This window comes from Ambystoma mexicanum, chromosome 9 (assembly GCF_040938575.1).
Source record: "Ambystoma mexicanum isolate Mex_15411 chromosome 9, UKY_AmexF1_1, whole genome shotgun sequence".
In the NCBI taxonomy this organism is placed as follows: domain Eukaryota; kingdom Metazoa; phylum Chordata; class Amphibia; order Caudata; family Ambystomatidae; genus Ambystoma; species Ambystoma mexicanum.
Genome location: NC_090931.1, coordinates 1,507,949,251 through 1,508,093,429, shown reverse-complemented (window position 1 = coordinate 1,508,093,429; position 144,179 = coordinate 1,507,949,251). Strand labels below are relative to the sequence as shown.

General features: G+C 45.0%; 1 pseudogene; it reads left to right on the top strand.

The window, feature by feature from the left end:
* The first annotated feature begins 44,136 nt into the window (after positions 1–44,136).
* On the top strand, positions 44,137–119,641 carry LOC138487545 (zinc finger protein 271-like; annotated as a pseudogene).
* The last annotated feature ends 24,538 nt before the right edge of the window (positions 119,642–144,179 follow it).

The following is a 144,179-nucleotide window of genomic DNA, read 5'->3' as shown; positions in this document are numbered from 1 at the left end:
AACAGTTTGCAATCTCGAATTTACAGACACTATTCTTTATTTGCGAGAACACAGCGCTTCTGTTTTCATGGACAAGCTGCGCGTAGGGGGACTGGCACATTCCAGGCCATACTATCTCCTGGTTTCGATTCACGCTCTAGAGGTCAGCTTGCTCTCCGGGGGCTCACAGCGCTCAGAAGGGGGGCCGTTAAGAAGAGCATAATTCAAACCCTTTAATATTCGTTTCGTATGTTGCTATTCTTTTAAGGAGACTCACTGGCATCCGTGTACTGATAAGAATGCCTTGCTCCCCGCTTCCAAGGATATGTGCAGGAGGGAAACGGGCTTGGACCATTGAAGCGAAATAATATCTAGAGCAAAGCAGTTTTACATGAGGCAAAAGTGGCGATGTTAAAAGAAACATAGAGAAAATATAAAATGGCGATTCTGGTTACCTTAAAATGGCCGCACTCTAGTTAAACTAATAGCTACGTAATGAGTAATGAGTAATGAGCATATATTCTTTATACTTTAAATGAGGCGGTTGGTCTCCGGCCAATCAATTATCCTGCATAAGCCTTCTGTTGGAGGGTTGTCTACTTTTCTAGACTGACAGTTATACTTAAATTGACCTACTAAAACCCCTAAAATTCACTCAAAAAAAACTTTGTTAAGGGGACATTATGGTTAGGTTGCACTACTAAAAACCTATGCAATTCACTAAAAACACTTTGCAAACGTGCCATTATGGTTCAAAGTAAAACCGAAAACCCCCGGGAATATCATTGATGACATCACTGATGATATCACATGTGTAGCCACTTTGATTTTGTTCACTGCCATATATATATTTTAGTAAAAAAACGTTGTAAAAGGGACGTTAAGGAACAAAAAATCAAAAAGTACTACATTTTTTGAGTGATATATATATATATATATATATGTATATATATATATATATATATATACATATATATATATATATATTCACTGACAAAAAACATTGTTAAAGGGACATTATGGTTAAGTTGCACTAGTAAAAACCTATTCAATTCACTCACAAAAAACACTGCTAAAGGGACGTTATGGGTAAATTGCACTAATCCAAAGCTGTGTAATTCACTGACAAAAACGTTGTTAAAGGGATGATATGTTTCAGTTGCCCTAAGGAAAACCTATAAAATTCAGTGCAACAAGTACTTGAAAGGAACATTACACTTACTTTGCACTAATAACAACCTATCCATTTTATGGTTACAAGTAAAACCAAAAAAAAACCTGAAATTCGCCAGTTTTGGTAACCTAAGCAACCATAACTCGTGCCACTACTGTGCACTGCTAAGACTAACACCCGGGACATCAAAGATGACATCAGAAATGTCATTGATGACATCACTAATGACATCACATATGTGGCCCACTTGTTTTGTTCAGTAAAATAACTAGGCCAGGTGGTTTTGTTCACTCACAGTCACAGTCTAGACGTTAACCTTGTCATATGTTCTTAAAATACTTTCCTATGGGTTTGGTCTTAGCTCATGGTGCACATACATGGGGCAATAAGCAGGCCTCAAACACACAATTCATTTGTATACATGAAGATAAATTTTAATGCTATTAAAATTTTATGATAACACTGTGGGTCTCATTACGAGTCCGGCGGTAACCGAGCCAGAAAAACCGGCAGGTTTCGCCGGACTCGTATTACCATTCCGCCTTCGTGATGCCCGGAATTACCGGGGCATTACGACCCCAGTGACCCGGGAATTCCGGAGGCGGAATTCTGTAAGTCCCGATTCCCATGTAGTCCCATAGGACTCCATGGAAATGGGGAAGTGGAAACAAAAGCACCATGTTGTAATGGTGCCAGTGTTTCCATGTCCGCCTGCAGGCGGGTGGTGTTAAACCCGCCAGGTCAGTCCTGGCGGGAGTGACACCTCCCGCCTGCAGAACTCAAGATTAGCCAGTCCAGAAAGAACTGTGGTGGCGGATTTACCACCACCGTTCTTTCCGGACCCATTGACTCGCAATGAGGTCCTGTTTCTTTCTACCTTACTTTAGTTTCCCTGTATGTGCCTCTGATTTGTATGCATTATGGGTCTTCATATGTATTGTTTGTACTAGCACAACTGTGTAGTATGTCTTGAATTGTTAGCTAGTTATGACATGTCTAACATTACACAATCACCCCTGACATCATGTAACCAACATTATAAACACATACCTTTGTAGGGACTTTTTATAAAAAAATGTATTTCACATGTGATGTCATCAGTGATGTCATCAATGACATTTGTGATGTTATCTTTGATGTCCTGGGTGTTAGTTTTAGCAGTGCACAGTGGGGGCGTGAGTTATGGTTGCTTAGGTTACCATAACTGGTGAATTTTTGGTTTTACTTGTAGCCATAACATGGATAGGTTGTTATTAGTGCAAAGTAAGTGTAATTTTCCTTTCATGCATTAGTTGTACTGAATTTGATTGATTTTCTTAGGGCAACTAAATATATCGTCCCTTTAACAACATTTTTTGTCATGAATTATATATCTTTGTAGTAGTGCAACTTACCCTAACGTCCCTTTAGCAATGTTTTTTGTCAGTGAATTTCATAGGTTTGTACTAGTGCAACTTAAGCATAATGTTCCTTAAGCAACGTTGTTTCACTGAATTGCATAGGTTTCTAGCAGGATACCCTTACTTTTTGAAGATGTACTGTACAACATACTGAACCTATACAAGAGGGGGGAGGAGGAGTAAAACTAATACAGGAGGGATCTTACTTAATATGGGATGGCCTCAAGCTAATATGGGCTCACCATGCCGCTACAAACCTATACACCTATCCACCCTGCACATGAATGAAACGGCCACAGTCCCACTGATAATTCTGTGAATGACCATGATGAATTTAATGTGTACGATATGAATGACCCTGACCTTTCTGCTTTCACATGGTCACAAGATGACTCCTATGCTGACTTTTATACAACCGCACAACCTACCTCAAGCAGTGATTATGTAAACGATAGAGAGGAGACCCCCGTCATAATTTATGATACAGTGGGTGGGCAGCAGGATGGCGGTGGGAACCAGGGGTAACAGATGGGATATTTCCAATCCAATATCAGACATTACAAGGAATACAAAATAGTCCAGGGGGGAGCAGGAGGAGGAAAAGGGGGGTGGGACAAAAAAGATATGACGAATATCATGGTTTGGGTATAGATACAGTAGAAGACCCACGGCACCCACATCAGTCTAACAAATGGTACGCAGATATGAGCACAATGGCGAAGCAGACTACCAATGAAAGCTGCTATGTGTGCTCTTTAATACCCCATGCCTCAGGAACCCCCAAAGTGTTAATAGCGCAGGAAGCGCCTATTGCGGAGGCCCAAAGAGCTGTCTAGTTCCAAAACACATCCTGAGTGCCAGGATGTCTAGTGTGCTGGGATGACTGGGACCACCGTGGTCTGTGATTGCTCCACATCTGGGATGGCTGAATGTGAGCACCTCTTATTGGTTTCTCTTCATTTTAGCATGAAGGAGAATTTTTTTGAGAAGAGAAGGCATCTTACGCCCATTCCAGGTCATTCTTCTGAGTTCACACCAAATTTAGCAAAGGAGCCAAGTTTCCTGAAATGAAGAAGCAGACCCGTGGAACTGCTGGAAGGTTTGGCACCCTGATTCCGCTGTTGTCCCGTTCGACCCCCCCTGTTTCTGATCGAGCCTAGAAGGCCTGCAAGGGCGCTTCGACCCATTGGAATAGTGGGACCAGCTATTCTCTGCACCTCCTGCTTAACCTGTAAGCGGGCCTTTTCGGAAGTGTTCATAGACCGCCCGGTGAACTGACCAGTTCATACGCGACCTTTGCCCTGGAACCACCGCCGTCCTAAGTTTCGACTTGAGCCTTGGAAGACTGTACGCTCTGGGTATAAGGCACTCTCCAGCCGAGTTTCATACACCTAGCATTCCTAGGTCTAGAATTAAGAGAGTATGCCTGAACCCGAGAATACATAGTCACTGTGTCGCAAAGCTGTGGTGACGATCTTAATGGGTGCCTTGCTGCTTTGCCCTAATACTCACTGCAGCAGAACTTGCCTGACCCCTTGATGAGGAGTGGAGAAACCGCCACTTCCCCGCCACAGAATTATTCCTGGAATGCAGCCCCTGAAAGCCACAGAGCCACACAACTGCAGGATTTGAACTTGTGAACGATCTTGAATTGACTGGTGAAGTTTGGTCTGGAGTGCGTCGTGGGTCGGTAAGTATTTGCATCCCTTAACGGTGGCCCCTGGTGCATCCATAGGCTTTTGCGCACAAGTGTCCCCTGAGGGCCACTCTTCTTTATTGATATAGGCTGTGCTACGAGCTATTCCCAATTCTTGGATCATGCTCTGCCCTCTTGGGGAGACCCTTCATGAATAGTGGAACTTATTCTTCACTGCCTCACCCTCCTTCCTCGGTAGCTACAGCCCCTTGAAGAGACCCCGTTTAGAACGTAACCGTACAATCACGTGCGCCAGCACCAAATGCACTTTCGAGCTCAAGGCTCCACTCATGTTAGGTACAGGACTGCCTCTTAGCTAGGGTTTTAATTGTGAAGCACTGCTCAAAATATATTCGCACTGTGTGACCCCTTTCTTTGCAGGTTGTGGATCTGATCTATGTAATATTCCTTTAGGCCACGGTTACTGTATATATGTTTCATAGTTAGTGTTGCGTTGGTTTTGATAATACTGCTGAAGATTTACTTTGTGTTTGATTTAAAAGGCCTTTAAAATATATATATAGATATATATATGATAAAAAAAGAGGAGAGGGGCGCACTCCAGTTCCCTGCACAGTAAACCTTCTCAGCTGCAGGTGTTCTCCTCCGACCAGTTTCTGTGCCAATACACGTCATCAGGGAGGCTGTCTTAACTTGCAGCTCACAGCAAGTGCAGGTGTTAACACTTAGTGATGATTCTGCTGCAAGGACTTCTGGTAGCTGTAGTCATCAGGTTTGCAAGGAACAAACTCACACCCAATCCCATAAATGGGGAAAGGGGGGGAGTAGCCTACAGTGAGGCACTCCAAAGTTGGGCATATGTTACCCCGGTGCAGCACCCTATAAGATTTCTGAAGATTCCACCCTTCAGAAAACTTGCAAATGTGATAAAAAAAGAGGAGAGGGGCGCACTCCAGTTCCCTGCACAGTAAACCTTCTCAGCTGCAGGTGTTCTCCTCCGACCAGTTTCTGTGCCAATACACGTCATCAGGGAGGCTGTCTGGAGTGCGCCCCTCTCCTCTTTTTTCAACACATAGATATATATATATATAAAACACAGCCACAGTAGTGGCTGTGTAGTTATGGTTAAGTTGCTGTTTCCATAGGAAGAACACTTTTTGGGCGGCCTATAACTCTGCTTCCTCTGGACGAATCCTCACCAAACTTTGCAAAACATAGGTCAAACCGTTGGATGGATTTTTACCAAATTTGCAGCAGGGGCTTGGTCCTGAAAGCTTGCTTTTGTAAATTTGGTGACAATCCGTCCAGTAGTTTCCTTTAAAACGACCCAAAAATATGTCTAAAAAAATTCGTGATATCTATGTCCGCTCCGCGGTCACACTTCCCTGTTCGCTCCGCGGACAAGATACAGATTAGCCAGGGGGGTGGCGTCATGACCGCGGACACGCGACGTCTTCGCCGATTGGCTGCAGCGAGCCGTGATGTGCGTCAGAATGTGTGGATGCGCCCGACATCTTGGATCCGAAGACAGCGCGGTCGCCACCACAGGCGAAATGTTGTTTCGGAAACTGTTTTGCTCTCCTACAGTGCGTGGGGAGGTTCACAGAGTTAGAGATGCGTTAAATAATGTACTTGTTTGGGCGGCAGGTGTTAATGATGTATTCTCCATGCAAAATGCTGTTTAGGAAACTATTTTGATCTCCTGCAGTGCTTGGGTAGGTTCAGAGAGTAAGAGATGGATGAAATACTGTACTTGTTTGGGCAGCAGGTGTTATTGATGTATTCTCTATGCCCACCTTGTTCGGGATGTTTGTACATGCAGAAAATGAGGGGTCTAATAAGGGTAGTATTTCAGTCCGTGCTGTGTACAGGCTCCTTGAAACTGTTCTAAGGGCACGCGTGGTGTTAGCGACCATTGTAATTGAGTACATGTCGTTATTACATTATTTTTTACTATGTGTGTGCTATTGATTAGTACGCCGCCATGGGTGTGACATGCTGCGGTGGTTGTGGCTAGGGCCTAGAGTCTTGGATGCATGGCCATAGGCCGTATGCCGAAGGCCATACTTCCAAGACTCTAGGCCCTGGCCACAACCACCGCAGCATTTCAAAGCAGTGGATGCACCTGTAGTAATGATTACTGATTACATGATTGTGGCGAGTGTGTACAGTCTTGGGTTCATGGCCGAAAGCCATGTGGCCAAGAACAAAGTTATCAGCACTGCAGATATAAGACACTGCACACCCACACATTGTAATATCTATGGACATACAGCTAGGCGTCTAGCCTCTGGCCAGAACAAGAGAAGCATAGCACACCTATCAATACAACCGTAGTTCCGCACATCACTCAGGTGGTTGTGGGCAGGATGTAGAGTTTTGGGTGCATGGCTGCAGGCCGTAGGCCGTACGCCATATTCCTAAAACTCTAGGCCCTGTCCAAAACCACAACATCATATTACAGCAATGCATACACCTGTACTATAGCTTAGCAGGCAGATGGTTCTGGGGAGGGTGTACAGTTTTGGGTGCATGGCCAAAGGCCATGCTCGCAGGAACAACCATATAAGCAGTGGAGTTATAAGCAAATGTACACCCATGCATTCAAATATATATGGACATATATAAAAATCTCTAGGTCCTGCCCTCAAGCACTGCAGCATATTAGACAGGCACGTTAGTGGCTGTGTTGTTATGGTGAAGTTGCTGTTACCATAGGAAGAGCACTTTTTGGGTGCCTTATACATGTGCTCCCCTTGGACGATTCCTCACCAAAGTTTGCAAAAACAATATATCAGATACTCTGAATTTCTTTGGAAAGTTTTGTGATGTTTGGTGCAGGGGGGAGTTATAAGGGTGGGGTTCTCAAAACGTCTCTTTTCCCCTTAGACTGAATGGAGGAAAATGTTTGTACCCGCGACCATGTGGCACTTTCCCTGATTGGTTGTGGAACAGCATAAAGTACGTTAGCTTTCTTCGGTGCCCCGCTATCTTTTATTCATGTTTTGGTGTACGCGGACATCGCCAGAAACACATACAAAACAAGACAGCATTGCACGTGTCACACTTATGTAATACTATTTCAGAAGGTGACCTTTGAGGGGGGTAGGATGGGATGTGGGAGCACAAACTGAAAAAGTGGAGTTTTCTTGTCACCAAAGTCATACGTTTCAATGCAAGTTCGTGCTCACTGTACCACTATCAATTAGTGCGTGTGGGTTAAAATGTTTTTGGAATAATATTGCCGTCAGATTGGCGTCCTAAGTTTTGAAAACTAAAGCCACCAACTGCACTCTTTTCTGGAAACAGCGATTCTGTAAGTGTATGGGAGTAGCGGTTCTCATAATTGGATTTCAATATGTTGATGCAAAGTAAGAATGTATTTGGCTTCTAAGTGAAGGTCACATGATTTGCTTTTTTGGTTGGATGCTCAATACGCCCGCGGATCCGAGTGAATGTATAAGGGGCAATTGTTTTTTGACCTTGAGCGAAAGGGAAACCTTTGAAGAAATTCACGGAATGAAAGGGTAAAAAAAATAGCAATTGATAAGGTTATGTTTTAAAAATGTTGTCAGGGACATGCAATATCAGTCCTCGAAGATTCTTCTATGCGAACACATTGGTGTCTGACTTGCAGAATAGGAATGGAGGCAGTAAATATTATGTAAGTTTACTTTTGCCCACTCTACAGCAAACCGCGCTTTATTTTTACATTACCAAAAATCTAATTGTGCCAATATAACTGACGTATTATGTTTCTGCGCTGATACATTTCTCCGGTAATATTGCAGGGTACACAGGTTCCGCATTTGTAGAGTATGACTACACTCATCCTTTTTTAGCATTAATAATTTTGTTTGATAATTTATGTTTGCCCACATAGCTTTGTGTACAAGTTTGCACGTTATTTTGATTTTGTTTGAAATCACGAGATGTCATATTTTTTTAATTGTCCATTCATTTTGCTTTCATAACTGCATTATCGTCTTCATGTGTAGTTGGCATTTTATTTCTCTTACGGTGCATGCAGAATCTCGGCGTTTCTAGCTTGTTACTATAGTTACTCATGGTCATTAGTAACATTTCAGTAAAATGTCATGTTTGACCACTTACATTTGTGTATTTCTTTGCACATTTGTTATGTCTTTTTTGACATTTTTTGGTAGAGGTTGGTTATTGACACGTATTTTCTGTTACGTTTCCCGCCCAGGTACATCCTGCTGTATTGTCCGTGCATGGATTCCAGATGCCGAATGAGGGCTTTTTCGGCCGGCAAATACAACTGCTCATGAGCGTTTGCCTGTCGGTAAAATTATGTGGAATGACACCCTAAGCCTGCTTTGTCCGTACGCTGAACTCGCTATTCGGAGCAACATCACATCATTTATGGTGCTTTAGGCTCAAGGTCATGGCACCTTCTTGGAAATCACTGTGTAAACAAAGTGGCTGCTTCAACCAAGAACCCAAAATGTTTGTACGGGAAAAAAGCAACGTGTCGCCCTTAGAACCATTGTTATCATTGCATTGAAAATGGGATTACTCCATGGTCTCTGACAGTTTGTTGTTAAATAAACCTACTTTACAAACTCTAAAATGTTCACGTTTTATTTTACAGTCCAGTCTATTATTTCGAAATGTAAGTTATTAGCTTGTACGTCGCTGTATGCTTATTTACAGGCTCTGCGTCACGTCACGTACTTGTGCTTTTTGCAGCCTAGCATGGAAAGGGGGACTATGTATGAAATAACCGCCTTCCCTTTCTATGGTGGCCATCTTGAAAAATAATTTTCTTTTGTAATCCCACCTGCCAAAGCCGCCCAGGATTATAACAAGTAATCCTCCTTTTTAGTAGCACACGTTACTGATTCGCAAATTTAAACTATTACTGGCAAAGATTATTGCGTATATGTATTTTACTGAGAAATATACAATAATTGAAGTGTATGCAATTTTTTTTATTAATGATGTTTACACTGTGAAAGGTTGTTAATAACGCATTATTAACTTTGTTTACGGGTGGCTTTATTTTGTGGTATGGCAGGTAATAAGCCAATTTGCAAACGGCAATGAGCAAAGAAGCAACAAACGGTAATATGGGTCGGAAGATGTACGGCAACACATTTTGTTTGTTTGTTATTTGCAAGGTAGCGGCACTGTTTCTCATGCTTCTTCATCACAGCAATGCTGCTGTTTCTTAGGGAGGAAGGATGCCTTTAACTGATGTCATTTTCAGATAAGTACAACTTTTGCTAACGATATATAATGTGTAGTGCATTGGTAATCACTGCTTACCAATAAGGGTTGGCGTTTTGTAAGGGAAATGTTGAAAGTGGATGTTCCTACATCAATTTAAAATCAAATCTATTTCCACACTGTCCACGAGACATAGATGTTACTGTTAAGTCTGTGCTGATTCTGGTACATCGCTGCATACCAATACGTGTTGGCGTTGTGTAAGGAAAATGTTGAAGATGGACGTTACTACATCAATATGAAATCTATTTTCACACTGTCCATGAGGCATAGATCTTACTGTTAAGTGTGCACTGATTCTGGGACATGTCACCGTGCTGTACGCCCGCATGTTATCATGTGGCATTCTTCACAAGGTGTATACTGTTTAGCAAAAGATCCTTGCTAAAGGGATGTTATGGTTATGTTGCCCAACTGAAAATCTGTGACATTCAGTACAACATCTGCGACATCCCCTGAGGGACCCTCGGATGTGGAAACAAGGCACAATCACCACACACAAACTGATACGCCAGACACGAGTTTGTATTCCCAAAATCTAGGGTTTATTGCAAAAACAAATAGTCTCAGTTGGCCAAATGGTCCCACGCTCTGCGACGTGTGTCTAACAGACCTCTGGGGACGCAAGAGAGTGAAAATCGTACATCAGTTACATATATACAAAATGAGCATCTCACAATCAGTAATGACACATTTGACACATTCGATGCCACCCCTAATTCATTCCCTTTGAAGTGGAGGCGATGATTGACCATGGTGACGAATATGAGACTTTAGATCACCATATTTAGTAACAGTTTGCAATCTCGAATTTACAGACACTATTCTTTATTTGCGAGAACACAGCGCTTCTGTTTTCATGGACAAGCTGCGCGTAGGGGGACTGGCACATTCCAGGCCATACTATCTCCTGGTTTCGATTCACGCTCTAGAGGTCAGCTTGCTCTCCGGGGGCTCACAGCGCTCAGAAGGGGGGCCGTTAAGAAGAGCATAATTCAAACCCTTTAATATTCGTTTCGTATGTTGCTATTCTTTTAAGGAGACTCACTGGCATCCGTGTACTGATAAGAATGCCTTGCTCCCCGCTTCCAAGGATATGCGCAGGAGGGAAACGAGCTTGGACCATTGAAGCGAAATAATATCTAGAGCAAAGCAGTTTTACATGAGGCAAAAGTGGCGATGTTAAAAGAAACATAGAGAAAATATAAAATGGCGATTCTGGTTACCTTAAAATGGCCGCACTCTAGTTAAACTAATAGCTACGTAATGAGTAATGAGTAATGAGCATATATTCTTTATACTTTAAATGAGGCGGTTGGTCTCCGGCCAATCAATTATCCTGCATAAGCCTTCTGCTGGAGGGTTGTCTACTTTTCTAGACTGACAGTTATACTTAAATTGACCTACTAAAACCCCTAAAATTCACTCAAAAAAAACTTTGTTAAGGGGACATTATGGTTAGGTTGCACTACTAAAAACCTATGCAATTCACTAAAAACACTTTGCAAACGTGCCATTATGGTTCAAAGTAAAAACGAAAACCCCCGGGAATATCATTGATGACATCACTGATGATATCACATGTGTAGCCACTTTGATTTTGTTCACTGCCATATATATATTTTAGTAAAAAAACGTTGTAAAAGGGACGTTAAGGAACAAAAAATCAAAAAGTACTACATTTTTTGAGTGATAGATATATATATATATATATATATATATATTCACTGACAAAAAACATTGTTAAAGGGACATTATGGTTAAGTTGCACTAGTAAAAACCTATTCAATTCACTCACAAAAAACACTGCTAAAGGGACGTTATGGGTAAATTGCACTAATCCAAAGCTGTGTAATTCACTGACAAAAACGTTGTTAAAGGGATGATATGTTTCAGTTGCCCTAAGGAAAACCTATAAAATTCAGTGCAACAAGTACTTGAAAGGAACATTACACTTACTTTGCACTAATAACAACCTATCCATTTTATGGTTACAAGTAAAACCAAAAAAAAACCTGAAATTCGCCAGTTTTGGTAACCTAAGCAACCATAACTCGTGCCACTACTGTGCACTGCTAAGACTAACACCCGGGACATCAAAGATGACATCAGAAATGTCATTGATGACATCACTAATGACATCACATATGTGGCCCACTTGTTTTGTTCAGTAAAATAACTAGGCCAGGTGGTATTGTTCACTCACAGTCACAGTCTAGACGTTAACCTTGTCATATGTTCTTAAAATACTTTCCTATGGGTTTGGTCTTAGCTCATGGTGCACATACATGGGGCAATAAGCAGGCCTCAAACACACAATTCATTTGTATACATGAAGATAAATTTTAATGCTATTGAAATTTTATGATAACACTGTGGGTCTCATTACGAGTCCGGCGGTAACCGAGCCAGAAAAACCGGCAGGTTTCGCCGGACTCGTATTACCATTCCGCCTTCGTGATGCCCGGAATTACCGGGGCATTACGACCCCAGTGACCCGGGAATTCCGGAGGCGGAATTCTGTAAGTCCCGATTCCCATGTAGTCCCATAGGACTCCATGGAAATGGGGAAGTGGAAACAAAAGCACCATGTTATAATGGTGCCAGTGTTTCCATGCCCCCTGCAGGCGGGTGGTATTAAACCCGCCAGGTCAGTCCTGGCGGGAGTGACAACTCCCGCCTGCAGAACTCAAGATTAGCCAGTCCAGAAAGAACGGTGGTGGCGGATTTACCACCACCGTTCTTTCCGGACCCATTGACTCGCAATGAGGTCCTGTTTCTTTCTACCTTACTTTAGTTTCCCTGTATGTGCCTCTGATTTGTATGCATTATGGGTCTTCATATGTATTGTTTGTACTAGCACAACTGTGTAGTATGTCTTGAATTGTTAGCTAGTTATGACATGTCTAACATTACACAATCACCCCTGACATCATGTAACCAACATTATAAACACATACCTTTGTAGGGACTTTTCATAAAAAAATGTATTTCACATGTGATGTCATCAGTGATGTCATCAATGACATTTGTGATGTTATCTTTGATGTCCTGGGTGTTAGTTTTAGCAGTGCACAGTGGGGGCGTGAGTTATGGTTGCTTAGGTTACCATGTCTGGTGAATTTTTGGTTTTACTTGTAGCCATAACATGGATAGGTTGTTATTAGTGCAAAGTAAGTGTAATGTTCCTTTCATGCATTAGTTGTACTGAATTTGATTGATTTTCTTAGGGCAACTAAATATATCGTCCCTTTAACAACATTTTTTGTCACGAATTATATATCTTTGTAGTAGTGCAACTTACCCTAACGTCCCTTTAGCAATGTTTTTTGTCAGTGAATTTCTTAGGTTTGTACTAGTGCAACTTAAGCATAATGTTCCTTAAGCAATGTTGTTTCACTGAATTGCATAGGTTTCTAGCAGGATACCCTTACTTTTTGAAGATGTACTGTACAACATACTGAACCTATACAAGAGGGGGGAGGAGGAGTAAAACTAATACAGGAGGGATCTTACTTAATATGGGATGGCCTCAAGCTAATATGGGCTCACCATGCCGCTACAAACCTATACACCTATCCACCCTGCACATGAATGAAACGACCACAGTCCCACTGATAATTCTGTGAATGATCATGATGAATTTAATGTGTACGATATGAATGACCCTGACCTTTCTGCTTTCACATGGTCACAAGATGACTCCTATGCTGACTTTTATACAACCGCACAACCTACCTCAAGCAGTGATTATGTAAACGATAGAGAGGAGACCCCCGTCATAATTTATGATACAGTGGGTGGGCAGCAGGGTGGCGGTGGGAACCAGGGGTAACAGATGGGATATTTCCAATCCAATATCAGACATTACAAGGAATACAAAATAGTCCAGGGGGGAGCAGGAGGAGGAAAAGGGGGGTGGGACAAAAAAGATATGACGAATATCATGGTTTGGGTATAGATACAGTAGAAGACCCACGGCACCCACATCAGTCTAACAAATGGTACGCAGATATGAGCACAATGGCGAAGCAGACTACCAATGAAAGCTGCTATGTGTGCTCTTTAATACCCCATGCCTCAGGAACCCCCAAAGTGTTAATAGCGCAGGAAGCGCCTATTGCGGAGGCCCAAAGTCTGGTTCATCTTGCACTGTGCAGAATAAAAAACACTTATCAAGCACACCCCGTTTCATTTCAAATGCTGCAAAATTAAAAAACATGCTACCACAAATCTAAAGGAGTTGTTTGCATCAAGGTGCCTTTTTTGGTCGTCAAAGGGACAGTGTTTTCTGATAACTAATGGCAGGAAGTACAAGTAACGTGTAAAGCAGAAGCGTTGCGAGGACTGGCGTACGAGAAACTACAATGGATCGAAAGAACATGCGCTCCAATCTGGTCACAGCACATCACCAAACTAACGTGGGTTACTGCTCTCAAGAAGCCGATCAAGGTTCAACGTGAATTATCATATGAACTGTTTTTTCATGGAGAAGGGAAAGTGCCCTTGGGGACGAATCAGAACTGTAGAAAAACCATTGCCATCCCTGACATGAAAAAAGGAACAGCAGCTTTAATGGACACTTAGTGGCCTTGCGGCAAACAGGCATATTTGCACCTTCCACAGTCATGGATGGGCACCTGCGCCCTGGCAATGCTGTATCACACCCTGATAGTGATACCGGAAAGCCACATCCAAGGGGAGAGGGGGCCATCAAGAAGGACCCAAGCACCCCCGTCAATAACCGAAGAACCCTCTATATACATTCTATCCGAAGAACAGTTACCAAGCACATTTTCCAGAAAGCGGAGATCATCAAACTTTTGGTGCAGATCCCTGGTAAGTTCAAACTCTTCACCACAGCAGAAACATTCTTCGCCTCCCTCGTCCCAAGTATCCAGACTCAAGCAAATGCAAAATGGCTCCAGATAACGCGCTGGAAACTCATCCAACTGCCCAACGACACAGAAGAAGGATTCAATGCCATCAAGATGGAGCTGAACGCCCTGCAGCTGATGACTATACAAAACAGGTACATTTTGGACCTGCTCACAGCAATTGACGGTGGTGTTTTTCGAAAAATCTGGAGCGCATGTTGCACTTTTGTACCTTCTGGCGACGCAGACAATGGGACATTATCACATGTAATAGCAGCAATGCATAATCTTGGTGAAAGGATGAAGGAAGAAGGAGGAGTGCAGCCAAGCACGTGATTCGACAAACTGTTCAAATGGGTCCCATCATGGCTCGGGGTGACCGTCAAACTGCTGATACCCATCATTGTATTTTTTCTACTGATTTTTTGTGTGTGCCAATTGGGACTAAGGTGTTGTGCAAAATCCAAACCTAACAGTGCAATGATGATGGTGACAATAGCCCGTGCAGCAGGAGCAGCGAAAATAACACATGAGGCACAGGTCCAAACGGGAAATGACTCAGAACCAAAATACAGAATGACGGCTTTCTATAACACTGGGTACACTGTGGATCCACTATGGCACACCACAATTAAGGAGCCCCGGGACTTGCAATGGTATGATGAAGTATGGGTAGATTTGGAAGGGGGCGGGGGCTGTATCTTCATGACCTGTACTCCCGATGAATATGCACAAGCAGGGGAAAGCCTTAGGGCAGTGTGCAGGGCCTGGATGCCACAGAAGGGAACACCTGCTTGATATGAAGCACTAATAGAAGAAGCCGAACGAAAATGTTTGGGAGAGTTGAAGTATTCGTTACATAAGTAACGAAAGGGGGGAATGTAAGAGAGGAAGGGTCTCCCAAGCCCCCTTTCATTCCTATGAACTGTGCACGCTATGCTCATTCCACGGCTGACCATGCACCTCTGGCCAAGGTGTTGGACATCCATTGAATGACACATAACTGTGCAGGGCCTACAAACTCTACGGCTCCAGTTTGTTTAGTTACCGACTCCATTTACTATTCAACCGCATGAAAATGCTGAATGCAGACCTGCACCTCTCCCCCTCTGTGCCCGCGCACAGCCAGCCAACCCCCAACCTCCTCCCCTCTGCCGTCTCTGCAGCGGCCCTGTTCTCACGGAAGCTTAGACATGAAAAGCAGCAAACTACACACTGCATCTCTCACCTTCCTGTTTACATCATTGCCCTGTGATTGACCGGCCTGGAGCCTGGTCCTGGAAAAAAAACATCTGTCTCCACAAACCTGCCTCTGCAATAGCAGGCCCCTTCTAAAGAAAAATAGACCACAGGCCCCCTAGTCCCATACCCCTTTTGATATAACAGTCACATGAGAAGTGGGAGCACAAGTGGTCTTTTGTGGATTGTGGATTGCCAGATCTGTTTACTGTGGCTGCTATCCAGAGGAGGAGCCAGTGTCCTAGTGAACTCGAGAAACTCTACAAAACGGTATTTGGTGCGTGGAGCGCACGCAGATATGTGGGAGGACAAGTGGTCTGTTGTGGATTGTGGATTTTATATATAATAAGGAGGACCGTTTTGGGATTTCCTACTGTGAGTTACCCAGTTCAGTATTCACACTTACAAAACACACAGTTTCTTTGTTAAAAGAGAGAGTTGCAAGGGAGCAGACGTGTCTCTAGTTTAATTCTCAAGCGAATGTTCATGCACAGTGTCGTGCTAAAAAACACATATTGGACCATGCTGAGTCATGCGTTTGCTGCTTCTTAGATGAAAAGAAAAACACATTTTTTTAATGGGTTTTATCTATTAAGCAGGTGCAAAGTGTTAAAAACAAGCGAAGAGTGATGGACTGTTCTTCGATAGCTTTTTCAATGAATTTTTCAATCAATTTTTTCTCTTAGTTTTTTCATTAGAAGAGGGATCCTCAGGGTTGTTTAAATTGGGGATCCATGAACCAAATGCACTGACTCCAGGTAGTGTCGTTATATTCTTGGGTCAGGTCATTTCATAGCCGACCGGTTTCTGTGGTAAGGGGTGATTAAACCACATTCATCAAGGCTCTCCAGACCCAGACTGAAGCTGCAGGTCCCAGGCCGCCATTATCCCTCCGTGCGCAAATGAGCAACATGGACAGGGGAGAGGTATATTATTAATGCAGACAATGCTGCACCAGTAATGAAGAGGGCTTTTACCTACTGGCCCATATTTCGAGCCCTGATGAATGTGGTTTAATTTAACTGAAAGCAATTCAGTACATGGTAGATGCTGATTATTGGTCATTCTTAACTCTAATACTGTTTTGTAGATAAACGCAACTCCACCTCCTTTGGCAGAGGCTCTGTCCGAGCGTAGGATGGAGTAGTTGTCTGGTATGGCTAATGCTAGTGAGGGTCCTGAAGAAGGATTCAACCAGGTTTCAGTGATAGAAATGATATCGAGGTCATTGATGGACAAGATGTCCAATATGTCCAAGGCGTGTGCTTGAAGGGATCTTGCATTGATAAGCCCTACTTTTAAATTGTTAGTATTATTGCTAAATGGAGATAGTTGTGTTTTACTATAGTTGTCAATTTTGGTAGAGTCTGCAACGTCAAGATTTTTTTTTTTTTGGTGGTAGTTGTGTTATTATTGTTAGATTTTAGTCTATATTGTTGTGGAGATCTGGAGCCAAGTCTAAGGTTTCTCCGTAGTGTGGGGCATGGTAATGTTGTAAAGTTTCTGAAAGGGCAGCTAGGTGTTGTATGTCTGATGATAGGATGATCTAATGTATGGTGTGAATCAGATTTTCTAGCAAAGGGCACGATTTTGGCAGTTGAGGCTAAATCAGCCTGTATATGGAATAGTGGCGTGAGCCTGTGAGGAGTATATGGGTTACTGTTGAGACATGGTTTTAGGAATATAGATGGCTGAATGTCATTAGGTGAGGGTAGGTTAGTTGTCATCGCTAAGTTTATGGTGGAGGGATTCTTACATGGGTAGGAGTCCATATTGTTTATGTGCGAGATGGTATTTCCAGAGTATTTCCAGAGGTAGAGTTAGGTAATGTCAACAAGTTCAATGCACTAAGAAGGCCTAAGATTAGCAATGATTGTGAGATCATCCTGACTGCTACAGGTAGTGGAAGTTTAACTTAGGATTGTACGGTATTGAGTGGATATGAAGAAGGGGGTGGGTGGCTAGGCGAGGAAAGACTTTGTTCTAGTAGCTCAATGCCTGGTAGCAGTAATGCCAAAGTAGGCTGGCTCTCTATATCATTGCAACAATTATAACACAGTTAGCTAGTTCTGTATATCTATGCAACAGTTCTAGCACATTGGGCTAGTTCAAATGCAACGGTAGGAGGTAAAAGAGGCTAGATCGGCTGCTTAGTAAAAGTAGCAAATTATAGCATAGCTAGTTCTGTATATCAATGCAACAGTTTATGTCCACCACTGCCTCATTGGGTACGGTTAAACAGTCACACAGGCATCCACCAAGGCCATCCAAGACATTAGCATCTAATACTGTCAGTTCTGCACAACACTTCATATGTACCATTACAAAATAAGCCTGCAAGTGTCCTGTCATTCACAAGAACGTCCAGTAGAAAGTTTAGCAAATGATTACAAGATTTTTGCATCCACATTCATCCACATGAGCACCCATCACCACAAAATGGAGGTATGCAAACTTCTCCTGCAGTATGTTTACAACTCTTATATAAGTGCCTCTGCACATGGTATGTGGAACTGAGCGTCCGTTACGTTCTTAAAAAACATACTCCCCCCCTCTCCTACCATCAAGTGGCACTTCGATGGTATGTGCTTGCAACGGTTTCATTTACCCATATCATACATTGTAATATCAAAACAGAAACTCTCTGCTTTCCCTCCGACAATGCTACGATTTGTTTTCCCCACTAACCCATCTCCTACATAAATCGTACAAATATGCCACCAAAAGCAGCAGTGAATGTATCTTACCAACCTAAAACACGTTCCCAAAAGGTCACTTTGTGCACAGCTGTGTTTCTCTCTAGGCTGGACAATTGCAACAGGCTCTTTTTAAATGTGCCCGCTTCTACTCTCCGCACTCTGCAACTCATCCACAAGAGTTATGTATCCCTAACAGTTCCACCACCACCTGATGTCGGCACTTATCCTTGTACTTGGCGCAATCCGGCTGTATTTTTACTTATTGTCATTTGTTCTTCTTCCCATGTACTGCACTTTCCACTCCTTCTACCCATGCACATGGCTGCTCTGAGTGACACGTGGCCTAGTAGGTTTGTTATCTCTGTCTCCCCTCTGTTCCCCCTCCCTTGCCTCATTGCGCCTTGCAAAACTTGTGTATAGGCACATTATGAATGCCATATCATATGATATCATACACACATTGCATTCATAACAACAGGATGCCTGCCACTTACCCTGTACACTTCACAGGTTTGTTTCCCCCGTACTCCACTTAGTACAAACTTTTCAAAAATGATCGCACAAAAGCAGTTCTGAATGCATGCTGCCAACTTCAAACAGGTACATACAGTTCATGCATACAAAGAGGATGCCTGCCCCTTACCTTGCACACTTCCACCATAGCCATCTGCACTTCTTAGTACAAAGTGACCTTCTGCCACATTTTTTGCATACACACCACAACCACAAACCTTATTGAGCAATGTCTTTCGCTCCACAGTCACATTTCCATGGCTCCCATCCTGAAAATGTCCGGATGTGGCACATGTAATCCTGAAACTACCACAGAATCTTCAGAGTTTCTGCGCTGGGAAGGGAGCGGGGGGGTGGTGGTGTGAAACAGGGTAGGGGATTGGGTCTTTAGTGGTCCCTCTGAAAAGGTTTTTTTAATTCATTTTTTTACGTCTTTTTTATGTGCTTGCCAACCTTTTTTGTTTTTTCTCTTTGTATGACTTTCTGTTTGCATCTCCTCCTTCAATTTTTACCGAATTATGGTCAACGCTTCTTGCACAGTGTAAAAGAAAATGGTATTGCCAGTTCAAAGAATTGCCATTTGCATGGAAGCACTGTATATTTTGCAACTTCATGCTCTCATAGTGCGTGGAGAACATCCCATCAGTGGACATAGATGCAGACATGCTTCTGTTTATAAGACACCTTCCAAACTCTGGTTGGGGACAAATTACACCGACATGGTCCCATGCTCCTCTTGGTGGAATGGTTGCAAAAATGACCTTGGCAGCGGGAAAAATCTGCATCACTGCATTCATCAACTTCTTCAGGTGACGGAGCAAACGTCCACATGACATATAACCCAAATGTAAACCTCCATAAAGCACCACTACAACTTCAACAGTAACAATAGAGGCCACATATCTGCAAAAGGAGAACCATCCCACTGAAACTGCATGCACACAGACTGGCCCACAAAGCGTCCACTCCTTCCAACCCGAAATTAGCAGCAACGCCTCGTTGCACGGCATAACTTTGCAGATCTTGCACAAATGTATCACCCATGATTAGCACTGTGCGTCTGTCCATGTCCACCAACCTGATTACATAGACAGTATTGGGGAAAAATGGTACTGCCCCTTCCTGTGAACCACACCTGATTCCATAATCTGCACAGTTCTATTTGCATGCACACCATGCTAAGAATGGCAGGATGTGCTGCCTGTGCATTCCCAGCTACAGTGAGGGCTACGCTCCAGTAAAGCAGACACAGTCCCTCTGTACTGTTATTCTTACAGCAGCCCCTCATTGAGTATTGTGAAATATTCACGCATGCATGCAGCAATCACAGACAAGAACTCTGCATCCAACACCATTTCTGCTGTATAGCACTGCATATTTATAGTTCAACACTCTGAGTACACATCACTTGCCCTCCCAAAGCACCTTCAGTACAAAGGTCTGCAAAAATATCCACGATTTCAGTATCCAAAATCATCCAGAGCGGCACCCATCACGCCTTTGACGATGCACACAAGATTCTACTGCTTGCCCACACCCAGCACAATATAATGTAGCCCTGCATGTGAACATGTGGGCAGAAACCACAATTCACAAATGGAACATAGGCAGCAGCATGTCTACCCAACCCCAGCACCATAACACAGTAATACATGGAAACATGTAACAGTTAGCAGATTCCACAAGCATACCACTGTCTCCGTCACCACTACCTACTTCTATTCACAAAGTATTACATCACTGGCAATCAAACCACACAATCTTCACAACATTGGGCCTACTCCCAGGAAGCTACACAAACCAGAATATCCAAGCACATAGAAGATTCACTTCAACCCTACCCTCTTCTATACTGACAATGTTACAACACTGCACCCAGTGGGTACACTGCAAGACTTTTCACTGCACAATCTCCAGCCATACACTGAATACCGTAGGATGTTTGAACAATGACCACACCCATGGAACCAACAATATGTGCATGTCAGCGCACTTCTGGTGCTCTATGAAGAGTAAAATGTGCTCCTCAACCATTCTGTAAAGGTGACCACCCTCTGAGAGATGCAGTCAAAACTGCACTGCAGCGGTGGGTGTGGTGAAGGCCTTGGCTTTTGGGTGCATGACCTATTGGTTACAACATTTGGCCATGCACCCAACAGTCTAGGCCTTGGCCACACCCACCACAACGTAATCCAGCCATGCATGGCAACATGAGACCAACTACCACAATCCACACACGTACCACAGCCACCAGCACTCCCACCCAACCTCTGCACCATTATACAGCTATGCATAGAAAGATGCACCATTTTGCAGAATCTACAAACTTAACACAGCCTCTGGCACCCCTACCCACCTTCATTCACATACAATGGTGTTACTGCCAACCCAACCAACCAACAGTATATGCATAGCAGCTGACTTCTGGTGCTGTAGCAAGTCTAAAATGTGCTCCACAACCATTCCGTAAAGGTGAGAACCCTTTGACAGATGCAGCCTAAAGAGCATTGCTGAGGTGGGTGTGGGCAGGGCCTAGACTATTGGGTGCATGGCCTTCGTCCTACTGCCTTCGGCCATGCACCCAATAGTCTAGGCCTTGCCCACACCCACCGCAATGTAATGCAGCCATGCATGTCCACATGTGCCCAAGTACCACACTACACACACGTGCCACTGCCATGGCTACCCATCCTCCATACCATAATGCAGCTATGCATGGAAACATGCAACAGTTAGCAGAATCTGCAAACAAACTACAGCCTCTGGCACCCATAACCACTTTCATTCACATAGTATGGTGTTACTGCCAACCAAACCAATACATTATTTGCAACAGTGGCCTTGCTACCAGCACTCTATTCAGTACATAAAAGCAATACCTCATAGTGCAGTACAGTAGTCAGCATTCTGCGCAATGGACACTATGCAATCCTCTGCGCTATGCAGTTCTCCCTTATCCAGTTCTATGCACACACTACTTAAGTATTGCACCCACTTCACACACTGCAGTATCCATGCACATAGAAGATGCACTTCAACCCTACCCTCTTCTATACTGACAGTATTCCAACATTGCACTCAGTGCACACACTGCAGAACTGTTCACTCCATTAGCTACAGCCATGGAGTAAGTAGTGTAGGATGTGCTAAGAAGCATCACACCCATGGAATGAACAATGTATGCAATGTTGACGAACCACACACAGAAGCCAACAATCTGAAACCTAATTGCAACCACGGCACATAGTTGTCGGAGCAAGGCCTCCATCCGTGCATCGGATGGGCTACGAGCTTACCATATGCAACACACCGGAGTACACGCTATCTTACAATGTGTATGTCAGGTGCAACACACTCCCGTTCTGCAATTGAGCTCCCACCAGTCACCACAGAAAGAGGAGCTATTGTGCTGTAAGAAAGCCTGCCTGCATTCAGTACACATGGTAGTCAGCTGTGCAGAGACCCGCATATAGGTGCTGTACGCGTGGCTACTGCAGGCACATCAACGTCTTCGTCGACCTATTGACATATCTCAGATGAATCATTTCTCACTCCTCCACCCTTTCCATGCCTTCCTCCCACCACCACATGGCATAATATATGTTTTGCTATGCACTTCCTGTCTGCTATTCAGCTACCGCCAGTCAGCACGGTAAGAGGTCACGGCACAAGCTATCATGCTGTAACGAAGGCTACCTGCATTCACCTGCATGGTAGTCGCCTGTGCAGGGACTGGTAAATTGGCATAGTACGCACAAATACTGCAGGCACACCACTGTCATTGTCCACCTAATGATTACACATCTCAGATGACCCACTTCTCTCTCCCCACCCTTTCCATCCCCTCTTCCCACCACCACATGCCGTACATTATGTTTGTCAGTCCCTTTCAGCGCCACACTGTCCTCCGATACACCATCCAGCCAACCACCGGCCACGTCCAAAGTTCACCACCAGCACGGCGTACTGCAAGCCAATGAGACTTCTGCCCACAGAGCAAACAGGGAAATGGGTCAGCGGAGCGCTGCCAGATGTCCCACATTTTTTGAGACATACATTTCAGTTCTTTGCAACAAAGGTACTGGTCGGATTTCCACCAAACACACAAAAGCAAGCTTTCTGAACCAAGCCCCTGCTCCTGCCACAAATGTGGTGCAAATCCGTCCAGCCGTTTGGACTGTAGCTGTTTGCAAAGTTTTTGCCATTCAGGCTATGGAAAAAATATGTTTTTGGGGATCCCCCCTGTAATGTTCCCCCCCTGCACGAAACCTCACCAAACTTGCCAAAATAATTCAGAGCAGGCCATATACGTTTTTTTGCAAAGTTTGGTGAGGATTCCTCCAGGGGTAGCGAAGTTATAAGCCGCCGAAAAAGTGGTCTTCCTATGGGTTTAGCAACTTAACCATAACTACAAGCCCGCTACCGCGGGCCGTGTAATGTTTATTTGATATATACACCTGACTGAGATGGGGACCTTATTTCACCAAAATGCCAGGTGTAGCGAAAGGGACATCACATGACCCTTGACCTCTGATGATATCACAGGTACACTATGAAAAACATGGTTACGATATCACTATAATGTGATATACAATTCATACAAGAATGGATCGCCATATGTATCATTAAGATCAGTGTGTATAGGCCCATATTACCAAATTACTGTGAATGCAAGCAGACGTCCATGGCCAACACATAATGATGTGTTATTATATGGCACTTTATATAGAACAAATATACATACAATATGACCCAACCTGTGTTGTTACACATTTATCGACCTGAGAAGGATGAAAGGCTGAGTTCAGGTGTTTAAGAACAGACTAAATCAGTGACTCATCCCCTGAAGTGTGCCTGAAATAAACCTTGAATGAGTCTTGCAACTATTGTATAGAATTAGAACAACAAACTATTTGGTATTCCTATTCTTTCTTATTTAGGGTCACTGCTGAAACAGTTAGACTTGTGGAACCCCAGTTCTTTTTTTAACTTTATTTTATTTAAGAGGCCTGAACAAGAAAGCCTGTAACTCCAGAAGCGAAGAGCCACATGGGGCTGGTCACAGCCCAGGACCTTGTATTAAAATAAAAACCCACAAAAAATCCCACTTTTTTATTTTAATTGAGGGGTAGCAAGGGAGACTTCAGGGTTTCGCAGTTGTGACCCCTGGTGACTCCTAAATGACATACCTGGACTGAGAGTAATTTGTGGTGTTGTTTATTGTGTGTGCTCATTGTGGGCTTTTGATTACCCTCAACCCTCCTGAGACCTAGTCTTGACCACCGCCAATGCTACCTTGATTGGTCTGGCTTGTCCAGAAGGTTACGCTGTTCCAGGTCAGAGTTCAGAAATCCATCTTAACAGTCGGTTATGTGGATGTGGAAGGACACCTTTGAAGTGAAGTTGAAAATTCACATTAAATCCTCAGTAACATATCACAACATAGAAAACAGTGCATACAACTCCATAGGGTGACATTTTAGTGGTCCAAAGGAATATACCATAGAGGTATTACACCTTAAAGATGTGATTTGCTGAAGTGGGAAATGTGCATAATTGATGAGAAGGCAGCGTTATTTAAGCAACATCACCTTCTTCTGGACGGGTCAGACAATCTTTGTTGTCATAGCGAATTTGATGCTGAGTCTGAAAATGCAGAACATGTTCACAACACATGCCAGGGGAGCTGTAAATTACCTGAGTAAATCAAAGTTCTTAAATGCACTTTCTCATGTACACCCTTGGTATTCACTATCGATCAGTCTTTTAGTTGTTAATGCTTATTCATGTGGGGTGAACCGTTGACTTATATGTGCAAAGTTGCAGGGGATCAGCTAGCTTCACACCGGCCCCTGTGTTTGCATAACCTCTTTCATGCGTTTCATCACTCCTCCTATCCTGGGCTCCAGTGCACATCTTAGTACTTTGATCTGTGTTAGATTAGCATTATTTACGTGTGACATACACGCTCACATCAGGCATTCAGACACTATGTGTACTGGACCCCCTATGCGAGAATGCAAAAAGATACTGCTGTTCTTATGCATGTGAACAGAGAAGAATGCTGAACATAAATCAGCCACAGTGAAATATGTGGCCTCTGGTGGAATACAGAACAACGTGTTAGCTGCATTTGGCACTACCAGGAAAGAAGGTATTACCACAGCATTGACAGCCCTCAGATCCTTTACAAATCAATCAATTTCCTTTGCAGGTTTTTTCACAGGGAAAATCAGAGTATTACACACGCTGCTGGTGGGTACAATAATTCTCTGACTCAGCAGTGATTGAATGACTGGGGTGATACCTGCTTATGCTTCTGGCTTTAAAGGGTACTCAGGTGTACGAGGTAATCTCTTAAACAGGTCTACCTTTATCTTCACTGGCTCTGCTGTGCGGATATACCCCACCTCATTATCATAGGTGGCCCATAGACACTTTGGTGTAGGTCCTCCAACCACTACTCCTCTTTCTCCATTACACTCACTACAGCTAATCTGAGGGTGCACTTAGAAACACCCCATCCAGTGTGCAATAAATAGTGCACCTCATTTCAACAACAAGTCTCTCCCTAAGAGGTTTAGAGGTGATGTAGGACTCAGAAGGAATGCATGTTGCTCGGTGATGGGTCCCAAAGTAACAGTTAAAGGGCCGTTACCGGGTGTACGACAGTGGTGTTTCCTATACCCACTGCCCCCACTTTTTCTCAAGATACTGGGACATGGGGAAAGCATTCATTCATAAGGCAGATCTATTTGCTCCTGTATCGACCGGGCATGGTTTAGTGTCCCTTGCATACCGCAGTGCACATAGAGACCATCCTGATCTACAGGACTAATTAGTGCTTTCAGAGTCCCCTCCCCTTCTGCTTGTCAGAATCCCTTTGAGTGCCACCTCACCCCTAATGGGTCCCCAGGGATGAAGGGATTTCAATTCGGATTTGGGTACTGAGGTAGTGGTCCGTCCTGCCCTAACTGCTTTTGAACCTGTCCTCCTTGTGTTACGCTCACCTGGTCTCTGCAGACCAGGGTTGCAGCCCCCCCGGGGGTGATGTCGCTCGGGTCCGACTTCGCCCCCTGCGCCTATGTGGTGACTTGTGGTAATAGGTGATGCTGCTCGGGACTGCTCCTGCGTGGAGTATAGGGGGCGTGAGTATGCCAGCTTGTGCGCCTGATCCCCTTCCAGACCCCTTCTCCCAAACCGTGGTACCCGTGGGATGCGCTGTCCCTGGAAAGCTCACCTGTTGATTAGTTTTGGCGAGCACTCTGTCCTGCTGCTTCTGGCAGGGGCACTTGTATGATCTGGACCGAGTTCCTTCACTGGTCCCTTGCACGTGGTAGTCCAGTCCTGCTGCGACTAAGCCACTATACTTCAGGTAAGTGTTCCTGTTTGCCTTTGCCTTTCCTTGTCTGTTTTTGTTGTATTGAAAGTTTGTTGTCTTGTATTGCTGTCTGTTCCACTTTTAATGTTTGCTCTTTCGCTTTCTTCCCTTGCAGGTGATGTTGCCAGCTCGGCAGAAGCTGGGGAGCTCGAGGCGTCCGCCGGAGGGAACGAGGAACAAAGCTGCAGCGGTACAGTAGCTGGTAAGTTGTTAACTAGGGGGTGCGCAGGGTTCAAATGCGGCGCGGGCCTAGGACGGATGTTCAAACCTTGTCTTTCTTCTTCTTCACAGGGTCCGAGTTCGTGGACGCGGAGCGCGGTGCTGCAGCATCGGGATCAAGATAACTGGATGTTAGGAGATAAGTCTGCAGATGAAGCGATGAAGTACTGTTTTCCTGGAGTTGAGTATGCAGGAGAACGCCTGGTAAAGGTAAGTAAACTGGTCCAAGCGGCGGTGAGCGTCATGTTGCACACGAGTGCACAGTAACGCAAAGAACCGGCCTTAAGGATGGAGCAGCTTATATAGCTGACCTTCTGAAGCCACGCCCACCAGGTTCAGCCTGCCTGCCACACCATGCCTCACCTGATGAGTCAGCACATGAGGATGTATCAGCTCCTGGAAAGCACTCTTGCACTGAAATAAAGTATTCCTGCTGACATCTTTATATGAGCCTGGTGCCAAAGGCGCCAGGACTGAGTCCAGCCAGGGCCCCTGTGTTTATGGGTCCCAAAGGAACATAAGTGAGTCAAGTGACCCATTGCCCCCATCACTAGATGGTGTGATTTTTGTGTTGTGGGGGCTGTGGCCATGACTCCTTGCAGGGATACTAACATATTGCAGGAGCAGCGCGTTCTACCCAGAGTCATACAGACCCTGCATCCATCCTCTCGATCGGAACGTGAAGTTCCATATACAACATGACCATAAAGCTACTGCACCTTATGTCTGGAAGCGCCAAGCCCAGATTTTACTTTTGTACCATAGTGAGGCCTCCAGTTGCCCTATGATCCACGGGAGCCACCATCATTCCAAGATGGCTGCATTCTAATTTCGTATCCGCATATGTGGACCAACAGCTGCTGTGTTGCTGATTGGGTAACACATTGCATTTTGTCCAATCACATAACGCCAGCAGGTGAAGCCGGCCCACAGAACGAAGGCCAGTGTTTGAAGGCTGCTTCCTGTCCTGAGCCTTAGGAGCTCCATAGCAGCCCCTCTGAGCAGGATCTCACACCGGAGCTGCAGGGGCAGCGCGTTCTACCCAGACGTCATACCGAAATTAAGGTAAGCCAGAGGGCTACTTAATTTGATCACCGGCCATTGCAGACCCTGCATCCATCCTCCCAATCGGAACATGAAGTTCCATATATAACATCACCATAAAGCTACTGCACCTTGTGTCTGGAACCACCAAGCACGGATTTCACTTTTGTACCACAGTGCAGCCTCCAGTTGCTCTACGATCCAGTGAACCATAGCTGCTTCCTGCCCTAAACTTGTCCAGAGAGCTGCCAGAGGCCAAGGCCGGGACCCCTGTCCATTTTATTATCATCCTGTTTATAAGTACATCTCAAAGTTCTCTTTCATAGACTGGAACCTTGTCTTACCATTTTGCACTCGAGCAGCCGGTAAGCAAAACCCTTGCATGTCTTTTGTGAATCACCTCTGTACCTACTACCCATAGCTTACTGAAGCACTGTGCCTCCGTCTGTCCTTTGATTCTAACCCAGTTATACCGGAACCCTGCAGGCTACACTTGGTAGCCCACTCTGCCATGTTGGTCGTACAACACACCACAACCCATTGTGTCTCAAGGCAGGTTTGACTACGCCTACTCACCTGTCCATCGCGCTGTAACCGACTGTGCCTCACATATGGACTGTTGCTCCCAACCCTCAGTTTCAAGGCTTATCCTACGCTACCAGACCTTTGGCTCATAGTTCCCAAGCCCACTGTGCCTTCAATATTGACTCTTGCAATTAATATTTACTGCTTGAAAGTGGCTTTCTGTATTTTCTTTCATTCTGTTCGTAATGTCATTATTGTATATGGCCCATCGTGCTAAGTCTGATGTCCATTATATCTTTAGCCCTTTGCGCCCATGCCTAATCACTGAATACTGCAACCGTGCCAATCTAGCTTTGCCATTGTTATGCCCTTGGGCAGTCACTAGGCATACTCTCCAATAGCGAATATATTCCTGTTCTGCATCCCACACACACGGTACCACTCATGCTAATTGTAATGTATCCTGTTACTCCTCTCATGCAAACATGATATGTACTGCATTGCAGCACTTATGCTAACTCAAAATGCATGAAAAAAGATTATGGGACATGGCTGCGAAAATACTGCAAATATAAACAAGAAATATGGCGATCTATTGTTGTAAGTGCACAGTCGAATAACCATCATGGAATGCGGGCAGCAATGAATGATGCTAAGAAGAAATGCATACCAATAAATGGTGTGCCTGAAAATAAATGGGTACAGCACGTACAATCTACACTGGGGATGGCTAAAGGAGACGGGCAAATAAATGGAGCTATAAAAACTGAATGGAAAGGTACGTACACTATAAATAGCCTAACGAAAATCATTGAACAACTACATACCTCCAGGGCAACAGGACCTGATGGCACATGCAATGCCCTCTTGAAGTCATCACCTGAGTTATGGGCCAAGGGACTCTTCCGTCTATACCGTTACATAGGAAAATCGGGCGCCATCCCCGATACTTGCCGTGAAAGTACCATTCGTCCCATATATAAAAAAGGTGTGCAGAGTGATGTGAAAAATTATAGAATGCTAGCCATGTTAGACATGCCTGCGAAAATATTTGCCAAGGTGTTGCTCATAGAACTAAATGAGTGGATTAAAGTGAACAACTTACTTCCAAAAAACCAAGCTGGCTTTAGGGCAAAATCATCGACCATCCACAATATTATTAATTTAGTGTCCGCTGTTGAATATTCCTGGGAAGTGAGGAAACTACCGGTTTATGAAGCTTTTATAGATTTTACTGCGGCGTTTGATACCATTATAAGAGAAAAATTGTGCAGTAAGCTAATGAAATGGGGGATACCAAGTGGCTTGTTATTTATGATACAACAGCTCTCTCCAGATACATCGGTACGTATAAGACTAGATGCCGAGGGAAGATTATCTGAAACCATACTGACCCATGGTGGAGTAAAGCAGGGATGCACACTTGTGGCGACGCTGTTTAATTTATATCTGGCAGACTGTTTAAATGAAATAAGTGAAGAAAAGACAGATATGATTAGGATTGCGCGGCTGCAGTTGTGCTGGCTGGGACACGCAGACGATTTAGTATTGTTAGATTATACCCCCAATGGTTTACAAAACAGGCTTAACAGCCTGGTAAAGTTTGTAAAAGAAAATGGGTTAGAGATAAATATAAGCAAAACCAAGGTGATGGCCTTTCTAGATAAAAGAAAACAAACCAGATCTAATAGATACAAATGGTATATTGAAAAAACACAAATTGAATATGTAAACTACTATAAATATCTAGGAGTAGTTATTGATGACAAATTAACTTGGCAACAACATTGGCAAGGCACCAAAATGAAATGTTTAAAAATAACTGGAACCATTAGTGATTTTATTTATTTTTATTTTATTTTGCATTTTTAAAGCTCTCACACAGCCCGCGGGCAACGAGGCGCTGTTACAGGAATTGTTTGTTTGTTCAGTTGCGTAATCGTTTTTTTTTTGTTGTTGTCTTAGTTGCATATTTATAACGCGCTTAAACACCCAGAGGTTTCTAAGCACGGACCCAGGATCGAACCTGTGTTGCTTAGTGTCGTCTTGCTTCCAAGGTGCGCACGTTGCCGTTAAGCTATCCTCCCGGGACAAAGAAGGCAAGGCGCTTTATCCATCAATACAGTTCTATTACTATACTCTGCTAAAATTATGTCAAGTCTACTGTACGGTGCAGAGATATGGGGTAAAAAGTTTAGTAAAGAAATGTGTATGTTTGAAAGAAAAATGTTAAAATGGCTTTTTTGTCCTCCTAAAACTGTTTTGTGCGAATATATTTTACTTGAAGTTGATTTTAGATATGCCAGTGACATTTACAAGGCTGCTATTTTATATGTGAAACTATGTACTTTAAATAATACCTATGTAGTAGACCTGCTGAAGATGTTTAATGAAGGGAACAATCAGAAAAGTTTTTAAAGTATCTACTTCTTATATATGATGTATTTGAAATGGGTGAAACAAAATGTTAAGAGATGGATACTCTATTCTCATGCAAAGGTTAAACGCCTATTGAAAGAGTCTATATACACTGTGGCAAAAGAAAGAGATATGGTAAGTCTAGCAGCAAAAGCAAATAGTTATATGTTTTTTGAATACTGGACTATGAATACTGGAAAACCTAAATATTTGTATGCATTCCCCTGTGTTGACACCGTAAGATCTTATATGTTATTTAAATACAACAAATGTGAGACTATGGAGATTATAGGCACCAGACTGGGCATAATAAGATCCTTAAGACTGTGCAGATTGTGCGGGGGGAGAAAGTGTAGAAACTGCAAAACATTTAAGTTGTGACTGTTAAATCTTAGAGAAGCTGAGACATATATATCTGAAACGTTATAATAATGCCTGAACAATAGTAGAAATAAGAATAATCTGGCAAGGTCTTCTGCAAGGTGATGATTCCATTTTGTTATATCACATGATGAAATTCTTTAGTCTAATTTTAATGGTTTTAAAAAATCTGTCCTCATGGATTTTATATAGTTAATTGTTTTAATTACTTTATTTAAGCAGTTTTTTAAGTGATAATTGGATGTATTGATATATGTATGTATGTAATATGTAAAGCCAACTGTGCTAAATGTATATTTTTTAATAAATAAATAAATAAATAAATAAGTTAACTGCATACTCCGTAATCTAGCCTACCAGTCTGATTGCGTCTCTAATGGGCGCTATACCTTGTACTGTACGTCCTCTTCACTTGGATGCTCACCTCTAGAAAAAATGAAACGCTAGTAGCCCATCTAAGCCCACATTGTACTCATAGTAATGCATAGGTGATCTTGTATTTGAGTCACCTCAACTGTCACACATATCGCATAGTATCCAAGTCACTTTCCTATGGAGAATCTAGTCATGCTAGGCTGGCTATTCGCTATCATGTTCCCATTCTGCGTTGTACCTAATTGCCTACCCCTGTACAGGGAGCCCTTTTATCAACCATTGAAAATAGCCTCACCAGACTAGGATGCCATCGGCATCCCCCTATCCCCAGGCCCACCCCATTCCTACCATCCACTGTACCATTCCCGCCCATCCAGAACCTCCTCAATACCCCCTATGCCACTAAAAGTATTAATAAGTCAGAATCCACTACCATTCCACATAGGATGGACCGTGACCACAAACAGAAGACCACTGATGAATCATCATCTCCGCCTTTGCAGGGCAACACCAGACTCTATCATCTTAGATCTCATACTACAGTGAGCGCCTTCCACCTCAACCCATCCACTACCACATCTGTACAGACTAAGTCGATCCCCATCCGGGGCAACACCAGATTCTCCCGCCTTAGGTCACGTATCAAAGTTACTACTCCCCAGCATAATCCTGCCACAGCTTTCCAAACTAAACATCACAAGAAACCTATGATAGTGATCACCAAACAACCTGCCAGTCCCATGGTTGCCCAGACTCCCACCAGTCCACCTATAATCGAACCGCCAGTCAATTTCCAAGGCACCCTCATCAATTCCCGATCAATAGGAGCCATAGCTCTCAACTCACACGCTTTTAGCGGGTGTCACCTGCCTTGTAAACAGCTGTATCACCCGCCAAGCCTCCTGCACGCCCATTTGTTTCAATGGGCCTCTCACCCGCCTTTGCAACACAAATGGTTGAGAGCTATGAGGAGCTCACGCCATCGAGATACATGACCTCATTATTGAACAACAACTGGACCTATTAATAGTCACAGAATCCTGGCTCCACCAAGCATCCGGACCTCTGCTAGCCATTGCCATCCCACCTGATTACACCACCCTTAGGACTGATAGATCTAATACTCATGGAGGTGGTGTAGCCATTATAGCTAAAACCAAATTACAATTAAGATCATGTCCTATCGAAAACCCAGCAGGTTATGAAATCCTCCTAGCCAAATTCACAACTAACCATATAACTACTATCAACCTCGTTGTGATCTAAGGTTGCCCAATTCTAACTCCCAGCCAGATGTAGATATACCTCTATTATTAGCCCCATTCATCAAACCAAATACCAAATGTATTATACTTGGTGACCTCAATCAAGGTTTTAATGATAGTCGTGACCATAAAGCTGAAGCCCTTCACACTGCCCTTAAAAATATGCATTTCACACAACTTGTGAATGCACCTACCCACAGCAAGGGTAGAACAGAGGACTGGATACTCTCACTTAATGCTACTCTAGCTATTGAGTCAATCACACCACTAGTCACATCATAGTGTGAACTTTACCCTCACCTGTAATGAAATATGCACTCCTAAAACCGTGACAATGGACACTTATGAAACGAGAAACATTTGTAAACTCACAGTTGAGAACTTAAACCCTATTGTAAGTAAAACCCTAGTAACCAACTTGGTCACAAGTGATAACCCTTGCTTATTGGCAGATACCTACCATAAATGCCTTACCACCGCTATTGATTCAGTAGCACCACTTATAACTAAAACGCGACAGGCTGACAAAAGAACCTCATTCTGGTTCAATGATGAGTTAGTATCACTAAGGCGAACTAAACATTCACTTGAACATATCCATAAAAAATCACTCACTAAAGACTCCGCAAATGCTTTTAATGCTGCAGACAAAATGTACAGAGTATCAGCAAACGCTTATAACACTCGTATTAGCAATGCCTCCTTGGACTCAAAAGAACTGTTTTCCATTCTCAGCGATATAGAAAACCCTATCCCAGCCACCACCCCAGCTAATACTAGTAAAGAATGGTGTACTACCATTCAAGATGCAATAGCCTCCAAAATTGATCTGTTGCAAAAGAAAATAGTCACTAAAAGAAAAATATTAACTGATAAAAATACCCCTACTAACACTTCCACAAACCCCATTGATCATGATACCCCACTATTCCAGTTCACCCCAGCGATCCAAGAACTAGTGAATAACACTATTGCTGAATTGAAAGCTTCGAACTGCAAAGGGGATAACTTCCCAGCCCACTTAGTCAAATTATTGTACGGCTACCCTTACACCTATTATTACTAATTTTATGAATGCTTCCTTCAACACATACACGGTCCCAGCCAGCATCAAAGAAGCTTGGGTCACCCCTCTTCTAAAGAAACGACCCTTGACCCTGTTGTGCCCACTAATAGATAAAATAGCCTAATCACAAATTCAAACCCACTTAGAACAACACCGGCTCCTGGGAGGCAACAATCCGGATTGAGGCCAAATCATAGTATGGAAACAGCCCTCATTGATTTGAAAATCCAGATGGATACCATCAGAGACTCAGGAACACTCTGCACACTTTTGCTGTTAGACCTATCTGCAGTTTTTAACCTTGTAGATCACAACAAATTATATACCACTCTAGCCAACGACTTTAGCTTCTCCAAAAATGCCACTCTTTGGGTCAAATCCTTCCTGGCCGAATGCACGTCTAGAGTCTCCATCGGCAAAGATGCTCCTGATCCTATAACAGTCCCCATTGGGTTACCCCAAGGCTCATGCCTTTCGCCAACTCTATATAATGCATATACAAAGCTTCTTTTCTCGGCATTAGATGATATGGGTGTCATTTACACCAACTTTGCAGATGACACACAAATCCTCATACCAATCACAGGGTACTACGACCAGGACAGGTTGATCATCAACACAGTTTATGCCATTATCCAAAATTGGATGGTGTTGAATAGCCTCTGCTTTGACGATGAGAAGACAGAGATTCTCATTGTGGGTTCCCAAACCAAAATGAGTACTCACTTCACTCTGATTAGTCCTCAATTAACACTGATGGCATGTTGATTCCAGTACTTAAACAAGTTAAAACATTAGGAGTGTACCTAGATGCCAACCTTACTATGGTTAAACACATCTCAGCACTTTCGTCTTCTACATCATACACATCAAAATTAATTGCATTAAGCTGACAGTTGCCCACACCTACAAACTGTATTACGCTGGCTAGAACTCTGATTCTTTCGAAGTTGGATAATTACAATGCCCTATTACGAGGAACATTCAACACAAACCTTAGCAAATTACAACTAATGCAGAAGAAAGCATTACAGGCAGCCTTAGGAATAAAAGAATCCAACCACATCTCCAACATTAGGAGGGATATCCAATGGCTTCCCATTAAGGCTAGAATCGTCTTCAAAACATTATGTGTCACACACAAATTCCTAGCCAACAAAGCCCCTACTTATATGAACAACACCATCGTGGAAAAAACATCTAGCAGGACACAGAGATCCAACAACAACTCGCTCCTCGTGGTCCCTCGGTACAAACGTTCTAGAGCAGGAGGGAGCAGCTTCCAAGTCCTGGCTCCTAAACACTGGAACTCCCTCCCACTAAATATTAAGCACGAGGAATCCTTCCTGAGATTCAAAAAATTGGTAAAAACATGGCTATTCAACCGATTCTAGCAAACAAAAGCCAGCTGCCATAGGTCTCGCTAGTCTCTCGAGGGCTATAATAACACATACCTATTGGATGTCTTAGATTAACTGTGTAAATAAATATTTTCCTGTATTGTCTCATCCTATGCATAACAATTGTCTATGCCTTAATGTCTATCTTGTAATTTTGTCTATGTGCAAGTATGTAAATGAATATCTCTAGTTTGAATGCCAAAGATTTCTGTAACTATGCTGTGATACCCCAGGGTCTGGGTGTGTAATAAATGTATGAAAATAAAATAAAATACATTATTTGGAATATTCTTACCTTGTTTGTTTGTTTATTAATTTGATAATGCGCACCACGCCTTTGGGCAGTTGGGTGCAACAGTACAAGAATTCTCAAAGCTTAGTTACAGTGCCTGTCACAGGCTAGTGCATACATGTGAATACAGTGTGTAGTACAGTAAATGAAGCAGTACAGACATTTGTCATTCGTGGATACAGGTGAATATAATGTCAGTACAGTAAGTGAAGCAATATAGACATTTGCTGTTCATGGAGCATGGAATGGTGTAACTGATCAGATACAGGAACAAGGGTCAGACTTAACATTGCGTAAATTAGTGAGGGCCTACGGCTACGGCTATGGACAAGCAGGTCCAGTGTATAAGTCGCAGTAGTAATGTTAGGTGCGGTGGTTGTCAGGGTGTAGTGGCAAAGGGGGAGTGGTGGTTATGGGTCATTGGAGCAAAGCCATTTGAGAGCGTTAATTCTGCATCTGGCATATGGTAGGGGACGTCTAAGGTCTATTGGGAGTGTATTCCATACTTGCGCGGCTTTGAGTGGGAAGCTAGTTCCTCCAGCCGTGGTCAGTTTATATCTAGGGATTTCGAGCAGGAATGTGTTGGCAGATCTCAAAGGTCGGATGGTGGATTTCCTGGAGATTATTTCCGATAAGTAAGGAGGTGCTAGATTGTTTAGGCATTTGGACGTAATAGATATGGTTTTGAGGAGGATTCTACCCTTTATTTTTAGCCAATGGGCCTCTTTCCGGAATGTAGAGATGTGCTCTCTGTATAGGATGTTCAACGCTGCTCTTAGGGCATTGTTTTGCAATCTTTGGAGTTTGTCGGTGACATACTTGTTGGCTCCTGAGTACAAGGCGTTGCAATAGTCTAGTCTAGACATGATAAGAGCATTAGTCAAGGTGATACAGCTAGCACGGGAAAGGAATGGTCTGGCAGCTCAGATTAATTTACAAGTGTACGCTGTTGTGGAGGAGAGAGCGTTAACTTGCTTTTTCAGGGTGAGAGAAGAGTCCAGATAGAATCCTAGAGTTTTTACCTCGGGCATAACCTTGATGATATTGTTGTCGATATTGAAGGATGCTTAGTTTGGGGTTAGTTCTTTTAGGTTAGAGTCAGAACCGAGGAGCAAGATCTCAGTTTTATCGTCGTTCAGGCAGAGGCCGTGGGTCGCCATCCGTGCCTGAATGAGGATGTATATCTTATTCACCAAGGCCAGATCCGCTTCATAGTTGCCCGAAAGGGGTATGAGAATCTGGGTGTCATCTGCATAATTAGTGTAGGTGACACCCAGTCTGTCCAACTTGTCAAATAGTGGCTTGGTGAAAATGTTGTACATGGTGGGTGAGACACAGGATCCCTGTGGGACTCCGGATGTTATTTGGATAGGTTCAGCAGAGGTGGAAGTAGAGAAAACTCTCATAGTCTGGTTGGCTAGAAAGGATTGAGCCCAGGCTATGGCATCTCCTGTGAAGTTAGCAGCAAGGCTGAGGTGGCTGCATAAAACTGCATGGTCCGCCAAGTCAAAGGCGGTTGACAAGTCCAGTAGCAGTAGCAAGGCAGTTTTGCCAGTATCCTTTAATTCCTCAATTTTTGTCTTAAGGTCTAGCAAAGCTGTTTCGGTACCATGGAGAGGGCGGAATCCCGATTGCCAAGAGGCTAGCAGGTGATTAGCTTCCAGGTAGTCTTGAATTTTGTAAACAGGGTACTCTATCAATAATTTTGAGTAGGAAATGTACGGTAGTGATAGGTCTATAGTTAGTGGGGATGGATGGATCGAGGGTTTGTTTTTTGAGTAAGGGGAGTACCCAAGATTCTTTCAAGTTGGTAGGTACTGTGTTTGATTTAAAGGAGCAGTTGATGAGCTTCGAGATAAAAGGGGCTAAGTCTCTGGCTGCATCCTTTATTATTTGCGCTGGGCAACTGTCACCCTTGCAGTTGGAGGGTTTCAAGGAGAGAATGACCTTTTTTGTATCAATGATTGAGATGGTTTTGAAGCTGAAAGGCGGAATAGTATTATGCTCAGTGGGCGGTGGTGTTTGTTAATCAGATAGGGGCAGAGAGACTTTTTTTTTTGGTTATTTTGATTTGGAGGGAGGACATTTTATTCGATAGGGCGTTTTGTATGTTAGTACACCATATCTTGTCCTTTGGGACAGTGTCTATTGGTTGTAGGGGGGATTCCATTTCCCGGAGGATGGAAAATAGTTCCTTCATGTTTGATTTGGCTTTTGTGATTCTGTCGTCAAATTGTTTTTATTTTTTGTGTTGATAATTTGTTTCTTATAGCGTTTGGATAGTTGGGCTAATTTGGCTTTATTGTTGTCGGTATGCGAGTTGCGCCAGATAGCTTGCAGCTTTCTTTTCTGTTTTCTTAGATCATTAAGTTGGGGTGTGAACTAGGCATTCAAGTGTGCTTCCTGTTTGCCTTTGCGCAGTTTAGTTGGAGCAATGGTGTCTAGTACCGTGGTCATAGCTTTGTTGAAGGTGTCCACTAAGGTGTCTGGGTCAGTGTTGATCTCTAGGCCATTGATGGCGGGGAGGAGGAGTGGGATACGTTTTTCAGCAGTGATATCTTTTTTACTTCTAGTAGGTAGGGTGGGTATCATACTGATAGTTTTGGGGGTGAGGAGATCGAGTGTGGCGGTGAAGTTGATTAAGTAGTGGTCCGTCCAAGGTTGTGGGACAATGTTGGTGATGGCAATGTTCCAGTTAAGTTCGGATACCCAGTCAAGGGTTCTGCCTTTGATGTGGGTGGGTGAGAGGACTTTTTGGGTGAGCCCGTGGTCATTAAGTAGGGCTGTTATTGAGTGGGCATGCTTGTTGTCTGGGTCATTGAGGCCGATGTTGAAATTGGCCATCAGCAAGGTTTGGGAGTGCTTTTGCATGTTATTCGCTATAAGGCTGGTAAGGTTGTCTTCGAAGGTTCCTAAAGGTCCTGGTGGCCTATAGATCAAATGGATGGTCAGCATGCGGTTATTGGATAACAGCAATTTAGCTGTCAGTATTTCACAGGATGAGCAAGGAGGTGAGGTGGCAAGCCTAATGGGCAAGGTCGTTTTAGAGATGATGGCTGGGCCACCACCTTTAGCATTAGGTCTATCTACTCTGAGGATATGGTAGCTGTCAGGTACAGCTAACATCAGGATAGGTCCTGCCGCCTCGTGGAGCCAAGTCTCTGTTATGGCAAGTAGGTCCAAGCTGCCGTTGCTGAGGATGTCTGAAATTTCGGTGGCATGGGCTACCATGGATCTGGCGTTGATGAGTGACCCAGTTAATGTCAGGGTACTCTTAGGGATAGGATTGTGTGAAGATTTGATTAAGTGTCTATTTTGGCACGGGTGCTTCTTTGTATAAGATTGGGCAGGCACCAGGTTTGGGATGTCTGTTTTGTTGCCTGTGTACGCTTAGTTAGGTAGTCATTGGTAGAGAGGAGTCCAGTGGTATTATTTATATTATTTCTTTTGGGTTCATAGATGCGGGGTAGTCTTGCCTTAAGGCTACCTCCAACACAAGGTGGGCTTGTGCTGGAGGTAGCAAAGGCCATGATGGTGAAGAATCCAATCGTAAGTAGGTAGCTCTGGGTATTTATGTTTTTACTCATGGTAATAGGGTTCACCTAAATTCAAGATTTGCAGTAAGGCTAAAAATGGCTAGAAATGCAGTGTGCAAGCAGGTAGGTACAATTGCAGCAAAAGGGGTTCACCTAAGTTCGAGATTTCACAGTAAAGGCTAATAATGTAGTGTGCAAGCAGATAGGTGCAGTTGCAGCAAAAGGGTTCTTTGCCTTTGGGCGCCAGCTCTAGGACCTTTTGCCTTAGACTGCGTGGAATTACCCGTTTTGTGCCCTTTAGCAGCAGCCCTTGGTCCGATTTGGCAAGTTCTTAATTGACGGCCAGCAGGCACGTGATGTCTTGTTTTGCATCTTCCCCCAGTTTCTTTGCTTGCTTCCAGCGACCTGTCTCCAAGCATCTCATGACAATCTGCAACCGTTGACTCCCGGCTATCTGTTCTGTGTCGAGGCCTTGTGGAGTGTTACCCTGGATCACGTATCTGATATACTGATCTGCTATAGATGGGTCTGCGGTGCACTCCTTGTTTGGGTGTCGCAAGAGAAAGTTTGCTGGATTCTGCTCCTTTCCCGGGCTGTAAATGATGTTGAACTGATAGTTTTGCACCCTTAATGTCCACTGTGCTATCCTTGGTGGCATCTTGGCTAGTGGGTTTGCGTAGATGAACAATAATGCCTAATGGTCTGTAATGACTGTAAACGGCTTCCCGTATAGAAATAAATGAAAATGTTTGCAGGCCCAGATCACTGCGAGGCTCTCCTTTTCGGCCTGTGAGTAGGCTTGTTCAGTCTTTGATAAACTCTGGCTTGCGTATGACACAATGGGCCTCATTCCGAGATTGAGGTAGCCATGGCGCTAATAGCGGTACCGAGTCCGCCCTCATTCAATGGGGATTTACTGGTCTAGTCGGACCTTTGCGGGACCGGTAAATCCCCTTTGAAAATAAATTCTCCATTCCCATTTGAACCCCCATAGGGCTCAAAGGGAAAGGGGAAGGTGCAAATAACGGTACAGCAATTTGCGGTACCGTTATTTGCTCCCTGGGCCCTTTGCGGCTCCCGCTAAGGCCGCCTGATAAAACCAGGTGGTCTAAGCAGGACCCGCAAAGGGACCTCAGAATAGGGCGCAATGGGATTATCGGCACCGGTGTCCTTACCAGTGCCCGTAATCCCTTTGCGCCAGCCTCAGAATGAGGCCCAATGTGTTTGGCGTGTCCATCTCTATCGTCTAGTTGGGTCAAGATGGCTCTGAGGCCGACTAGACTTGCATCCACGATTAACTCAGTGTGTTTTTGGGGTCGAAGTAGGCCATGTTTTTGGCGTCTGCAATGCGATCCTTGATGAGTTGAGATGCTTCTTGGCACTTGTCGGACCATTTGAATTCCAAGTTGAGTTTGGTGAGTGCTCTGAGGGGCTCACTGACTGATGCAAATCCTTAATATATTGCATGCAATAGCTCGCTAGTCCTAGAAAGGATCTGAGGTCGGTGGTGGAGTTATGTGGTTCTGCGCCTGTGAGAGCACTGACTTTCTCAGGGTCAGGTGTCATTCCTCTTTCGGAGAAAATGTGACCAAAAAAACGCAGTGTTTGATTTCAAAATTCACATTTATCTTTGTTTAGGGTGATTTGAGCTTGATCCGGAGCCATGCACAATCGGATGAGCGTGTCATCATGCTGTTCCTACGTTTGAAGAAAAATACCAAGATATCGTCACTGTAGTTCAGACACTTTGGTACGTGCTTAATCACATTGTGGACTTCTGATTGAAAAATGTCTGCTGCAGACGTGACTCCAAACCTGAGCCGTTTATACCTGTATAGGCCTAGATGAGTGGCAAATGTGGTGATGTATCTGGACTTTTTGCTGAGCTCTAGTTGATGGTATCCTTTGTTGAGGTCCAGTTTCGAGAAGCTTGTGGCCCCATTAAGGAGGTGCACTATGTCAGTGATTCCTGGATCTTCGTGGTGCTCCCTAATGATGACTTAATTTGGTCGTCGTATGTCCACAGAATGCGGATGTCAGATGAGTCTCTTTTGGGTACGGGCACTATGGAGGACACCCATGGTGTGAGGCCTTCTGCTGGCTCAATGATGTCAGCCTCTAAAAGTTTGATTAGTTCATTTTCCACCTGCTTCTGTATGTTAATGGGGAACCCCTGTAGTGCTGTGCCACTGGAGTGATGTTGGTGTCAATATGTAGTTCGATTTGCCTGCCTTTCAACTTGCCTAGTCCCTTGAACAGTGCTGGAAATACCTGTTCGATGCTTGCGGTGGGATCCAGGTATTTGTGCACCATAAGTCTGTAAACGACATGGATCAGGCCCATTTCAATGGCTGCCTTGTAGCTGAGAATGCATTCACTATCAGTGACCGCTACCAGGACGTGTATGGGTATGTCTCTGCATGATCTTTGTAGCTGCATGATGCTGTGAACAAACCTTTGCAGGCTAAAGGCGTCTTTGAGCAGTATGGAAATATGAGTGCTCTAGCAGGTTGCAGGCGGGGTGCATGGGTATGCTGTTGTATAGCTCTTCACTGATCACGTTAACGGTGGCCCCAGTGTCCACCAGAAATTGAGCTGCTGTCTTGTTGACTTGGATCATTAAGGTCGGGCTGTTCTCTTTTGCCGTTGGGTTTCCTGACACATACAGGTAGCCCATTTTCTGTGGTTCTCCCTTGGGGGTCTTTTGCTTCTTCTGGCGTTATCCTCCAAGGATGCACTCAATGCACTGTCGGACTGTGATTGTTCCACTAGGTATCTAATGTATCTTCAAGGTCTCCTCCTTTGTCTGGATGTTGTGGGTTTGTTGTCTCTCCAGTCACTTGAAGTTCTCTCCTGTCTTTTATCTGGCTGGTCTTCTCGATATTTGCAACGTGCAGGGTCATTTTGGTGGTTTGTCGCACTGAACAGGCTTGGTTGACTTTGATCCCTGTCCAGTGCTGGTCATCCATTTCTCCCAGCCCCACGCATTTTGCTGCAAAATATGAGGCACACCGTCTTGTAGTGATTTTCTCCCCCGCAGGCAGAGCACACTTGACCCATGGCAAGGCATTGTCCTTCATGTGGGTACTTGTGACCACAGCTGTAGCAAAAGGGGTCACTGATGCCTTTCGGGGCACCTTCGAGCCTGTTTAGACTTTCGTGTTTCCCCTGAGTGACCTTGATGTCGTCGAGTCCTTCTACTTACGATGCTAATGCTGCGTCCGAGCAGGTTAGGCGTATGATCTCCTCCAGATTCCGTGGCTTTTGTAGCAGTCGTCTTCTGAAGTCAGCACTCTCGCATCCGATGGTGATCTGTGAGCGGAGTGCTTCTTTGTTGGAGTACATGTTGAAGTCGCAGTATTTCATTTTTACTCTTAGTCTGATCACGAATGCGTCCATGGTTTCGCCCTTGTTCTGTTTGGTGGTGTGAAAAATCTGTCTTTCATAGTCCACATTTCTGTGTGGTGTGAAATAGTCTGTGAGGGTTGTCTTCAGGTTGATGTATGTATCCGTGTCCCCTTCTGGAAGCTCGTCCACTATGTCTCTTACCTTTGAGTCTACTGCATGAGTCAGTAAGCTGTGTTTCTTCTCATCATCAATGGAGCCAACTGCTCTGAGGCATTCCTTGAAGTCCCTCAACCACCTCTTCCACCTTGGTCCTAAGGTGCTGGTGTCACTTAGGTCAAAATTGGATGACAACTGAGATAGCAAACTGTCAGACATTCTTGGAGGCAGCACACGGGCAGGTGTTATTTGTACAGTCAGTGAATCGTCCCCTAATGTCGTATTTGGCTGCTTTGTTCGTAGTGAAATGGGTCAGGCTCAACGTTTGGGCTTGAATCCGTCTTCCAGGTGGTGAGCGTGTCGTCTGTCTTGTGCTGGGTGTGCCACGTTATGTCCCACTCCCTTAATGTTCAATGTGCACTGCACTGAACTGATTGTAGGTGGGGATTTATCCTGTGCTGTGGTTTGCTATGTGCAACGTGGGCCCTCCTTTCTATCTCTCCCCTCCGGTCGTCTTCTCGGCGTGCGTCCTGCCATTGCCGTGGGTGAACGAGGATGGTGTTTGTCCTACCTTGAGGACTGTGGCAGCAGAGAGCTTCTGTGCTCCCACCCGCTGACGATGAGCAGCTCGCCAGTAGGTGGGCCGTTTTCCCGCCACATGCGACTGATGCTGTAGCAGGGAAGGCTTTTGCGCCTTAATCTGCCGCTGACAAGTGGGTGCGTCCATAGGCGGGAGAAGACCCTCTCCAACCGCCCGGAAGGTGAGGAGAACGGGGTGCGTACACGCTCTGTCACCCGATACTGCTGGGCTGTGGTCTTAAGCGGGAGGACAGTGCCTCCACTGCCCGCTGCTTTCAATCTGCTTTGACCATTGCCGTTAGCGGGAAACATTTTCTCTAACCGCCCGGAATGCGTTATTGCAGCGCGGAGCCTTCGCGCTACAGCCGCAGGTGTTTCTTTGTTGCCATCGGCAGGAATTTTGCTCGACCCACCCAGATGATGTGCGAGGTGTGGCCAGCTGGCAGGGACTGTTGACTGTAAAATCCAGGGGTTGGCATTTTTGTTTTTAAAGCGCTCACATAGCCCGTGGGCATTGAGGCGCTGTTACAGGAATAGTTTTTTATTTTTTTCGTAATTTTTATTTTTTTTCTTAGTTGCGTATTTATAATGCGCTTAAATACCCAAAGGTTTCTAAGCGTGGACCCGGGGTTCGTGTCGTCTTGCTTCCAAGGCAAGCACATTGCTGCTGAGCTATCCTCCCGGGACACCAGAATAATGACTCCTGAGTTATTCAAGAAGGGAAAGTAGGCATGCGCCCAGGGTGAGCTGCCCAATGAACACAAAGCTGTCACTCACCCACTTTTGGTGGGTGACACCCGCACTACAGTTCCCTAACCTGCCAATCCCCTTTTTAATCTATAGCTGTCAATGGAGAGATCACCCCAAAAAGTAAGACCACCTTGTGAGAGACCTTAACTGATCTCTGGCTGATGAGGGTACATCCTTTTTCTCCTGAACACCTGTCACTGTTGGCTTTGGGACCTCCTGAGAGAAGTGGGAGGAGCATGATCTGTGACACGTGACACAGCATGCCAGATGCTGCATGACAGTAGATCTTACAGGTACCATGTTGGTACATTCAAACACGTTAAAAAGTGAAACAACAGCTGCTGAAGCATTGTAGGATATTATAAATTAAATTATTACGAACATTTTAAAAAAAGTGCAGAGTAGAGCTTTGTTTTTTAGTGCTGAAAGCTTCCCTGCGCATGCGCTAGTGATGTGGTGTCATTTACTGCGCATGTGCTACTGATTACTATCGCGCATTCTGTTGATTGTGTTTCTTGTTCTGCACAGCCTCAGTTGATGGGTTTCCTGTCCCGGCCACTTCTGCATTATCCTGTAATAGGAGAGCACCCTCCCTCCACCCCCCCCCCCCCAGACCGCCAAGATCCCTGTGCATAACCATCAAAGGTCACTGCAGAGAAACCCACACAAAATCACTGGGGGAATCCATCACCCCTTAATATCACAGGAGTGGCGTCTAACCAAGGTCACTGGGGAGAAATGCCTGGACAGGGCCCGGATGAGGTGAGTTGCCTCTGGCGAGGTATTATTGAGGTTAAGGGTCATTCCTGCCGACTGACCCCGTGAAATGGAGCGCCCCGTCAGCCATCCCGGGCCTTTTAGCCAAGAACGCATTGGATTCTGGGAGAGTTAGCTTCACGTGTCCCATTAAAGATGGGCCTGTAGTGCTAAACATCACATCATGCACTGCACCGTTGTCTAATTAAACAGCACTGTCTGGAGGTGACCTTTTGTCCATGGGGCCAGTTGCCATCAATGCAAAGCTGATTTTTGTATTTTGCATTTACTGAACCGAAAGCTGAACACCTCTATCAGAAATATTGTAATTAAGTAATAGGAGCCTAGAGCAGAGCCATACCTTAACGAGGCGCTTTACAGTGGTAGGTAGTGAATAGTGAGCAAGCAATGGCTCACACTCGCATCTCAAATTCCACACAACTACTTCTCACCTCTTCAGACTCTCTTCTATTTCTACCCTCCTTTATCTATTTATTTATTTATTCATATTTTTAAAGCGCACAGCAGCCCGTGGGCATCGTGGCGCTGTTACAGATATGCATTGCTGGTTACAATGGGAGGAAAGCTTCATGGTTACAAAACAATTACATTTAACTTTATCTTGGAGTTACATAGAAGTTGCATTAGCAGTGAGGGGAGGAGATTCACAGGGAAGGGGTGCAATGGGGTGCAGGGGCTAGGGGTGTTGTGCGATGCTATGTGAATAGCGTGGTTTTGAGGGATTTGCGAAAGGAGTACAGAGAGGGGTCAGCTCTGAGTGCATTGGGTAGGGCATTCCATAGTTTGGGCTCTATGTGGGGGAAGCTAATGCCACCAGCGTTAGCTCTTTTTATGGTGGGTACGTGGAGTTGGTTGGAGTAGTGGCTTCTTTTGGGGCGGACAGAGATGTTTCTGGATATGGTTTCTGATAGGTAGGACAGGCCGGAGAGATTGATGCATTTGTGAGTGAGGGGGAGGATTTTGAAGTTGATCCTTTCCTTGACTGGGAGCCACTACTCTCCTTTTCTCCACTTTGGTGTTGAGTACTATAAGCTTCTCCTTTCAGTGCTATGCGGGCGATACCCAGCTCCTTTTCAGGCCACCCTCGGCCTCCTCCTCTCCTTCCCTCATCTCCAACTGCCTGTCTGCTATCCAGGAATGGTGTGCCGCCAATGACCTCTGCCTTAATGCCAGTAAGACTGAGATTCTACTCATCGGCACACCCACTCCCTCCTTCCCTGCAGCGCTCTGGCCAGCCTCTCTTGGCCCGCTTCCTGCTCCTACTTGCAAGGCAAAAAACCTCTGGGTCATCTTCGACTCCACACTCTCCTTCTCTCCTCATATATCTGACGTCTCTAAGAAGTCACACTACCAGCTGCACTTCCTCAGAGGTATTCTTCCCTTCCTCTCCTTCCCCCAGAAGCTCACGGTCTCCAGAGCCCTTGTTCTCTCGAAGCTGGACTACTGTAACAGCCTCTGTCTTAATCTGCCTGCCTCCACTCTCCGCCCTCTGCAACTCATCCAGAACAGGACTGCGAGACTTGTCCTTGGCCTCAAGCCCAGTGACCGTATCTCTCCAGGACTGAAATCTCTACACTGGCTCCCTGTGGCCGCGAGGATTAAGTTCAAAACCCTCTGCATTGTCCACAAGGCCTTCTGGGGCCTAAATACCTTCAACTCTCTCTTCCTAAATATCTTCCTTCCCGAGCCCTTCGCTCATCTGTCTCCAACTCCCTCAGGGTCAGCCGCTTCTCGAAGCAACGAGCTGGGGGTAGATCTCTCTCTGCGGCAGGGGCCTCCCTCTGGAACAGCCTTCCTGCCTCCCTGAAACTTGAGGAGAACCATCTTCGGTTCCGGAAGCACCTCAAAACCTTCCTCTTTGCTTCTGCTTTCTCTCTCCCTCTCCCCAGCTAAATTCTTCACTGAATCTGCACTGAACCTGCACCTGGGCCACTCTCACCGACCTCGGTCCTTGGTCCAGCCACTCTCCACTTGCACTGCCTCCCTGGCAACCCCTGCACTGCGGGACTGTCTCTTCATCCCTACAGCCCCCCCTCCCAGCACTTGTCTGCACTTGCCTTGCACTTGCCACCAGCTGGCCCTATTTATTTATTTATTTATTTTGTATTCTACTTACCCTGTTCAGCACTTCCCCCTCTCCCCTTCCCCTTGCACTTTTTCCTTTCCCCCTACCCCTGCACTTGCGCGATCTGAATGACACCTGGCCTAGTAGGATCGTTGTCTGTCTTCCCCCCTTTTCCCCCCTCCCTGCCTCGTCGCGCCTTTAAACACTTGTGTATAGGCGCGTTACAAATGCCATACCATATCATATCATATCATATCAAGCTTCAGGTATAGCGCACTGCTGCTGTTTATGAACTTGTTTTGCTTTTGTGCATCACTAACTGAGTTATGGGGAGTGTGTTCTGATAGCAGGCTCCTAGCCCTTTAACTCTGTCCACTCCTACAGAACTATCATCCGCTTTGCCGTTGGCTAAAGTGTCTCGCCTTATAGGCTGTCCACAATTTTTCTTGCTGACTCATTGTGTGTATGTTACATGTACTTCGGATTCTTTAAATCATGAATATGACACGACAATGGAAGTACACTCTGTGAAGTGCGGCACGGCAGGGGGGCAAAAGAACACATACTCTGACTACTGTGAATTAATTTACGTCCCCTTCATCACTTATAAAAAAAGAAAAACAGGATTCAGGGAGGCAATCTCAGATCCCGGGCTTTTTTGCCACTATTACACCAGAAATTGTGCCAGCAACGGGAGCAATCACTCCCGCTCCGCAATCTATCATACAGGTCTCTCCTAATGAGAAATCATCCACTAGTTTGCCTCCCATTGACAACAATAACTCATTGCTAAAAATGTGTATCGGACTGCAGAGGCATTCCCTGGGAGGCATGCAGCAGCAAATCTCAGCAGCCACGGGACTGGATAATATGATTGGCACCAAACTATCTGCCACGCCTGATCTCAGCAGCAAATCTCAGTAGCCTAGAGACTGGATAATATGATTGGCACCCAACTATCTTCCACACATGATCTCAGCAGCAAATCTTAGCAGCCAGACGACTGGATAATATGATTGGCACCCAACTATCTGCCACACCTGATCTCAGCAGCAAATCTCAGCAGGCTTGGGACTGGGTAATATGATTGGCACCCAACTATCTGCCACACATGATCTCAGCAGCAAATCTCAGCAGCCAGACGACTGGATAATATGATTGGCACCCAACTATCTGCCACACATGATCTCAGCAGCAAATCTCAGCAGCCTTGGGACTGGATAATATGATTGGCACCCAACTATCTGCCACACCTGATCTCAGCAGCAGATCTCAGTAACCTAGGGACTGGATAATATGATTGGCACCCAACTATCTGCCACACATGATCTCAGCAGCAAATCTCAGCAGCCAGACGACTGGATAATATGATTGGCACCCAACTATCTGCCACACCTGATCTCAGCAGCAAATCTCAGCAGCCTTGGGGCTGGGTAATATGATTGGCAGCCAACTATCTGCCACACGTGATCTCAGCAGAAAATCTCAGCAGCCAGACGACTGGATAATATGATTGGCACCCAACTATCTGCCACACATGATCTCAGCAGCAAATCTCAGCAGCCTTGGGACTGGATAATATGATTGGCACCCAACTATCTGCCACACCTGATCTCAGCAGAAAATCTCAGTAACCTAGGGACTGGATAATATGATTGGCACCCAACTATCTCCCACTATCGCGCCTTGAAACACTTGTGTATAGGCGCGTTATAAATGCCATATCATATCATATCACACCTGATCTCAGCAGCAAATCTCAGCAGCCTAGGGACTGGATAATATGATTGGCACCCAACTATCTGCCACACCTGATCTCAGCAGCAAATCTCAGTAACCTAGGGACTGGATAATATGATTGGCACCCAACTATCTCCCACTATAGCGCCTTGAAACACTTGTGTATAGGCGCGTTATAAATGCCATATCATATCATATCACACCTGATCTCAGCAGCAAAACTCAGCAGCCTAGGGACTGGATAATATGATTGGCACCCAACTATCTGCCACACATGATCTCAGCAGAAAATCTCAGCAGCCACAGGACTGGATAATATGATTGCCACCCAACTATCTGCCACACATGATCTCAGCAGAAAATCTCAGCATCCACAGGACTGGATAATATGATTGGCACCCAACTATCTGCCACACATGATCTCAGCAGAAAATCTCAGCAGCCACGTGACTGGATAATATGATTGCCACCCAACTATCTGCCACACCTGATCTCAGCAGCAAATCTCAGTAACCTAGGGACTGGATAATATGATTGGCACCCAACTATCTCCCACTATAGCGCCTTGAAACACTTGTGTATAGGCGCGTTATAAATGCCATATCATATCATATCACACCTGATCTCAGCAGCAAAACTCAGCAGACTAGGGACTGGATAATATGATTGGCACCCAACTATCTGCCACACATGATCTCAGCAGAAAATCTCAGCAGCCAAGGGACTGGATAATATGATTGCCACCCAACTATCTGCCACACCTGATCTCAGCAGCAAATCTCAACAGGCAAGGGACTGGATAATATGATTGACACCCAACTATCTGCCACACCTGATCTCAGCAGCAAATCTCAGCAGCCTTGGGACTAGATAATATGATTGACACCCAACTATCTGCCACACCTGATCTCAGCAGCAAATCTCAGCAACCACAGGACTGGATAATATGATTGGCACCCAACTATCTGCCACACCTGATCTCAGCAGCAAATCTCAACAGCCTTGGGGCTGGGTAATATGATTGGCAGCCAACTATCTGCCACACGTGATCTCAGCAGAAAATCTCAGCAGCCAGACGACTGGATAATATGATTGGCACCCAACTATCTGCCACACATGATCTCAGCAGCAAATCTCAGCAGCCTTGGGACTGGATAATATGATTGGCACCCAACTATCTGCCACACCTGATCTCAGCAGAAAATCTCAGTAACCTAGGGACTGGATAATATGATTGGCACCCAACTATCTCCCACTATCGCGCCTTGAAACACTTGTGTATAGGCGCGTTATAAATGCCATATCATATCATATCACACCTGATCTCAGCAGCAAATCTCAGCAGCCTAGGGACTGGATAATATGATTGGCACCCAACTATCTGCCACACCTGATCTCAGCAGCAAATCTCAGTAACCTAGGGACTGGATAATATGATTGGCACCCAACTATCTCCCACTATAGCGCCTTGAAACACTTGTGTATAGGCGCGTTATAAATGCCATATCATATCATATCACACCTGATCTCAGCAGCAAAACTCAGCAGCCTAGGGACTGGATAATATGATTGGCACCCAACTATCTGCCACACATGATCTCAGCAGAAAATCTCAGCAGCCACAGGACTGGATAATATGATTGCCACCCAACTATCTGCCACACATGATCTCAGCAGAAAATCTCAGCATCCACAGGACTGGATAATATGATTGGCACCCAACTATCTGCCACACATGATCTCAGCAGAAAATCTCAGCAGCCACGTGACTGGATAATATGATTGCCACCCAACTATCTGCCACACCTGATCTCAGCAGCAAATCTCAGTAACCTAGGGACTGGATAATATGATTGGCACCCAACTATCTCCCACTATAGCGCCTTGAAACACTTGTGTATAGGCGCGTTATAAATGCCATATCATATCATATCACACCTGATCTCAGCAGCAAAACTCAGCAGACTAGGGACTGGATAATATGATTGGCACCCAACTATCTGCCACACATGATCTCAGCAGAAAATCTCAGCAGCCAAGGGACTGGATAATATGATTGCCACCCAACTATCTGCCACACCTGATCTCAGCAGCAAATCTCAGCAGCCTTGGGACTGGATAATATGATTGACACCCAACTATCTGCAACACCTGATCTCCAAAGACTGTTATCTTCTTCGGATTCTTCCTATATTGATTCAACCAGTGAAACTTGGAGCATAACCATGCCCCGGGAGTTCTCCTTTTCAGAAAATGTCGAGATCTCAACTCCATCTATAACATTGAACACTATTTTGGCAAACATTGAGTCTTTTATATCCTTATGTTCCACTATTGCAGGAGAACAGCGGGTGCTCAAGTTTATTTTGGCGAAGTTGTAGATGAGATTTTGATGAACAGTGCAGATTCAGATAATATTTTAGAAGTTACTTTTGATCCCAATTAATCTGTTTCTCCTTCCCTGCTTACCCAGCCTTGTCTCCTTCACCTGATTCACCCTCTGCTTTGGTGGATGCTCTGTCCTGCGAAACAAGGACAGGAGATTCCTTGGTGGTATTTAAACGTCCCCTTAGTCCTGTTAGTCGTAAGGAAACTGTAAGTGATTTCAATCCAGCACACACCCAAGTCAACGCCTAGCATGTAGTGCACAAATGAAATCCTTATTTATTTTTGTCTAAAAGTTCTTTTTCTGAACGATATACCACTCATATCACGCCCCTCTCCTGGAACCCCCCACCCCCGGTCACACTGAACCAGGAATCAGGCTGGTTTGCAAAGTTAAAATATTTATTTATGTATTTACCATTTAATCACCCTATGTTTTAATGGGTACACAATGATCACCAATGGGGTGATGTAACACTGAATAATCTCTTTAATACACAAGGAGTAATAGTGAGCAAAACAATTCAGCACAGAAATAATACCTTTGTGTGTGTGTTCAGATCAAATAGCACTGTGGTTAGAGGTTCCCCCTGCAGACCCCTCAATCCCCAATAGGCAATGTAAAGAGATAGGAGGAGAGAGCAGGTATTCAGGAATGGCAGAATTCAAACAGAATATCAATCCCACTTTCCCCCAGCAAACACAAGAGAAAAACAGAATTGACTGTTAAGCTGTCAGAATGGATTTTAAAGTTATCTTAGAATGGACTGGGCAAAAACACCAAATATGGTCAAAATTGCTGAAATTGTTATAAATTCTTATGGGAGCCACTTTGGATAGTTGCACACAAAGACAAGCGATGATTTACTATCAAGAAACAAATTGGAAACCTTAAAACAATCAAAAGCTGTTTTACACGTGTAAGAAATTCGGTAAAAAAAGAAAATTTGCGGCAAACTTTTCACTGCGCGATAATCACGATCACGGGAGAACCATATTGATTTGGAATGCGGGTTTAGATGCGATTTATAGCTATGGATGTTAGCTACAAGCAGAGATAGGCGCAAGAATGGAAAACAGGAATGCGCTTTTAAAATGACAAATGGGTTGCATACACTAGAGGATGACTATGAACAAAACGAATACCCCACAGGAACACAGTGGGCTTCATTACACGGAAGGCGGTAAGGGTTAACGATCACCGGTAATGGTACCGGTGACCGTTAACCCTTACTGCCTTACTACAAGGTCCCTTCGTGGATTGGTACTTTAACGCCTGCTTTTTAGCAGGCGTTAAAAACCAACCCGCAAAGGGACCAGGGTGCTAATTATGGTACCGCAATTTGCGGTACTGTAATTAGCACCTTTCCCATTCCCATTATGCCCTATGGGGCAAAAATGGGAATGGGGAAGGGCAATGGGGGAACGGGAATCACTGCCCCGCCAACCTTGGAATAGGGCGGTAATTCCCCTTTCCTCCAAGGCGGTGCCGGTATTTTACCGGCATAGCACCTTGGTCCACCGCCTACCGTGTAATGAGGCCCAGTAACTTGATCAGAATAACTGCCTGCTAAGAACTCACCTTCTTCAGATAAGAAAAGATCAGTGCAGAGATAGTTTTAACAATACTAGTACAGGAGGAAGATGGGATGGATTGGATAGAGAGTTCAGACAATTCAAAAATACTCCTAACAATACAGGTTCTGAATACAAGATGGGATGGGTTTAAGATAGGGATTGACTATACAAGGTACATATGCTAGTGACACAGTTCTTCCTATAGATACTCACTAGATATGTTTTTAAACAGAACCGTTGGGATTCTGGACCGTCAAGATTCTGGTCAGGGAATTGGATCTGGTTTTAGGAAAGACGGCTGGGCACATCAGATTGGATCTGCAAGGCGCTCTGGTCACAGCACGGCACAGGACTGGACTGGATCTGCAATGCACTCTGGTCACAGCACGGCACAGGACTGGATTGGATCTGCCCTTCTTGGTTATGATGATAATTATTTTCAGCAGGCAAGCAGTACAGCGCAGCCCGGCTGTATATGATGCTTCCTCTTAGGTTTGCGGGGTTCTGGTTCTGGAATTTGAGGCCTAGCTGAAAATGGTTCAGCTATGCAAGGGTTTTCTGCTTTGCCAAGTTTCTGGAGTCTGGAGCAAGGAAGATGTAGAGTTCAGCAGCAGGGTGCTCCGCCAGCATCAGGATAGTGAGTGAATCTGTCTTTTTTTCTAAGTGGTGAGCTGTCTCTATGTATGCTATGATAAAGGGGGTGTGTGGGCTGGTTTAGCCTAAGCTTGCCCCTTTGACAGGTGATTGGGTCAGAGTCTACTCTCTGCCTTGATAGGAGGATAGAAACAGAGTGTCACCTTTATGGTGTGATTTTATGAGGCCAAGAATCCACCCCTTGCCCCCGGAACACCAAATCTACTTTTGGCACAGTACATATTTCCACATGTGCAACCTCTCTAACAATCACATATACAGATTACATATTTTCCATAGCGGCTACTCCTCAAGACCCTGCAGCTGTGGGATCTTGTCTCTGCTTTTCACAGAATGTTGCCCTTTTCATCAGGAACACAATATCCAATGTTTAAGCAAATTTCTACAAGTGTGCGCGTTTAACATGAACATAAGTGTATAACGTTTAATACTTCTAGCAGAAATACATTTTGCGTAAAAGCACATTTCTTGCCATTTCTTTCCAGAACATGTCACATGATTTTGCCACCTCTTGAAATGTGCAGCCAAAATATAGATTCACAAATCTGTTACTTTTACATTTTTCACAATTTTGACTGGCAAGTTATGTCTTTTTTAAAAAAATGATTTTTGTTAATGTTCAGCCACAAATGGTTGTTTGGGTCCGCCTCTTTTTGTCTCCCTGCAGTCCAGAAGCAGCCTCCTCCCTGTTTGCTCTTGGCAGAGGCCATTTCCGAATGTCATCACACCTCACATTTCCTTAGCAGCAGCTGTTCATTGTTCCTCATGCCTCTGTAGACCAGGTTCTTTCCAAACCCCATAATTAACGCTTTGGTATGATTTCCTGCTGGAGGGAAAGGCATTCCCTCTGTGAGGAAACCTGTTATTCCAGCTTGGTAGCTTTAGCCAGGCCTGATTTAATTGTTAATTCTGTTGCATTTTTCCTTAGCTTAAAACAAACTTGTGATTTCAAAATAGCAGCTAGAATTCTCATTCAAGATTTTAAACCATGGGATCAAAACAATTACAACAAAGGTTACTCTCAGTAGCAGGCCTTTTAGATTGCAAACATTTGGTTTCAGTTTATATACATGTTTAAAGTTTAATCAGGCAGGCTCCTGACAGCTGTCATTCAGGTGGCCCAGGGTACTGCACCCAGAGATTTTTGACAGATCCACAGACAGGCCACTTTTGCTGTGGAACTCTCTTTATGCTTTCAGCTTTTCAGGACCTTGCAAGTTCACAATGATTTCTTAAACTAAGTGAATTGTAGCACCCATGAGAATTTTGGATGTTTGAGGGCGTTCTGTACCGCCATTCTGCAGTTTCAGGAACAAAGAAAAGGGATTTAAAGCAATATTTTGGGTTTCATTTAGCAAAACACTGCTTTTTCCTTCTGTACTCCATTTTCACTTGTTGTGGAGCCCAGTGACATATTCCAGGAGTGAGATCTCTGTTCCACCACTGACAACAGGTGTGGCAGATTGGGCAGCCATCTTTTTGTGCATTGCAAAGCGCGATTTTCAGAGGTTTTTCGCATGCACCAGGGTTTTGCAGCTATTTTGATGTTTCTGGCACCATCATAACACAGTGCTGCAGCATAGCAGAGCAGAAGTGGGTTAAAACATCCCACAAAATCAAACGTCCTTGAAAAACACCTTCCCAAACAAGGGGTCCAGGCATATCCGGACCCACTATTTCTGCCCAGAGTGATTCTCAGACTAAATCTCTGATTTCCTGAGGGGATATACCTTGTGCCCTAATATTACTGTAAAGTGTGCTCACTCTATCAATAACACAGCAGCTAATGTTACTAGTACTTCTTCCCTTAACAATCAGCATCATAGTGAGCAGTGAGAGCAGCTCCAATTTGGGAAATGGGCCACAATGGAGGAACTCAACCTGGGCAGATACAGTCCTTTCATGAATTGTACCTTTCTACTTGAACTGTGGTCTAGAATACCTTGTCTAATCAGTTTGTGCTCAGAAGACAGGACCCATGTAGAGTTACCCACTGTTGATACCCCCACAAACTGGACCCTTGTTGAATTCATTTTTCCATCAATACTGGCACTTCTGAGTACATGTACACTGGAGCTTTAGAGAATGGTTTATGTGCTCATGATCTGTAGAAAACATGTTATGGCCTGTGCCATGGGAAATAAGCCTGATACCAGAGTATTGTCAGATGTTCCGGCTATTCATCAGGGCAAATCTGAATCTGAGAGAGAAAGTCTGTGAGCAGTGATAGATGGTAACAAGCCGATGAACAGGGGGCAAAGACAAGCAGTACATCGGGTGTCTGAAACACTGAGTGCAACAGAACTAAATGACCAGTACACATTCGGTCTGATCTGTCCTGGCTGTGTTGGAATTCAAGGGGCTATCGCTCATTGTCATGATCTCTGCTTCCAAAAGGTCAGGGTTTTCCCAACTCCCTTGGAAGCAGATCCATAACCCAGGTTCCGAGTGCAAACCAGTCCCAATTGGGACCTTTAGGACCCAGTCCTGGCGCCAGTGGCACCAGGCTCATAAATATGCCCAGTCCCAGCGCTGGAAGCGCCGGGCTCATAATGCTTGGGTGGACTTACCTGCAGCAGACCATGCTGCTTACTTGCCTGCCAGTTGAGTCTCTGATCCTCTTCTGTTTGGAACTACTTTTCCTGTTGGGTGTGGCAGGAGCCACTCCCTAGATTCAGAACACTGGAACTCTTCTGGAAAGCAGGAACTCTTTTCTTACCTAGGCGTGGCTGTGGAAGGAGACACCTAAGCACTACAGGAGGCTATTTAAACCACACCCAATGGATGAATCTTGCTTTGCGTTATTTTGCATCCTCAGCAGCAGAACGCTCATCGTGTCTTCTGCATCTGATCCTGGGCCTAAGGAAAAAGGCTTACCATTCTGAATCCAGTCTTCAGCAACACCTATAAAGACAAGAAAGAACAGGTTAGCATTACGGTCTTCAGTGACAGCTCTTCACTTACCTGGTCCATCGGCTGTCACCAACTCCTCGCGCTGCATTCCAGCATCTGAAAGACAAAGGCTTACCTACTCTTTGTGCGCTCCGGAGGTCTTCACACTGCATTCCGGCATCTGAAAGACAAAAGCTTACCAACTCTTTGCACGCTCCGGAGGCCTTCGGCGCTGCATCCCGCATCTGAAAGACAAAACAAGGTGCGTTTAAAGACATTGGGGAACTTTAATACTCACGTGCCATTACTCCTTTCCACATCTAACCCAGTGGGTATTCCGGCACCCTGCAGCCGCCCCGAACTTGTACCTGCAAAATAAAAAGACAGTTAGAGCGCAACGTGAAGCAGGCAACAAGCGCTTACTTACGTGCTTCCAGGCGCTTCTATTCATCACACGGGCTCCATCTTCAACTCACTTCAGCCCGCCATCCGCCATCGCCGGAACCCTGCAAAACAAGAGACATCATTACTAAAGACTTTAAAGACATTAGAATTACTCGAAACTTACCGTTCGTGCAGTAAACGACGGACAGCAGTCCTCTGAAGTCAAGAGGCCTGCTCCCCTTATCCAGTGAAGAAACTGGTTACAGCACCCTGCCTCGAGGCAGATGGAGAGCACGGCGTTCACTTACCTAAGGTGAGAGCGTTAACCTTTGGGGTTCTACAGGAGAAGAGAAAGGGAAGAAGAGAGAGACATTCAATAACCCAGTTCATTAATCCCACATTTTCTATCTGCAGACATCTTACCCTTCGAGCCAGACATACAGTGCACAGAGGTCCAGCCCAAAGAGCCAGCCGTGTGTTACACATCACCTTTGAAGATACGGTATACGCCCAGTCAAGACCGGCGCCTCTACGGGAATCAGGTGAGCGTTACAGAACGCAAAGCCTACCACAAAACTCCCGTCCAGGCGCTATGGAAACCTCGGATACCGACCAGCTAGCCCAGTTACTTGGGGAACTAAGGGCAGAAGTGCATGCAGCCCGTCAGGAAACGAACGCTCTAAGAAGGGAACTGATTATTTCCAAGGAGCGAACAGATGATCTCGCTAGACAATTGCTACAGTCACAAGCCGGACAGACCCCGTTACCCGCATCTGGGGGAAATCTTCCTTCTACATCCTCTATGAATCCAGTGCAGATCAACCTACCTGGGAATGTACCTCTGGCTCCGCCCGAACGATTTTCTGGTGACCCAAAGAGGTTTGCAGTATTTATCAATCAGTGCCGGTTGCATTTCTTATGCCGGCCAGCAGCCTTTCCAACTGATCAAGCTAAAGTAGCTTTCGTGCTTTCGTACCTTAGTGGCAATGCGGCAGACTGGTCGATCCCTCTAGTAAATCAAGATGATCCGGTCCTCCATGATTTTCAAGCTTTTCAGCTCAGTATGGAAAAACTGTTCGCAAGACATTCACAGGGGCAGGCCTTGGACAATGAGCTTCTTTCGTTGCGACAAGGTAATCAAGACCTTTTGGCTTATATTGCGTCTTTCAACAGACTGATAGTGGAAACTCACTGGCCTGAGGACAAAAGGATTACGCTGTTTTATAGAGGTCTACGCGGAGAGCTCAAAGATGTGTTAGCCCAAGTAGTGAATCCCCCACAAGATTGTTCGGACTATATAGACTTAGTCGTTCAAATAGATCACAGACTGCAGAACAGGAAGGCCGATCGTTCCAAGTTTGATGCTCGAGTATTTTCCAAACCGCCAACTCCTTCCAAAGGAGTAGACTCCGGGGAACCCATGCAAATAGGGGGTCTGAAAGGTCCTCTAACACAAAAGGAGCGGGAAAGGAGAAAACAGTTGCAATTATGCCTCTATTGCGGAAACTCAGGGCACTTTCTTCGAGACTGTCCGGTGAAACCTGCCAAGAAGGCAGTAGGAGCTGCAGTTACCAAAGTTACAAACTCTGAGCAGGGAAACGACCTCGCCCGACAAGAATAGAGGTCCTCTTGCCGAGCGTGAAAACCAGTTCCGTGACCTCGCATTTCGTGATACCTATGGTCCTCATCAGCCCTGATAATCCGGATCGATTACATGCAATTGAAGCTTACGTCGACAGTGGTGCCATCGGCAATTATGTGGATCATGAAATGGTGTTGAGGATGAATCTAACTCTTTGTCCCAAGGCTGTAAAGGACATCATTACTACGGTGGATGGTACGGAGATAGCCTCCGGGCCAGTAACGCATACCACTCAAGAAGTGACGCTAGTAAGTCAAGATGGACACCATGAGAAGATTGTGTTCGATGTGATCATGGCCCCTCAGTTTCAGATTATTCTAGGAATACCTTGGTTAGAGAAACACAATCCACTGATCGATTGGCGAGCAAGAACGGTCCAGTTTCCAGAATGTGTCTCTACTTGTCACCCTCCACCTGGTGTTGCACTGGCAGCAATTTCTTCAGAGACTCCCCAGTTACCTCCCGAATACCTAGAATACCAAGATGTTTTCCGGAAGGATCAGGCTAACTCTCTACCTCCTCATAGGTCTTATGACTGCCAGATCGACCTGATACCTGGATCTACTCCTCCTTGTAGTAGAATTTATGCCCTCACCGAGCCTGAGAACCTTCACCTTCGACAATACCTGGATCAATACCTGGCAAATGGGTTTATTCGTCCTTCCAAGTCCCCTGCTTCTTCAGCTTTGTTCTTCGTTCCAAAAAAGGAAGGAGACCTTAGAACTTGTATAGATTATCGCTCCCTGAACCAGATCACCGTTAAGAATAGATATCCGTTACCTTTGATCCCTGAACTCCTGGACCAAGTCAGAAAAGCATGCATATATACAAAGCTGGATCTTAGAGGAGCTTACCACTTGGTACGAGTAAAAGAGGGCGATGAATGGAAGACGGCCTTCCGCACCAAGTATGGGCTATTTGAATATCAGGTCATGCCCTTCGGACTTTGTAATGCCCCGGCCGCCTTTCAATATTTTATGAACTATGTCCTCAGAGAGCTCATAGATGTGTGTGTTGTTGTTTACATTGACGACATCCTCGTTTATTCTTCATCGGAATCTGAACATCGGAAACACGTGAAAATGGTCCTCGAAAGATTGCGTCAACACAAACTTTTCGCTAAGTTGGAAAAATGTGTTTTCAACGTGACTGAAGTTGAATTCTTGGGATTCATATTATCACCTGGCGGAGTGCGTATGGATTCAAAGAAGGTCGATGCAGTTCTCAAATGGCCATCACCATCCTCCGTAAAAGGTGTGCAAAGCATGTTAGGCTTCGCTAACTTTTACCGCAGGTTTATCCCCGAATTCTCTCGAATAGTCCAGCCCATCACTGCCTTGTTAAAGAAAAACAAACGTTTTGAATGGTCTACCGAGGCGGAACAAGCTTTCCAGGATTTGAAGACTAAATTTATCTCTGCACCAATCTTAAAACACCCTCGCCCCGAACTCCCCTACATCGTGGAAACTGATGCTTCAAGCCTTGCCATGGGGGCAGTTCTATCACAAAAGGACCCGGTAACCAATCAGTTGCATCCCGTGGCATTTTGGTCCCGCAAATTCTCGCCTCCTGAAATCAATTACACGATTACTGACAAGGAACTTCTGGCTATCAAGTCTGCCTTTAAGGCTTGGCGGCATTATCTGCTGGGGGCCCGACACACCGTTACTGTGATTACGGATCACCGAAACCTGCAATATTTGAAAACCGCAAAAGCCCAATCCTCTAGACAACTCCGTTGGGCATTATTCTTTGCCGAGTTTGACTTCATAATTACCTATCGACCTGGTACAAAAAACGGTAAAGCTGATGCCCTTTCTCGGATGGGAGTGGAAGAACACTTGATCAACCCTAAACCTGTACCAATCATTCCCGAACAAAGAATTCTGGGTGTAATCGCCACAGAATCCATAGAGGAAGTTAAGGATAAAGCCAGGCAACTTGTAACTCCAGCAGACATACAGAATTGGCATCTGCAGGGAAAGGACTTTGCAGTAAAGGACAACTTATTGTATTTCCAAGAACGATTATACCTACCCAGCACAGATTTACAGAAAAAAGTAATCTCTTGTTATCACGATTCTTTAATGGAAGGACATCCCGGTATGGCCAAGACCTCAGAAAAGATCAAGCGCTACTTCTGGTGGCCGTCTTGGAAAAAAGATATCAGAGACTTTATAATGTCCTGTGGAGTATGCGCCCAAAACAAGAGTCAAAAGGAAAGACCAGCAGGCCTCTTACGCCCTATTGACATCCCACCTCACCCTTGGCATACGCTTTCTATGGACTTCATCACCGATCTACCTCCATGCTCCGGATACAATACGATTCTTGTAATCGTGGACTTATTCTCCAAGATGGCGCATTTCATTCCGCTCAAAGGCTTGCCAACAGCAGCAACTCTGGCCCGAGAATTTCTCGAAAACATCGTCCGACTGCACGGTTTTCCTTCGGTTCTAATTTCGGATCGAGGTAGTCAATTTATTTCTCATTTTTGGCGAAGTTGCTGTCGGTCTGCTCAAATTGATGTGAGACTATCGACCAGTCACCACCCTCAGACCGACGGACAAACCGAGAGGACCAATCAAACTCTGGAACAGTATTTACGCTGCATGCTGCAACAAACTGAAAAATCTTGGAAAGACATCCTTTGGATAGCCGAATACGCCTACAATAACTCTGTCCATTCGGGAACTGGGAAAACCCCGTTTTTTCTTTTGTACGGCAGTCACCCTCGAACCTCGGAGTTGGATCCCCTCCAAGATCTTGAAACACCAGCAGTAGACTACCTGCATTCTACAATCACCCAAGCCTTTAAGGAAGCTGTTTCTCACCTTCAAAGGGCTAAAGAACAATACAAGAAAGGAGCAGATCAACATCGGAAGGAAGCCCCTCAATATCAAGTAGGGGATCAAGTCTGGTTATACACCAAATATCTACCTCTAAAAGGGCCACGCACATTCAACCCTAGATACCTTGGTCCCTATTCCATCACTACCATAGTAAACCCAGTAGCGGTCAAGTTGGACTTGCCCCCGCACATGAAGATACATCCGGTCTTCCACGTCTCTCTATTAAAACCTGTGCAACCTCAAACCCGACTAACCAAATCTCCAAAACCTATCCTAGTTGATGGAGAACTCGAGTTTTAAGTTAAAAGCATTCTGGACTCCAAGATCTCCAAATCTAAACTATTCTACCTAATTGACTGGAAAGGCTACGGCCCCCAAGAGAGATCCTGGGAACCTGCTGAATATGTCCACGCTCCTCGCCTAATCAAAAGATTTCACCGAACATTTCCTGACAAGCCAAAACCCCCGGAGAAGCCCGGTTTGGAAGGGGCCTTGAGGGGGGGTACTGTCATGATCTCTGCTTCCAAAAGGTCAGGGTTTTCCCAACTCCCTTGGAAGCAGATCCATAACCCAGGTTCCGAGTGCCAACCAGTCCCAATTGGGACCTTTTGGACCCAGTGCTGGCGCCAGTGGCACCAGGCTCATAAATATGCCCAGTCCCAGCGCTGGAAGCGCCGGGCTCATAATGCTTGGGTGGACTTACCTGCAGCAGACCATGCTGCTTACTTGCCTGCCAGTTGAGCCTCTGATCCTCTTCTGTTTGGAACTACTTTTCCTGTTGGGTGGGGCAGGAGCCACTCCCTAGGTTCAGAACACTGGAACTCTTCTGGAAAGCAGGAACTCTTTTCTTACCTAGGCGTGGCTGTGGAAGGAGACACCTAAGCACTACAGGAGGCTATTTAAACCACACCCGATGGATGAATCTTGCTTTGCGTTATTCTGCATCCTCTGCAGCAGAATGCTCATCGTGTCTTCTGCATCTGATCCTGGGCCTAAGGAAAAAGGCTTACCATTCTGAATCCAGTCTTCAGCAACACCTATAAAGACAAGAAAGAACAGGTTAGCATTACGGTCTTCAGTGACAGCGCTTCACTTACCTGGTCCATCGGCTGTCACCAACGCCTCGCGCTGCATTCCGGCATCTGAAAGACAAAGGCTTACCTACTCTTCGTGCGCTCCGGAGGTCTTCGCACTGCATTCCGGCATCTGAAAGACAAAAGCTTACCAACTCTTCGCACGCTCCGGAGGCCTTCGGCGCTGCATCCCGCATCTGAAAGACAAAACAAGGTGCGTTTAAAGACATTGGGGAACTTTAATACTCACGTGCCATTACTCCTTTCCACATCTAACCCAGTGGGTATTCCAGCACCCTGCAGCCGCTCCGAACTTGTACCTGCAAAATAAAAAGACAGTTAGAGCGCATCGTGAAGCAGGCAACAAGGGCTTACTTACGTGCTTCCAGGCGCTTCTATTCATCACACGGGCTCCATCTTCAACTCACTTCAGCCCGTCATCCGCCATCGCCGGAACCCTGCAAAACAAGAGACATCATTACTAAAGACTTTTAAAGACATTAGAATTACTCGAAACTTACCGTTCGTGCAGTAAACGACGGACAGCAGTCCTCGAAGTCAAGAGGCCTGCTCCCCTTATCCAGTGAAGAAACTGGTTACAGCACCCTTCCCCGAGGCAGATGGAGAGCACGGCGTTCACTTACCTAAGGTGAGAGCGTTAACCTTTGGGGTTCTACAGGAGAAGAGAAAGGGAAGAAGAGAGAGACATTCAATAACCCAGTTCATTAATCCCATATTTTCTATCCGCAGACATCTTACCCTTCGAGTCAGACATACAGTGCACAGAGGTCCAGCCCAAAGAGCCAGCCGTGTGTTACACATTACCTTTGAAGAAACGGTATACGCCCAGTCAAGACCGGCGCCTCTACGGGAATCAGGTGAGCGTTACAGAACGCAAAGCCTACCGCAAAACTCCCGTCCAGGCGCTATGGAAACCTCGGATACCGACCAGCTAGCCCAGTTACTTGGGGAACTAAGGGCAGAAGTGCATGCAGCCCGTCAGGAAACGAACGCTCTAAGAAGGGAACTGATTATTTCCAAGGAGCGAACAGATGATCTCGCTAGACAATTGCTACAGTCACAAGCCGGACAGACCCCGTTACCCGCATCTGGGGGAAATCTTCCTTCTACATCCTCTATGAATCCAGTGCAGATCAACCTACCTGGGAATGTACCTCTGGCTCCGCCCGAACGATTTTCTGGTGACCCAAAGAGGTTTGCAGTATTTATCAATCAGTGCCGGTTGCATTTCTTATGCCGGCCAGCAGCCTTTCCAACTGACCAAGCTAAAGTAGCTTTCGTGCTTTCGTACCTTAGTGGCAATGCGGCAGACTGGTCGATCCCTCTAGTAAATCAAGATGATCCGGTCCTCCATGATTTTCAAGCTTTTCAGCTCAGTATGGAAAAACTGTTCGCAAGACATTCACAGGGGCAGGCCTTGGACAATGAGCTTCTTTCGTTGCGACAAGGTAATCAAGACCTTTTGGCTTATATTGCGTCTTTCAACAGACTGATAGTGGAAACTCAATGGCCTGAGGACAAAAGGATTACGCTGTTTTATAGAGGTCTACGTGGAGAGCTCAAAGATGTGTTAGCCCAAGGAGTGAATCCCCCACAAGATTGTTCGGACTATATAGACTTAGTCGTTCAAATAGATCACAGACTGCAGAACAGGAAGGCCGATCGTTCCAAGTTTGATGCTCGAGTATTTTCCAAACCGCCAACTCCTTCCAAAGGAGTAGACTCCGGGGAACCCATGCAAATAGGGGGCCTGAAAGGTCCTCTAACACAAAAGGAGCGGGAAAGGAGAAAACAGTTGCAATTATGCCTCTATTGCGGAAACTCAGGGCACTTTCTTCGAGACTGTCCGGTGAAACCTGCCAAGAAGGCAGTAGGAGCTGCAGTTACCAAAGTTACAAACTCTGAGCAGGGAAACGACCTCGCCCGACAAGAATAGAGGTCCTCTTGCCGAGCGTGAAAACCAGTTCCGTGACCTCGCATTTCGTGATACCTATGGTACTCATTAGCCCTGATAATCCGGATCGATTACATGCAATTGAAGCTTACGTCGACAGCGGTGACATCGGCAATTATGTGGATCATGAAATGGTTTTGAGGATGAATCTAACTCTTTGTCCCAAGGCTGTAAAGGACGTCATTACTACGGTGGATGGAACGGAGATAGCCTCCGGACCAGTAACGCATACCACTCAAGAAGTGACGCTAGTAAGTCAAGATGGACACCATGAGAAGATCGTGTTCGATGTGATCAAGGCTCCTCAGTTTCAGATTATTCTAGGAATACCTTGGTTAGAGAAACACAATCCTCTGATCGATTGGTGAGCAAGAACGGTCCAGTTTCCAGAATGTGTCTCTACTTGTCACCCTCCACCTGGTGTTGCACTGGCAGCAATTTCTTCAGAGACTCCCCAGTTACCTCCCGAATACCTATAATACCAAGATGTTTTCCGGAAGGATCAGGCTAACTCTCTACCTCCTCATAGGTCTTATGACTGCCAGATAGACCTGATACCTGGATCTACTCCTCCTTGTAGTAGAATTTATGCCCTCACCGAGCCTGAGAACCTTCACCTTCGACAATACCTGGATCAATACCTGGCAAATGGGTTTATTCGTCCTTCCAAGTCCCCTGCTTCTTCAGCTTTGTTCTTCGTTCCAAAAAAGGAAGGAGACCTTAGAACTTGTATAGATTATCGCTCCCTGAACCAGATCACCGTCAAGAATAGATATCCGTTACCTTTGATCCCTGAACTCCTGGACCAAGTCAGAAAGGCATGCATATATACAAAGCTGGATCTTAGAGGAGCCTACCACTTGGTACGAGTAAAAGAGGGCGATGAATGGAAGACGGCCTTCCGCACCAAATATGGGCTATTTGAATATCAGGTCATGCCCTTCGGACTTTGCAATGCCCCGGCCGCCTTTCAATATTTTATGAACGATGTCCTCAAAGAGCTCATAGATGTGTGTGTTGTTGTTTACATTGACGACATCCTCGTTTATTCTTCATCGGAGTCTGAACATCGGAAACACGTGAAAATGGTCCTCGAAAGATTGCGTCAACACAAACTTTTCGCTAAGTTGGAAAAATGTGTTTTCAACGTGACTGAAGTTGAATACTTGGGATTCATATTATGACCTAGCGGAGTGCGTATGGATTCAAAGAAGGTCGATGCAGTTCTCAAATGGCCATCACCATCCTCCGTAAAAGGTGTGCAAAGCATGTTAGGCTTCGCTAACTTTTACCACAGGTTTATCCCCGAATTTTCTCGAATAGTCCAGTCCATCACTGCCTTGTTAAAGAAAAACAAACGTTTTGAATGGTCTACCGAGGCGGAACAAGCTTTCCAGGATTTGAAGACTAAATTTATCTCTGCACCAATCTTAAAACACCCTCACCCCGAACTCCCCTACATCGTGGAAACTGATGCTTCAAGTCTTGCCATGGGGGCAGTTCTATCACAAAAGGACCCGGTAACCAATCAGTTGCATCCCGTGGCATTTTGGTCCCGCAAATTCTCGCCTCCTGAAATCAATTACACGATTACTGACAAGGAACTTCTGGCTTTCAAGTCTGCCTTTAAGGCTTGGCGGCATTATCTGCTGGGGGCCCGACACACCGTTAATGTGATTACGGATCACCGAAACGTGCAATATTTGAAAACCGCAAAAGCCCAATCCTCTAGACAACTCTGTTGGGCATTATTCTTTGCCGAGTTTGACTTCATAATTACCTATCGACCTGGTACAAAAAATGGTAAAGCTGATGCCCTTTCTCGGATGGGAGTGGAAGAACACTTGATCAACCCTAAACCTGTACCAATCATTCCCGAACAAAGAATTCTGGGTGTAATCACCACACAATCCATAGAGGAAGTTAAGGATAAAGCCAGGCAACTTGGAACTCCAGCAGACATACAGAATTGGCATCTGCAGGGAAAGGACTTTGCAGTAAAGGACAACTTATTGTATTTCCAAGAACGATTATACCTGCCCAGCACAGATTTACAGAAAAAAGTAATCTCTTGTTATCACGATTCTTTAATGGAAGGACATCCCGGTATGGCCAAGACCTCAGAAAAGATCAAGCGCTACTTCTGGTGGCCGTCTTGGAAAAAAGATATCAGAGACTTTATAATGTCCTGTGGAGTATGCGCCCAAAACAAGAGTCAAAAGGAAAGACCAGCAGGCCTCTTACGCCCTATTGACATCCCACCTCGCCCTTGGCATACGCTTTCTATGGACTTCATCACCGTTCTACCTCCATGCTCCGGATACAATACGATTCTAGTAATCGTGGACTTATTCTCCAAGATGGCGCATTTCATTCCGCTCAAAGGCTTGCCAACAGCAGCAACTCTGGCCTGAGAATTTCTCGAAAACATCGTCCGACTGCACGGTTTTCCTACGGTTCTAATTTCGGATCGAGGTAGTCAATTTATTTCTCATTTTTGGCGAAGTTGCTGTCGGTCGGCTCAAATTGATGTGAGACTATCGACCAGTCACCACCCTCAGACCGAAGGACAAACCGAGAGGACCAATCAAACTCTGGAACAGTATTTACGCTGCATGCTGCAACAAACTGAAAAAACTTGGAAAGACATCCTTTGGATAGCCCAATATGCCTACAATAACTCTGTCCATTCGGGAACTGGGAAAACCCTGTTTTTTCTTTTATACGGCAGTCACCATCGAACCTCGGAGTTGGATCCCCTCCAAGATCTTGAAACACCAGCAGTAGACTACCTGCATTCTACAATCACCCAAGCCTTTAAGGAAGCTGTTTCTCACCTTCAAAGGGCTAAAGAACAATACAAGAAAGGAGCGGATCAACATCGGAAGGAAGCCCCTCAATATCAAGTAGGGGATCAAGTCTGGTTATCCACCAAATATCTACCTCTAAAAGGGCCACGCACATTCAACCCAAGATACCTTGGTCCCTATTCCATCACTACCATAGTAAACCCAGTAGCGGTCAAGTTGGACTTGCCCCCGCACATGAAGATACATCCGGTCTTCCACGTCTCTCTATTAAAACCCGTGCAACCTCAAACCCGACTAACTAAATCTCCAAAACCCATCCTAGTTGATGGAGAACTCGAGTTTGAAGTCAAAAGCATTCTGGACTCCAAGATCTCCAAATCTAAACTATTTTACCTAATTGACTGGAAAAGCTACGGCCCCCAAGAGAGATCCTGGGAACCTGCTGAATATGTCCACGCTCCTCGCCTAATCAAAAGATTTCACCGAACATTTCCTGACAAGCCAAAACCCCCGGAGAAGCCCGGTTTGGGAGGGGCCTTGAGGGGGGGTACTGTCATGATCTCTGCTTCCAAAAGGTCAGGGTTTTCCCAACTCCCTTGGAAGCAGATCCATAACCCAGGTTCCGAGTGCCAACCAGTCCCAATTGGGACCTTTTGGACCCAGTCCTGGCGCCAGTGGCACCAGGCTCATAAATATGCCCAGTCCCAGCGCTGGAAGCGCCGGGCTCATAATGCTTGGGTGGACTTACCTGCAGCAGACCATGCTGCTTACTTGCCTGCCAGTTGAGCCTCTGATCCCCTTCTGTTTGGAACTACTTTTCCTGTTGGGTGGGGCTTGAGCCACTCCCTAGGTTCAGAACACTGGAACTCTTCTGGAAAGCAGGAACTCTTTTCTTACCTAGGCGTGGCTGTGGAAGGAGACACCTCAGCACTACAGGAGGCTATTTAAACCACACCCGATGGATGAATCTTGCTTTGCGTTATTCTGCATCCTCTGCAGCAGAACGCTCATCGTGTCTTCTGCATCTGATCCTGGGCCTAAGGAAAAAGGCTTACCATCCTGAATCCAGTCTTCAGCAACACCTATAAAGACAAGAAAGAACAGGTTAGCATTACGGTCTTCAGTGACAGCGCTTCACTTACCTGGTCCATCGGCTGTCACCAACGCCTCGCGCTGCATTCCGGCATCTGAAAGACAAAGGCTTACCTACTCTTCGTGCGCTCCGGAGGTCTTCGCACTGCATTCCGGCATCTGAAAGACAAAAGCTTACCAACTCTTCGCACGCTCCGGAGGCCTTCGGCGCTGCATCCCGCATCTGAAAGACAAAACAAGGTGCGTTTAAAGACATTGGGGAACTTTAATACTCACGTGCCATTACTCCTTTCCACATCTAACCCAGTGGGTATTCCGGCACCCTGCAGCCGCTCCGAACTTGTACTTGCAAAATAAAAAGACAGTTAGAGCGCATCGTGAAGCAGGCAACAAGCGCTTACTTACGTGCTTCCAGGCGCTTCTATTCATCACACGGGCTCCATCTTCAACTCACTTCAGCCCGTCATCCGCCATCACCGGAACCCTGCAAAACAAGAGACATCATTACTAAAGACTTTTAAAGACATTAGAATTACTCGAAACTTACCGTTCGTGCAGTAAACGACGGACAGCAGTCCTCTGAAGTCAAGAGGCCTGCTCCCCTTATCCAGTGAAGAAACTGGTTACAGCACCCTGCCCCAAGGCAGAAGGAGAGCACGGCGTTCACTTACCTAAGGTGAGAGCGTTAACCTTTGGGGTTCTACAGGAGAAGAGAAAGGGAAGAAGAGAGAGACATTCAATAACCCAGTTCATTAATCCCATATTTTCTATCTGCAAACATCTTACCCTTCGAGTCAGACATACAGTGCACAGAGGTCCAGCCCAAAGAGCCAGCCGTGTGTTACACATCACCTTTGAAGATACGGTATACGCCCAGTCAAGACCGGCGCCTCTACGGGAATCAGGTGAGCGTTACATTTACAATGTTTCATAACCCCGAAGGAGTGCGGACAAGTGCACCAAAATGGCAACGTTGGATGTTAAGGTTGGTACGAGTCATCGGGCAAGAGGTACACTCAGATAATATTGTGCATTCCATCATTCAAAATTACTTTCGTTTTTTCCACTTTGGATGCAAGCCAGTAAGGCAGTGTCCAGCATCAGGCCCACTAGGATAAAACTGGACATTGCACTGTGTAGGATTTTGTAATGTTTTTTTATTGGCTAGAGGAAATGCTGACCAGCAGATGGAAGTTTCAACCCCCTGTTTGTGTGTGGTGTTACAAGGCCTGTTTGGGAATTGCAATTACTGCAGGTACTTGTCTGGGTGTAGATGCCGTAAAGATTCAGACAAACTTATTTGGAAAAACTGGAGGCTGATTGAAGAAATGGAATGTGAACAACTTGAGACTGTGTGGAGAAGCTGTGTGTCTTAATAACGTGCATTATTCCCACAATAGCAGCAATGCTTTCTTATACTGGTTCCCACGTATTGGCCTCGCTGTGCTGTGCTGCATTGTTTGGACTCACTGCGTGCAAATCATTGGGCAAATAATGTGGCCATGCTTAAAATGTAATTTCCCAGCCCTGGAGCTAAGAACTGTTTTACAGTCAGTGTTGTCGGCTTCTTATCCCCATTTGAATTGCTTTGCCATTAGAGGGGGGCATTACAGGTCTTGATTCCTTTTCTGGCAGCCAAAAGTGGCAGATTATTTTTTCTTTGTAAACATATGTCTGCTCTGTCAGCTCTATTTTTCACTATTGTTCATTTTATGATGTCACCACCATCTGATGAAGAGGTCTATGGGACTTGGACAGCTAATGCATCTACCATCTCTGCACAATATTATCATTAGCTCAATAAAAGATGTCATACCTTTGAATGTGTAAAATATCTCAGAACGAATCGGAGAAGTAGTAGAACCTACACTGAATACAGCAATATCTGGCATGAAGCCTGATGCAGCCCTCCACCCAAAGAGCTTCATTTTAGTAACTACAGCACACGCTGGATTACTTTAGCTGAAGCATTAGAAGCAAGTGAAGTCCTTACACAGGGGTGCATTTTGAAATCAGGTTGTTTGAGAAAAAAGGCACTGAAAAGGAATGTCTAAGATCCAACATGGAATAGAGAATCTCCAAGCAGATCATGATGCAGTTTCATTGAAAGGGATTCGCAGTTTCAAGATTGTGCTTTATTTTCTCGCCAACCATTTAATGAAACTACCACTTGTTCTGTACTTTTGTAAACTTCAGCAGTACTTTTACGGCACTTGACATGGACATTTTTAATATCAGCCGACATGCAATGCTCCTTTGCCATGATATAAGCCCCTTTGCCTTAGCAAGTAGCCTCTTAGGAAGTTCTTTCTTTTTTAATGCTTTTTAATTTAACACCCTTAACTAATGTAATCTCAAAACTGAGGAACATACATTTTAGGAAATACAAATGTCTCTATGCATTATTCTACATGTAAATCAATGCTGTATTCTCCTCCAAGTATGTCCATTTCACTTTCCTGCTTGGTGAAGGTTTAGAAAGGTTTATTTTATTATACTTGTTGGGGATTGGACTTTGTAAAACGAGAATTAATAGTTCTGCATTAGATCTATTGATTTTTAGTTTGTACAATGATATGAAATAATACAAGTGGCCTTTGATTCTTTCAACAGAGAATGAGAAGTCGCCAGAAGGTCCATGCTGGGGAGAAGGGCTACGAGTGCATGGAACGCGATGAGCACTTTCATCACGCAGCTGAATTGAGAAGGCAACATACATCCCACACAGAGGATAGACCGTACCAGTGTACAGAGTGTAAGAAAAGCTTCAGTCGGAGCTCATATCTGTGCAGGCATCAGAAGGTTCATACTGGAGAGCGACCCTACCAGTGTACAGGGTGTGAAAAAACCTTCAGTCAGAGATCAAATCTGATCCAGCATCAGAAGATCCATACTGGGGAGAGACCATACCAATGTACAGAGTGTGAGAAATGCTTCACTCAGAGCTCAGATCTGATCCACCATCAGAAGAGCCATACAGGAGAGCGACCATTCCAGTGTGCAGCGTGTGTGAAAAGCTTCACTCGGAGCTCACATCTGATCCAGCATCAGAAGATCCATACTGGGGACCGACCATACAAGTGTACAGAGTGTGAGAAAAGCTTCACTCAAAGCTCAAATCTGTACCGGCATCAGAAGATCCATACTGGGGAGCGACCATATCAGTGTACAGAGTGTGAGAAAAGCTTCAGTCAGAGCTCAGAGCTGTACCGGCATCAGAAGAGCCATACTGGGGAGCGACCATACCGGTGTACAGAGTGTGAGAAAAGCTTCACTCAAAGCTCAAATCTGTACCAGCATCAGAAGATCCATACTGGGGAGCGGCCATACCAGTGCACAGAGTGTGATCGAGGCTTCACTCAGAGCTCAAAACTGATCCAGCATCAGAAGAGCCATACTGGAGAGCGACCATTCCAGTGTGCAGTGTGTTTGAAAAGCTTCACTCGGAGCTCACATCTGATCCTGCATCTGAAGATCCATACTGGGGAGCGACCATACCAGTGTACTGAGTGTGAGAAATGCTTTAGTCAGAGCTCAGATCTGTACCGGCATCAGAGGATCCATACTGGGGTGCGACCATACCAATGTACAGAGTGTGAGAAAAGCTTCAGTCAGAGCTCAGATCTGTACCGGCATCAGAGGATCCATACTGGGGAGCGACCATACCAGTGTACAGAGTGTGAGAAAAGCTTCAGTCACAGCTCAGAACTGTACCGGCATCAGAGGATCCATACTAGGGGGCAACCATAACAGTGTACAGAGTGTGAAAAAAGCTTCACTCAACACTCAAATATGTACCAGCATCAGAAGATCCATACTGGAGAGCAAGCATTTCAGTGTGCAGCCTGTGTGTAAAAAGTCACTCGGAGCTCACATCTGATCCTGCATCAGAATATCAATACTGGAGTGCGACCATACTTGGTTACAGAGTGTGAGAAAAGGTTCAGTCAGAGCTCAGATTTGATCCAGCATCAGATGAGCCATACTGAAGGCGACCATACCAGTGTACACAGTGTGAGAAAAGCTTCATGAATAGCTCATATCTGGTCAAGCATCAGAGGGTCCATACTCGGGAGTGACCATACCAGTGTACAGAGTGTGGGAAATGCTTCAGTAGAGCTCAGATATGTACACGGATCAGAGGATTCAGACAAGTGAACATAGTGTGAGAAAAGCTTCCCTTGTAGCTCAAGCCTATCCTTGGATCAGGGGATCGATACTAGGAAGAAGCCCCCATAAACGCATACAATGAAAGAAGCGCTTCAGTGACCCACCCATCTTTGAGTTGGAATCTCAGGGCCCATGCTGGGGAAAAGCCTCTGGTAAGCACTTTAATCCGGCATCAAACATGACATTTCACCTGAAATCCCACATGGAAGATAAACCATACTAGTTTACTGAGCCTATGAAAAGGTTTTTCTTTCAGCTCAGCCCTGAACCAGCATTGGAGGATCCATACAGTGGTGTAAAGACTGTACAAATGTACTGCGGTGTGAAAAAAGCTTCATGTACAGCTCTTATTTTACATCCCAGGGAGGATCGTACAGGGAAGAAGCCATATGGGTGTAGGGACTGAAGTCAGCAATTCAATCCGGTATCCTGTTACTACATCAGAGACATTTGACCAATGCTGTTGCAACCAGGCCACCAGATTAGGTTTATACCAGGCTTTTTTATGCATGAAAATCTTGTAAATGTGACAGCTTTTTTATTTTCCTGTGTACATTTACGCACAAGTTTAGAGCAGAGGGCAGTGCAAAGGTCAGGTTACTTCACAGAAACCAGAATTCTGCTTTTGATTTTTATCTTCATGGATTTAATTGCAAGCCATGGGCCTCTGAAAAGAGAATGTATTTCTCTGAAGCCTATCAAAAAATGAAACTGCACATTGTGATAAAATAAATGGTTTCTTTCCATTCAGCTTCTGCTGTATTGTGTGTAGATGCTCATGGAGCAAACAGAAGCACTGTACATATTTATTTTCCTAGCATTTTAGGATTGTATAATTAATAAAATGGAAAAATAAGTTGCAATTGAGAATTAATCTTTTTCTAAATAATTCTCCTTTTTTACCAGTGAAAGCAAACCATTATTGCAAAAATCTGTTTTTCAAAGTTCCTGTGCTGTGTGCATAATCATGCGCATGCAGATCATTTTTACACTTATAATTTAATTTACAGTCTGAATTATAAAACCATTGTCTAAAATGATAGTATGCATGGTCTAGTTTACATCCATTCAACCATGCAGTCAATGGGGTACATTACTATAAATGGTCAGTGGCAGCAGAGTATTTGCTCAAGGGTGAGTGATTGTCATTACACCAATCACAGGTGTTATAGCCTCTCAAATCTTCAAGACTACAACATCCCATGTTGAATTTTAGTACCACGAGATGTTCAAAAATTCCCTCTCAGACCATAATCTCTCCAAGTTGTGAGCTACTCCAAAGGCGTACTGACTGTCAGTATAAATATGTACTCCAAGTGCCTGGGATATCTCACACGCTCTAGTCAAAGCCTTTATTTCTGCAGCTTGGGCAGAATTGTGAGGAATTCTCCTGCTTTCAATAACTGTGTCTAAGGTGGTAATTGCATAAGCGGTGGTAGAAGTGCCATCTGGGAGTTTGAAACATGAACCATCACAAAAAAATGTCCCCATTAGGGGATGGCAAGGGTGTGCCACTTAAATCAATCCTCCCCTTGGTGAGAGATACCACTCTGGTGCATCACTCTGAATTATACACTTGACACAGGAGATATAATGTTAATGCATTTAATATGACCCCCTATCTTCTGAGGGTTCTTGTTCTCTTTAAACAAGCTTAAAGCAAAAGCAGATATAACATAACATAACATCACACCTACGAACAAGATTGTCATGTGGGCAAAGGGCATGTTTGAATATGTAAATAATAGAACAAGTGTTGGTTTTAGTTTAAATGCATGGGTAACCTTTACCTCTTATTAAGCTATGCTACACGATACTATACTATACTCCATCAGTCTCCATGCATACAGCAAGCTTCCACTTGTCAGTCACGTTTAGAGCGGCTTCAAATGAAACAGCTCCTTCTTGGTTTGACGAGTTCTGCTTTGCTGGGACTGGCTGTCTCGCTCCTATGCTGCTCTGTACTTCTCCCCAGCCCCTCTGGCTTGAATGGACTGGCAAGTCTGCTGGGCTTCCTGCTTTCCCTCCTTTTCTCATCCTTGTGCTGGTATATATATCTATCAAGTAACATGGCAGCCCTGCATGTGTGAGTTTGTCATGTCTGCTGTTTGGAACAGTGAGGGAGCTAGAGTATTACTGTTTTCGTTCGAGGTAGAACTCCTATGTAAAACTACATTAGATGGGTTCTTGCACATTAAAGTGAGATCTCTGTACCCGTTTAGTAAATTCCTTCACTGTACTCTATGGCATGTGTGAAGTTCTGCAACATTACACATTGTATGCTTCTTCAGGCTTTATTAGTTGAATGTCTGTTGTCAAGGGACATCTTTCTGACTTGTTGCCCAGTGTTTTCCATGTTACCCTATGGGCCTTGACCTAGTGAATGTGCAAGATCCTTCTGTTCGTGTCTGTCAATTTCCTGTTCTTGAATCCTTAGTAGATATAACACTTAACTGTGTGAGGTTAAAAGACTGTTCTCAGATAATGCCTAATATTGTGAAGTCAAACGGGCTGCTAGCTGACATTTGTGGTCGTCCAATCTGCCAGAACAGGAAAGCACCATTTCCTGGTCATCGACTGATTTTGCAGAGCCTACGAACACTTGTTCAGCAAGTGTCGCACACGGTATATGCATCATTACATTTCTATGTTAAAAGTGTGGTGTATGTTTAAAGAACACCTTTCATGGCTAAGATATGAAAAGCTGTCTTGGATTATTCTGAGTTCATGCCATCGGTATGCAAACCTTTTCATGACAGAACGTGAGGAGCGATTTTATAATCATTCCAGAGACCACTAATATATGTGTTACATCAGTGACATCCTCTTGATTTGGAGAGAAGGGGAAGTTTCCCTTAAACAGTTCCATGAATCTCTAAGTGGCTTCCACCACAGTATTCATTTCACCATGGAATACTCCAAGAAGATCATACACTTCCTGCAGACCACTACTTCTGCTGGAAGGGACGGGACCTTGAAACAGGTGTATACAGGAAGCCAAGAGACAGACCGGAACAAAAACCTGCACAGGGCAAGTTTCCATTAAAGCCACACAAAATAATCTATTGCATAAAGTCAGGCCAGCTGATGCCAAGGTATTTGCTCCAACAGGAAGACGAGAGGCAATCATCTACAGAGACAAAGTGTCAGGAAATGTGATGTGACATTGGCAATACCCGGAGATTATCTGCTGCAGAACAGAAACGGAAACTGCCAACAGAATACCCTTGTTGTCATCACCCAGCACTAACACAACTGAATAGAATTAAGGACATACAATAAATATTTAACATGGACATGAATCTGAGGGACATTTTCAAGGAAACGCCCTCAATTGCAAACAAGTAGCCCAAACATCGAGCACTGTGCCTCACGAGAAGTGTATTCTACCAGATCCAGAACAAATAAGACTGGTAATGCTCCTGTGCAATGTTAGAAGATGTAATATCTGACAACAAATGTACACTTGATCAGCCGTAACAACCCTGAAGACCCAGACAGTACAGATACAAGGGGCATACAATTGCAAACTGTTAGGCAGAATCCTTTGCAGTTCCCTTGGGGATCACTGCAAAAAGATTAAGACTACAGGAGTAAGCAGTAAACCCAATTGGTTGTAGTCTGCACCACCCAGATTTACCTGGTAGCTGAGGCTGAGCAGTCAGACTTCTCTCAAGAAGAGTCAGGCAGTATATAGAGAATACACAATAGGGCTAAAAACACAGTAGAGCAAACAAACACTGACCAGAGCTTTGTATCAAAAGTATATAATTATTTATTTTAAACACACTTTAGGCAATACACTAGCCCTCTCAAACAAAAGCAGTTTAAAACACAGTCAGATAAAGTATACACACCTCCCTTAATAACTATTAGACAAGTCAGAGTTAAAACACCACTATTTGTTAAGACAGATGTGAGCGCCTAACTTAGATGGCACTCCAATAGTTTGGTTAAAGGGAGAGAAAAACACAGAGCATAGAAATAAAACAGTTCCCAACACTTTTGGAAGTTCAGAGCAAGGGAAGAAAGGCAGGATATACTGTAGAGCCAAAGTTCATAGGCCAGGCCCACTTTAAATGGAGCAAGGCAAAATGTGCCCAGGATCACACGGTTTAAAATGCACTAAAAGTCTTTACAGATTGTTCAAAAGAGGTTGGAGTTATTCAAGAAGAATAGTTAGAAGGTCTGGAGCCAACCCAGTGTAGAAAGCCAAGGATTTAAGGGTCACCTATAGCAATCTGTAGAAAGGGAGGCCAGGCAGGACTCAGTACCTTAAAGAGAGAGGAAGCTCCAGCGGTGGCAGTTGTTCCTGGCAGTGGTTGCAGTTCATTGTTCCGACCAGGGGAAAAGAGGATCACATCGAGGAGGAAACTTGGAGTCGTTGCACTGCACAGGGATGAAACCAGCCGCAGAGTTCTCGATTAAAAGGTGCACTCCTTTTATTCGCGGTCAAAGTGTTGAAGCTTGGCTTTCCGGCAGTTGGGGTGCTTGGTACGGGCGATTCGACCAAAAGACATCTTTGGAAGGCGAAAAGGGCAAACTGGTTGGTCCCACCAGCTCAAAGGAAGAAGACTCTTTCAGTTGAAGATCTCCTCTTGTCGTTGGGAAAGTGGTGAGTTTGTTGCAGCAGGGCTTCACCGGTGGTGTCGTCGTTTGCAGATGGCTCAGCTTCTTCCCTCTTCGGATTCTTAGGTCTTGTGGCGACTTCTGAAGTTCCAGTCCCAAAGGCCCTGCTTTTATGCAGAAAAACCCCCATTCATCAGCCTAGCTGTCAATCACACATGCTAAGTCGTGAGCGGGGCGGCTCACCACTGGGCCAATCAGAGTAGAGTGCGACTTGGGTTGCCGAGGCAACGCAGTCCAGGGTGCCTATTCCCCCTCCACCCCTCCTGTGGAACTCAGACAGAGTGCCACCATTTGGATGGCTTCTGTGGAGAAGCCCGCCAAAATAGTGGAACAAAGGGCTCGACCTTGGTCAGTTACAGAGACGGACACAAATGCCATTTTGAGACCGAGTTCTGGCAAAAATACCCAACCGGGGATTTAATATTAAATAAATAAACCAGCAGTATCTTTAAAATTGCACCAAAAAGTGGTGCGTTTAAAACCAATGGGGAAAATCGTGGTAACCACTGCCACCAGCCAGAAATTCAACAAGGAGGGACTGGACAGTGCCCCCTTGAAAAGAGACCCAGGGGCAAGTATATTAACCCCTTCCAGTACTTCCACAATATGATGGTTTTACTGGTTCTGTTCACAATTTAAGACTAGTAAAGTCAATGGTGACTTTACATGCCCTTTGAGACAGTAGTCAGTCCCAGGGTGTTAAGACGGATTTCTGAACTCTGTCCGGGAGGGGCAGAGGTTCAGAAGGCCAGCCTAGTTTCTTTGAACAGGGTAACCTCTGGACAAGCCAGACCAATCAGGGTAGCGATGGCGGCGGTCAAGACTAAGGGCCTCATTACACGGAAGGCGGTAAGGGTTAACGGTCACCGGTAATGGTACCGGTGACCGTTAACCCTTACCGCCTTACTACGAGGTCCCTTTGCGGGTTGGTACTTTAACGCCTGCTTTTTAGCAGGCGTTAAAAACCAACTTGCAAAGGGACCAGGTTGCTAATTACGGTACCGCAATTTGCGGTACCGTAATTAGCACCTTCCCCATTCCCATTATGCCCTATGGGGCAAAAATGGGAATGAGGAAGGGCAATGGGGGAAGGGGGAATTACCGCCCCACCAACCTTGGAATAGGGCGGTAATTCCCCTTTCCTCCAAGGCGGTGCCGGTATTTTACCGGCATGGACCAAGGTGCTAATAGCACCTTGGTCCACCGCCTACCGTGTAATGAGGCCCTAAGTCTCAATGAAAGCCCACAATGAGCCCACACAACAAGGACACTTACAAATTACTCCAAGCAGGTGTTATATTAAAAATATAGACACATTTATTACAAGGCCTCTGTAACATTGACCATAGTAAAGAATCACGGCAAAACTCAAGTAAACCAACACATCACACTCAATACAATATATATACAAGACCAAAGGGTCTAAAGCGTTAGAAGCACGAAATATGTAAACCACCTAGATGGGGAGGAAAACAGGCAGTGCAAATAATCATTAGACCCATTTCGCCATCAGAGGACACCTAACTAGAAGGAAGTCTGAGCCCTACGAAGAGTGGAGCCTTGTGCTCAAAAGTACCTGCACACGCTGGTGCCAACTGGCCAAGGAGAGTCTCTTCAAGGAAAACAGGCAGTTCGGAGAGGTGAACAAACGAGGGAGAACAGATTGAATACAGCAAGGAAAAGCTACAGGCTACTGCAGGAGGGCAACCGGTTCCTAGCTTTGCTACTCACCGGTCCCCGATGCAGGCAGACCCAGGCTTCTCTGCATCATTTTCAGGGCTGGCAGGTTCGGAAACGAGCAGGGGACGTCTCGGCGTCGTGTAGATTCCACGGCAGCAGAAGTTAGAGATGAGGATGCCCCAAAAGTAGCGAACCTGCACAGATTGTTACCACAGCAGGGCAACGCGGTGGCCGTGTGTATTTCAGCCCAATGTACACTCCTCACTTCAGACCTGTGAATGCCAAGTGTACGAATCGTGTGAGAGTGTCGGGGACTCGAAATACAGCAGAAGCCTGACGGCGGTGACAGAGCAAGGCTCCTGGGTAGGCTGGTCAGTCCACTGGATGGCCCGGGGACACTTCCGAAGGCTTACTTGCAGGAAATGATGAAGATGCCGAGAATAGTTGTTCCCACTATTCCAAAGGGTCGAAGTACCAGTACAGGCCTTCTCGTTCGATCAGAGGCAGAATGGTCTCACAGGGCGGCAGCAGTGCAGAGGAGCAGTCTTTCAGCGGGTCACCAGCGATTCCTCGGTTCAGCCTCTTAGTTGCAGGATACTTGGCTCCTTATCCTTTGTTCGTGAGAACTCAGGAGATCGACATGGTAGTGGTGTTTCCAGCCTCCTCTTATCCAGATTTCCCTTCGACCCAAAATGGAGGGGACCCAATAGGAGATCTGCTCATAAAACATTCACACCATACGTGGACCTATCACGGACCACTGTGGTCCTAGGCATTCAAGACACACTAGACTCTCTGGCACACCCAGGATGTGTATTGGGAACAGACAAACCAGCCCACATCCTGGAGGCTCACACCAGGCCTGTAGAAGCCAGCAAAAGCATCTGTGTTTCGCGGGAAAGTACATGCCCAAATAAGGAAGGCCCCGGGTCGGCTCGACGTGGAGAAGGTGAAGGGGGCAAGACGGTCAGCGGGCAGGACAAAGAACCTCGTGGTCTGGCCATTTTGGAAGCCAGGCCACCGTTTTGGGCTAAGCACGAGAAACGCGCTTAAAACACCAAAAGGAGCTCAAAAACACAAGAAACGATCGCTGCCACCAGTCCCGTCCATGATACACTTGCACCGTTCGTTAGCAATCCAATGAGAGTTTCTAGGGCCTGTAGAGTGACTAGAGACCCGAGAGAGCAGTAACTTAGCTTACAGTGCCCTCTCGTGTCATGTTGCGCGAAAGCTGCAACATGAGAAAAAGAACTACGGAAAACGACGTTTCCCGGCAGAAGTGAGCGAAAAGTCTAGATCAGGGTGTAAAACAACAGCAAAAAGTTTAGGGGTTGCCACATGGAAGGAAAATTACTTACAATTAAGAAATCTTTCCTAACACTCGCCCTTCCCAGACTATGGACAGGGGGAACTAATCCACCCCTGGATGAGTCTCTTGTTCAGGTCGGTTAAACATTCTGGACAACCCATCAGCATTGCTATGTTGGACACCTGGCCTATGCTCAATAGTGAAGTCAAAGCCTTGGAGACTTATGGACCACCTCAGCAACTTTGGATTCTCTCCCTTCATGTTCATCAGCCACTTTAAGGGCTTATGGTCAGTTTGCACAGTGAAGTGAGTCCCATAGAGGTAGGGCCTCAGCTTCCGTAGGGCCCACACAACAGAGAAACATTCTTTCTCTACCGTGGACCATCTGAGCTCTCTGCCCTTAAGCTGGCGAGTAATAAAACCAATAGGGTGTTCCTTACCCTTCTCATCTACTTGCGATAGTACAGCTCCTATCCCAGTGTCAGAGGCGTCTGTCTGCACAATAAAAGGTCTTTGATAATCAGGGGCCCTTAGTACAGGGACCAGGCACAAGGAGTCTTTTAAGCCATTGAAGGCCTTCTCACACTCGTCGGTCCAAGTTACCTTCTTGGGTTTCTTCAGAGTGGTGAGGGCAGTCATAGGGGCAGCTATGGTACCGTAGTCTGCCATGAAATTGCGATAATACCCCGTGAGTCCTAAGAATGCTCTCACTTGGGTCTGTGTAGTGGGGGTAGGCCAGTCTTGTACTGCTTGTACTTTACTGGATAGAGGCTGTATCCTCCCTCCACCTACTTCATGTCCAAGTTAAACCACGGATCCTTGTCCAATCTGGCATTTGCTGGCCTTTACGGTCAAGTGTGCTTTCTGAAGAGCCTGTAGCACAATCCCGAGGTGTTTCACATGGTCTTCCCAGGTGGCACTGAAAACTGCTATATCATCCAGATATGCAAGGCAGAATTCGTCCAACCCATTCAACACACGATTCACAAGCCGTTGGAAAGTGGCAGGTGCATTCTTCAAACCGAACGCCATTACCCTGAACTGGTAAAGACCGTCTGGAGTGGAAAATGCTGTCTTCTTCTTGGCATGTTCTGCTAAAGCTATTTGCCAATAGCCCGCAGTGAGGTCAAACGTGCTGAGGTACTTGGAAGCACCCAAGGTGTCTACCAACTCATCTGTTCGAGGCACGGGGTGTGCATCTGTCTTGGTGACAGCATTCAGAACCCTGTAATCCACGCAGAACCTCAATTCAGAAGTGCCTGCTTTTGGAACCAAAACCACAGGGCTGGACCAAGGACTACTAGAGGGTTCAATCACCCCAAGGTCTAACATTTTGTTGACCTCAGTCTTGATGCAAGACCATACTTTGTCTGACATCCTGTATCCCCTACTTTTGGTAGGTACACTGTCTCCTGTGTCTATGTTATGTTGGCACCAAGGGGTCAAACCAGGCGACTGCGAAAACAGGGGGGAAAACTGCCTAAGCAAACTTTTCACCTCTGCCTGTGGATCAGAAGTCAGGTGAGGGGCCACTCGGACACTCTCGAAGGAGCTATCTGAAGGACCGCTGTGGAACAGGTCAGGGAGAGGTTCAGACTCCTCTTCCTCGACATCTGAAGCCAACAACAGCACTGCGATTTCAACTCTTGGGATGAAAGCCTTCAGCCTATTCACATGCAACACTTTTGGAGCCTGTCCAGGCCTTCCAAGGTCCACTAAATAGTTAACCTCACCCAGGGGCTCCACCACTGGGGCGCGTTGGTATCCAGTTACTTCACTGGATTTTCGGATTGGTGAGAACCAAACTTGCTTGGCTTCCAGGTAAGTTTTTGATAAGAGGTTCCCCTTGTGTCCATGCATTAATGTACTAATGCTAGTGTCTTTTTCCCCATAGGGGCCGGGGTACGGAATGCTGGGGAACAGGCACCGACCAGAGATGAGAGGTGAAATCCTTGTAGAAATCAGGTAAGTCTTTAATGAGCGTTTTTTGGTAATGTCTTTTCATTCGCTCATTAACACTGATGTCTCTTTTTCCCCTTAGGGGCCGGGGTCCGGAAATGCCAGGATGCGGTGCGGACCCGAAATGGAGAGGGAATGAATCAGCAGGTAAGTCTTAACATGGAGATTTAGCTTTCCTTATTCCCTTCTCTCTCTCACCTTTTGTTCTGGTCTTTTTCTCCCTAGGCGCTGGGGCGTGACTGCGAATCCGGATGATCGCTGCTGAACATGGAGGTGCCCTGTAAAGGTGAGTGGAATGCGGCGCTGCAGCGATCGACGCGATGAGCTTTTAAATAAAAGTCTTCCTTTTCAGGATTGTCGGCGAGATGTCTCTGGGATGCGATTTAGCAGGTAAGGACTTTTCCTTCTGTTCTCTTCTTCTCTTCCTTTGCAGGTGATTCAGGATGCTGGCAGGCGTGGCAGAAGTCAGGCTGCAGGAGCAGACACAGTGAGCGTCCAGCTGCTAGATGCAGAACAACGCAAAGCACGTGTGGCTGTTCGCGTGGGGTTTAAATAGCCTTGGAAGAAGTTCCAGGTATGTATCCTTCCTCCAATCAGGTATGTATCCTTCCCCGACCACGCCCGGGTGGTAAATTAGTCCCACAGGTAAAGTAGTTCCTTTCAGGCCTCAAGCAGCATGGTCTGCATCAGGTAAGTGCACCCAAGCACTCCCATAATGAGCCTGGCGCCATAGGCGCCAGGACTGATGTTTTTTATGAGCCTGGCGCCATAGGCGCCAGGACACTGTCCAAAGGGCCCCTATATGGGGTTGCTGGGTCCTTCCTTGGGGACTGGATGTCCGCTTTCGGGGACGCAGGGCTTGAACCGGCTCCCCGGGAGCGGGCATCATGACAGCACTCCCCCCCCAAGGCCCCTCCCAAGGTTGTTCCCTCCGGGGGTTTTGGTTTGTCTGGGAAGAGTCGGTGGAATTTCCTGACTAATCGAGGTGCATGCACATGGTCGCTGGGTTCCCACGACCTCTCCTGAGGTCCGTACCCCTTCCAATCAATTAGGTAGAACAGTTTTGACCTAAACATTTTTGAGTCTAAAATGTTCTTCACTTCGAATTCGGGCTCCCCATCTATTAGAATAGGTTCTGGAGGTTTGAGTAGTTGGGTTCCGGGTACCACTGTTTTCAGAAGTGACACATGAAAAACAGGGTGAATTCGCATACTAGCTGGTAAATCAAGTTTAACAGCCACTGGGTTAATTATTGCCGTAATAGAATAAGGTCCCAGATATTTTGGGATAAAAGTTTGAGGCCCTTTGAGTGGTAAATGTCTGCTAGCTAACCACACTTGATCCCCAATCTGATACGGAGGTGCTTCACTCCGATGTAAATCAGCATTCTCCTTGTATTTTCTCTTGGCTTGTTGTATATGTGTAGTTGCCTCTTTAAAGGCTTGGGTAATTGTAGAATGCAGATGTTCTACTGCAGGCATTCCGAGGTTCTGAGGTGAGTCAAGGTTTGAGGTTCGAGGGTGATGCCCAAACAAAGTATAAAAAGGACTGTGGCCAGTTCCAGAGTGTACCGAATTATTATATGCGTATTCGGCTATCCAAAGAATGTCTTTCCAGTTGCTTTCAGATTGCTGTAACATACACCGTAAGTACTGCTCAAGGGTCTGATTTGTCCTCTCGGTCTGACCATCGGTCTGAGGGTGGTGACTGGTCGATAATCTTACGTCGATCTGCGCCATTTGACAACATTTGCACCAGAAGTGGGAAATGAATTGGCTTCCCCAGTCCGAGATTAGTATAGATGGGAAATCATGTAGCCGAACAATATTTTCGAGGAATTCTTTGGCTAGGACAGAAGTTGAAGGTAAACCTTTCAAAGGAATGAAGTGGGCCATTTTGGAAAACAAATCCACAATTACCAGAATAGTATTGTACCCCGAACAAGGAGGCAGGTCCGTAATAAAATCCATTGATAGGGTGTGCCAGGGTGCTGGCGGTATGTCTAGAGTTTGAAGGAGACCGGCTGGTCTTTTCTTTTGACTTTTATTTTGGGCGCAAACACCACAGGACATCACAAAAGATTTAACATCTTTTCGCCAAGAGGGCCACCAAAATTGTCGTTTCACCTTTTCCTCTGTCTTGGCAATACCGGGGTGTCCCTCTATTAATGTATCATGATAACTGGAAATAACTAGTTCATGTAATTCCTTATGTGGCAGGAATAAGCGTCCTTGGAAATAAGGTAAACCATTATCTATGGTAAAGTCTGATCCCTTTTGTATCCAATCCTGTAAGGTTGTAGGATCCAGGAGTTGTTTCACTCTGGCTTGAATGTCTTCAAGCGTCTGTAATGAAGTCATGCCTAGAATCCTCTGTTCGGGAATTATTGGTACTGGTTCTGAGTTTGTATCAGATTCTCCCATTCCAATTCGGGATAACGCGTCTGCTTTTCCATTCTTGCAGCCAGGTCGATAGGTAATCACAAAATCAAATTCAGCGAAAAACAAAGCCCATCGGAGCTGCCGTGATGACTGAGCCTTGGCGGTTTTCAAATACTGTAAATTCCGGTGATCAGTGATCACTGTGATGGTATGTCAAGCGCCAAGCAGATAATGCCACCAGGCTTTAAAAGCAGACTTAATGGCTAACAGTTCTTTGTCCGTGATTGCATAATTAACCTCGGGTGCCGAGAATTTTCTGGACCAAAATGCTACGGGATGCAGTTGGTTGGTTTCGGGATCTCTTTGGGACAGGACAGCTCCCATGGCTAGGCTGGATGCGTCAGTCTCGACGACATAAGGGAGATCTGGACGCGGGTGTTTCAATATAGGTGCAGAGGTAAACTTAGCTTTTAAATCCTGAAAGGCCTGCTCGGCTTCTTCAGACCATTCAAAACGTTTATTTTTCCTCAAGAGTGCAGTAATGGGTTGTACGACGCATGAAAATTCCGGGATAAACCTGCGATAGAAATTGGCAAAGTCGAGCATGCTTTGAACCCCTTTTACAGAGCTAGGTGATGGCCATTTGAGGATGGCATCCACTTTTCTTGAGTCCATTCGGACTCCTTTGGGTGTCAGGATGAAACCTAGAAACTCGACTTCTGTGGTATGGAAAACACATTTCTCCAATTTAGCAAATAGTTTGTGTTGGCGCAGTTTTTCAAGTACTGCCCTCACGTGTTTTCTGTGATCAGATTCCGAAGAGGAGTACACCAGAATGTCATCGATATATACGACAACACAAACATCGATGAGTTCCCGAAGGACATCATTCATGAAGTATTGGAAGGCAGCCGGCGCGTTACACAATCCGAAAGGCATCACCTGGTACTCGAATAATCCGTATTTAGTACGGAAGGCAGTTTTCCATTCTTCGCCTTCTTTTACTCGTACCAGATGATAAGCCCCCTGGAGATCTAACTTGGTGTATAAGCAAGCGTCCTTCACCTGGTCAAGGAGTTCAGGGATCAGAGGCAGAGGATAACGGTTTTTAACCGTTATCTGGTTCAATGCGCGGTAATCGATACAAGTTCTAAGGTCGCCTTCTTTTTTGGGCACGAAGAACAAAGCCGAGGATGCCGGGGACTTTGACGGGCAAATAAAACCATTAGCTAGGTATTGATCCAAATATTGTCTCAAATGCAGATTCTCAGGTTCAGTAAGGGCATAAATCCTGCTACAAGGGGGTTGTGCACCGGGCACCAGATCGATTTGGCACTCATACGATCTGTGAGGAGGTAACGTGTTGGCCTGTTCCTTTTGGAAGACGTCCTGAAAGTCTTGGTATTCCGGAGGAAGTTGCATGGAGGCTGAGGTTACAGATGCTAGATTAATCTTCAGGTTTTCTGGGTAGCAGGTTTGTGTACAATCCGGGAAGGTTATTCTCTTAGCTCGCCAATCAATTTGAGGATTATGTGTCTCTAACCAAGGGATTCCAAGAATAACCTGAAACTGTGGAGCCTTGATTACATCAAACGCAACACCCTCCCGATGGCCGTTGGGACCAATAACAGTCACCTCAGTAGTGGAATGTGTTACCGGTCCAGAGGCAATTTCAGTTCCATCGACTGTGGTGATGACATCTTTGCTGGTTTTAGGACGGAGAGGGAGGTTAATCCTAGAGACCAATTCACGATCCACATAGTTTCCGATAGCCCCACTATCGATGTATGCCTTTATTGCATGCAACCGCTTAGGCTGTTCTGGATCTATGAGAACCATTGGCACAATGAAATGCAAGGTCTGAGAGTTAGTTTTCAAGCTCGGCAAGCGGACCCCTACACTTGTCGGGCGGAGTCATTTCCCGAAACAGAGTCTTCATGGTTTTTATCAGCGGCTCCTACCGCCTTTCGGGGCGGTTTTGCCGGGCAATCTCGTAGAAAGTGTCCAGAATTCCCACAATAAAGACATCATTTTAACTGCTGCCTCCTTTCACATTCCTTTTGAGTTAAGGGTCCTTTAACCCCTCCAATTTGCATAGGCTCAGAGACATCAACTCCCTTGGGATTAGCATGGGTCTTGACCAACACCCGGGTCTCAAACCTGGACCGATCTGCTTTTCTGTTTTGAAGTCTGTGATCCAATTGGACCACTAAGTCTATATACTCTGTGCATTCTTGGGGCGGATTTACAACTTGGGCCAAGACATCTTTAAGTTCTCCGCGTAGGCCTCGATAAAACAACGTGACTCTTTTATTCTCTGGCAATCCCGTTTCCACAATTAGTCTATTAAAGGTTGCAATATAGGATAGGAGGTACTGATTGCCCTGTCGCAGGGATAGAAGTTCGTCATCCAGAGCCTGCCCCTGAGAGTGTCGAGCAAATAACCTTTCCATGCTTGCTTGAAACCTTTGAAAATCACGGAGAATCGGGTCATCTTGAGTAACCAGTGGAACTGACCAATCGGCAGCGCAGCCACTGAGATATGATAATACAAAGGCTACCTTGGTCTGATCATTAGGGAAGGCCCCAGGTCTGCATAGGAAGTGCAAACGACACTGATTCATGAATACGGCGAATCATTTGGGGTCTCCAGCAAAGCGTTCGGGTGGGGCCAGCGGCATGTTTCCAGGTAGATTAATCTGCACAGGGTTACTGGAAACCACAAGAGCAGGGTTCCCTCCGGAACCGGGTAGAGGAGTTTGCCCAGCTTGACCTTGCAAAAGCTGTCTGGCCAGGTCATCAGTTCTTTCCTTTGATATTATTAATTCCCTCCTGAGGGCATTAGTCTCTTGACGAGCGGCATGTACTTCGGCCCGTAATTCCCCCAGTAATTGGGCCAACTGATCAGTCTCAGAACTTTCCATAGCGTCTTGGTGGGAATTTGTAGGAAGGCTTCGCGTTCTGTAACGCTCACCTGACTCCCACGGAGGCGATGGCCTGGTTCGCGCTGCTGTGACCTCTTCTAAGGTGATGCGCAAGGTTCGGAAGACGGACTGGACCGGGCCCCCAAATCTGGCTTGTCTGGCTCGCAGAAGTATCCTTCTGTAGGCAAAAATAGGGGATTAACTGTCTGCGGGGTAATGCAATCGGCTTCCCACTTTCCCCTCTCACCCTCCTCGAAACCCTTCTGTGATTCCTCGTAGCGTCTCACCTTAGGGTTTGGAAGGACGAGCTCTCCATCCTGCTTCTGATGCAGGGGCGTGTTGGTATCCAGTTACTTCACTGGATTTTCGGATTGGTGAGAACCAAACTTGCTTGGCTTCCAGGTAAGTTTTTGATAAGAGGTTCCCCTTGTGTCCATGCATTAATGTACTAATGCTAGTGTCTTTTTCCCCATAGGGGCTGGGGTAAGGAATGCCGGGGAACAGGCACCGACCCGAGATGAGAGGTGAAATCCTTGTAGAAATCAGGTAAGTCTTTAATGAGCATTTTATGGTAATGTCTTTTCATTCGCTCATTAACACTGATGTCTCTTTTTCCCCTTGGGGGCCGGGGTCCGGAAATGCCAGGATGCGGCGCGGACCCGAAATGAAGAGGGAATGAATCAACAGGTAAGTCTTAACATGGAGATTTAGCTTTCCTTATTCCCTTCTCTCTCTCACCTTTTGTTCTGGTCTTTTTCTCCCTAGGCGCTGGGGCGTGACTGCGAATCCGGATGATCGCTGCTGAACATGGAGGCGCCCTGTAAAGGTGAGTTGAATGCAGCGCTGCAGCGATCGACGTGATGAGCTTTTAAATAAAAGTCTTCCTTTTCAGGATTGTCGGCGAGATGTCTCCTTGATGCGGTTTTAGCAGGTAAGGACTTTTCCTTCTTCTGTTCTCTTCTTCTCTTCCTTTGCAGGTGATTCAGGATGCTGGCAGGCGTGGCAGAAGTCAGGATGCAGGAGCAGATACGGTGAGCGTCCAGCTGATAGATGCAGAACATTGCGAAGCACGTGTGCCTGTTCGGGTGGGGTTTAAATAGCCTTGGAAGAAGTTCCAGGTATGTATCCTTCCTCCAATCAGGAATGTATCCTTCCCCGACCACGCCCGGATGGTAAATTAGTCCCACAGGTAAAGTAGTTCCTTTCAGGCCTCAAGGAGGCTGGGATCCTGCAGCATGGTCTGCATCAGGTAAGTGCACCCAAGCACTCCCATAATGAGCCTGGCGCCTATGGCGCTAGGACAGATGTTTTTTATGAGCCTGGCGCCATAGGCGCCAGGACACTGTCCAAAGGGCCCCTATATGGGGTTGCTGGGTCCTTCCTTGGGGACTGGATGTCCGCTTTCGGGGACGCAGGGCTTGAACCGGCTCCCCGGGAGCGGGCATCATGACAATACCAAGGTGACCAGCAAGGGGCACTTCATGCGCCAGCTGCAGGAGGAAGGGTCTTACAGCAAGGGGAACCACCAACCTCCTATGGTCTCCTTCTGTAGACTCTGTGGGCTCACTATACAGGAGTCCACCTTCCCAGTAAATCCTATTCTTGAGGTTCACCCTCAAGCTGGGAGCAGGCCTGTCTCCTTAGGCCTTCCAGAGATGGGCACTCACGTTGGCCCTTACTGAACTCTTCCCGGTCAGGACCGCCTTCTACTAACAAGTCGTTTAGTTCCGGATGGTCGTTGGGGTCAAGTACTTCAGGCATCGCCACCTCCTCGTCAGGTTCGGGTGATTGTCCAACTACCTCCACCGCAGTGGTAGGCGAGTTCGGGGGAATATTTTCTTTCCCTCGTTTCGGTTTTCGTACTCCTTTAGCCTTGGGTTTCCCCTTTGGCTGGGGCAGCGCATTGGTCTTGGCCAATGCTGCCCTTGTCTGAGACCTTGTGCAGGGTCTGTCAGCAGTGTCTCCTACGAGCCCTGGAGCTCTGAGATCATTGCCTAATAAGACCTTTCCTGGGACGTTCCTCTGAATGCTCACTGGAATCCTGACTACTGTACAATTGATAGTAAGATTTACAGGTATTACTGGAAACATGCGAGGTGGGCCGTCAGCCAACTTAGTGGGCATCAGAGTAGCTCTGGCAACTTCCTCTGAGTCTACCAAGGTAAAATCCACTACAGTTTGACTGCACCCACTATCCCTAAGAGCTGGAGTATCAACTCCATTGATCAGAACACTGTCCTCAAAGTAGTGCTTGGTGTTTTCTGGAATCCTAGCATAAGCCTCTGCGACTTTAGGCTCCCAGGAACCCTGGGAAACTAAAACTACCTCAGCTTCTATCCCACTGGGGAAAGAGTCCGAGGAGAAGGATGCTCCTGTAATCTCTTGTTCCTAGTAGGAGGAGAAGGCCAGATTAGTGGAGTGGACCCCCAAAGGTTTAACCTTACACCGGGGAGCCCCCTTCACGTGGTCAGTTGCTCCACAAGCGAAACACGATCCAATGGGTCGGTTCACATAGGGAGGCTAACCATAACCAGAGTTCTGTTTCGGAGGCTGACCTCCACTACCCTGTGAGTTATCTTGTGTCTTACCCTTATTTTTCTTTTTGTGGCCCTTTTGAGAAGAAGATTTATCAGTTTCCCCACCCTCCTTATCTTTGGACTTTTTCCCTTCCTCCTGCTTACCAGGATGAGTCTTGTCCTTATGGGACACTCTATGTGACACCCATAAATCTGCTGCAATGGCAAGTTTCTTCTGATCTATCTCCTTAGAATCCGCCAAATGCTGCTTAAGCTCAGGGTAAGAAGATGCAAAAATATGTTCCAGCATGACAAGACTTATCATGCCTTCAAAGGTAGAAACCTTATAACCTTCGACCCAGCCAGTTAAGTTTTTTAAGTATTCGGTTACATAAGATACCCAAGTACCACCTTCTTTTTTTTTTGTGTCTCTCTGAATCGTTTTAAATATTGGGCAGTATTCTTTCCAAACTTTAAAATGAGAGTTTGCTTCAATTTTGCAAAATCGGCTCTCTCAGCCTTTGACATTTCCATAATGGCACTGCAGCCAGAATGGGGCAGTCTGCTAGGTAACCATGCAATTTTATCAGCATTGTCAACTTGTTGAACTTCACATGCATACTCAAATGTATTCAGCCAGTCCATAATGTCATTCTTTTCCTCATACACACTGAGCAGATCTTTTGAAAACGTTGGATGAGAGGAGGCCCCAGACCCATGTCCAGGACCCTTGGCTCCATTTGCAACTTGAAGCTTGGCCAGTTCCAACTGGTGATCCCTGTCTTTCTGTTTTTCTGCCTGTTCGATTTGTGGTTTGGCCATATTGAACTCAAGCTCCTTCTGCCTAAACAGCAGTTCTTGCTTCTTGAATTCAAGTATGGCCTCCCCCTCGGCACTGGCAGAGGAAACATTAGACATTACATCCTCCCTGTCTTCATGGTCGCTGGAGACCAGTGCGGTGGCAGAACTGTCGGTTCTGCCAGTGAGAGCAGCCCCACCTCCTTCCGCACTGTCCTCAGAAGTTATAACGCTAAGCTGTGCTTCTTGCCACGCCATGATTCTTTGGATCATTTCCATTTTTGAGCCTTGAGAGGAAACCCCTCTCTCAGCACACATCTTTTTCAATGTTTCGGATATAGAAGCATTTAAAGTTAACAAGGTACTTGTTTCCATACGGTTTGCTAGGTCTATGGCCTTTAACGAGTTATACTACGACAATTCACTACGTGTTCTGGTAGGAATAACTCGAAATGCCTTTGCTCGTGCGCAACACTGGGTACCTTCAGTCCTATCCCACTGCTGTACACCAATTTGTTAAGACGGATTTCTGAACTCTGTCCGGGAGGGGCAGAGGTTCAGAAGGCCAGCCTACTTTCTTGGAACAGGGTAGCAATGGCGCGGTCAAGACTAAGGGCCTCATTACACGGTAGGCGGTGAGCCATGGCGCTATTAGCGCCATGGCTCATGCTGGTAAAATACCGGCACCGCCTTGGCGGAAAGGGGATTTACCGCCCCATTCCAAGGTTGGAGGGGCGGTAAATCCCCCTTCCACCATTGCCCTTCCCCATTCCCATTTCTGCCCCATAGGGCTCTATGGGAATGGGGAAGGCGCTAATTACGGCACCGCAATTTTGCGGTGCCGTAATTAGCTCCGAGGTCCCTTAGCGGGTTGGATTTTAACGCCTGCAAAAAGCAGGCGTTAAATCCCCCAACCCGCAAAGGGACCTCGTAGTAAGGCGGTAAGGATTTACCAGTACCGGTAAATCCTTACCGCCATCCGTGTAATGAGGCCCTAAGTCTCAAAAGGGGTGAGGGTGTTTGAAAGCCCGCAATGAGAACACACAACAAGGACACTTACAAATTGCTCCAAGCAGGTGATATATTAAAAATATAGACACATTGATTACAAGGCCTCTGTAACATTGACCATAGTAAAGAATCATGGTAAAACTCAAGTAAACCAACACATCACACTCAATACAATGTATATACAAGACCAAAGGGTCTAAAGCGTTAGAAGCACGAAATATGTAAACCACCTAGATGGGGAGGAAAACAGGCAGTGCAAATAATCATTAGACCCAGTTCGCCATCAGAGGCAACCTAACTAGAAGGAAGTCCGAGCCCTACGAAGAGTGGAGCCTTGTGCTCAAAAGTACCTGCACACGCTGGTGCCAACGGGCCAAGGAAAGTCTCTTCAAGGAAAACAGGCAGTTCGGAGAGGTGAACAAACGAGGGAGAACAGATCTCCGCTACTCAAGCGCAGACTCCACTTGTGGGCAGAAGCAGGGCGCGAGTGCGAAAAAGGCGTGCTGTTTAATACAGCGAGGAAAAGCTACAGGCTACTGCAGGAGGGCGACCGGTTCCTAGCTTTGCTACTCACCGGTCCCGATGCAGGCAGACCCAGGCTTCTCCGCGTCAGTTTCAGTGCTGGCAGGTTCGGATACGAGCAGGGGACGTCTTGGCGTCGTGTAGATTCCGCGGCAGCAGAAGTTAGAGTTGAGGATGTCCCAAACATAGCGAACCTGCACAGATTGTTAGCACAGCAGGGCAACGCGGCCGTGTGTATTTCAGCCCAATGTACACTCCTCACTTCAGACCTGGGAATGCCAAGTGTACAAATCGTGTGAGAGTGTCGGGGACTCGAAATACAGCAGCAGCCTGACGGCAGTGACAGAACAAGGCTCCTGGGTAGGCTGGTCAGTCCACTGGATGGTCCAGGGACACTTCCGAAGGCTTACTTGCAGGAGATGATGAAGATGCCGAGAATAGTTGTTCCCACTATTCCAAAGGGTCGAAGTACCAGTACAGGCCTTCTCGTTCGATCAGAGGCAGAATGTTCTCACAGGATGACAGCAGTGCAGAGGAGCAGTTTTTCAGCGGGTCACAAGCGATTCCTCGGTTCAGCCTCTTAGTTGCAGGATACTTGGCTCCTTATGCTTTGTTCGTGAGAACTCAGGAGATCGACATGGTAGTGGTGTTTCCAGCCTCCTCTTATCCAGATTTCCCTTCGCGCTAAAACGGGGGGGACCCAATAGGAGATCTGCTCATAAAACACTCACACCATATGTGGACCTATCACGGACCACTGTGGTCCCAGGCATTCAAGACACACTAGACTCTCTGGCACCCAGGATGTGTATTGGGAACAGACATCCCAGCCCACATCCTGGAGGCTCACACCAGGCCTGTAGAAGCCCGTGAAAGCATCTGTGTTTCGTGGGAAAGTACATGCCCAAATAAGGAAGGCCCCGGGTCGGCTCAACCTGGGGAAGGTGAAGGGGGCAAGACGGTCAGCGGGCAGGACAAAGAACCTCGTGGTCTGGCCATTTTGGAAGCCAGGCCACCGTTTTGGGCTAAGCGCGAGAAACGCACTTAAACAGCCAAAAGAAGCTCAAAACACAAAGAAACGATCGCTGCCAGCAGTCCCGTCCATGATACACTTGCACCGTTCGTTAGCAATCCAATGAGAGTTTCTAGGGCCTGTAGAGTGACTAGAGACCCGAGAGAGCAGTAACTTAGCTTACAGTGCCCTCTCGTGTCATGTTGCGTGAAAGCTGCAACATGAGAAAAAGAACTACGGAAAATGACGTTTCCCGGCAGAAGTGAGCGAAAATCCCAGAGGAGCACGGCAGAAGGCTGCGCTTCTCTGGCAAAGTCTAGATCAGGGTGTAAAACAACAGCAAAAAGTTTAGGGGTTGCCACATGGAAGGAAAATTACCTACAATTAAGAAATCTTTCCTAACACAGGGTATGGAGTCTATGTTTGGGGGTCACTGATACCCTGTGTTACTGCACTGAGGGTGCTGTGTAACACAAATAGTAAAACAGATGATACCCTATGGTGTAAAAAGGGTACCCCATAGCCCATGAACACATACTAAGTCAAAGACATACCTCAAATCATGCCTAAGAGTGGGAGGAAAAGAGTCTCACTCTTAGCAGGAGAAAAAAACAAACCCCAAAAATCCAGCAAAGCTGCTGGTGGACTCACTAGGTTTGGGAAATTAGCCTTATAAGAGAATTCTCCTTAATGCAAACCATCCAATGTTGGATAACTCCTCCAAAGCAAGAAATACCAATCAGAAAAGTATGTAGTAGAGACTTGCGGAACTATGCAGATACAAGGGGCATACGATTGCAAATCATGCAATGGTCTATACCACCTCCAAAGCAAGGAATGCCCACAAGGAAAGTATGTAGGTGAGACTTACCGGAACTACATGAAAGAATGAACCTGCTTTTATACACCATCCTGAACCCCATAAAACAAACACTAGTTGGTCGACACTTCACACAGGCCAGGCAAACGCGGCACAACCTGTCAGTGATGGCCTCTCGAATGCCACACAAAGGAGAATGTGGTAGCTTAAACAGTTGAATATATTCAACCTAAAAAATGGCAGTCTTGTAGGGTAAGACCCCAAAATCAATAATGCAAATAATCAAAGTGAGTCAATAAAGTGCACAAGAGCAAGAAAAACAAGTTCATTACATAAAACCACAGCTCGGAATAATTGAAAAAATCATTCAATTAGCAATCCAAAATGTTGATGTTTTATAGTAGAACGAGGAGTGACATCAAAAAATATTGTTTCAGAGTACTTTGAAAATACAGTTTGCTGATGCAGTTTGGTGATTGGTCAATCAGGATTACTCTATGGGGGAATATATATATAATGCCTAGCCCTATTGGCCTATCCTATCGCCCGTGACTGTTCTGTTAGCTACATCATAATAATGACTTCATGTTGGTTCCATTTAGTTCCCCAGACTTATGATTGGATAATCAACATTTTATTATGTTTCATTTAATCCTCAGCATTCAATTAGTGGAGCGTTGTTGGCCTTTCTGGGTTGGCTGCTTTGGTCACTGTTGACCAATTGTATTGTTTGCATCCTGTTCTCATGTGAATTAAACATTGGCAGCATCTTACCATTCTCACCCTTGAAGCTGCGCCATCCGGCAGCAAATGATTGCGACTTATGATTGGAAACATGTATCTTCCCCCTTTCCTATTATTTATATGCATGACCTCATGTAATCTGCACCTAGGCCCTTTGCTCTGGGACCATGCAGCTGTTGGGATTATGTGTTTTTTACCTCTGTATGGACATGTAGTCTGGTGGCTGAAATCATTCCTGTAATTCACTGATGTAGCCTAATCGATGTACAACCTTTATTGCATCTTCTGTGTTGAGCTTTGGCCTTTGAACCCTCATTAGTGCTGTATGCTGAATTCTCCCATAGCCGAGAGCTTACGTTATCCATTGTATGTGTCTCCACTACGAGGTAGATGTTTTCCTGCAGGGGACAATGTGCCTCTTCTGTTTGTATTACTCTGTTCTGTATATGTCTCAGCACATAGCCTTGTTTTCACCAGGGCTGTGACCGTGTGTTTGTTAGTTTTAAGAACATGGGCAGACCCTTTGTTAGTTATGTTTCACTTACTGAATGTGTGGGAACGGGTTATCCTTCACACTCAACCCCTATGCAGCATTCTACCCCTTCCCCTCATGGAATCTGTTTCTGGTAGCAACATGTCATTAAGCCATGTTCCCTTGTTTTATTCCTGGGAAAATGTTTCACCTCCTAGTTCTAACCAATCGCTGCACAACATTTCACTGTGCTCAAGGCTGCTGACCCTGCCAGCCCATAGCTCATTCCTTGTGCGCTGTCCTGAACTGACTGCCTTTTGCTGTGTCAAACTATTTCTAATGTTCTGAGGCCTGCTATTCAAATGGCCCATGCATTGCCCTCCATATTGAGACCTACTAAGTTTTAGGTACCTATGAAACGTTAATGTATGCATATATATATATTACATGTGTTATATTCTCTACCCCTTAGTGTTTCTAATACACACACATAACTAACTGATGCATGTCTTGTTAATTCTAGCATTTGCTGATGTGTGTGTGTGTCTGTGTTCAGTCAGGGCAAACCTCTGTCCCTATGTTATTCTATCATTGCTGTTCCTTACATGGCTTAAGGCCTGCTGATAAATGCACCTATCTGTTTATATGCGTTTTGCTGACAGTTATCTATCTCATGTCACAAAGGTAAATATCACTACTGCTGGTAGGTCATGTTAGTTTCCACAGTCTGTTAATGCTTGCTTTATCTAATGAATGCTTACTCTGTCGCCTGCTGTGCTCCCTGTCTTTTGGGCCTATTCGCTTGCATCTATATCTGTGTATGTGTGAAGTGACTCTTGGCATATAATTGCTGGTTAATCGTGTCTGCCATGTTACAGCACATCTAAACACAGAATGCATGTGTGCATGTGTGCGCATGAGTTGCTGTTCTTCTTTATCTCTCAGTGGAGGGACATGGTTCGAATTACAGGGTGATCTGCTTGCGACTTGTACCTTGGGCCTTGGATTTGTGCTCTGTCTCATGCTTTATGGGTTTTCTTAGTTTATATTTCCTCTCACATGTGGGATGTAATATATTTATTTTAATAGTCCAGGCCTTGCACATTTGGAAAATCCCACTGGGCACAGTGTGTGGTAGTGGGTTTAGGTGGTGGCAGAGTCGGCAGCAAATGTTGGTTTTCCTGAAAACACATTCGGTTTTGTAGTCCTCCTAGTATTTCCTGCATTGTACTCCAGGAGGAGTCTCTGCATAAAACCACTGCGCTGGCACGGGGCGCGGTGTGTAGCAGTGTGTTTGGGTGTCTGGTGTCCGGTGCCTGGAGGCACTACGCTCCTTTTCTCCGGTTTGGTGTTGAGTACTATAAGCTCCGGGTATATTGCACTGCTGCCGTTTATGAACTTGTTCTGCTTTTGTGCATCACTAACTGGTTATGGGGAGTGTGTGTCCTGAGAGCAGGCTCATAGCCCTTTAACTCTGTCCACTCCTGCATGTGATGCTGGAAATGCATTGGAGGGACAGGGCCCGCCTGTCCTTGTCCTGTAGTCCTTTTTCATGAGTGTTCTGTATTATTTTCTGCACAGGAGTCCATGTGGGACTCCTGGCAGTGCAGCTCTTTTTGGTTTGGTGAACAGACCCATGGGATACCCTTATGGCACCCATCCGTGGGGGTACAAACTTGTGCCCCTAGTGTATGTTTTTGGGCACCTGTGTGTGGCCCACAGAGCAGGGTATGGGCTGGTGGCCGCTCCATGCTGAATTTGACAGGTGCCCTGGGTATCCTCCATTTTGGGATAGCCAGGCCCTGCCATTGGGATCAGTTATTCCCGATAGGAAACAAGATGGCCCCTCTGGCCTCTTGCTTTCTATTGCCTGTTACCTTGTATTCCCAAAGTCCTGGGAAGCCCTGACTCTGTCCCTTCCCCCTGACTGGCTGTTGGGTGGAAGTTCCTTGTATTGTAGTGCCCCCTGACTGGCTGTTGGGTGGAAGCTCCATATATGGTGTTGTGGGGAAGTCCAGGCCAGACTGGCTGGAGCCTTCCCAATTACTGTATGTTGTGGGTACACCCTGTGGGTGGGACCTGGCTGAATGGAGTGTGTGACCAATATGCACTTCTTGTTGTGGATGTCTAGTTTCTGGCATGTGCGACAAAGACTGAGACAGCCCTGCCCAAAACGAGCACGAATGCAGTGTGTATTGTTGAATGGCTGGGTAATTGTCCAAATCCACATTCCTTGTTGTGAGTGTCTGAGAGGGAGGAGAATGGCCTGAATGCTCTGTGCACCTGATTGGCTGCCTGAATGTCCTTCTGGATGATCGGCTGCCGAGCTTGGCCCAGCAGTGTGGATGAGAGTCAGAATAGTATATCTGGGGACCTCACACTACTGTAGATTGTTCAGCAGCTGAGTTGACGCTAGATGAGTAACTGAAACTGCTTATCCTTGAGGCCCAGCTGGAAGAAGAAGAACTGCTGCTGCAATTGCTTCAATCCGATCCGAAAGCTATTGAGTTTATCGAGGACTGATCCGAGAGAGGCCCAGCGATGTAGACCTCGCCCTGAGCTATGAGGGAACATTGTGCCGATCGCTGAATCTTCGCCGAAGCGCCCTCGAATCCAGCCCTCAGAGGACTGATAACCGAAGACGGGGACAGCCGAGGAGAATGAAGTGAAGCACCCGGACATCGACGCCACCAAAGTCTATTGCCGACGACCAGGGTTTGAAGAATCACTGTAACTGCTGGAAGCCCGTTGAATCGCGTTGCCCAGAATCGGGGACAGCTTCACGCCGTGCAGCCGCCGACCGGAGCCACAACGCTTCACCTTTGCCTAAGGAACATTTTAATCCAAGGACTCTCTTGTCCGCATCGTCGACCACTTTGTCATGCCAGAGAAAGTCAAGGCCACCGACGCATCGAGGAGAATCCGCCGGTGGGTTTCCCACCACCTGATGACCACAAAGACTCCAACGACCTGACGCCCTTGCTGGGCCACAGTTCTTCAGAAACTCTTTGCGGTCCCGAACTATCAATGCCGAGGTGCCCTGCATACCTCATCCTTGCAGAACGTCGCCGACGAGCACCGCCTGGATTGACACCATCAACGCTGCTGCCTCAGCGCCATCGAACTTTGCAACGAGGACCATTGACGCCAAGTTCACTTTCTTCGACACCCGTCGATGATCCCTGGCTCCAGTTTTAAAGGGGGCCACTCAAGAAGGATCCAATGACGCCTCATCGAAGAACCCTGCTCTACCAGGTACATTGTGGGAGTAGAAACATTATAGAAGGAAATAAGACTCTTTGATCAATATATGGACTGGGCTTGTAGTGTATCTTTACTTTACAGGTTGGCCAGGTTAGGGGGGTTCTCCACACAGGACTGTGTCTAGTGGTAGGGGCCAGTATTTTGCCTATTGTTTCAATCATCTTGCTTTCATCCAAAAGTACAGTTGATGCATTTTAATGAAATCTCATAGTAACTGTGGTATCACCTAGAACTGTATACATTTGCCATTGTAGACTACCTAAGCACAAAGTGAGTTTTTGTGACTGTGTATATAACATTGAACCTTAATTATATAAAGACTGTGTTTTAACTAATACAGTGTGTGGACATTCCTTTGTGGGTGCTTGGGGACTACACTGTACTTAAGAACCAGCCTGCATCACCTCCTGAGAAGCTAGGCCTTGATTGCTCAACCATAGTACCCTATAGAGAATCTTGGCTGGGGTCCTCTGTGCCTCTCCTCTGCTATGTAAAGAGCAGGAGTACAGACCCCCCCTCCAGTCTTTACACTACAGAACTATCATCCGGTCTGCCGTTGGCTAATGTGCCTCGCCTTATAGGCTGTCCACAATGTATTCTTGATGACTCACTGTGTTAATCCCAAATTCGGCCAACTGCAAAGAAATGAAGACACACCAGTCACCACACATAAATATAACAGTTGTTTATTCATGCTTAAGCGGGCCCCAAGTTCAACTAGAACTATGAACAGTCGTAGAGAAAGTGAAACCGTTACATGAGGCACATTCAGCCTTAAATACAGTTAAATCAGCCTCAGTTCTTTTTGTATTGCTGGCAGTTCATGACCCACAAAATGTGGGCATTTGCTATGGTAACACATGGAGCATCGCTCTGCGACATTACCATACAATTTACTGTTCTCAGGACGGAAGGGTTAGTTCTGGTCTCAACAGAAGGTGACATTCCTGGCCTATCTTTATCTGTGTGTTTTCCTTGTACCAAAGGGCTCTACGCAATTTAGGCTCGGTAGTTTAATTATCTTTCCCTTCCTAGAATGTGCATGGCACATTATGGTACATCAGGTTTTCCAAACATGCCACGCGCAATTAGCTCTGGAAAGCAGAGCACAGTAAGGAATATAAACTATCCTTTATCTTCTGCCTGTGACTGCCTGCTCAAGTTTTGTAGCTGGAACATTCCATTAGCTAAGCATTTTCCGTGGAGATGCATTTGCAAGCCTTTCGGCGATGATTTTTTTCTGCATGGGGAAATGTTAAATGAAAACTTAGAAATTGAGAAAATGGAATCGGAATGCTGTATTCAAATGTGTTGTACATAGGCTAACAATTTATAACACATAATGGGTGCATTTTCGGAAACTTTTAGCCTTGTCTAACACCTTGATGTCATACATCATCAGAATCATATATATTGATATCCATAAACCATTTGATTTAGACATCCTGCATGACCAAGGCGTTAGTTATATCAACAGGAGGATAAGGTACAGGTGTCAGTTTCCCCAGAGCCCTAGAGCAGCAGTTGCCTAGCATAGAACCTAAAACTGGTAAACGCATGCAACAGCAATAGAACAAGATTATTCAAACGAAAATGGCAAGTGCAGAGAATATCTTCCAACCCCAGGTTCTAAGCAGATTCCAGGCCCATGTTGCAATCACCCTCGTCAACGTGAATTTCAGAACCCAGTGTATGCAATCTTTTGATAGCTTGAAACACAGTGGGGGCGGAGTCAGGTGTAAATTCCCAACATGCAGACCCGACCATTTTTCATACACCTCCATGCTCAGCTAAAATGACCTCTAAAACCAGTCTATTCTGAAGAGCAACTAATCTAATGGCTCGTTGTTCTAACATCATAGTAACCAGTATATCAGTGGTTTCATTAATGGATTTCTTTAAAACTCTGGCCAACTTTTCTAATATCTTGAGAATGTATTATTTGTCTCCAAAAAGGAATCATGGATTTTGCTATATCCCCAAGTATTTGGAGAGGTGTGTCATCATTGAACCCCCTCCTAGGTCAATGTTACAATATTTTCAATACATCTGGAGTTGAAGTTATGTTACCCCCTGGCAGCAGTATCCCCAAGTAACATGTTCCCTGACAATCTTTGGGTAACCATGGATATGCTTGTTTCCACCAGACAAAGTAAATGAGTCCCCCGATGTATAAGGGCCTAGTCTCATTTACCAATACTGCAATGTGCATACATTTGCTAGATGTACCCATATATTGAGAACCTTCTTTCTTTAAACAGAATTGTATTTTATCAGGGTCACGGTTAATGGTATAGGATGGTGGAGTTGCTTCCCTATTTCCTGCGGGTGACATTCTAAATGATATAATTTATTAGTAGGGTCGAGATTTGTTATCTGTATGTTTGGTAAAGGCAATATTGGTTGAGCTCTTATTAGCAAAGACTGAGCATCCTAGAGTCAGCAATACCTGTTGGTGAAATTCATTTATGCTTGTCCCATCAAAATTACCAGTTGCACCACCATTCCATTTACCAAAGAATAGCGCTCTAAAAGAAGCATAACAAGCGATTGACAAGAGTAGTGGATATATGTGCCGAGGTGAGAATATACCCAGCAATTTGATCTGTTTAGGATAGCATGTATATCATTCATAATACATTTGAGGGTGTTGTAGAGGGTAACCCAGATCTAGCGAAATACTCTTTCAACATTACTTTTGCAGTGGATATGGCAGTGTTATCCTTGTTATCCTTCAAAGGGAAAGCCTCTACCCATTTGCTGAATGCACATATCACTACTAACATATACTTGTAATTTTGGCATAGCACCATCTCTATGATGTCAAAATGAATCACTTCAAATGGCATGGATGGTGGTCCAAAACTACCCGTAGGTGCTGGTGTTCCCTTTCCAATGTTGTGTTTTAGACAGATCATAAAGTTTTGAACACTTTAGGGAATGTTTTCGTTATTCCAAACTTGGTCTAGATGTTTACAGATACCTTTGGCACTGATGTGAGATGGCCCATGTGCCATGGTAACTACAGCTGTTACATAAGCGTTGGGCAGCATCCATCTTTGTTTCTCGTGATCAACCCAACAACACTCATTATCCAACCCTGCTGGGCCAGAACCCATTAGTGCGGTTTCATCTGCTGTGGCTTTGGACAGAATTTCTTTCACGGTACTAATATCCTTTTCCTTCTTCTCAGTCTCAGCAACCCACCTAGCAGAGTCTAACACATACATTCTTGACTATGGGTCTGTGGCAGATTGCTTGGCTATTTTGTCTGCAAATGCGTTTCCTTTCCCAATATCGTCAGTCACTATCTGGTGTGCTGTGAATATCATTATGGCTTGTTGTTTAGGAAGAGCCGGTGCTGATAATAGTTGCACTATTAAAGGACCATGTTGAATGTTAGTACCATGAGATGTTAAAAATCCCCTCTCAGACCAAGTTGTGAACTACTCCAAAGGCATACTGACTGTCAGTATAAATATTTAGGGTCTCATTACACGGAAGGCGGTAAGGGTTAACGGTCACCGGTAATGGTACCGGTGACCGTTAACCCTTACCGCCTTACTAAGAGGTCCCTTTGCGGGTTGGTACTTTAACGCATGCTTTTTAGCAGGCATTAAAAACCAACCCGCAAAGGGACCAGGTTGCTAATTACGGTACCGCAATTTGCGGTACCGTAATTAGCACCTTCCCCATTCCCATTATGCCTTATGGGGCAAAAATGGGAATGGGGAAGAGCAATGGGGGAAGGGGGAATTACTGCCCCGCCAACCTTGGAATAGGGCGGTAATTCCCCTTTCCGCCAAGGTGGTGCCGGTATTTTACTGGCATGGACCAAGGTGGTAATAGCACCTTGGTCCACCGCCTACCGTGTAATGAGGCCCTTACTCTGAGCCCCTGGGATATCTCACACGATCTAGTCAGAGTCATTATTTATGCAGCCTGGGCAGAATTGTGAGGAATTCTCCTGCTTTCGATAACTGTGTCTACGGTGGTAATTGCATAAATGGTGGTAGAAGTGCCGTCTGGGAGTTTGAAACAAGAACCATCACAAAATATTTCCCCATCAGGGGATGGCAAGGGTGTGTCACTTAAATCACTCCTCCCCTTTGTGTCTTGTTCAGTAACATAGAGACAATCGTGGGTTGTGTCATTAGTACTGTCCTTGTTTAGAGGAGGTAAAAGTTTGGTCGTATTCAAAGAACAGCATCTCTTAATTTTGATGTGAGGTGCAAATAGAATGAGCTCATATCTCGTGAGCCGGGCATATCTGAGATGCTGAGTCAGTGTTCTGTTCAACAGAACATCCACTGAGTGGATCACAGCTAAGGAGTGACCCAAAACCATCTCTTCACTTTGTTTCACTGAGGTAGCAGCAGCAGCTGTAGCGATAAGACATTTTGGCAAAGCGCATGCAACAGGGTCTAACATGGAGGAAAGATAGCCGCACAGTCTGCTTCTTCTTCCATGTTCTTGTGTCAAAACAGCCAAAGCACATCTGTCTCTTTAATGGACAAACAACACCAACTCCTTCACTAAGTTGGTGTGCTCAATACTGGTGCGGAGCATAGCACATTTTGAGCAGATCAAAAGCATTTTGACAATCTGTATCCCAAGGTAGAGGTAAAACTACATCCTTTCTTGTCAGTGTCAACAAAGGTTTAATGAAAAGTGAAACATTTGGAATCCATTGCCTGCAATAGGAAGCCATTCTGATAAATGCCCTTACCTCTTTTTGTGTATTTGGTATCGCCATATCACAAATGCTTTGTATTTTTTCAGGCACAAGGTGCCTTCCCTCTTTTGGCAGGAGATAGCCTTAATAGGCGACCTCCTGTTGACAATACTGACATTTTTTCAAAGGGGCTTTATGACCATTATCAGCTAGATGCTTCAGTAACGAAATAGTACCCTCCTTGCAAGCGCTTTCTGAATCTGCAGCAATTAGCAGGTCATCAATGTATTGTATGAGTGTGAAAGGTAATTCAAGCATGCCGAGTTGTTCCTTGAGGGACCTACTATAAATGCTAGGACTCTCAGTGTACCTTTGCGGTATTCTGGTGAAAGTAAAAGAGCGCCCTCCAAGGGAAAATGCAAACAAATACCTTCTATCTGGGTGAGTGGGGTGCTAAAAAATGCATTTATTAAGTCATTCCGACCCTGCCGGTAGCGGGTTAATGGCACCAGTAAGGATGCCAGTGCCGTTAACCCCCTACCGCCCTATTACGAGGTCCCTTAGCGGGTCCCACCAGGACCGGCTGATTTTACCAGCCTGTCTTAGCGGGACCCGATAAAGGACCATGGAGCTAATAAAGGGCCCGGAATTTGCAGGCCCGTTATAAGCTCCTTCCCCATTCCCATTGTGCCCTATGGGTGCTCAAATGGGAATGGGGAATGGTTTTCGAAATGGGGACTTACCGGGTCCGCATAGGTCGGAATGTCCCGGTAAGTACCCATTCCGACACCACGGACCCAGACCCGAGTTTGGAGGCAGCCATGGTGCTAATAGCTAATAGCCCCCCCAATGACTGAAAAATGTGTAGCTGTTGCCGGAATCATAGTCTGAATGGTGGTGATGTCAGGACCAATGGGAAACTGTGGTGCTACTACTTTGTTAATTCCGCGAAGATCAATAACAAAATGGTAGGGCAAAGCATTGTCACCTTTCTTATAAACATGCAAAACTGGGATATTGCATGTGCTACCAGAAGTCTCTTCTATCACACCTTGATGTATTAAATCAGAGACAATACTTTTGAATGCCTGTCTCACCATCAAATGAAACTTTATACTGTGGAATGTGCGGTAATTTAATACCAGATTTCAAAACAGTTGGCACTGGTTCGACATCTAGAATGCAACATCGTTGTCGTTTACCACCCATAGATGTGTAGGTACCTGGTGCAACTCACTGGGGTAAGGGTAAAGCCATGAATTGGGAGGTGGAATTCAGCTGGGGCAAAATAGTCAAGTACAGTCCATCTAGAGAGCAGTAAATTACTGCATCCAATTCTTTCAACAAATTCAAACCCAGCAGATTTTCACCGCAGTTAGTAGTCAGTAAAAATGGACATGAGTCAGTGAAGGGTTCTAAAGAAATCAGCACTGGTGTAGAGACCGGACTTACTACTGGGATACCAGAGAACCGTACTGATACATTTTGTTGCCCTGACAGGGGAATATCTGGAACCTTTGCGTGCTCAATAGAGCATTTGTGCACTCTTGTGTCCACCAAAAATGTGTGTGCCCTATCCCCTACTTTCATTTCTACGTAGGGTCCTTTCTGGTCTTCAGGGATAGGAGTAGGTTCCAGAACCTGCTTTGGGCTGTCCTAGCGGAATAGAACATCATCGGATGTAAAATCTTCAGTGAAATATGTGTGTGTAGCGTTGTCAAAAACATTTGCGCTTCTAGTATTTTGCTGCCCCTCCTGATTCCCGCATTGTTATCATACTGCTGGTTCTGGGAAAACTGATTTCTATTTGGTCCTTGCATGCCATCGCCACATGCTCTCTGCCTTGTACTGGGCATTCCATTTGCTTTCTGCAGGAGGATTGGACACTGTGCCCTCCACTGGCTGTCCTGCTAGTAATATACACATTGGTTTATATTAACAGTCCCTGTTTGTGGGGTAAACTGTCCTTTCTTGAGCATTCCCGCCATGTGGTCCTCTTGCAATCTGTTGCAAAAGCACCCTAATTTTTAGGTCAACCTTCTTTTTCTCTATTTTCTCCTTCTCACTGTTTACTCTATTCTCATAATACTGGGCCATATGGGGAACTTCAGACTGTGACTTAGTCTGCCATGCACTTTCAGAGTCAGTGATTTGAGACTGAATGTTGGGCAATAGCCCACGTACACATTTGTCGACAAACAATCTCTTTCCTGGTTCCGTACTCAAATCCTGCCCACTGAAATCTGAAAACACTTGCTCAAACCTGTTGAAAAACTCTGTGGCTCCCTCTGTATTTCCTTGCATGCATGATGTTACTTTATACCAAATTATTCTCTTCTCAGCTACCAAAGACTTAAGCTTGGTCACAATGCGGTCTGGTAACATTAAGATGCCTTGTGGAGGCTTCTTTCCTGCTTTTGACCTGTCAGCTTGTTCTAGTGCAGCCCAAGTATCGCGCATAACAGGTTGATCGTCCATGGTCCCAATCTGTTTCCATAAATCTGCTGGTAAAAGCACAGGGAATAATAAGTCGATGTCACCTAAAGTGAAAAACCAACACATTTAAAATGGACTCTATTTCTTTGTAAAACCCAGGGGGATTATTCCTAATGTCAGGGATAGCATGTTTAAGAGTGTTAACTTCCTGCCGTGAAAATGGAACGTGAACAAACTGTGAGATATAGGCCCTCATTACAATACTGGCGGTAACCCATGGCGCTATTAGCACCATGGGTGCTGCCGGTAGTGTAACGAGTCCGCTAATGTTCAATGGGGAATTACCACCCCATTCCAAGGTTGGCGGGGTGGTAATTCCCCATTGAACATTGGCCCTTCCCCATTCCCATTTTTGCCCCATAGGGCATAATGGGAATGGGGAAGGCGGTAAGTACGGTACCGCAAATTGCGGTACCATACTTACCTCGAGAGTCCCTTTGCGGGCCCACCTTTAATGGCTGGTCTAGACCAGCCGTTGAGGTCGGGTCCCGCAAAGGGACCTCGTAGTAAGGCGCTAAGTGGTTAACGGCGCCACAGCCTTTTACGGTGCCAGTAACCACTTAGCGCCTGGGTCGTAATGAGGCCCATAGTGTGCAGGAATAGTCGAGGTAACTGCACCATTGGCAGCAAGTACCTCTACTTTAGGTACAAGTGTCTCATGGGAACCTCTCTCATGGGTAGCTGTGTAGTGGGAAACTCTGATCGCTAATTCAGGGGTAAAGCCAGATCAAGAGATGGTGAGGAGAAGTGCGGTGTCAGTGGAAAAAGTGCGCTTATAAATTACCATAACATCAGCAGGACAGCACCATTTATTTCTTCAAGCATTCATCTTGTAACTATTTAAACCATAACCTGTAATACCTTTCTTTGCATAGCTGGAGAGTACTGGCTAAAAGTATCATGAATATCAGTAGGTGAAATGGAGGCATCCGAGATCCATCTAAGAGCGTCTCGCGTGCATATGCTCATTTCTCCACTAGCTATTTTTGCTGCAGGCAAAAAAACTTTCTGTACATATGATGCTTGTTGTATCCTTATCCAACTTAAATTGGTGTAAGTGGTCTAATTCAAATAATTTTGAGATGTGTTCGCATATTTTCAGTAAAGTGTCTCTAGTGCAAGACAAGTTATTCAAATCCTGCAATTCCTGTGGAACCGCAGAGTCAGTCAGATCACGCCAAATCTCGGCTAAGTATAGCCCATTTGTTCTAGTAATACCTGTTGATCAGGAATACCCCCATGATCTATTAGAGAGCTTGAAGTGGCTGCTTCGTCGCCCTCCTATATATATATATGTCTGCCCATTTGTGCAATTCTTTCTTTCATGCAGGAGGTACTGCACTGCGAGTTACAGATCTCTGGTCGCTAGGGATATTTGCAGGTGCTAAAAGAGGAGTGGCAGAAGTAGTCAGTGGCAAAGGTAGGAGTAAATCTTGTGCATTAGATGGCGGAGGCCAACCGCCAGAGCGTGTGTCTGGTGCTGGTAATGGTGGCTGTGCTGGTGTAGGCGGAGGAACATAGGGCGGTGGTGCGGTATGAGGTGTTTGCCTCTCATTCAACATTTTATTTATTAATTCATCAGATGCATGCAATTCCTTTGAAGGGTATATTTTCTGTACCTCTAACTGGAACCCCCTATCCATGTTTCTAATAGCTTCCTCTTGTTTCTGTTGGTCATGTGCTAAAGCCTTTTGAGCCTGGGTAATGTATCTACGTGCATATTTCTCCCTGCTTTTGAGGTGTTGTGTGGCTTCTTTGTGCCAGTCCCTAACAGCGTCAAAAGTCACAGGCCTATCTTTCTTTCTCAATAGTACTAACTCAAGGTACTGTATTCTAGACATCTCAAAACTTCCCAACTCTGGCCATTGAAGTTCAGTATCATGTCTAGTCTGACGATACCAAATACTATTAACAACTATAGAGTCGAGATCTCAACATTTTCTGCAAAGGAGAACTCCCGGGGCATGGTTATGCTCCCCGTTTCACTGGTGGAATCAATATAGGAAGAATCCGAAGAAGAGAACCGTCTTTGGAGATCAGGTGCAGCAGATAGGTTGCCAATCATATTATCCAGTCGTCTGGCTGCTGAGATTTTCTGCTGAGATAAGGTGTTGCAGATAGTTGGCTGCCAATCATATTATCCAGTCCTGTGGTTGCTGAGATTTGCTGCTGAGATCAGGTGTGGCAGATAGTTGGGTGCCAATCATATTATCCAGTCCCAAGAATGCTGAGATTTGCTGCTGAGATCAGGTGTGGCAGATAGTTGGGTGCCAATCATATTATCCAGTCCCGTGGCTGCTGAGATTTGCTGCTGAGATCAGGTGTGGCAGATAGTTGGGTGCCAATCATATTATCCAGTCCCGTGGCTGCTGAGATTTGCTGCTGAGATCAGGTGTGGCAGATAGTTGGGTGCCAATCATATTATCCAGTCCCGTGGCTGCTGAGATTTGCTGCTGAGATCAGGTGTGGCAGATAGTTGGGTGCCAATCATATTATCCAGTCCCAAGAATGCTGAGATTTGCTGCTGAGATCAGGTGTGGCAGATAGTTGGGTGCCAATCATATTATCCAGTCCCGTGGCTGCTGAGATTTGCTGCTGAGATCAAGTGTGGCAGATAGTTGGGTGCCAATCATATTATCCAGTCCCAAGAATGCTGAGATTTGCTGCTGAGATCAGGTGTGGCTGATAGTTGGGTGCCAATCATATTATCCAGTCCCGTGGCTGCTGAGATTTGCTGCTGAGATCAGGTGCGGCAGATAGTTGGGTGCCAATCATATTATCCAGTCCCAAGAATGCTGAGATTTGCTGCTGAGATCATGTGTAGCAGATAGTTGGGTGCCAATCATATTATCCAGTCCCAAGGCTGCTGAGATTTGCTGCTGAGTTCAGGTGTGGCAGATAGTTGGGTGCCAATCATATTATCCAGTCCCAAGCCTGCTGAGATTTGCTGCTGAGATCAGGTGTGGCAGATAGTTGGGTGCCAATCATATTATCCAGTCCCGTGCTGCTGATATTCGCTGCTGCATGCCTCCCAGGGAATGCCTCTGCAGTCCGATACACATTTTTAGCAATGAGTTATTGTTGTCAATGGGAGGCAAACTAGTGGATGATTTCTCATTAGGAGAGACCTGTATGATAGATTGAGGAGCGGGAGTGATTGCTCCCGTTGCTGGCACAATTTCTGGTGTAATAGTGGCAAAAAAAGCCCAGGATCTGAGATTGCCTCCCTGAATGCAAGTCCTGTTTGTCTTTTTTTATAAGTGGTGAAGGGGATGTAGATTCATTCACAGTAGTTGGACTATGGGCCTCATTGCGACTTAACAAGGGCATGGCTGCCTCCAGAATCGTGTCCGGGGCTGGGTTCCCTGAATGGGTAAATACCGAACCATTCCGAGTATGGAGGGCCCGGTATTTCCTCCTTCAGGGAACCCAGGCCCGGTCCTTCCCCATTCCCATTCGAGCCCCCATAGGGCTCAATGGGAACGGGGAGGGAGCTAACAACGGACCCATTACAAACAGGCCCGTTGTTAGCTCCCTGGTCCCCTCGCGGGACCCGCTATGGACGTCTGGACAAACCAGACGTCCAGAGCGGGTCCCGCGAGGGGACCTCGTAATTGTGCAGAATGGGTTTAACGGCGCCGGCACCATTACTGGCGCCGTTAAACCCATTCCGCACAAGTTGTAATGAGGCCCAATGTGTTCATTTGCCCACCGGTCGTGCCACACCTCACCGAGCATACTTCCGTTGTTGTGTCGTTTTCATGATTTAAAGAATGCAAAGTACGTGTAACTGACAAACAGTTGTGAAAATGCACCCATTATGTGTTATACATAGTTAGCCTCGGCACAACACATTTGAATACAGCATTCAGATTCCATTTGCTCAATTTCTAAGTTTTCATTTACCATTTCCCCATGCAGGAAAATAATCACTGCTGAAAGGCTTGCAAACGCAGCTCAGTCAAAAATGCTTAGCTAATGGAATGTTCCAGCTCCAAAACTTGAGCAGGCAGCCACAGGCAGAAGATAAAGGATAGTTTATAGTCCTTCCTGTGCTCTTCTTTCCAGAGCTAATAGCGCGTGGCATGTTTATAAAACCTGATGTACCATGATATGCCATGCACATTCTAGGAAGGGAAAGATAATTAAACTACCATGCCTAAATTTCGTAGTGCCCTTTGGTACAAGGAAAACACACAGATAAAGATAGGCCAGGAATGTCACCTTCTTTTGAGAACAGAACACACCCTTCCGTCCTGAAAACAGTAAATTGTATGGTAATGACGCAGAGCGATGCTCCATGTGTTACCATAACAAATGCCCACATTTTGTGGGTCATGAACTGCCAGCAATACAAAGAACAGAGGCAGATTTAAACTGTATTTAAGGCTGACTGTGCCTCATGTAACGGTCTCACTTTCTCTACGACTGTTCGCAGTTTTAGATGAACTTGGGGCCCACTTAAGCGTGAATAAACAACTGTTATATTTATGTGTGGTAACTGGTGTGTCTTCATTTCTTTGCAGTAGCCCGAATTTGGGATTAACAGATGCTGCCTGGAACGTGGGCAATTTCCCGATGATGACCCATCGCATTACGAGGATAGAGCAGACAGACTGAGACCAGAGTATTGGGGGCCCCAGCACTTGAGACGCTGTTCCTCGCAGACTGCTACTGTGATGTCCGTTCGCCCCGAGCGACAGCGAGATTCCTGGTCCAAAGGCAGCAAGTGTTTTGCATTTTGGGAAGTACACCAGCCACAAGTTTGATGGGGGAATGGTGGCATTTTGAATCAGGTGAGTTTGTTGCAAGCTGGAACTGTTTAGAAAATATGTCTGATAGGAAATATACTGCACAGCATATTGACCAGGAAATAATTGTTGTTTTAAAAATATGCTTGGGTTTAGTAAGTTGTCATCTTGTTGGGCAAAGCTCTGTTGCGGGAAGAGACAACTGAATGGTTTGGAACATAGTCAACCGGCGCCACCCGGAGGGTCGCTGGCATATGATATGTATATGAAGTTTGGTTTAGGTATAAGACTGGATAATATGATTGGCACCCAACTATCTGCTGCACCTGATCTCAGCAGCAAATCTCAACAGCCAGGGGACTGGATAATATGATTGACACCCAACTATCTGCCACACCTGATCTCAGCAGCAAATCTCAGCAACCACAGGACTGGATAATATGATTGGCAGCCAACTATCTGCAACACCTTATCTCAGCAAAAAATCTCAGCAGCCAGACGACTGGATAATATGATTGGCAACCTATCTGCTGCACCTGATCTCCAAAGACGGTTCTCTTCTTCGGATTCTTCCTATATTGATTCCACCAGTGAAACGGGGAGCATAACCATGCCCCGGGAGTTCTCCTTTGCAGAAAATGTTGAGATCTCGACTCCATCTATAACATTGAACACTATTTTGGCAAAAAGTGAGTCTTTGATGTCCTTATGTTCCACTATTGCTGGAGCTTCAGTTGATTTTGACGAAAGTTGTAGATGTGATTTTGATGAATAATGCAAATTTTACCAGTTCCTGCTCCCCCCTTCCTTTTCTTCTTCGACTGATTCTCCCTCTGTTTTGGTGGAGGCTCTGTCCTGCGAAAGGAGGACAGGAGATTCCTTGGTGGTATTTACACGTCGCCCTGACCTGTTAGTCGTAAGGAAATCAAACGCCCTCGAAAAACACCTTCCCAAACAGGGGGTATGAATGTCTGGGAGTGATACCACCCATGTTGTTGACCAACCGGATTGTATGTTGGTTACACCTAATCCAACCATTGAGGCTCCTAGGAGAGTCTCCAGAGAACAGGGAGATGGTAATATTCGAAGGGTGCATTTGCAGTCCCTCCTTGATGCCTGGTTTTGTGAGTGCAGAGGTATATTCTGCAGAGCACCCTGGGCCCTCACTGGTTGGTACCGTTATAAATGGGAGACGGGTACATCACTGTGAAGATGGTTTTGACACTGAGGATTCGGCCCCCCACTTAAAGAATCATTATCTTACCCCTCCTGTGGCCATACCGCATCTCTTTGCTACAGGCACTCCGGACCCACTATTTTTGCCTGGAGTGGTTCTCAGACTAATTCTCATTCTCAGTGTCTTGCATCACACAACAATGATCAAGTATGAAAAGGTCCTCAATTACAACAAGATGTTCTGGCTCCTATTTGGATGGCCCCTAAATTAATTCAGGAGTCCTCAAGGTTTGCCCAGTGGCTTTGAAGAACCCTCTATGAACCACAGACCACTCAGGTTAATTTCTGTAAGCCGAATATGGCCTCTGACTTCTTGAGGGGATATAGCTTGTGCCCTAATATTACTGGAAATTGTGCTCACTCTATCAATAGCACAGCAGCTAATGTTACTAGTACTCCTTCCCTTAACAATCAGCATCAATGTGAGCAATGAGGGCAGCTCCCATTTGGGAAATGGGCCACAATTGAGGAACTCAACCCGGGCAGATACAGTCCTTTCATGAATTGTACCTTTCTACTTGGACTGTGGTCTAGAATCCCTTGTCTAATCAATTTGTGCTCAGAAGACCGGACCCATGTAGAGTTATCCACTGTTGATAGCCCCACAAACTGAGCCCTTGTTGAATTCATTTTTCCATCAGTACTTGCTCTTCTGAGTACATGTACACTGGAGCTTCACAGAATGGGTTGTGTGCTCATGGTCTGCAGAAAACATGTTATGGCCTGTGCCATGGGAAATATGCCTGATACCAGAGTATTGTTAGATGTTCCGGCTATTCATCAGGGCAAATCTAAATCTGAGAGAGTAAGCCTACGAGCAGTGATAGATGGTAACAAGCCAGTGAAGAGGAGGCAAAGAGAAGCAGTACATTGGGTGTCTGCAACACTGAGTGTAAACAGAACTAAGTGACCAGTACACGTTCGGTCTGATCTGTCCTGGCTGTGTTGGAACACTAGGGGCTATTGCTCATTTCTTGTTCAGCCCTTGGGTTTACAGCCCTTGGGTAGTGATATCTTCATGTTGCAAGATACTTGGTTGAAGAAAGATTTCAACATTGATGGCTATCAAATACTATGCCGTCATGTGATCAGTGGGCTGAGAGGTAGGCCAATGGGGGGCCTTGCTATTGGTGTACAGGTGGAATATAATCTCACTCCCTACAATATTGGCTGTGTTACCTCGCAAACGTCAGTGGGCCAAAGTGCCTTCGCGAACCGATTTTTAATCACAACTTGCAGAGCATAGTTGAAGAGATTCTGGCTGCATGATTGCAATGAAACCCTTGGGGGAAAGTAATCTTTGCCGGCGATTCAAATTCACTGACGCTAATCGACTATTTAGCGCTGGTGAATGAAAACGAGTATAATCTGGTGGTAACTGGTGTGATCAATAAGCATTCCTTCAGAAATTCAAAATGGGGAGCATGGATTGATTCATACGATCTCCAATGTTTGAATTTAGGAACTTTGGTTGGGGAGCCAGTTGGGCCCACTTGAACCAATGGAGTTTCCTCTTCTCATTTGGATTATGTTTTCATGGACCTAGGGACAAAAATGACGTGTGGGGACCCTCTTGTGAAACACACCAGTCTTACTGATCATGCCATGAAGTGGTCTATAATGCTAGATTCACCACAGGATGTATATTATATCAACTCGAGAGCCACAGTAAATTCCCAGGGTAAACGCCTCATTTAGACGGAGACACACATTAATATTATGACTAGTCTTATTCAAAACAGTGAGCAGAGCATATCTGTGTGGCTACCCAATAACAACTGGGACTTTAAACTGATGCTAGACTCCCTGAAGCATATGTTTCATTGCATTAGTGGAAAGCCAGGAAGCTTTGCTCGTGGTGGGCCATCCTTTGATATGTTAATACACAGGAGGAAAAGGGAGCGTTGTTTGGCTTGTGCACAGATCAAGAAGAACGTTGTGATATCCACTATGGAGAAGTATAGATTGATAAGGAACATCCACGCTTGTTATAACATTTGGGTAAAGGCTCACAAGGCTTCTTTGCACCGTGCCAATTGGAAGTGGCTCTTTAACGTGTTGCGCACCAACGATAATAAGAGGTTTTGGTCCATGATTAGAACATACACTGCGGGCACTACTCCATTGGAGGATAATTTCACCCCGAGTCATGTTGGGTAGCTGCTTTAAACACGGTATACTAGGATGAACAATACTATTCCTCAACCATTACTGGAAGGCCTTTTAAACATTGATGTAGATGACATTCTTCACATCATTAAGGGTTTGAAGAACTACATGGCCCCATGTCCCGATGGAATTGCTAACGCAATAATTAAGGCAAATCCAATCTTCTGAGCGAACACCTTATCGCGTCTCTTTCGCAGTATTATTGAGTCTGGAGAAATACCTGGTAGTTGGGGGCAGTATGTCTTGATCACATTCTTTAAGAAAGGGGATAGGACCGATCCCCTTAATTATAGACTGTTGGTCATGCTAGACAGTAGCCAAGAAATCTTTGCAACCCTTCTTCTGGAAATTATGAATGTTTGGGCCGAGGAGAGGGGATTGCTCAATACATTCCAAACTGGCTTCTGCAAGAATCACACGGCTAGTCTCAATATCTGTGCCCTTCAAAGTCTTATTGCTGACGTGGAGCAAGGCAAGGGGAAAGGGTTATATGCCTGCTTTGTGGATTTTTCCAAAGCTTTTGACACAGTGCAGCGTGATTGATTGTGGACCAAGTTAACCGGCTGGGGTATTGACTCTAGATTGCTATATCTTATTAGAGAGCTTTATTCTAACACCACTCTCGTGGTGCGTGTGATTCAGGGAGGGCTAGTGTCCATATCACCCAATCATGCTCTGAAGCAGGGATACGTTCTTGCGCCTCTGTTTTTTTATTTATATACTTCTGACATGGCTATGGGTATTGATGCAGTGAGACACTTTCCACCGGCTCGGGGGAGTGATCCAGTACCAGGGCTCGGCTATGCTGATGATACCGTGCTGCTGGATCGCACCCCGATAGGCCTTCAACGCTCTAGCAACGCTCTTGCTTCCTTTGCTCAGCAAAATAATCTTACCATTAACATCAGTAAAACTAAGATTGTAATCTTTGGTATCAGTGCAAGAAAAGACAATTGTTATGCTTGGCAGCTGGGTGAAGTGGCCCTAGAAGTAGTCGAGAGCTACTTATATCTTGTTGTCCCTGTCAAAGATCGACCTAATAATGGCTATCATGGAGATTTCATAATGTCTAAGACCCTGTAAAAAATGGTGGACCCTCAAGACGTTTGTAAGTAGCAAGGGTGGATGGAACATCGAGGGATGGTGTATAGAGCTAGTATTGCGCCAGTGATTCTATATGGCACTGTGGCCATTACGGAATGCAAAATGAAATGGCTGGAAACCTTGGAGGAAAGGATAATATGCTCCATCTTGGGGGTTTCCACCTCTGTCCCTATTGAAGCTTTGCGATTGGCGCTTGGTCTTGTGTCTCTCCTTTCGCCTAATCTTAACTCCAATTCCCTGAAAGGCCTCATTGCGGCTCATTACCACCGGGCCACCTCTAATCTATATCTTCAGGATCTTCGTGTCTCCACGCTGAAATTCCTGCATGAGATCCATGTAAATATTGATGATTTAATTGATTCTCCTGTCGACATGAAGACATTGATGGAAAAACACTGATGTCTGGGATGTGACTCATAATCTCTGCAGGCTACATGAAAAAATGAGGCTTGTTGAGTTCTCAAGACAGGGTTTTACCCCGGATAGCCCCCTGCACCTATTTAGTTAAACCAGGTTCTAACCAATGAGGAGACTTATCTCTATGCAGTTTAATATTCTCCCTATGAGAGAGGTCATGGGACGTTGGACAGGGGTTCCTCAAGAGGAAAGGCTTTGCCGATTCTGTGTGGAAGCCGTTGAGCCCCCCCCCTTTTTTTACTAGTTGCCCCAGGTTGATCGACCAGTATGCAAAAGGCTTTGCTACCCCAGCGGCTAGTTTGTATAGCATAGCAACAGATCACTTCTGGCGCTGCATATATGGTGCAGAATCCATTTTATATACAGCAACCACATTTTATATATGCAGAGGGATATTGCGAAAAATGCCATAATTGTATGTTTTTTTTTATATCATATAATTATTTAATGATTGTGAAATGTTGTACTCCAAAGGTACTCTTCGGCTTTATGCATCCAGACGTTGTAGGTTAAAGAAGGGTGAGAAAGTATTTTTTAATGTTAATAATATGGATTCTTCATATTTTGATTTTGTGTGAATATGAATTTTCGTATCTGATGAACTTTATTTAATGCTGTATAAATTATTAGTACTTTTTTTTACAATAAAGTAAAAAAACAAAAAAACAAAAGAAATCCCACTAGACCTGGAGGACAAGTTCCTTAGTTTACACATAATTGACATAAGAGAAATGCACTTGTCCCATGGTGATGGATGACAAAATATGTACCAGTGTTTCCTGTAAAATGGAGCATGTCACCATAAGCATACTTCAGATTTGGTGCAATGCTGCCACCCAAAAGGCCAGCCATGCACAGTGAACAATCTATTTTCCAGCTACTGCAAACAAAGTTGGATTACAGTAAATGTCAAGTAAAAGTTTCAAACATCCTCCTACTTGCCAGCAAGGTTGAGTACCATGCAAGTGCTGCTCGCCCTTCATAAATCTACTTGTCAGTGTGAATGGGCTAGTGGATTGTGCGAGACTGAACATAGATATAGGTTTCATGACACATTGCAGCCACCTTTGAGCCTGGGAGTATCAAAGCAACCACATAGAGTTTGCCAGAAAACAGCCTGCCCCTACCACCTCCCATGTAAAGCTGTTGCTTACAATGTTTCATAACCCCGAATGACTGAGTACAAGTGCATCAAAAATGGCAACGTTGGATGTCTAGGTTGGTACCAGTCATTGGGCAAGAGGTACACTCGGATAATATTGTGCATTCCATCATTCACAATTACTTTCGTATTTTCCACTTTGGATGCAAGCCAGTAAGGCAGTGTCCAGCATCAGGCCCACTAGGATAAAACTGGACATTGCACTGTGTAAGATTTTGTAATGTTTTTTTATTGGCTAGAGGAAATGCTGACCAGCAGATGGAAGTTTACACCCCCTGTTTGTGTGTGGTGTTACAAGGCCTGTTTGGGAATTGCAATTACTGCAGGTACTTGTCTGGGTGTAGATGCCGTAAAGATTCAGACAAACTTATTTGGAAAAACTGGAGGCTGATTGAAGAAATGGAATGTGAGGCCTACTGTGCATGTGAACAACTTGAGACTGTGTGGAGAAGCTGTGTGTCTTAATAACGTGCATTATTCCCACAATAGCAGCAATGCTTTCTTATACTGGTTCCCACGTATTGGCCTCGCTGTGCTGCATTGTTTGGACTCACTGCGTGCAAATCATTGGGCAAATAATGTGGCCATGCTTAAAATGTAATTTCCCAGCCCTGGAGCTAAGAACTGTTTTACAGTCAGTGTTGTCGGCTTCTTATCCCCATTTGAATTGCTTTGCCATTAGAGGGGAGCATTAGAGGTCTTGATTCCTTTTCTGGCAGCCAAAAGTGGCAGATTATTTTTTCTTTGTAAACATATGTCTGCTCTGTCAGCTCTATTTTTCACTATTGTTCATTTTATGATGTCACCACCATCTGATGAAGAGGTCTATGGGACTTGGACAGCTAATGCATCTACCATCTCTGCACAATATTATCATTAGCTCAATAAAAGATGTCATACCTTTGAATGTGTAAAATATCTCAGAACGAATCGGAGAAGTAGTAGAACCTACACTGAATACAGCAATATCTGGCATGAAGCCTGATGCAGCCCTCCACCCAAAGAGCTTCATTTTAGTCACTACAGCACACGCTTGATTACTTTAGCTGAAGCATTAGAAGCAAGTGAAGTCCTTACGCAGGGGTGCATTTTGAAATCAGGTTGTTTGAGCACAAAGGCACTGAAAAGGAATGTCTAAGATCCAACATGGAATAGAGAATCTCCAAGCAGATCATGATGCAGTTTCATTGAAAGGGATTCGCAGTTTTAAGATTATGCTTTATTTTCTCGCCAACCATTTAATGAAACTACCACTTGTTCTGTACTTTTGTAAACTTCAGCAGTACTTTTACGGCACTTGACATGGACATTTTTAATATCAGCCGACATGCAATGCTCCTTTGCCATGATATAAGCCCCTTTGCCTTAGCAAGTAGCCTCTTAGGAAGTTCTTTCTTTTTTAATGCCTTTTAATTTAACACCCTTAACTAATGTAATCTCAAAACTGAGGAACATACATTTTAGGAAATACAAATGTCTCTATGCATTATTCTACATGTAAATCAATGCTGTATTCTCCTCCAAGTATGTTTGTCCATTTCACTTTCCTGCTTGGTGAAGGTTTAGAAAGGTTTATTTTATTATACTTTTTGGGGATTGGACTTTGTAAAACGAGAATTAATAGTTCTGCATTAGATCTATTGATTTTTAGTTTGTATAATGATATGAAATAATACAAGTGGCCTTTGTTTCTTTCAACAGAGAATGAGAAGTCGCCAGAAGGTCCATGCTGGGGAGAAGGGCTACGAGTGCATGGAACGCGATGAGCACTTTCATCACGCAGCTGAATTGAGAAGGCAACATACATCCCACACAGAGGATAGACCGTACCAGTGTACAGAGTGTAAGAAAAGCTTCAGCCGGAGCTCATATCTGTGCAGGCATCAGAAGGTTCATACTGGCGAGCGACCCTACCAGTGTACAGGGTGTGAAAAAACCTTCAGTCAGAGATCAAATCTGATCCAGCATCAGAAGATCCATACTGGGATGCGACCATACCAATGTACAGAGTGTGAGAAATGCTTCACTCAGAGCTCAGATCTGATCCACCATCAGAAGAGCCATACAGGAGAGCGACCATTCCAGTGTGCAGTGTGTGTGAAAAGCTTCACTCGGAGCTCACATCTGATCCAGCATCAGAAGATCCATACTGGGGCCCGACCATACAAGTGTACAGAGTGTGAGAAAAGCTTCACTCAAAGCTCAAATCTGTACCGGCATCAGAAGATCCATACTGGGGTGCGACCATACCAGTGTACAGAGTGTGAGAAAAGCTTCAGTCAGAGCTCAGAGCTGTACCGGCATCAGAAGAGCCATACTGGGGGGCGACCATACCAGTGTACAGAGTGTGAGAAAAGCTTCACTCAAAGCTCAAATCTGTACCAGCGTCAGAAGATCCATACTGGGGGGCGGCCATACCAGTGCACAGAGTGTGATCGAGGCTTCACTCAGAGCTCAAAACTGATCCAGCATCAGAAGAGCCATACTGGAGAGCGACCATTCCAGTGTGCACTGTGTTTGAAAAGCTTCACTCGGAGCTCACATCTGATCCTGCATCTGAAGATCCATACTGGGGAGCGACCATACCAGTGTACTGAGTGTGAGAAATGCTTTAGTCAGAGCTCAGATCTGTACCGGCATCAGAGGATCCATACTGGGGGGCGACCATACCAGTGTACAGAGTGTGAGAAAAGCTTCAGTCAGAGCTCAGATCTGTACCGGCATCAGAGGATCCATACTGGGAGGCGACCCTACCAGTGTACAGAGTGTGAGAAAAGCTTCAGTCACAGCTCAGAACTGTACCGGCATCAGATGATCCATACTGGGGGGCAACCATAACAGTGTACAGAGTGTGAGAAAAGCTTCACTCAACACTCAAATATGTACCAGCATCAGAAGATCCATACTGGAGGGCAACCATTTCAGTGTGCAGCCTGTGTGTAAAAATTCACTCGGAGCTCACATCTGATCCTGCATCAGAAGATCCATACTGGAGTGCGACCATACTTGGTTACAGAGTGTGAGAAAAGCTTCAGTCAGAGCTCAGATTTGATCCAGCATCAGATGAGCCATACTGAAGGCGACCATACCAGTGTACACAGTGTGAGAAAAGCTTCATGAATAGCTCATATCTGGTCAAGCATCAGAGGGTCCATACTCGGGAGTGACCATACCAGTGTACAGAGTGTGGGAAATGCTTCAGTAGAGCTCAGATATGTACACGGATCAGAGGATTCAGACAAGTGAACATAGTGTGAGAAAAGCTTCACTTGTAGCTCAAGCCTATCCTTGGATCAGGGGATCGATACTAGGAAGAAGCCCCCATAAACGCATACAATGAAAGAAGCGCTTCAGTGACCCACCCATCTTTGAGTTGGAAACTCAGGGCCCATGCTGGGGAAAAGCCTCTGGTAAGCACTTTAATCCGGCATCACACATGACATTTCACCTGAAATCCCACACGGGAGATAAACCATACTAGTTTACTGAGCCTATGAAAAGGTTTTTCTTTCAGCTCAGCCCTGAACCAGCATTGGAGGATCCATACAGTGGTGTAAAGACTGTACAAATGTACGGCGGTGTGAAAAAATCTTCATGTACAGCTCTTATTTTACATCCCTGGGAGGATCGTACAGGGAAGAAGCCATATGGATGTAGGGACTGAAGTCAGCAATTCAATCCGGTATCCTGTTACTACATCAGAGACATTTGACCAATGCTGTTGCAACCAGGCCACCAGATTAGGTTTATACCAGGCTTTTTTATGCATGAAAATCTTGTAAATGTGACAGCTTTTTTATTTTCCTGTGTACATTTACGCACAAGTTTAGAGCAGAGGGCAGTGCAAAGGTCAGGTTACTTCACAGAAACCAGAATTCTGCTTTTGATTTTTATCTTCATGGATTTAATTGCAAGCCATGGGCCTCTGAAAAGAGAATGTATTTCTCTGAAGCCTATCAAAAAATGAAACTGCACATTGTGATAAAATAAATGTTTTTTTTTCCATTCAGCTTCTGCTGTGTTGTGTGTAGATGCTCATGGAGCAAACAGAAGCAATGTACATATTTATTTTCCTAGCATTTTAGGATTGTATAATTAATAAAATGGAAAAATAAGTTGCAATTGAGAATTAATCTTTTTCTAAATAATTCTCCTTTTTTACCAGTGAAAGCAAACCATTATTGCAAAAATGTGTTTTTCAAAGTTCCTGTGCTGTGTGCATAATCATGCGCATGCAGATAATTATAAAACCAGTGTCTAAAATGATAGTATGCATGGTCTAGTTTACATCCATTCAACCATGCAGTCAATGGGGTACATTACTATAAATGGTCAGTGGCAGCAGAGTATTTGCTCAAGGGTGAGTGATTGTCATTACTCCAATCACAGGTGTTATAGCCTCTCAAATCTTCAAGACTACAACATCCCATGTTGAATTTTAGTACCACGAGATGTTCAAAAATTCCCTCTCAGACCATAATCTCTCCAAGTTGTGAGCTACTCCAAAGGCGTACTGACTGTCAGTATAAATATGTACTCCAAGTGCCTCGGATATCTCACACGCTCTAGTCAAAGCCTTTATTTCTGCAGCCTGGGCAGAATTGTGAGGAATTCTTCTGCTTTCGATAACTGTGTCTAAGGTGGTAATTGCATAAGCTGTGGTAGAAGTGCCGTCTGGGAGTTTGAAACATGAACCATCACAAAATATTTCCCCATTAGGGGATGGCAAGGGTGTGCCACTTAAATCAATCCTCCCCTTGGTGAGAGATACCACTCTGGTGCATCACTCTGAATTATACACTTGACACATGAGTTATAATGTTAATGCATTTAATATGACCCCCTATCTTCTGAGGGTTCTTGTTCTCTTTAAACAAGCTTAAAGCAAAAGCAGATATAACATAACATAACATCACACCTACGAACAAGATTGCCATGTGGACAAAGGGCATGTTTGAATATGTAAATAATAGAACAAGTGTTGGTTTTAGTTTAAATGCATGGGTAACCTTTACCTCTTATTAAGCTATGCTACACGATACTATACTATACTCCATCAGTCTCCATGCATACAGCAAGCTTCCACTTGTCAGTCACGTTTAGAGCGGTGTGTGCTTCAAATGAAACAGCTCCTTCTTGGTTTGACGAGTTCTGCTTTGCTGGGACTGGCTGTCTCGCTCCTATGCTGCTCTGCACTTCTCCCCAGCCCCTCTGGCTTGAATGGACTGGAAAGTCTGCTGGGCTTCCTGCTTTCCCTCCTTTTCTCATCCTTGTGCTGGGATATATATCTATCAAGTAACATGGCAGCCCTGCATGTGTGAGTTCGTCATGTCTGCTGTTTGGAACAGTGAGGGAGCTAGAGTATTACGGTTTTCGTTCGAGGTAGAACTCCTATGTAAAACTACATTAGATGGGTTCTTGCACATTAAAGTGAGATCTCTGTACCCATTTAGTAAATTCCTTCACTGTACTCTATGGCATGTGTGGAGTTCTGCAACATTACACATTGTATGCTTCTTCAGGCTTTATTAGTTGAATGTCTGTTGTCAAGGGACATCTTTCTGACTTGTTGCCCAGTGTTTTCCATGTTACCCTATGGGGCTTGACCTAGTGAATGTGCAAGATCCTTCTGTTCGTGTCTGTCAATTTCCTGTTCTTGAATCCTTAGTAGATATAACACTTAACTGTGTGAGGTTAAAAGACTGTTCTCAGATAATGCCTAATATTGTGACGTCAAACGGGCTGCTAGCTGACATTTGTGGTCATCCAATCTGCCAGAACAGGAAAGCACCATTTCCTGGTCATCGACTGATCTTGCAGAGCCTACGAACACTTGTTCAGCAAGTGTCGCACACGGTATATGCATCATTACATTTCTATGTTAAAAGTGTGGTGTATGTTTAAAGAACACCTTTCATGGCTACAGGTCATATAAGATATGAAAAGCTGTCTTGGATTATTCTGAGTTCATGTCATCGGTATGCAAACCTTTTCATGACAGAACGTGAGGAGCGATTTTATAATCATTCCAGAGACCACTAATATATGTGTTACATCAGTGACATCCTCTTGATTTGGAGAGAAGGGGAAGTTTCCCTTAAACAGTTCCATGAATCTCTAAGTGGCTTCCACCACAGTATTCATTTCACCATGGAATACTCCAAGAAGATCATACACTTCCTGCAGACCACTACTTCTGCTGGAAGTGACGGGACCTTGAAACAGGTGTATACAGGAAGCCAAGAGACAGACCGGAACAAAAACCTGCACAGGGCAAGTTTCCATTAAAGCCACACAAAATAATCTATTGCATAAAGTCAGGCCATCTGATGCCAAGGTATTTGCTCCAACAGGAAGACGAGAGGCAATCATCTACAGAGACAAAGTGTCAGGAAATGTGATGTGACATTGGCAATACCCGGAGATTATCTGCTGCAGAACAGAAACGGAAACGGCCAACAGAATACCCTTGTTGTCATCATCCAGCACTTACACAACTGAATAGAATTAAGGACATACAATAAATATTTAACATGGACACGAATCTGAGGGACATTTTCAAGGAAACGCCCTCAATTGCAAACAAGTAGCCCAAACATCGAGCACTGTGCCTCACGAGAAGTGTATTCTACCAGATCCAGAACAAATAAGACTGGTAATGCTCCTGTGCAATGTTAGAAGATGTAATACCTGACAACAAATGTACACTTGATCAGCCGTAACAACCCTGAAGACCCAGACAGTACAGATACAAGGGGCATACAATTGCAAATTGTTAGGCAGAATCCTGTGCAGTTCCCTTGGGGACCACTGCAAAAAGATTAAGACTACAGGAGTAAGCAGTAAACCCAATTGGTTGTAGTCTGCACCACCCAGATTTACCTTGTAGCTGAGGCTGAGCAGTCAGACTTCTCTCAAGAAGAGTCAGGCAGTATATAGAGTATACACAATAGGGCTAAAAACACAGTAGAGCAAACAAACACTGACCAGAGCTTTGTATCAAAATTAAATAATTATTTATTTTAAACACACTTTAGGCAATACACTAGCCCTCTCAAACAAAAGCAGTTTAAAACACAGTCAGATAAAGTATACACACCTCCCTTACTAACTATTAGACAAGTCAGAGTTAAAACACCACTATTTGTTAAGACAGATGTGAGCGCCTAACTTAGATGGCACTCCAATAGTTTGGTTAAAGGGAGAGAAAAACACAGAGCATAGAAATAAAACAGTTCCCAACACTTTTGGAAGTTCAGAGCAAGGGAAGAAAGGCAGGATATACTGTAGAGCCAAAGTTCATAGGCCAGGCCCACTTTAAATGGAGCAAGGCAAAATGTGCCCAGGATCACACGGTTTAAAATGCACTAAAAGTCTTTGCAGATTGTTCAAAAGAGGTTGGAGTTATTCAAGAAGAATAGTTAGAAGGTCTGGAGCCAACCCAGTGTAGAAAGCCAAGGATTTAAGGGTCACCTATAGCAATCTGTAGAAAGGGAGGCCAGGCAGGACTCAGTACCTTAAAGAGAGAGGAAGCTCCAGCGGTGGCAGTTGTTCCTGGCAGTGGTTGCAGTTCATTGTTCCGACCAGGGGAAGAGAGGATCACGTCGAGGAGGAAACTTGGAGTCGTTGCACTGCACAGGGATGAAACCAGCCGCAGAGTTCTCGATTAAAAGGTGCACTCCTTTTATTCGCAGTCAAAGTGTTGATGCTTGGCTATCAGGCAGTCGGGGTGCTTGGTATGGGTGATTCGACCAAAAGACGTCTTTGGAAGGCGAAAAGGGCAAACTGGTTGGTCCCACCAGCTCAAAGGAAGAAGACTCTTTCAGTTGAAGATCTCCTCTTGTCGTTGGGAAAGTGGTGAGTTTGTTGCAGCAGGGCTTCACCAGTGGTGTCGTTGTTTGCAGATGGCTCAGCTTCTTCCCTCTTCGGATTCTTAGGTCTTGTGGCGACTTCTGAAGTTCCAGTCCCAAAGGCCCTGCTTTTATGCAGAAAAACCCCCATTCATCAGCCTAGCTGTCAATCACACATGCTAAGTGGTGAGAGGGGCGGCTCACCACTGGGCCAATCAGAGTAGAGTGTGACTTGTGTTGCCGAGGCAACGCAGTCCAGGGTGCCTAGTCCCCCCTCCACCCCTCCTGTGGAACTCAGACAGAGTGGCACCATTTGGAGGGCTTTTGTGGAGAAGCCCGCCAAAATAGTGGAACAAAGGGCTCGACCTTGGTCAGAGTTACAGAGACGGACACAAATGCCATTTTGAGACCAAGTTCTGGCAAAAAGACCCAACCGGGGATTTAATATTAAATAAATAAACCAGCAGTATCTTTAATATTGCACCAAAAAGTGGTGCGTTTAAAACCAATGGAGAAAATCCCATAGATAATATTCCGAGTGAATATTTTGCGTGGTAACCACTGCCACCAGCCAGAAATTCAACAAGGAGGGACTGGACAGTGCCCCCTTGAAAAGAGACCCAGGGGCAAGTATATTAACCCCTTCCACAATATGATGGTTTTACTGGTTCTGTTCACAATTCAAGACTAGTAAAGTCAATGGTGACTTTACATGCCCTGGGAGACAGTAGTCAGTCCCAGGGTGTTAAGACGGATTTCTGAACTCTGTCCGGGAAGGGCAGAGGTTCAGAAGGCCAGCCTAGTTTCTTTGAACAGGGTAACCTCTGGACAAGCCAGACCAATCAAAGTAGCGATGGCGGCGGTCAAGACTAAGGGCCTCATTACACGGAAGGCGGTAAGGGTTAACGGTCACCGGTAATGGTACCGGTGACCGTTAACCCTTACTGCCTTACTACGAGGTCCCTTTGCGGGTTGGTACTTTAACGCCTGCTTTTTAGTAGGCGTTAAAAACCAACCCGCAAAGGGACCAGGTTGCTAATTACGGTACCGCAATTTGCGGTACCGTAATTAGCACCTTCCCCATTCCCATTATGCCCTATGGGGCAAAAATGGGAATGAGGAACGGCAATGGGGGAAGGGGGAATTACCGCCCCACCAACCTTGGAATAGGGCGGTAATTCCCCTTTCCTCCAAGGCGGTGCCGGTATTTTACCGGCATGGACCAAGGTGCTAATAGCACCTTGGTACCACCTACCGTGTAATGAGGCCCTAAGTCTCAATGAAAGCCCACAATGAGCACACACAACAAGGACACTTACAAATTGCTCCAAGCAGGTGTTATATTAAAAATATAGACACATTGATTACAAGGCCTCTGTAACATTGACCATAGTAAAGAATCACGGTAAAACTCAAGTAAACCAACACATCACACTCAATACAATATATATACAAGACCAAAGGGTCTAAAGCGTTAGAAGCACAAAATATGTAAATCACCTAGATGGGGAGGAAAACAGGCAGTGCAAATAATCATTAGACCCAGTTCGCCATCAGAGGCAACCTAACTAGAAGGAAGTCCGAGCCCTACGAAGAGTGGAGCCTTGTGCTCAAAAGTACCTGCACACGCTGGTGCCAACGGGCCAAGGAAAGTCTCTTCAAGGAAAACAGCCAGTTCGGAGAGGTGAACAAACGAGGGCGAACAGATCTCCGCTACTCAAGCGCAGCTTCCACTTGTGGGCAGAAGCAGGGCGCGACGGTGAAAAAGGCGTGCTGTTTAATACAGCAAGGAAAAGCTACAGGCTACTGCAGGAGGGCGACCGGTTCCTAGCTTTGCTACTCACCGGTCCCGATGCAGGCAGACCCAGGTTTCTCTGTGTCAGTTTCAGTGCTGGCAGGTTCGGATACGAGCAGGGGACGTCTTGGCGTCGTGTAGATTCCGCGGCAGCAGAAGTTAGAGTTGAGGATGTCCCAAACATAGCGAACCTGCACAGATTGTTAGCACAACAGGGCAACGCGGCCGTGTGTATTTCAGCCTAATGTACACTCCTCACTTCAGACCTGGGAATGCCAAGTGTACGAATCGTGTGAGAGTGTCGGGGACTCGAAATACAGCAGCAGCCTGACGGCAGTGACAGAGCAAGGCTCCTGGGTAGGCTGGTCAGTCCACTGGATGGCCCAGGGACACTCCCGAAGGCTTACTTGCAGGAGATGATGAAGATGCCGAGAATAGTTGTTCCCACTATTCCAAAGGGTCGAAGTACCAGTACAGGCCTTCTCGTTCGATCAGAGGCAGAATGGTCTCACAGGGCGACAGCAGTGCAGAGGAGCAGTCTTTCAGCGGGTCACCAGCGATTCCTCGGTTCAGCCTCTTAGTTGCAGGATACTTGGCTCCTTATCCTTTGTTCGTGAGAACTCAGGAGATCGACATGGTAGTGGTGTTTACAGCCTCCTCTTATCCAGATTTCCCTTCGCGCTAAAACGGAGGGGACCCAATAGGAGATCTGCTCATAAAACACTCACACCATACGTGGACCTATCACGGACCACTGTGGTCTCAGGCATTCAAGACACACTAGACTCTCTGGCACCCAGGATGTGTATTGGGAACAGACATCCCAGCCCACATCCTGGAGGCTCACACCAGGCCTGTAGAAGCCCGTGAAAGCATCTGTGTTTCGTGGGAAAGTACATGCCCAAATAAAGAAGGCCCCGGGTCGGCTCGACCTGGGGAAGGTGAAGGGGGCAAGACGGTCAGCGGGCAGGACAAAGAACCTCGTGGTCTGGCCATTTTGGAAGCCAGGCCACCGTTTTGGGCTAAGCGCGAGAAACGCACTTAAACAGCCAAAAGAAGCTCAAAACACAAAGAAACAATCGCTCCCAGCAGTCTCGTCCATGATACACTTGCACCGTTCGTTAGCAATCCAATGAGAGTTTCTAGGGCCTGTAGAGTGACTAGAGACCCGAGAGAGCAGTAACTTAGCTTACAGTGCCCTCTCGTGTCATGTTGCGTGAAAGCTGCAACATGAGAAAAAGAACTACGGAAAATGACGTTTCCCGGCAGAAGTGAGCGAAAATCCCAGAGGAGCGCGGCAGAAGGCTGCGCTTCTCTGGCAAAGTCTAGATCAGGGTGTAAAACAACAGCAAAAAGTTTAGGGGTTGCCACATGGAAGGAAAATTACCTACAATAAAGAAATCTTTCCTAACACAGGGTATGGAGTCTATGTTTGGGGGTCACTGACACCCCTGTGTTACTGCACTGAGGGTGCTGTGTAACACAAATAGTAAAACAGATGATACCCTATGGAGTAAAGAGACTACCCCATAGCCCATGAACACATACTAAGTCAAAGACATACCTCAAATCATGCCTAAGAGTGGGAGGAAAAGAGTCTCACTCTTAGCAGGAGAAAAAAACAAACCCCAAAAATCCAGCAAAGCTGCTGGTGGACTCACTAGGTTTGGGAAATTAGCCTTATAAGAGAATTCTCCTTAATGCAAACCATCCAATGTTGGATAACTCCTCCAAAGCAAGAAATACCAATCAGAAAAGTATGTAGTAGAGACTTGCGGAACTATGCAGATACAAGGGGCATACGATTGCAAATAATACAATGGTCTATACCACCTCCAAAGCAAGGAATGCCCACAAGGAAAGTATGTAGGTGAGACTTACCGGAACTACATGAAAGAATGAACCTGCTTTTATACACCATCCTGAACCACATAAAACAAACACTAGTTGGTCGACACTTCACACAGGCCAGGCAAACGCGGCACAACCTGTCAGTGATGGCCTCTCGAATGCCACACAAAGGAGAATGTGGTAGCTTAAACAGTTGAATATATTCAACCTAAAAAATGGCAGTCTTGTAGGGTAAGACCCCAAAATCAATAATGCAAATAATCAAAGTGAGTCAATAAAGTGCACTAGTGCAAGAAAAACAAGTTCATTACATAAAACCACAGCTGGGAATAATTGAAAAAATCATTCAATTAGCAATCCAAAATGTTGATGTTTTATAGTAGAACGAGGAGGAGGAGTGACATAAATAAATATTGTTTCAGAGTACTTTGAAAATACAGTTTGCTGATGCAGTTTGGTGATTGGTCAATCAGGATTACTCTATGGGGGAATATATATAATGCCTAGCCCTATTGGCCTATCCTATCGCCCGTGACTGTTCTGTTAGCTACATCATAATAATGACTTCATGTTGGTTCCATTTAGTTCCCCAGAATTATGATTGGATAATCAACATTTTATTATGTTTCATTTAATCCTCAGCATTCAATTAGTGGAGCGTTGTTGGCCTTTCTGGGTTGGCTGCTTTGGTCACTGTTGACCAATGAAATTGTGAGGTGTGAACAATGTGGCAGCAATTGTATTGTTTGCATCCTGTTCTCATGAGAATTAAACATTGGCAGCATCTTACCATTCTCACCCTTGAAGCTGCGGCATCCGGCAGCAAATGATTGCAACTTATGATTGGAAACATGTATCTTCCCCCTTTCCTATTATTTATATGCATGACCTCATGTAATCTGCACCTAGGCCCTTTGCTCTGGGACCATGCAGCTGTTGGGATTATGTGTTTTTTACCTCTGTATGGACATGTAGTCTGGTGGCTGAAATAATTCCTGTAATTCACTGACGTAGCCTAATCGATGTACAACCTTTATTGCATCTTCTGTGTTGAGCTTTGGCATTTGAACCCTCATTAGTGCTGTATGCTGAATTCTCCCATAGCCGAGAGCTTACGTTATCCATTGTATGTGTCTCCACTACGAGGTAGATGTTTTCCTGCAGGGGACAATGTGCCTCTTCTGTTTGTATTACTCTGTTCTGTACATCTCTCAGCACATAGCCTTGTTTTCACCAGGGCTGTGACCGTGTGTTTGTTAGTTTTAAGAACATGGCAGACCCTTTGTTAGTTATGTTTCACTTACTGAATGTGTGGGAACGGGTTATCCTTCACACTCAACCCCTATGCAGCATTCTACACCTTCCCCTCATGGAATCTGTTTCTGGTAGCAACATGTCATTAAGCCATGTTCCCTTGTTTTATGCCTGGGAAAATGTTTCACCTCCTAGTTCTAACCAATCGCTGCACAACATTTCACTGTGCTCAAGGCTGCTGACCCTGCCAGCCCATAGCTCATTCCTTGTGCGCTGTCCTGAACTGACTGCCTTTTGCTGTGTCAAACTATCTCTGATGGTCTGAGGCCTGCTATTCAAATGGCCCATGCATTGCCCTCCATATTGAGACCTACTAAGTTGTAGGTAACTATGAAACGTTAATGTATGCATATATATATATTACATGTGTTAAATTCTCTACCCCTTAGTGTTTCTACTCCACACTCGTAACTACCTGATGTGTGTCTTGTTCCTTCTAGCATTTGCTGATGTGTGTGTGTGTCTGTGTTCAGTCAGGGCAAACCTCTGTCCCTATGTTATTCTATCATTGCTGTTCCTTACATGGCTTAAGGCCTGCCGATAAATGCACCTATCTGTGTATATGCGTTTTGCTGACAGTTATCTATCTCATGTCACAAAGGTAAATATCACTACTGCTGGTAGGTCATGTCAGTTTCCACAGTCTGTTAATGCTTGCTTTATCTAATGAATGCTTACTCTGTCGCCTGCTGTGCTCCCTGTCTTTTGGGCCTATTCGCTTGCATCTATATCTGTGTATGTGTGAAGTGACTCTTGGCATATAATTGCTGGTTAATAGTGTCTGCCATGTTACCGCACATCTAAATACAGAATGCATGTGTGTATGTGTGCGCATGAGTTGCTGTTCTTCTTTCTCTCTCAGTGGAGGGACATGGTTCGAATGACAGGGTGATCTGCTTGCGACTTGTACCTTGGGCCTTGGATTTGTGCTCTGTCTCATGCTTTATGGGTTTTCTTAGTTTATATTTCCTCTCACATGTGGGATGTAATATATTTATTTTAATAGTCCAGGCCTTGCACATTTGGAAAATCCCACTAGGCACAGTGTGTGGTAGTGGGTTTAGGTGGTGGCAGAGTCGGCAGCAAATTTTGGTCTTCCTGAAAACACTTTCGGATTTGTAGTCCTCCTAGTATTTCCTGCAATGTACTCCAGGAGGAGTCTCTGCATAAAACCACTGCGCTGGCACGGGGCGCGGTGTGTGGCAGTGAGTTTGGGTGTTTGGTGTCCGGTGCCTGGAGGCACTACGCTCCTTTTACTATAAGCTCCGGGTATATTGCACTGCTGCTGTTTATGAACTTGTTCTGCTTTTGTGCATCACTAACTGAGTTATGGGGAGTGTGTGTCCTGATAGCAGGCTCATAGCCCTTTAACTCTGTCCACTCCTACATGTGATGCTGGAAATGCATTGGAGGGACAGGGCCCGCCTGTCCTTGTCCTGTAGTCCTTTTTCATGAGTGTTCTGTATTATTTTCTGCACAGGAGTCCATGTGGGACTCCTGGCAGTGCAGCTCTTTTTGGTTTGGTGAACAGACTCATGGGATACCCTTATGGCACCCATCGGTGGGGGTACAACCCTGTGCCCCTAGTGTATGTTTTTGGGCAGCTGTGTGTGGCCCACAGAGCAGGGTATGGGCTGGTGGCCGCTCCATGCTGAATTTGACAGGTGCCCTGGGTATCCTCCATTTTGGGATAGCCAGGCCCTGCCATTGGGATCAGTTATTCCTGATAGGAAACAAGATGGCCCCTCTGGTCTCTTGCTTTCTATTGCCTGTTACCTTGTATTCCCAAAGTCCTGGGAAGCCCTGACTCTGTCCCTTCCCCCTGACTGGCTGTTGGGTGGAAGTTCCTTGTATTGTAGAGCCCCCTGACTGGCTGTTGGGTGGAAGCCATCCGTCCTTATGAGCTACAGATAGTCCTCTTTTTAGGGGCTGGGTGGGTGAGGACAATTAACTATCAAGACAGCAAATTCCCACAAACCAGCTTCCTATCCTTTTCACTCAGAGCGAGTGTTCACAGCTACCAAAGTATCAAGTCATGATAACCCCCTATTTAAAAGAAGGCTCAATAATCATGTAGTTTATCAAAAAATATACATATTTTAATTTTTAGTATTTTCAACATGACTTGTTGGGTGGAAGCTCCATATATGTATTGTGGGGAAGTCCAGGCCAGACTGGCTGGAGCCTTCCCAGTGACTGTATGGTGTGGGTACACCCTGTGGGTGGGACCTGGCTGAATGGAGTGTGTGACCAATATGCACTTCTTGTTGTGGATGTCTAGTTTCTGGCATGTGCGACAAAGACTGAGACAGCCCTGCCCAAAACGTGCACGAATGCAGTGTGTATTGTTGAATGGCGGGATACTTGTCCAAATCCACATTCCTTGTTGTGAGTGTCTGAGAGGGAGGAGAATGGCCTGAATGCTCTGTGCACCTGATTGGCTGCCTGAATGTCCTTCTGGATGATTGGCTGCCGAGCTTGGCCCAGCAGTGTGGATGAGAGTCAGAATAGTATATCTGGGGACCTCACACTACTGTAGATTGTTCGGCAGCTGAGTTGACGCTAGACGAGTAACTGAAACTGCTTATCCTTGAGGCCCAGCTGGAAGAAGAAGAACTGCTGCTGCAATTGCTTCAATCCGATCCGAAAGCTATTGAGTTTATCGAGGACTGATCCGAGAGAGGCCCAGCGATGGAGACCTCGCCCTGAGCTATGAGGGAACATTGTGCCGATCGCTGAATCTTCGCCGAAGCGCCCTCGAATCCAGCCTTCGGAGGACTGATAACCGAAGACGGGGACAGCCGAGGAGAATGAAGTGAAGCACACGGACATCGACGCCACCAAAGTCTATTGCCGACGACCAGGGTTTGAAGAATCACTGTAACTGCTGGAAGCCCGTTGAATCGCGTTGCCCAGAATCGGGGACAGCTTCACGCCGTGCAGCCGCCGACCGGAGCCGTAACGCTTCACCTTTGCCTAAGGAACATTTTAATCCAAGGACTCTCTTGTCCGCATCGTCGACCACTTTGTCACGCCAGAGAAAGTCGAGGCCGCCGACGCATCGAGGAGAATCCGCTGGTACATCGAGGAGAATCCGCTGGTGGGTTTCCCGCCACCTGATGACCACAAAGACTCCAACGACCTGACGCCCTTGCTGGGCCACAGTTCTTCAGAAACTCTTTGCGGTCCCGAACTATCAATGCCGAGGTGCCCTGCATACCTCATCCTTGCAGAACGTCGCCGACGAGCACCGCCTGGATTGACACCATCAGCGCTGCTGCCTCAGCGCCATCGACCTTTGCAACGAGGACCATCAACGCCAAGTTCACTTTCTTCGACACCCGTCGATGATCCCTGGCTCCAGCTTTAAAGGGGGCCACTCAAGAAGGATCCATCGACGCCTCATCGAAGAACCCTGCTCTACCAGGTACATTGTGGGAGTAGAAACATTATAGAAGGAAATAAGACTCTTTGATCAATATATGGACTGGGCTTGTAGTGTATCTTTACTTTACAGGTTGGCCAGGTTAGGGGGGTTCTCCACACAGGACTGTGTCTAGTGGTAGAGACCAGTATTTTGCCTATTGTTTCAATCATCTTGCTTTCATCGTATGGTCTATTGTTGGTTACCTTTATTAAGTGATTTGTGTGACATTTAACCAAAGTACAGTTGATGCATTTTAATGAAATCTCATAGTAACTGTGGTATCACTTAGAACTGTATACATTTGCCATTGTAGACTACCTAAGCACAAAGTGAGTTTTTGTGACTGTGTATATAACATTGAACCTTAATTATATAAAGACTGTGTTTTAACTAATACAGTGTGTGGACATTCCTTTGTGGGTGCTTGGGGACTACACTGTACTTAAGAACCAGCCTGCATCACCTCCTGAGAAGGTAGGCCTTGATTGCTCAACCATAGTACCCTATAGAGAATCTTGGCTGGGGTCCTCTGTGCCTCTCCTCTGCTATATAAAGAGCAGGAGTACAGACCCCCCCTCCAGACTTTACACTACAGAACTATCATCCGGTCTGCCGTTGGCTAATGTGCCTCGCCTTATAGGCTGTCCACAATGTATTCTTGATGACTCACTGTGTTAATCTCAAATTCGGCCAACTGCAAAGAAATGAAGACACACCAGTCACCACACATAAATATAACAGTTGTTTATTCATGCTTAAGCGGGCCCCAAGTTCAACTAGAACTATGAACAGTCGTAGAGAAAGTGAGACCGTTACATGAGGCACATTCAGCCTTAAATACAGTTAAATCAGCCTCAGTTCTTTTTGTATTGCTGGCAGTTCATGACCCACAAAATGTGGGCATTTGCTATGGTAACACATGGAGCATCGCTCTGCGACATTACCATACAATTTACTGTGCTCAGGACGGAAGGGTTAGTTCTGGTCTCAACAGAAGGTGACATTCCTGGCCTATCTTTATCTGTGTGTTTTCCTTGTACCAAAGGGCACTACGCAATTTAGGCTCGGTAGTTTAATTATCTTTCCCTTCCTAGAATGTGCATGGCACATTATGGTACATCAGGTTTTCCAAACATGCCACGCGCAATTAGCTCTGGAAAGCAGAGCACAATAAGGAATATAAACTATCCTTTATCTTCTGTCTGTGACTGCCTGCTCAAGTTTTGTAGCTGGAACATTCCATTAGCTAAGCATTTTCCGTGGAGATGCGTTTGCAAGCCTTTCGGCGGTGATTATTTTTCTGCATGGGGAAATGTTAAATGAAAACTTAGAAATTGAGAAAATGGAATCGGAATGCTGTATTCAAATGTGTTGTACATAGGCTAACAATTTATAACACATAATGGGTGCATTTTCACAAACCCTACTTTTAGCCTTGGCTAACACCTTGATGTCATACATCATCAGAATCATATATATTGATATCCATAATCCATTTGATTTAGACATCCTGCATGACCAAGGCGTTAGTTATATCAACAGGAGGATAAGGTACAGGTGTCAGTTTCCCCAGAGCCGTAGAGCAGCAGTTGCCTAGCATGGAACCTAAAACTGGTAAACGCATGCAACAGCAATAGAACAAGATTATTCAAACGAAAATGGCAAGCCCCGTGAAGTCCCGCTTTGCCCGGAGTCGCTTTTCTGCTGCTTGCTTTTCTGCTGCTTGCAAGCTGGTTCGCTGTTATTTGGACTGCAACATCCAGGAGCCTTCACTCTTGATTGGAAGGCGGAACTATAAGAACAGAAACGCGCACGCACCGTGCGCGCACCCGTGGAAGCCCCGTGAAGTGCCTCTTTGCCCGGAGTCGCTTTTCTGCTGCTTGCTTTTCTGCTGCTTGCAAGCTGGTTCACTGTTATTTGGACTGCAACATCCAGGAGGTGAATTGATTCACCACATTGACTTTTTTTAAGATATTTTAAAAGTGTACTGACACTCATACTTGCCTAATCTCTTTGTTTGTACAGCCTTCACTCTTGATTGGAAGGCGGGACTATAAGAACAGGAACGCGCGCGCACTGTGCGCGCGCACCTGTGGAAGCCCCGTGAAGTCCCGCTTTGCCGCTTCGCCGCGGCGTCCGGGGCGATACGGGGTTCCCTGTTCTATCCACTCAGTTGGTAGCTCAGCTGAAACACTTTCAAAAGCGCCACTTTTTTTTCCATTCTTCTCCCACCAAGTGTGGTGTCTGTAGTGTGCAGATTCAAATGATTCGCAAACCCAGCGAACCATATCGTCTTACAACGGAAATGCCGTTTGATATACGCCAACGGATTATGTCAGAATCCCAAGCGCTTCCAGAGGAACGATCCTCTGCAAAGGCGACAAAAAAGTTGTGTTCAACTCCTAAACAACTATTACCCAAAAACAAAATGAAAACAAAGGAAAAGCTGAAAACGCCTATTAAACACAATGTTGACATTCGGAACTATGGGTTTGGAGTGAAGAGTAAATCTGCTGTAAGTCTTCTTCCTACTGCATCTGTGCCTCTGGTTTTAGCATCAAATGAAGGTTTGCCGATTGACTCTGTAGTGTGTATGGCTAAGGTTGGTTTACAAAGCACTATTGCTGATACTGCAATAGTGTGCCAGCCGATTCCATATTGTGTTTAGCTAAAGATGCTGTGCCTGCTTCAGATACTCCTATGCATGCCGAAGGAAATATCAACCCACCAGAAATGCCTTTTCCACTAACTGATAGTATGCTGTTAGAAAATGTTTCTTCAGGTGACCCACTTTTAGGAGCCCCCAAAACGATTGACACTTTTCAAATTAGAAACATCTCAGATGTCAACAATGTGAGTACCTCGTTTAGAGCAGGTGAATCTAATTTATCTAAATCTCCTGAGATGTTTAAACAATCGGAAAGCAGCATATCCATGCTGGATGTTTCCTACATTCCTCCAACCCCACGGAGGCTAAATAACGACCCTCTGAGCTCAGAAAAAGTATTCAATTCCTCGAAATCTACAACGCTAACCCTAGAAGTTATGAACATCGCCCTTATGGCTCTTGCGAAACTTTTTGAAACTGTTGATGGTTCATTGAAGTATGTGGCTGAGAATATCAAAGCCATGGAAATAGATCAAAAGAAATGCAACTCAGTTGCGAACTCTAGGCACAATGACATAAATAACAAATTGAGCCACATTATTGATCATCAAAATGAAATAACACAGTTTTTGGCTCAGAAACAAGATGGAAATTTAAAAACCAACATGATAGGAGTTTGTGCTGCCACCCAAACAATTGAAGACCCTGACTGTGAAATCATAGAAGTGATTTTGGACTCACAAATACATCTCCCTTCCCATATGTCTAATTGCCAACAAAATGTCAAATCGGACATTCCGTTTGTTGAAGGTATTATAAAAGAAAAAATTGCAACAGCCACTTCCACTTATCAGCACGTGAACTGCCCGCTCTTGCGAGGGGAACAAAAGTCAGATTGTGGACATAAATCCCAACCTACGTATTCTGTTTTTGACATGAAAGTGGCTAACGAAGCCATAATCAAGTCAAAAAAGAAGAATTGTAATTAACTTTCAGAACAAACAAAAAAAGCCAAAAAATGAAAAAACTGCAAAGCAACCAGGAAACTCTTCTACTAAACAATTTATTAATACTCTTGCTAAAGCAAATATGAGATCGACAGTGGCTGTGAGTCTCATAACGAAAAAATATGTTGCCTTAGCTAATCTGAGGAAAAAATAAGCAAGCAGATTCTATTCAATTGTCAAAAGAAATTGCAGACCATCCCCCACTAGATGAACTCATTAAATTGGCTGAAAAACAACAATCTGCACATGACAAAAACTCTGATGCGCTCTTGAATCCTATACCAGTCATCTCTGGTGATCAGAAAATAGATAATAATGAGGTTGGCAAAGACTTAGCAGCAGTAAGAAAGGCCTTAAGACACGAAATTGACTCGTATCTTGAATCTCGGAAGTTTGAACCACCAATCTTTCCAATTATAACCAATGGCCCAGCTAAATGCTCCACCGTTACTCACTCTGATACTATGCTAAAAATGAGTGCAACAACAAATATCCCAGTAAAGCGAGTTTCGTTTGCTGATTTCGCTCCTTCTGGTGTTGAAAACAAGAGCCAAAACTACTCTAGTAACAATAATTTATTACAAACAGATCTGAATGAAATCAGAGATTCTATTGCCCGTTTGTGGCAACTCAATACCAGATCACAGTCGGTATCTCCCCCAAAACAAGCTAATGAAAGACACTGGACAAGCTTGCAGTCTGTTCCAAATGTAAAGTCTTCTTCAGGCAAAACATCAATGCTATCTAACACCCGGATAGTAAAGGTGGAAAACTTTTTGCCGACGTGAAATCATTACAAGAAATTCAGTCACAAGATCTTGACCAAATTGAATTTCCAATAGCAGACGACAATACCACAGTTCTGATATGGTCCCGGTCATTAGTCATCCATAACATTATTTGGGCTGCGCGACAGGACTTGTCTAACTTGGGATTCTTACTCACCCATAATGAAAACAATCAAGGACAAATTAAATCTTGCCTGAAACCAGCACTCAGTTTTCAACCTTACACCTCAAGAAATCCTGCTGACCTTACAAAAACTATGCATAAAGCACAAAATTATATGACCAGAGTATAACTAGCTAGTAATGAAGAGTTTGTAGAGCTAGCTGTAGTGAGCTGGAACACACGAGGGTTTACTCATTTAATTAACAACAAGGAGAGCATATTGGGGGATTACGATCTAATTTTTCTGCAAGAAACATGGCTCTCCACTACACCAACGTGGAATAATTACGATGTGTTGCTCAATCCAGCTATAAAGGCAACCAGAGGCAGACCCATGTCAGGATTGCTCACGGCTTCGAACTCTTTAGCAGGCATTCAGCTCTGTTCCACACCCTCTTCTAACGCATACATACAATGCTCTTACGTCACTATCAGCTTGATAAAGATTGCATGCCTTAATATATATTGGAACCCTATAGGCATAACATCTGCTCAGTTTTTCAAAAACTTAACATCTGTTCTGGAGAATGCAATGTTGAAACATGAAACTATTCATTTGATCATTGCTGGCGATCTAAATTTACATCTTGTAAATAAGAAAAAAGTGAAAGATAATGAACGCGCATTTATGTGGAACAAATTCATGAAATACTGGGATTTAATCATGCTAAATGGTACGAGTACGGCTGATTCGTCGCCTCATGACACTTGGTTTAGGCAAAAACAATCAGCCATTATTGATTATATTTTTGTCTCGAGAAGTTTGTTTGCACATTCAAATAATTTTGCTGTCAAATCATCACAAAACAGCGATCATTGACCTCTGACCTTTAAGATCAACCTATGCCTTGCTTCAACTGTACCAAGACATGTATTCAAAGGTCAATATGAAATTAATAATTCTTTAAATCGACTGAAATGGTCACATGAATCTTTGATTTCATATTATGACCATCTACAATCTTATAAAGTATCTTTGTCATCTTCTGAATCAAGCAAAATATCTCCGTTTAGTCTAATGCAATTGTATGCTTCACAACAAAGCATCAATACCAAAACAAGTAAAATCTCTGATAGCATAGTTCGCACTCGGAAAGCATTATTCAAATCACAAAAAAGAGAAGCACTGAAACTACCTTTACTTCTAAAAACACAGGCTTTGAAATCTATCAAGACCAGCTATAAAAATTGTCTGAAAGAATACAAAATCACCAAACATCAGAATAATGGAGAACTCATGTTAACTCAAATTAAAAACAAAAACACGGCACAACTCTGGCAACTACTAAATTCAGTCACCACCTCGTCCCAACTATCTTCACACATCAATGGTGTTTTAGAATCTGATTGGTGCCTACATTTTGAAAATTTGTATGCCGCTCCAACTGCTGATGATACTGTGCATATGATATCTACTCCGTTTTCTCTTGAATTTGACGAGGATGATATCTATTATTTCATCAACAAAGCCAGTATGTCCTGAGCCCCAGGCCCAGACGGTCTATCTAATGCCATCCTAAAAAAGAACATTGATTTATGGGCGCCGATTCTATTCTCACTTTTCCAACTTATTATCAGTCATCAAAAAATCCCGTCATCTTGGACTCAATCGATCATTGTTCCCATTTTCAAAAAAGGCAACAGGCAAAACCCACTGAGTTATCGACCTATCGCCCTCCTTGATGTTTCAGGGAAAAAAGTTTGTAGACTGATTTTACGAGAATTAAACAATTGGTCTCTACAGTTTAAACGAAGAGACCCCTTTCAAACTGGGTTTGTTTCGGGCATGGGCACTGCTGTCAATTTAACTATTCTCAATGCCATCAAATGTTCGTATGCCGTGCGGAAGCAACCACTTTACATAGCATTTGTGGACTTTCGCATGGCTTTCGATTCTGTGGACAGAGTGCTGCTAATTCGGAAATTGGTGCGATGTGGCTGTCCGGAAATCTTGATAAGAATTGTGACACTATTACACTCCAACACTTCTGTACAAGTCAAACTAAATATGGAGGGTTCACATTCCAAATCTATCTCGACTGCAAGAGGCTTAAAGCAAGGGTGCATCCTTGCATCCACCCTATTCAATTTATTTTTACTTGACATGGCTGATGATTTCATGAGAACTCAATCAGATCCTCCGAAGCTGGGTAATCACGTTGTTCCCTGGCTCTTATATGCGGACGATTTAGTCCTGCTGTCTCAAACTCCCTCTGGCCTTCAAAAACTACTGACAGCACTTGAGTCTTATGTTGTGGAAAATAATCTCACAATTATTGAAACCAAGACTCAAATTGTTACATTTGGAAAGCTTCCAAATCACTCACATAGCAAGTTCCAATGGACAATATGTGATAAGAAACTTCAGGTAGTTCCTGAATATAAATACTTGGGCGTAGATTTCAACAACCTATTATCTGAGAAGATAATTGAGACAAAGCTTCAATCCAAATTGACAGGACTCATTTCCCAAGCAAAATTAATTCATGCCCGATTTGGAAAATTGACCTGCATACCAGTAATGAGGTTTTATCAGCAGAAAGTACTTCCTATAATTACATATGGTTCAGAATCTTTGCTACCCAGGTCCCCTAATTGTTTGATCAAATTGGAAGCTAAATTCTGGAAAACCATCCTTAACCTACCAAATAGCACCCCTAGTTTGTTGCTTAGGTTTGAACTTGGTCTGTTATCAATCCAATCACAGGTCACTTGGAAAATGTGTGTTCTTCTAAGAAAATGTATTATGGGGCTATTTAAACAAGATTGTTTAGCTATTTTAGCAAAGTATCTTTTAACATCATCCCACTCATTTCCATTAAAATGGAGAACTCACGTATTGGATGCCCTTGTGGAGGCAAATATCTCTATTGACCTATTACTCACCAATCCGAACCGGGCAAAAACCAAAATTTTCCAAGCTGACTGGATCATGACCCAAGACAAATGTTCTAAATTAAAAGACTTCAACAGGATGCTATTTGGTCATAAAGAATACCAAAGAATGGCAGACTATTTAGTTAGATGTCCATCATTGAGTTTGAGACATAAAATACTACGTTTTCGATTAAATTTATGGCCTGTCAATGAAATTTTGCTAAGACGAGGACTCATAACTAAAGAGTTGAGTTATTGTCCATTTTGTACTAATAGAACTATCTCTGAAACTTTGGCACATATTATTATGCAGTGCGAAGCCTTTGAACCTCAACGATTTAAAATAGCTGAATGCTTAGCCTGGAATCTTGCTGATCACACGCTTAATGAAATATGGCATGAGATTTTTAGCTCCAGAAGGATTTCAGTCAGGATCGCAACAATGCGATTGCTTGATTTGGCCTTTCCGTTTGTGTTAAAGCCTGTAAATAATAACAAAAAATCAAATAAGGTGATTACCTAGTAACGGAGAAGTTTTTCTTCTTTTTATTCTTACTCCACATGGAGTTTAAGAGCCTAAGTTGATGTGTTTAAAAACATATAAATTCAAGAGGCGATAAAACATCTCCACATGTGAAATTATGTAAAAATTGTTATATGTTATTTATGCATAAGTGTTTTGTAATAGTTGTTGTCTCAGATCTTAACTTATGTATTGTCAGTTATAAAAAAAAAATTGTAAAGTTGTTATTGCAACTAAATCAAATTAATAAAAAAAAAAATGGCAAGTGCAGAGAATATCTTCCAACCCCAGGTTCTAAGCAGATTCCAGGCCCATGTTCCAATCACCCTCGTCAACGTGAATTTCAGAACCCAGTGTATGTAATCTTTTGATAGCTTGAAACACAGTGGGGGCGGAGCCAGGTGTAAATACGCAACATGCAGACCCGACCATTTTTCATACACCTCCATGCTCAGCTAAAATGACGTCTAAAACCAGTCTATTCTGAAGAGCAACTAATCTAATGGCTCGTTGTTCTAACATCATAGTAACCAGTATATCAGTGGTTTCATTAGTGGTTTTCTTTAAAACTCTGGCCAACTTTTCTAATATCTTTAGAATGTATTATTTGTCTCCAAAAAGGAATCATGGATTTTGCTATATCCCCAAGTATTTGGAGAGGTGTGTCATCATTGAACCCCCTCCTAGGTCAATGTTTCATATTTTCAATACATCTGGAGTTGAAGTTATGTAACCCCCTGGCAGCAGTATCCCCAAGTAACATGTTCCCTGCCAATCTTTGGGTAACCATGGATACGCTTGTTTCCACCAGACAAAGTAAATGAGTCCCCCGATGTATAAGGGCCTAGTCTCATTTACCAATACTGCAGTGTGCATACATTTGCTAGATGTACCCATATATTGAGAACCTTCTTTCTTTAAACAGAATTTTATTTTATCAGGGTCACGGTTAATGGTATAGGATGGTGGAGTTGCTTCCCTATTTCCTGTGGGTGACATTCTAAATGATATAATTTATTGGTAGGGTCGAGATTTGTTATCTGTATGTTTGGTAAGGCAATATTGGTTGAGCTCTTATTAGCAAAGACTGAGCATCCTAGAGTCAGCAATACCTGTTGGTGAAATTCATTGTTGTTTGTCCCATCAAAATTACCAGTTGCACCACCATTCCATTTACCAAAGAATAGCGCTCTAAAAGAAGCATAACAAGCGATTGACAAGAGTAGTGGATATAGGTGCCAACATAAACCTCTCTCACCGTGTTGTGTGAGGTTAGAATATACCCAGCAATTTGATCTGTTTAGGATAGCATGTATATCATTCATAATACATACCAGGGTGTTGTAGAGGGTAACCCAGATCTAGCGAAATACTCTTTCAACATTACTTTTGCAGTGGATATGGCAGTGTTATCCTTCAAAGGGAAAGCCTCAACCCATTTGCTGAATGCACATATCACTACTAACATATACTTGTAATTTTGGCATAGCACCATCTCTATGATGTCAAAATGAATCACTTCAAATGGCATGGATGGTGGTCCAAAACTACCCGTAGGTGCTGGTGTTCCCTTTCCAATGTTGTGGTTTAGACAGATCATAAAGTTTTGAACACTTTAGGGAATGTTTTCGTTATTCCAAACTTGGTCTAGATGTTTACAGATACCTTTGGCACTGATGTGAGATGGCCCATGTGCCATAGTAACTACAGCTGTTACATAAGCGTTGGGCAGCATCCATCTTTGTTTCTCGTGATCAACCCAACAACACTCATTATCCAACCCTGCTGGGCCAGAACCCAATAGTGGGGTTTCATCTGCTGTGGCTTTGGACAGAATTTCTTTCACGCTACTAATATCCTTTTCCTTCTTCTCAGTCTCAGCAACCCACCTAGCAGAGTCTAACACATACATTCTTGACTATGGGTCTGTGGCAGATTGCTTGGCTATTTTGTCTGCGAATGCGTTTCCTTTCCCAATATCGTCAGTCACTATCTGGTGTGCTGTGAATTTCATTACGGCTTGTTGTTTAGGAAGAGCCGGTGCTGATAATAGTTGCACTATTAAAGGACCATGTTGAATTTTAGTACCATGAGATGTTAAAAATCCCCTCTCAGACCAAGTTGTGAACTACTCCTAAGGCATACTGACTGTCAGTATAAATATTTAGGGCCTCATTACACGGAAGGCGGTAAGGGTTAACGGTCACCGGTAATGGTACCGGTGACCGTTAACCCTTACCGCCTTACTAAGAAGTCCCTTTGCGGGTTGGTACTTTAACGCCTGCTTTTTAGCAGGCATTAAAAACCAACCCGCAAAGGGACCAGGTTGCTAATTACGGTACCGCAATTTGCGGTACCGTAATTAGCACCTTCCCCATTCCCATTATGCCTTATGGGGCAAAAATGGGAATGGGGAAGAGCAATGGGGGAAGGGGGAATTACTGCCCCGCCAACCTTGGAATAGGGCGGTAATTCCCCTTTCCTCCAAGGTGGTGCCGGTATTTTACTGGCATGGACCAAGGTGGTAATAGCACCTTGGTCCACCGCCTACCGTGTAATGAGGCCTTACTCTGAGCCCCTGGGATATCTCACACAATCTAGTCAGAGTCATTATTTATGCAGCCTGGGCAGAATTGTGAGGAATTCTCCTGCTTTCGATAACTGTGTCTACGGTGGTAATTGCATAAATGGTGGTAGAAGTGCCGTCTGGGAGTTTGAAACATGAACCATCACAAAATATTTCCTCATCAGGGGATGGCAAGGGTGTGTCACTTAAATCACTCCTCCCCTTTGTGTCTTGTTCAGTAACATAGAAACAATCGTGGGTCGTGTCATTAGTACTGTCCTTGTTTAGAGGAGGTAAAAGTTTGGTCGTATTCAAAGAACAGCATCTCTTAATTTTGATGTGAGGTGCAAATAGAATGAGCTCATATCTCGTGAGCCGGGCATATCTGAGATGCTGAGTCAATGTTCTGTTCAACAGAACATCCACTGAGTGAGGTACCATCACAGCTAAGGAGTGACCCAAAACCATCTCTTCACTTTGTTTCACTGAGGTAGCAGCAGCAGCTGTAGCGATAAGACATTTTGGCAAAGCGCACGCAACAGGGTCTAACATGGAGGAAAGATAGCCGCACAGTCTGCTTCTTCTTCCATGTTCTTGTGTCAAAACAGCCAAAGCACATCTGTCTCTTTAATGGACAAACAACACCAACTCCTTCACTAATTTGGTGTGCTCAATACTGGTGCAGAGCATAGCACATTTTGAGCAGATCAAAAGCATTTTGACAATCTGTATCCCAAGGTAGAGGTAAAACTACATCCTTTCTTGTCAGTGTCAACAAAGGTTTAATGAAAAGTGAAAAATTTGGAATCCATTGCCTGCAATAGGAAGCCATTCTGATAAATGCCCTTACCTCTTTTTGTGTATTTGGTATCGCCATATCACAAATGCTTTGTATTTTTTCAGGCACAAAGTGCCGTCCCTCTTTTGGCAGGAGATAGCCTTAATAAGCGACCTCCTGTTGACAATACTGACATTTTTTCAAAGGGGCTTTATGACCATTATCGGCTAGATGCTTCAGTAACGAAATAGTACCCTCCTTGCAAGCGCTTTCTGAATCTGCAGCAATTAGCAGGTCATCAATGTATTGTATGAGTGTGAAAGGTAATTCAAGCATGCCGAGTTGTTCCTTGAGGGACCTACTATAAATGCTAGGACTCTCAGTGTACCTTTGCGGTATTCTGGTGAAAGTAAAAGAGCGCCCTCCAAGGGAAAATGCAAACAAATACCTGCTATCTGGGTGAGTGGGGTGCTAAAAAATGCATTTATTAAGTCATTCCGACCCTGGCGGTAGCGGGTTAACGGCACCAGTAAGAATGCCAGTGCCGTTAACCCCCTATCGCCCTATTACGAGGTCCCTTAGCGGGTCCCACCAGGACCGGCTGATTTTACCAGCCTGTCTTAGCGGGACCCAATAAAGGACCATGGAGCTAATAAAGGGCCCAGAATTTGCAGGCCCGTTATAAGCTCCTTCCCCATTCCCATTGTGCCCTATGGGTGCTCAAATGGGAATGGGGAATGGTTTTCGAAATGGGGACTTACCGGGTCCGCATAGGTTGGAATGTCCCGGTAAGTCCCCATTCCGACACCACGGACCCAGACCCGAGTTTGGAGGCAGCCATGGTGCTAATAGCCCCCCCAATGACTGAAAAATGTGTAGCTGTTGCCGGAATCATAGTCTGAATGGTGGTGATGTCAGGACCAATGGGAAACTGTGGTGCTACTACTTTGTTAATTGCACAAAGAT